This window comes from Hylobates moloch, unplaced genomic scaffold, assembly GCF_009828535.3.
Source record: "Hylobates moloch isolate HMO894 unplaced genomic scaffold, HMol_V3 SCAFFOLD_14, whole genome shotgun sequence".
NCBI classification, from domain to species: Eukaryota; Metazoa; Chordata; class Mammalia; order Primates; family Hylobatidae; genus Hylobates; species Hylobates moloch.
Window position 1 is genome coordinate 4,167,962 of NW_026652289.1, and position 143,437 is coordinate 4,311,398.

A 143,437-nucleotide genomic window follows, 5' to 3' on the forward strand; every position below is an offset into this window, starting at 1 on the left:
ACTGTGTTAACCAGGACGGTCTCGATCTCCTGACCTCATGATCTGCCTGCCTCAGCCTCCCAAAGTGCTGGGATTACAGGCATGAGCCACTGCCCCCGGCCAAGGCTGTACATTTTGAACCAGGTCCTTGGGTCTAAGTGCCCACAGCACTTCTGTATTCCTTCTTGAAAATGGTATCATCGTAATGTCAGCCCTGGCAGAGCGTGCCAACTCCTTCCCTGTCATGAACACCTAACCCTCCAGCCCCACCCACACTGGCCAGGCCTCCCTGCCTCTTGCACAGTGACTGAGTGTGATGCCATCACAGTTCTGAAGCCAAGCTTCCCTGTAGAATCACCTGGGGTGTGACTGTCACCCCGACCCATAAGGCAGGAGCTTGGGGTGTGGGATCCAGGAACAGTGGACTCCAGAGGGTGACCAGAGTTGAGAGCCATGCCTCGGGTCAGTCCTGAGCCACTGGAGGTGGCGACGCTGATGGTCAGTGTCCTCCTTCTCTTTCACAACGCTTTGCCAGTCCCCTTGCACACATACCTCAGGGGCTTTGCTCCCCTGCTGCAAGTGGCCATCTGCTTTCCTAACCTGGTCTGTTGGTCTAAGCCCGTCAGGCTGCCCTCACTGCCGGCCTCACCTGCTGGTGCAGTCTGAGGTCACCGCAGGCAGGATTTGTGTATGAGCTCAGGCCACGAGGACATGAGGATGAGGGTTTTGCTTTGTTTTTTCCTGATGAACCACAGGATAAGAAATGATTCACTCTTTGAAAAATACGCTGCAGACTATTTTCTTGCTCTGCTGAAAGCTCAACAGGTCTGAGAAGAACCACAAAACAGCGAGGAGACTGTGGTGTGGAGACTGTGGCGTGGAGACTGTGGTGTGGTGGCTGGCTGGGATGATGACAGGCAAGGGAGCGTCTGGCCTGCGGGGCTTCACCCTGCTGGAGCACCCTGGGCCGTGCTGGGAAGGGCAGGGGCTGTGTCTCTGAGGGCCCCCCCGAGCCTCCTGCGGGGACCTCCTCTGGTCACCATCCCTCTGCATCTTTGGTGTCCTTGAGCTCGGTCATCCTCTCCTTACCTTTCAGAGCCTGCTCTTGGCATCTGAGACCAGCTGTTTGGCCCTTGCTCCTCTCAGGGGCATTTGCATTCAAGCTGTGCTGCGTGTTGTGGAACTGTGTTCTGCCATTTAAAGCCATTCTGGCAGCAGTGGAGGAAGCTGTCTAATGGGGGGTGAGGTGGTGTCAGGTACAAGTCCTGGAGCAAACATGGTCCTTTTCATGTAAAGAACTTGATGAATAAAGAATAATGAAGATAATGACAATTAGCGTTTTTAGCATTAAAAAGATGTCATTCTCCAAAGCAGTCTTTTTCAAACCACTGAGTTGTTTTTTCTAGTCCTCCTGGAGTCTGTATTCTAGAATATTCTGGGCAGGAGCCAGGGAGAAAGCCCAGGAGAGAGCAGGGTAACTGCAAATGCCTTCGGTGGGCAGAGCAGGCTGAAGCTCGGAAAGGGAGAGCTTGCGATGTGGGGGATGTTTCTTCTTAATAAAAATAAGGAGAGGTTTGATAAAGGACCCTGCGGGAAGTCTAGCAAATCTGCACCGGCTTGACGCCCCTGTCCTTTTCAATTCACAGAAAGAGCTGCCCTGATCGCTGACTCTGGCCCACTTCCAAAAAGAGAAACTGGAAAGGTGTTAAAAAAAAAAAGAGAGAGAAAGGTTTGGGAATAGGAACACAAAGAAGGAAGCCAGGGGAATTGGATTTGATTGCAAGGAGGCAGAGGGGGTGGTGTGGGAACAGGGAAGGCAGGTCACTAATTGTCGCACATGGTGGTTTCTGTACAATAGGTGTGGGGAGAGGGTGGGTAAGTGAGGGAAGAAGGGGACAGCCAGGTCCAAAGACAGCGAACACAGGGCCCAGTGGCTTCACTGCTTTGCCCTGAGGCCAGCTGCGCTGCCCTTCCATACTCGGATCTTTGGAGAACCTACCCAGGCATTGTGATTTAGTGAGCGAGTGTGGCTACGAACCACAGTGACGTGTGAAGGCATGCCTGGAATGTATGCCCCTCTGTTTTACTGGACGGTGCGGGCGAATTTGTCTGCAAGAACAATAACCCATTTTAGATATAGCCCCTAGTGAGAACCCCCCTCCCGGGAGCTTAGACTGGGAGAGAACTGGGCTCCTTCATGATTTCATTTGTAAGCCTGGGAGGGCTTGAGGCGCGTGCAGACCGGCCGCACCTGCGTCCTCAAAGATCTTCACTTTCTGCACTGCTGTTGGCCTTGTCATGTTAACAAACGTCTTGGGCTCCGGTGGCCGATGAGTTCTGGGATGTACGCTGCTGTTGGCAGTGGGATGTTTATTGTGTGTCTTCTACAGAGAAGCAGCTGCTAGGATGAGGCCTGTCCACAGCAGGCCAGGTAAGCATGAGCTGGGACAGAAAATGAAATAGCGCCATCAAAACTAACATAGAAAGTCATGTTGGGGCAGAGCATTTTGCTCCCCAACACGGGAAGAGGGCTCCTAAGAGGTTCCCAACTGTCAGCGGCAGAATCCTACAGCTACAACACCTATTAAATAATTGCAGGATGTGGAAAACGGAAAAACCACATAAAAATATCTCACGTAGCTGGGGTTGAAAGGCATATGTGTGTAGTAGGCTGCCATTTGTTATAAATCACAGACTGTTGTTGACCAAATCTCAAATCTGCTCACCAAGACAGTCCAGGTGCTGCCCACATGGCTGGGGCAGTCCCAGTGGCCGCAGGAAAACCAAAAGGCCATTTGTGCATCATGGGAGCCGAGAGGACAGAAAAGCAAACCCAGTCAGTGCCTCCCCAGGGTCCAGAGGGTTTCGAAGGCAGTAAGTCGGACAGCTCGGGGTCTCGATGAATGCGCCTCCTCAGTGTGCTGTGAACCTCCCACGGTCACCGCTGGATGTGGACAGCTGTTCCCTACCTTCAGGTCTCCAGCTGATGGCAAGGGGTCTGGGGATGGAAAGCGGAGCTGAGTGGCGTGGGTTGCACAAGGTGGCATGGAACACCTGGTGTATGGGCCACAGAAAGCTCACCTGCTACCTGGAACCCATGAGGTCCTGAGCTGCTCAGGGCAGTGGACAGGGCCCTTCCAGCAGAGCAGAGCCAGAGGCGGCCAGGGACTAACAGTGGGATTCCGTTTCAGCCTTCCTGGCTCCTGGCTGCGCTCTTTAAAAGTCAGACTGGGGGCCCTGTGTACAAATGTGCCCTGATAACAAAGGTTTTGTCTTTAGAAACCATTGAAATCGTAACTTAAAAACTTTGAATATTCAGATCTCTTTATAAAACCTGATGGAGCACTGGAGACAGGATCTTTAAAGTTGCTGGGGCTAAAAGCCCACCTCCTCCTCAGCCCCAGCTCTGCAGCGGGTGCCCTGGCAGCTTGCGGCAGCCGCCACTGTCCACTTCTCTGGTCTGTGGGCAGCGCAGACCATCCTGTGTTGGCAGTCCCAGGCGAGCCAGTGCTTTCGTGGGCTTATTGTTCAGAAATTAGAATGCATTTTCCCATCTGTGCAAGGGTGAGGTTCCCAGCCCAGTCCATAAAAGCCTGTTTTTGTTTCATTTGTAAATAGATTGCCTCACTATTTGGTGATTCCTCATGGTACCAAACTGTAGGACTCAGTATAGAGAGTTCTGCAATGCTGTGGGTGTTGGAAAAATATTCCAAATTTGGCCCCTGGCCTCCAGGGCTATAGGCTTGGTCTTCCCTTCACACGAGATCTCTGGCAGCCCACACGCCACAGCCACGCAGGCACTGAGGAGTCCACTGGGATCCAGGCGGGGTTTTGTGCAGGGGCAAGTATGGCCCAGCATCACCGACAGGGTGGTTCTTGGCCAGGGGGCAACCCCAGGGTCGAGGAGGTGAGATGGAGATGACAGGATATTGGTTAACACAGTCATTTCTGAGGGTTGAGACCTGAGAGCTCCGATGGCTTCTACACTGTGGAGCAAGGGCTGATGAAGTGAACACCAACGGAGCTCCTGTGAGCACAAAGGACCTCACCTGAGGAGGAGGCCATTCGGGTTCATCTCACACGCCCAGTCCGATCTGCCGATAAGGCCGTCACTGCCTTAATTCCTGTGAAGCCGAGCCCATACTCAGCGGGGCCTGAGGAGGCTCTGATTGATTAGTGATGTCTGCCACGGAACAGGGCAGGGACACTGTGCTGGGAATTTGCCAAGCCTGGCCACATCTTCACTGGGAAAGTCAGTACCTGCCATACTTTTAGAATTCCCCATGGAAAAATGTGCTCTTAAATGCAAGCTGAATTCCCCATGGAAAAATGTGCTCTTAAATGCAAGCTGAATCCCCCATGGAAAAATGTGCTCTTAAATGCAAGCTGACACTTGGGTCATTTTCAGAAGTCCATACTGGAAGCATTATTTGTCAAGGATTCTACAATTGGGCACATAAATCTAAAAATGTTCTATGCCAAATGGCATCTATGCAATGTCAGGGAAAAAGCAGGCAGTCATGTTCTGGGGAAAAGGTTTTTCTTCTGTACACAAAACTAAGTGTAGTCTAGAGAGCTGAAATCACTAGTTTTGAAAAGTTGGATGTTTCCCACTTCCGTGTCCAGAAAAACTTAGCTACAAAGTATATTTACAGCCACTGTGTATTGCACCTGAGTTGTTTCTGTAATTTTATATTGCCATACTTCATATCTCTTCAAAGTTGAATAAACACTAATATATTTTGGGACATTAAATATTGTCAGCTGATTTACAGCATAATTTAAAAGACGTATTATAACGGAAATGTAACAATTCAATCATTCTTTTTTTTTTTTTTTTTTTTTTGAGATAGAGTTTCACTCCTGTTACCCAGACTGGAGTGCAGTGGCACAAGCTCAGCTCACTGCAACCTCCACCCCCTGGGTTCAAGCGATTCTCCTGCCTCAGCCTCCCAAGTGGCTGGAACTACAGGTGTGCACTGCCACGCCTGGCTGATTTTTTGTATTTTTAGTAGAGATGGGGTTCCACCATGTTGGCCAGGCTGGTCTCAAACTTCTAACCTCAGGTGATCCGCCCACCTCGGCCTCCCAAAGTACTGGGATTACAGGCATGAGCCACTGCGCCCGGACCAATCATTGCCAATTTAAAGTGTTTTTCATCCATAACTGTCCCCTAAAATGATAGGTGTCAGTGAGTCTGGGAACTTCTCCATAAGCAGTTACTGAAGGGCAAACAAATGATTAAAGGTCTCAAGGGGAGTTTCCTGGGTATTCTAGGATAGCAGAGCATCCTTTGCTAACTGCAATATTCATGCCGCCCCATTGCAAGAGCGTGCACCATGGCACAGCTCATCTCAGAGGCTGAGACAGGGAACTGTTGACCCAGAAGCATTCACAGGGCTTGCGACCTGCTTCCCAGCAGATGCAGGTGTTGGGTCTGGGGCTCGTGTGGGAAGGACTGACTTCTGAACCCACAAACATCAACTTTCCACTGAAATCCACTGCAAAATGTTCGTGTCTGCTAAATTAAACAAAAAAATCTTTTTAGCAACATAACTGAGCTCAACCAATATGAAGCAACCGTATGTAGGACATCTCTTTGAATGAAGGAAGGAATGAATCAATGATGAACAGATAGATAAAGAGATAGATAGATGATAGATACATAGATAGGTAGGCAGAGAGAGAGATGATAGATTTCTAAATGAGTAAATGCCTCGCCCAGCCCCCTTCTCCCTGGGCTATGTCTGACTTCCGCACGTGTTTTCCATCTTAGCCCACAGCCAAAGCTCTTCCTGGTTGCTCAGCCTTAGAGCCACCTTCTTAACTACTGGCTGTCTCGCTGTTGCAGCCTAGGCTGTGTGACTTGATCACAGGAAATACGCTGGTTTCTCTTTCTGGCTGAGTCGTTGCTAACACTCCTGCAGCCCTTCTCTAACTGCAGAAGAGAAGGAGACAGTCAGCGAGGCCTCCACAAACTCTAAAAGCCTAGCGGTTCCAGACTGTGGGTGGTGGACAGTTTCGTACTTTCTCCCAAGCAGATGTCTGTAAACTGCTTCCATTATTATGAAAGTAGTAACTACCTGTTACCAAGTGACTGCCCCGTGCTCAGCACTTTACTCTCAGGACACCCTGGCACTGTGGGGATTATTTAGGGTGGCTTTGCCAGGACTGGGAAGGAGGGAGAGGAGTTCCTGGAAAGCGGGAATTTCAGTGCTAAAACCAGGACAAGTTGGTCACTCCAAAGTGATTCCCGTTTTCCAGGTGAGGTAACTGAGGCACAGAGGAGCCCCTGGCTTCTCCAGGGCACACAGCCAGTGGGGCAGCTGACTTCTGACCTCGTTTACTCTGATTCTAGGGCCTGTGCTAGGAAGCGTGGACTTCCCCCTACGTGTTCTTATCCACATAGAACTGTCCAGTTGTCTTTCTCAATGGTCCAGACACAAGCTTTCGGGCCCTGGGTGAACCGTGAAAGACATAAGGAACAGACATGAGCTGCAGCATTCAGCCCTCCTGTGGAAAACCCACCTGTCCCTGCTGGGGTACACACACCCTGAGTCAGCTGCCCCCACCAAAGGATGCCTCCCAACCTCCCCCAGCTCTCACCTCTACACCAGGCCTCCCCTCCAAGAGCAAGACCCTCACCCTGCTCAAACTCCTGCACCTCCTCTGACCCAGGGCACTGCCCTGCCCATGCCAGAACAGACCCCTACCCTGCTCAGCCCACCTCATGATTTTAGGACCAAATTATTCAGAAAACAAAAGAAGCGGAAGATCTCTTTCGAAAAAATAGGATAAATTATAACAAAATAAAGATATATGACACAATGCTTCTAGCCTTTTTCACTCCCAATGCACGTATCAGATACTTAAAAATTGGGTGTATTTCTGCTATGGACTCCCAAAATCCCTGTGCTGAACCCCTGATCTCCAATGTGGTGGTATTTGGAGGTGCCGCCTTGGGGAGGAGATAAGGTCATGAGGGTGGGGCTCTCATGTTTGGATTGGTGCTCTTATACAAAGAGAGAGACACCAGCATGTTCGTGCTCTCTCAACCCTAACCACAGGAGGACACAGCAAGAAGTCTTCTGTTGGCCAGTCATGAAGAGCGCCCCCACCAGACCCTGACCCTGCCACCACCCTGATCTCACAGTTCCCAGGCTCTGGAACTAGGAGCCTGTTGCTTATGAGCCACCCAGTCCCCATGGCAGCCTAGGCTGACTGAGACAGAAAGTGGCCCTGAGGAGTGTGATGCTGCTGTAACCAAGGCCCACAAATACGGATGCAGCTTTGGAGCTTGGTGATGAGTGGAGGCTGGAAGAGTTGGAATTGCCCAGAGCAGTGGCCAACATTTTAGCATCCAAGAAACAAAATAATTCTTTCAAGCACATGGGACCAGGTTAAATAACTGTAAATAAAGTTTTAAAAAAAGTTTCAGCAAGTTTTTAAAATTACCACCATTCAGAGCACTTTCTCAGACCTCAATGCAATTAAGTTAGAAATCAACAATACAAGCACTTCAAAAGTATGTTAGAAATTAAGGACCGGGTGCGGTGGCTCACGCCTGTAATCCCAGCACTTTGGGAGGCTGAGGCGGGCGGATCACCTGAGGTCAGGAGTTTGAGACCAGCCTGACCAACATGGAGAAACCCCGTCTCTACTGAAAATACAAAAGTAGCCGGGCGTGGTGGCAGGTGCCTGTAATCCCAGCTACTCAGGAGGCTGAGGCAGGAGAATCGCTTGAACCCAGGAGGCGGAGCATGTGGTGAGCCAAGATCATGCCATTGCATTCCAGCCTGACTCCGTCTCAATAAAAAAAAAAAAAAAAAAAAAAAAAAGAAAGAAATTAAAATGTCCTCTTAAATGACTCTGGGGTTAGGAAACGGCAATTTCTAACCCAAGAATCATTTGGGTTAGGGGATGCCAGCTCCACCTGAATGGATGGATGGCAAGAACACGTCATATTGTCATAGATGAATATTACCCCTAGAAGCAATTAAAAAATCAACAAATTCAAAAGTGGGTTCTCTGTAAAAACTAATAAAATAGACAAGCATCAGCCAGAATGACATAGAAAGGGAGGGAGGGGACAGAGAAGATGGAGGGAGAGGAAGAGGGAGTAAAGAGAACAGATTATGACCAATGAGAATGAAAAGGGGATTTAATGGCAGTGAAATTTAAAGCACATCTATGAGATACTATGAATAACTTTGTCCAATGAACCTGAAAGCAGCAATGGAATGGATCATCTTCAGAAAAGTAAACATCACCAAAACCGAATCAAGAAGAAATCAAACACCTGGAAAAACCTATAACCATTAACATACATTGATTTGGTAATCAAAATTCTCCCACCTCCCTAGAGATCCTAGACAGAATTTCAGATGAGTTTTTATCAAATCCTCAAGAAATAGATTATCTTCATCATACACATATACATATATATGTATGCTATACATACATACATTAGCATTTATAAAAATGTTAAATCTTTCAGAATCCCTGAAATCAAGTTCGAAGAGTATTGGTAGAACACTATTCTTCATAGCAACGCTTTTAAGATGCTAGTATAAGGGAATATACATGTACAATTCAACCAAAAAGATTTAATATCTAGACTATATAAGAAATTCAGGCCAGGAATGGCGGTTTACACCTGTAATCCCAGCACTTTGGGAGGCCAAGGTTGGAGGATTGCTTGAGCCTAGGAGTTCAAGACCATCCTGGGTAATAAAGTGAGACCAAGTCTCTACAGAAAATACAAAAATTACCTGGGTGAGGTGGCTTGCACCTGTAGTCCCTGCTACCCTGGAGGCTGGGGTGGGAGGATTGCTTGAGCCCAGGAGGTTGAGGCTGTAGTGAGCCAAGTTTGCACCACTGCACTCCAGCATAGGCAACAGAGACCCTGTTTCAAAACAAAACAAAAAACTGATATTTGAAATATGCAATGGATATGAATAGAAAATTCATAGAAGAAACTCAGATATCCACCAAACACATAAAAAGATGTTCAAATTTGTCAGTAAACATGGAGCTGTAACTTAAAACAATGACAGACCATGTCACACTCGTTCACATGTTTAGACGTTTTGAGCCTGTCGACAACAAGTGTACCCAAGCATGCCGATAACAGGATTTCTAGCACATTTTTGGTGGAGAATAACATGGTACAACCACTTTGGAGGGCAGGTTCATGACATTTGGTGAATTTGAGGATGTGTATCCTCTGTAAGCTGGTCCTTTTAAGGGTAAAGGAAAGGACGCAGGTGCTCAAGATTACAAAATCAGTGCATGGCAGTGCCCAGCTCCATCCAGGGCTCTGCTCTGCCCATTAGGCACCCCTGCCTCTCAAAACAAGATTAATCATGTGAGATGATCAATCTCTAATGGCGTTTGGACATTTTAACAAGTCCACGTTTTGTTCACCCTCATGATCTCATGGTTTGTTTTCTCACACTTATAAGAAACAAACTTCCAAAGTGTTTAATCCAATTGGAAAATCTAATCATCAAATGTTAGCTCCTTGAGTGTGTCGATACAAGGGATGTCAATATTACAAGCAGAGAAGAACAAAAACAAAACACTGGGTGTATTTTTAGCTTTAATGTTAACACAAAGTATTCAGTGCAATCATGTGAGAATGTTTCCAAGAATATTTCAACCACTTAAAACCGGCCTGTTTTCTAAAAAGAAACCAAGTGCATTTTGCTGGAGGAAATCCATGCTTCTATGAAGTCAAATTGGATTGTTCCATCCTATAAGGGCTGAATCACGTAAGGGGCTGCTTTTAAATGATTTCTCACCAATCCTGCCAACGTGTTTTGTGTCCCTAAGATTTTTAGCTGAAGGAACGTGGAGGCTGGGTGCGGTGGCTCACGCCTGTAATCCCAACACTTTGGGAGGCTGAGGCGGGTTGATCACCTGAGGTCGGGAGTTCGAGACCAGCCTGGACAACATGGCGAAACCTTGTCTCTACTAAAAGTACAAAAATTAGCTGGGAGTGATAGCAGGTGCCTGTAATCCCAGCTACTCAGGAGGCTGAAGCAGGAGAATTGCTTGAACCCGAGAGGTGGAGGTTGCAGTGAGCTGAGATGTGCCATTGCACTCCAGCCCAGGCGATAAGAGAGAGACTCCGTCTCAAAAAAAAAAAAAAAAAAAGAAGGAACCTGGGAATCCTCATGCCCAGCCCCTTTCTCCAGATGAGGAAAATCCTCTGGCTTTTCCCCTATTTCACTGTGAGTTTGAGGTTAGGCTTTGGTGATCGTGTCTCCCCAGTCACCTTGTGATCCTTCTCAGCTCTGGGAAGCACACTGGCAGCCCGGCAGGAAGGCTCCGGTGAGCCTCAGTTCTTCCAGGGGATGCACTGGTACCTCAGTGTTGGGTTTTGTATGTTCAGATCTTGAATCTTAAAGCACGCACCATTTTGAGGTTCCAGAAAGAGACACCAAAGCAGCTGCACTGTCTCCCGCTGTGACTGTGTGGCCATCAAAAACCCCCAGAAGGCTGTGGCAGCTGAGCGGGTGTAAGAGCAGGCTGGTGCTGGGGGTCCTGTGAGCTTCAGATCTGTGAGGGCAAGGTGCAGACCCGGGAGTAGAACAGAAGGAAAATACCTTTGTAAATCTTGAAGCAGGTCTTGAGTTCGTTCAAAAGTGTTTATTGAGTGCTGGCTAGGAAGGCACTGTGCAGAATCCAAAGCTCTGGAAAATTTGGTCCCCAACCTCGAGTTGACAGGCTAATTAATGGAGCTAAGTTCTGTGCACTTGCACACACACGCTCAGACACACGAACACGCATGCCCACTCGAGCATCCAAAACATGGCCAACATTTAAGCAGCGTTTGATCAAGTGTCCATGTTTTGCAGAAGCCCAAAGGAGACAGAACTTGCTGTCAGATGCAGCAGGACGCCTTCTAGATGGAAGAGGGAAGTGTGTCATGTCTATATTGGGGTTAAATCTGCAAGCATCACACACCCACTGTATGTAGCGAAGAAGCCACTCAGCGGATGGCCAAGTGTGCAAAGGAGCAAGGTTAGGTTCCCTGACTCTAAAGATCTAAAGTGGTTTGTTAGTGCTTCATAAAGCCAACTTCAAAACTGTGGTTTGAGGTCATTTCTTACTAAAATAATCAGATTTTAAAAATCCACATGGTAGCCAAGAGAAAACATGTGGAGCCAAGAAGCTGAGAAGCTTCGAAGGGAAGATGGAGTGATCGGGAGGCTTCTGTGCAGGCGAGTGGCTTGGGTGAAGGGGTGCAGACAAGCGCTTGAGGGCCACTGGGAAAATTCACTCACATTTTTAAGGCCATTGCCAGGAAGAGTAAGGACATCCATGGAGCTCCTCTGCAGGAGGCATTTCTGGCAGGTTGAAGGTCAGTCTGTTAAGCAATTCAAATAGCCAAGGACAGTACGTGGAACAGTAGAAATCGCCAGGACGTTCCAGTGTTTTTTAACTCACTACTCAGAGGCATTAAGGGATGACTTCGCTAAATCTCTCGAAACTTTCTTTCTTTCCTTCCTTCCTTTCTTTCTTTTTTCTTTTCTTTTTTTTTTTGACAGAGTCTCGCTCTGTCACCCAGGCTGGAGTGCAATGGCGCTATCTCGGCTCACTGCAACTTCCACCTCCTGGGTTCAAGCAATTCTCTTGCCTCAGACTCCCAAGTAGCTGCGATTACAAGCTTGCCACCACACCCAGCTAATTTTTGTATTTTTAGTAGAGATGGGATTTCACTATGTTGGCAAGGCCGGTCTTGAACTCATGACCTTGGGTGATCCACCCACCTCAGCCTCCCAAAGTGCCTGGCCTCTCAGAATTCTTGAAATGGAGTTTGAAATGTATATTGCTAGAACAAATGGCCTATATATGAAGAAATAAAGCCAGACTAAAAGCTCAACACAAGGCAGTAACAACAGAGACAGCAGGCAACGAGGTTTTAAAATAAAACAGTGTACAGTTATACATTTATGTATTGAGACCCAGCCTTGTTCCAGGGAGGATTAGGCGGGTGTCATTGGCATTATTCGTAGGGCTGTCAAGATTAAGGTCATTTAAGACATGAACTAAGGGCCAGAAAAACAGGGGCTGGTGAGTTCTGTGTGTACAGTACCCTTTCGTGTCTTTCTGATGTCAACCAACCCCTTTTCCCAAGAGGGATCGTTTCCACCTGGCCCAGATGGGGCTGACATCTTGCCAACCATATGGTCCAGACCTGACCAATCAGAGCACCCCACCTCCTGGCTATGGTATTGGTTTAAGCCCACTCACGTGACTCAGTCTGGGCCAATCAGACTCTCTCCTGGCCAGCACTGAACCAATGGGAAAAGCTCTCTCCCTTCATCGATGTGTTGCACCAAAGAGAATGTGAAACCCGAGGGTCCACCTGCCTCCTCTCCAGCCTGGCCCAGAAAGCACCTTTGAAAGGTAAGAGGATAGGAAGGGGCTGGGGGAGACTAATGACATCATTAGAGCCTGGCCAAGGGCCACTTGGGTGCACTCTGGACTTTGCATTTGTGTCAGCCAAGGGGCTCCCTGTTTTGCTTAGGCCGGTTTGAGGCGGCTGCTTCTCAGACTAATACAGCCTTTAACCATAATGGGGTGATAAACGGCATTTTAAAGAAACTACAGCTAATAATTCCCCAAAATAGAAACAGAACTGGCTGCTAATTCAGGCCACCGAGAGAGGAATGAGGTACATTTTAGAGGTGTAGAGAAACCTTTCATTTATACATTATTTCTGCAAACTAGCTCTCTGTGTCTCTCTCCTCTCTCCCACCCACACACACTTTAGCGAGTGTTATGAGATGAAACCAGTGTTCTCAGGTGCTGGAATGTCATTAAATACTCCAGAGTAGTCATTAACTAAATGGTACCTGATCATTTTGGAAGAGTTCATGGAACTTCTAAAACAATACCTGGCTTGCTTTCTTAGAGTAGTTTTTGAATTGGTTGAATTAGGCTGAACACTTCTAGAAAACTCTAAGCTCTAGGGGCGATGGCCTCTTTAAAGGCAAAGGAGATACTGACCCTATCTTCTGTGATAGAGTCATTGGGGGTCTTAAATGATGATCTGGAATGTTCTGGAACAGATGGGTTGCCTCTCCTCTTTGATGAGCCACATGGAGTGTTTTCTGCGGAAAAAGTCCGGTCCCGATTCCCCTTGGAGGATCTCCTGGGCTCACTGCCATTCCCTGGGCAACCTCTAAACGAGAGGTCCCCTCTCCCATGCCATCACACCTGGCAGGTCTCCACACTGGCCAGGGCCCAAATGGACCGAGAACAGGCTTTCTCACGGGATCCTAGCCTTAGCCTTCAAGCTCAGAGAGGTTCTGGGTTCCAAGGCCCCCTGGATGCTGGGAGCCCCGGCCACTAATTCAGCGGGTCACCACTGCTCAGCTGGCCGGGGTCTCACCCACGTGCTGAGAGGTGCCGGCGCTTCTCAAGGCATGCCCTCTCCTCCATACCGCCACTGCTGCCCTCTCCGAGAATGCGGGTGCAAGGGAGACCACACCGGCCCAGGAGTTAGAAGACCCCTATCGAGGCCAGCTCTGTCTCGGCAAGGGTCGAGGGAGGGGTGCGTGGGACCTTGGCAGGCCACAGAAGCTCACTGAGCCACAGTTTCCCCATGTTTAAATGAAGGCAGTAGCCGAGGTCAGTGGTTCTCCACCGCCCACCGCCCAAGTCTCGGGAGAACAATGGGGAGGTGGTAAGAGGCAGAGCCATGAGCCCTGCCCCACTGCTACCTGCGGCTCCACTTGGATCACTGCGCAGCAGGCCCCTGGGCTACAAAAGAATGCCTGAACCGCCATGGCCCATGGCCTTCAAGGGCTTGCTGGTTCCGTGATGCATGGCAGGAGGCATTTCTACATGTGTCCGATCCATACGTGTGTGGGAAACACGGAAGCACATTGACAGCAAATGCTGATCACTTGGCAGAGACCTTCCTGCCTCCCTTAGCAAGTCACCCCATCGGTCTTCTGTCAGAGTCACGGGTGACAAAACCCACCTCTCTCCATCAAAAATGCAAAAGAAATCCGTGCTCAATAAATGAAACAGGAAACAGGAAGGCTGTTGAACTTAATTTTAACTTTACATTTGAAAGAAAATTCTTTAGCTTTTTAAATAATGTTATATATACCTTAAAGATCCCTCTTTGAAATAAGTCCTCTTCAATAGAAAGTTAAAACTAGCTGGGGGCTGGGCACAGTGGCTCACACCTGTAATCCCAGCACTTTGGGGGGCTGAGGCAGGCGGATCATCTGAGGTCAGGAAATCGAGGCCATCCTGGCTAACACGGTGAAACCCCGTCTCTATTAAAAATGCAAAAATTAGCCGGACCTGGTGGCGGGTGCCTGTACTCCTAGCTACACGGGAGGCTGAGGCAGGAGAATCTCTTGAACCTGGGAGGCGGAGGTTGCAGTGAGCCGAGATTGTGCCACTGCACTCCAGCCTGGGTGACAGAGTGATACTCTGTCTCAAAAAAAAAAAAAAAAAAAAAAAAAATTAGCTGGGGAGGGGAGAGTATTATTTTATTATTTTTGGTTTTTTGTTTATTTATGTAGAAACTTTTATTAAAGCACATTGTGAACATTTTTCTAATCATTCCAACATTCAAGGATTAAAAAATTAGAGAAAGGTCAGTAAAGCAGAGTGAAGTATAACATAATGCTATCATTGTTCTGAACTCAAAATGCTAGAAGAGAAATACTTCCACATCCTCATTTTTAGAACTGAGAACACTGTTGTACACTGCGAGGCAGCTTTAACTATTCCTGTGGCACACAACCGCTTTAGAAAGCATTTGGGGTATGACTTTAAAGCTCTAGGCATGAAATTTTTATATCCCAAACAATTAACACCCACATTATTAAGTATTCAATGCTCCACTTTAGTTGCAGAGAATTATTTGCAGTTGATGCTGCTGCTAAGATGTCTCAGTTTGCCCAATGAGATCGGGAGCAAGCATCGGCTCTGGGACAGCTTCCAGGCCCAGCTAGAACACGGATCCAGAGTGACCCACTCTCTGTTTCCAGACCCCACCCACAGTCACATTTGTTAGCCATACAGACACACCCAAGGCCTCCAGACACAATGACGCACCGAATACGGCCACGTTCAGCAGCTCCTGGCAGGCAGCCAAACTTAGGGTCCACCTGAGTCCTATTTGTGACTTTTAAAATCTGTTCTCTTTAAGGCACTCTGTGATGGTCCATGATTTCCTCTTTCCTTTTGCCAAATTTTAAATGAGAAGCTGAGCATTGAGAGGTGAGGACAGAGGGGAGGAGGCGCACATAAAAGTTATCAAGGGGGGCCGGGCGCGGTGGCTCACGCCTGTAATCCCAGCACTTTGGGAGGCCGAGGAGGGCGGATCACAAGGTCAGGAGATCGAGACCATCCTGGCTAATACGGTGAAACCCCGTCTCTATTAAAAATACAAAAAATTAGCCGGGCGAGGTGGCAGGCGCCTGTAGTCCCAGCTACACGGGAGGCTGAGGCAGGAGAATGGCGTGAACCCGGGAGGTGGAGCTTGCAGTGAGCCGAGATCGCGCCACTGCACTCCAGCCTGGGTGAAAAAGCGAGACTCCTTCTCAAAAAAAAAAAAAAAAAAAAAAGTTATCAAGGGGGAGGGTGCTTATCTGGTTGCATGTGCTAGAGCCTGCCCCAACCTGCGTGTGGTATGTGTGTTTCTGCAGGCTTGTCATTCCTTCATTCAGTCAGTCAGTCACTTGGACAGTCAGGAAATCAGTGATGGTACAGCATTTGTTGACCTCCTGCCGAGCGCCAAGCATTGTGCTAAAGTTACGAGATGAATAGATATTGTTTCTACTCTCAAGGGCCTTATTGTCTAATGCAAGAGAAAGACAAATAAATAATAACAGCATAAAAATGCTGCAACTGAAGTACAAACTGTACATTCCAGAAGCAAGAGGAAGAAGCCGTGTAGTTGCTGTGTCATTTTGACATCTTATGTTCATGATATTTGTATTTAAAAATTATTTTTCCATTAAGTTGTGATTGTAAAAGAAGTGCTTAAAAATGATGTGGAATGTATTGTAGGATTCATGTGTATCCTACATGTGTAAAAGTAAAATTTATGAAAACAATAATACAAAGGGAGGGTGGGGAAATGAAAGTACACAGTTATAGTTGTAAGGTTCTTATACTACATGGGGAAGGAGGTGTCCTGTGATTTGGAGATGGCCTGTGACAAATGAAGATGCCCTAGAGCCTGATACTAAAAAGCAACAGAGCAACCACTAAATAACAAAAAAAGTACAACCAACAAGCCAGTTATGGAGAGAAAATGAAACACTAAAAAACATTCCATTTAAATTTTAGGTTATGGGTATTTTACTATGATTTAAAAAAATACTGAATATTCAATTGATCAAAATAGGAGAGGAAAAATGGAAAAAGAAACAAGTAAATGATGGGACAAATGAAGCAAATTACAAGATAGTAGACTTAAACTCAACCACACCCAAATTATCTCACATATAAATGGGCTAAGCACTGCAATTAAAAGACAAAGACTGTCAAACTGGATAAGAAAGCACGGCCCAAATTTATGCTGTCTACAAGAAACTGACTTTAAATCCACATAATGACACAGATAAAGATTTAAAAAATGAGAAAAAATATACCATGCATATACTTGCCATGAAATTAGCTGGCATAGCTATGTTAACATCAGGCAAAGTAGACTTTAGAACAAGGAATATTACCAGGGATAGAGAGGGACATTTCAGAATGATAAAGGAAGAAATGTATTATGAGGATATAACAATTCTAAATGTGAATGTACCTAATTATAGAACTTCAAAAATACATAAAGGAAAAGCTGACAGATCCCAAAGAAGAAACAGACAAATCAGCAATTAGGGCTGGCAATTAAACATTCTTCTCAGTAATTGATAGAACAAGTAGACAGGAAGTTAGCAAGAAGATGTTCCTTACTCAGGAACAAAGTACTAGCCACTACCAACCTGCTTGCCCAGTTCACAATTACTGACACTCCACCCAACTACTGACAAATAAAAATACATTCTTTCCAAGTACATGTAGCATGCTTACCAAGATAGACCATATCCCAGGCCACTAAACAAGTCATAATACAGGTAAAGTGGTTCGAATTATGTAGTATTTGTTTTTTAACCATAAGATAATTAAACTAGGAATCAATAAGAGAAAAATATGTGGAAAATCTTTCAAGCATTTGGAAATTATAACACACATTTAAATAGCCCATAGGCTAAAGAAGAAATTACAAAGGAAATTAGAAAATATTTTGAATTGAATGAAAATAAAATCACACCATATCAAAATTTGTGAAATGCAGCTAAAGTAGCACTTAAAAGGAAGTTGATAGCATTAAATGTTTATGTAAGAAAAAGAACAAAGGCCTCAAATCAATTATCCATATTTGCAACACAAGAAGGAAGAAAAAAGTAAATTAAACTCAAATTACAGAAGAAAGAAAATGATAAACCTAAGGGTGGAAATCAATGAAACAGGAGACAAAAAAGGAATAGAAAAATCAATGGAAATAAAACCAAGTTATTTGACAAGATCAACACAATACATCTCTAGATGTATTAATAAAAAAATTTTTAAAAAGGAGAAAAGACAGAAGTCACCAATATCAGAAATTATAAAGAGGACATTACTATAAATACTATAAACTTTAAAAGAATGATTGATAAAGGAATATTATGAATAACTTTATGCTAATAAATTTGACAAGTTACTTGAAAAACATTTCTTGAAAAACACAAACTACCATAGCTCACTCAAGAAAAAAATCAATAACCTGAATCTATTAAAGAAATTGAATTTGTAGTTAAAAGCTTTCCTCAAAGAAAACTGTAGCCCCAGATGGCTTCATTGGTGAATTCTACTAAACATTTTAGGCAGAAATAACATTAATTCTGCAAAACTCTTTAAAGAGCTTAGCGTTCTTTTTTTGTAGAAATTGATAAGCTGATCCAAAAATTTAATATGGAAATGCATAGGAACTAGAACAGCCAAAACTTTTTGGAAAATGAATAAAATTAGAAGTCTTCCACTACATACTTTTAAGGCTTATATCAGGACATTGTAGTATGGATATAAACGTAGACATAAAGATTCATGGGACAGGACAGAGAGCCCAGAAATATACCCTCAATTAATTGTTGACAAAAAATGCTAAGGTAATCGAATGGGGGAAGGAGGGATAGTCTTTCCAACAAATGGTACTGGAACAACAGGGGGTCCATATGAGAACAAGAAAAAGGAACCTCAAACCTTCCCTCAGGACATATGCATTGAACTGTATACTTGCCATGGGTGCATTGCTGAATGTGCAAATTACATCTCAATAAAGTTAATTTTTTAAAAAGAGCTATTTTTAACCAATTCACTGATTATTCCAGTGTTGTTATTTGTGTATTTGCTCACAGATGAATGTTTCAAGACTATTATTCTTAGTCTTACTCATCTGTGAGCAAATACACAAACGTTCACAGTGAGCAAATACACAAATATTGATACACAAATGTTCACAGTGAGCAAATACACAAATATTGATACACAAATGTTCACAAGAACATTTAGATGACAAGAATTCATCTACTCTTTTTTTTTTTTTTGAGATGGAGTCTCGCTCTTGTTGCTCAGGCAGTAGCGCAATCTCAGGTCACTGCAACCTCCACCTCCCAGGTTCAAGAGATTCTTCTGCCTCAGCCTCCCGAGTAGCTGGGATCACAGGCGTGTGCCACCACGCCCGGCTAATTTTTGTATTTTTAGTAGAGATGGGTTTTCACCATGTTGGCCAGGCTGGTCTCGAACTCCTGACCTCAGGTGATCCACCCACCTCGGCCTCCTAAAGTGCAGGGATTACAGGCATAAGCCCATCTAACTTTTTACTTTATGAAGGAAGATACATGATCTCTGAAAAGCACGTGCAAAAATCATCAACGTCAGGAAAATACCCATAAGCCACAAAGAGATCACAACAGAATGGCTAAAATTAGAAAGAATGGCAACACCAATTGTTGGGAAAGATGTCGTATGACGAGAACTCTCACACATTGGAAGGCAAAATGGCACAGCCACTTTGGAAAAATGTCCAGCAGGATCTTATAAAACTAAATGTGCAACAGCCCCATGAGTTAACCTCCCACTCTTAGATATTTACCCAAGACAAGTCAAAGCAAATCCTGGACTCAGCTTGTGCGTCTGTCACCAGGAGAGCGAATTGACAAGCCATGGTGCATTCATACAATGGAGCAATACTCATCCATCAAAGGCTTGGCCTACCATTGCATGCAACAGTGTGATTCTCAGAACACCATGCCATGTGAGAGAAATCTTACACAAAAGAGTACAGACTGTGCAACTCAATTTATATGAAGGTCTAGAGCCAGCAAAGCTCATCCCCAGGGAAGAAAATTCAACACTGTGTTTGCCTTAGTGGTTCCATAGTGCCTGGGAAAGGTCACAGGGGATTCTCGGCTAATGTTCCGCATTGTGAGAGAGGTTTGGATGAGACTTAAAGGTTATGCACATTGCTGTTTGTAAATTTTATTTAAAAAAATTATAAACTCATAATGAACTCTAATTAATGATATGCATGCTGAAGCGTTTGCAAAGTGAAGCGTATTGGTGTCTACAACTTACTTTAAAATGCATCCGAGGCCGGGCGCAGTGGCTCAAGCCTGTAATCCCAGCACTTTGGGAGGCCAAGGTGGGCGGATCACGAGGTCAGGAGATTGAGACCATCCTGGCTAACATGGTGAAACCCCGTCTCTACTAAAAATACAAAAAAAAAATTAGCCGGGCATGGTAGCGGGCGCCTGTAGTCCCAGCTACTTGGGAGGCTGAGGCAGGAGAATGGTGTGAACCCAGGAGGCGGAGCTTGCAGTGAGCCGAGATTGCGCCACTGCACTCCAGCCTGGGCGAGAGTGAGACTCTGCCTCAAAAAAAAAAAAAAAAAAAAAAAGCATCCGAAAAACCAGTGGATTTGTTGACAGAGGAATTGACAAATATGTGATAAAGCAATAATAGAAAAATGTTCATTTTAGAATCTAGGAAGAGTTTGGTACACTTTTCTATAAAGGGCCAAATGCATATTGCAGATTTTATGGACCAGACAATCTCAGTCACGATGGCTGGACTCTTCCTTCGTTATTGCAAGAAGCCAGCCACAGTCCCTATGCAAATGATGAGTGCGCCTGGGTTCTGTTGTAAAATAAATGCAACTTCATTTATAGATGTCGAAAGTTGAATTTCATATAATTTTTATGTGTCCCAACATATTTTTTCTTTTGACTTTTTAACCGTTTAAGAACAGAAAAACCATTGTTAGCTTGCAGACCATATAATAATGGGTAGTGGGTGAGCTTTAGCCCGTGGGCTATAATTTGCTGACCCCTGACATAGGAGGAGGGCATGTGGGTATTTCTTGTACAATTCTTTCAACTTTTCTGTGTATTTAAAACATTTTCATAGCAAAATATCAGGGAAAATACAAAAAAAATTTTTTTTTTTTTTTTGGAGACAGAGTCTGGCTCTCTCCCCCAGGCTGGATTGCAGTGGCACCATCTCGGCTCACTGCAAGCTCCGCCTCCCGGGTTCACGCCATTCTCCTGCCTCAGCCTCCCGAGTAGCTGGGACTACAGGCGCCCGCCGCTAATTTTTTTTGTATTTTTAGTAGAGGCAGGGTTTCACTATGTTGGCCAGGATGGTCTCGAACTCCTGACGTCGTGATCCGCCCACCTCGGCCTCCCAAAGTGCTAGGATTACAGGCTTGAGCCACCGCGCCCGGCCACAAAAAGAAATTAAATACATTACAACAGTTATTTTCTTTAAAGTCTCTTACTAGTATTGTGGCCCTACACGTACCTCACTGTATCTCCCACAATTTTCACCCTATGCACGTTGAAGCACCTTTTTGGTACATAAATATTCGTAGCTGGGACATATCTGGTGTCAATTGCATTCTTTATTATTCTAAAGAACCTATTCTGGTCTTTCTTGGTGTTTCTCCCTGAACTCAGCGTCACCTGACATTAAGGATACAAATCCAGCTTCGTTTCTGTTTGAGGCTGTCCATCCCTTCTTCGCCCATCGTTTCATTTTATAAGCTCTCTCAGTCACAGAGCTTTAGGACTCTCTCCTGGACAGGCACGGGATTGAGTTTTTGATTCTTCTGTTTATCTCATTTATATTAAATGACCTGATGCGTTTGATCTTGGTTCTCTCGTACGTGTACATGGGACACTTTCTCTTTTTATAATAAAAAGGTACAACATCAACACACAGCTTCCTCATCGTATGGTTTGCTAGGTAATTCTTCATTCAGCCACACATCCTCCACGTCTCAGAACCAACACAGGTGCAGGTGCCCCTCTGCCTGCGCGTGGACCTCATCTCCCTGCTGCATAACAGCTTTTGCCTTCGTGATGCGATCCTTCATGGCCTTTTCTGAAATGTGCGGATGCAAGATTCTGTCTCCATTTCTTCCTGCACCCTTGCTCCGCCCAGGCTGGAGTGCAGTGGCGTGATCTCGGCTCACTGCAACCTCTGACTCCCGGGTTCAAGCGATTCTCATGCCTCAGCCTCTCGAGTAGCGGGGATTACAGGGGCCCACCACCACGCCCGGCTAATTTTTGTATTTTTAGTAGAGACGGGGTTTCACCATGTTGGGCAGGCTGGTCTTGAACTCCTGACCTCAGGTGATCCGCCCACCTTGGCCTCCCAAAGTGCTGGGATTACCGGCGTGAGCCACTGGACCCGGCCAGCTACTGCTTTTGATATCTCTTCCACCTCCATGGCTTGAGGTCTCACGTACACCCAGATTTTATTACAGATAGAGCTCATGTTTCTTATTCCTCTTGTGTGCGGGTCTTCCTAGATGTTAAGGGGGAAATTCTGCCCTTAGACCACTGTTTTTGTTTGTTTTTTTGAGATGGAGTCTTGCTCTGTTTCCCAGGCTGGAGTGCAGTGGCGGGATCTAGGCTCACTGTAACCTCTGCCTCCCAGATTCAGGCGATTCTCCTACCTCAGCCTCCCTAGTAGGTGGGATTACAGGCATGTGCCACGACACCCAGCTAATTTTTTGTATTTTTAGTAGAGATGGGGTTTCTCCATGTTGGTCAGGCTGGTCTCGAACTCCTGACCTCAGGTGATCTGCCCCCATCGGCCTCACACAGTGCTGGCATTACAGGTGTGAGCCACCGCGCCCAGCCTAGAACACTGTTTTTAAACTGAAAGTCTTGCTGTGTATTTTAAATCAGCTTTAATCATCATTAATAGTCTTACTGAGTTTTTTTTTCTATTTAAGAAGAAAAACAGATGTTTTCCTTATTCAAAGAGAATCTAAAGCCATTCTTTTATATTGCTGCTGGGTTATTAAAACAAGTTAGTCCACAGGTTAATGTCATATGGTTGGTAAGTAAGCCCAATTTCCTATAAATGAACAAAGCATGAGTAAATATAATTTCCCCACACAAGTAAGTAAAACAAACATCATAGTCTCCAGGTTAAAGTTATAAAACATAAACCATCTGAGTTTGAGTGGACTCTCATAGGGAGATTACTTGGAATAAGTGACTCTGTTTCATGACGGCAAGATGCATAACTAGTTTTAAGTACAGTTTCCCAGAAAACTAAAGGTCTTTTCGTTCTCTGCCACCGATCTACACGTTTCAGCACAGTCTGCCTATCTAAACAATGCCACACACATCCACACTGGGACTCGAACTCTCAGATGCACTTGTCTTGCACCTCCGCACCCAAACGTTCTCACTTGAGTGTCCTTGCAGCTTCTGGGCTCTGGTGCCAGCCATAATTTTACCCAACATCGAACCAAGATCTGGGGGTCAAATTAGTTTGTTTCTTTCTCCTTCCTCTGGCCACAGTTGCCTGACTTTGGACGGCTGCCTTTGACCCTGTGTGCAGGCTTAGAGGTTGTCAATCAAGGAGCTCCACCTCCTGGCCAAGTGTGGGGCTGGGACACAAGCCAGGCCAAGGAGACTCTAGTTTGAAACCCAGATCAGGGTGATGGAGGGATGGAGGTGAAACTGTCAAAAGCAATTCCTCCCAGGGCAGTGACCTGCAGACTCAACTACCTGGATCCCCACAGTTGCCAGGAAACTGCTCTTTCTTGGTTGGTTCTTTAGCTATTCCCCCGGTTCCAAGTTCCCACATACCCTGGCCTCTCGGATTCTCAGCCAGATCCATATTCTGTGGCTTGCAACCAAAGACCTTGACTAGCTCCTCTGATCACTAGCCCCATTCTAAAACCCAGAGGCCCATGCCAGACACTGGGTCAGGGTTAAGGGTTCTCCCAGGTGGTCTTGCTAGGCTTTCTAATTAGGTCAAAGATGGCTTAGAAATCCAGGACAAGAAAGTCAGGGGCATGGCCACCATGAGGAGAGCCCAGGGACCAGAACACAGGGCAGAGAGTCCTGAGTCGGGCAGGGTGCTACCACCAGCAACGGGAGGTGGGCACATGAGATCTCTTATCTACTCTTCTTTTTTTCATTTGTTTTTTGTTTTTTGAGACGGAGTCTCGCTCTGTCGCCCAGGCTGGAGTGCAGTGTATCTTATCTACTCTTCTTATAATAATTGTCTCAAAATAAAAAGATTTTAATGGCAGAAGTCAACAGGCTAGCACCCATTAACTACTCACCACACTCCCCAGGCCGTGCACTCTGACCTGGGGCTCAGCTCTGGCTGCACTGAGGACTGGGCACCTGGCACATCCCTCATAACCAACTTCCACTCCACCAGCGGGCCCAATCCTGCACCCTGCACCCTCCACTGAGCCCTAACATCTGTCCACTCACGTTCCCTCCTTCACCACTGCCTCTCTATCCGAAGCTGGCAGGGCCCTCTGCTCACAGCGACCCATTCTGCATGTCTCCAGGAGCTGCTCCCCAAGCCCCTCCTCCTCCCCCTCATCCAGGCTGTGTCTTCGCCTCCTGCCCTCCAGCCCACAAACCTGCCCATCTTGCACAAGGCGAAAACAAACCCTTCTCTGCAACCAGGCGCCTCCTCAGCAGCTGGCTGCCTCTTACCATTAGCGACCCAGGTCCCTAAGGAGCAATCTGCTCTTTGCCTCCATTCCTCATCCCTCACCCACCCCTGCCCAGCCATGCGGTCTCAGCCTCACTAGCTCCTGCCCAGCCATGTGAGTCTCCCTCTCTCACTCACCCCTGCACAGCCCTGTGAGTCTCCTCTCACTCACCCCTGCCCAGCCATGTGAGTCTCCCTCTCTCACTCACCCCTACCCAGCCATGTGAGTCACCCCTCACTTACTCCTGCCCAGACATGTGAGTCTCCCTCTCTCACTCACCCCTGCACAGCCATGCGAGTCTCCCCCGACTGACCCCTGCACAGCCACGTAAGTCTCCTCCCACTCACCCCTGCACAGCTGCGCGAGTCTCCCCCCGACTCACCCTTGCACAGCACGTAAGTCTCCCCCCGACTCATCCCTGCACAGCCCTGTGAGTCTCCTCTCACTCATCCTTGCCCAGCCATAGGAGTCTTCCCCCCACTCACCCCTGTCCAGCCATGGGAGTCTCCCTTTCTCACTCACCCCTGCACAGCCATGAGTCTCCCCTCACTCATCCCTGCCCAGTGATGAGAGTCTCTCCCCACTCACCTCTGCCCAGCCATAGGAGTCACCCCCTACTAACCCCTGCCCAGCCTTGTGAGTCTCCTCCTCACCCCTGCCCAGTCACGTGAGTCGTCCCTCACTCACTCCTGCCCAGACATTTGAGTCTCCTCCACACTTATCCCTGCACAGCAAAGTGAGTCTCCCAACTCACCCCTGCACAGCCATGTGAGTCTCCCCCCACTCACCTCTGCACAGCCATGCGAGTCTCCCCCCACTCACCCCTGCACAGCCATGCGAGTCTCCCCCCACTCACCTCTGCACAGTCATGTGAGTCTCCCCCCACTCACCCCTGCACAGCTATGGGAGTAACCCCTCACTCATCCCTGCCCAGACATGCGAGTCTCCCCCCACTCACGAGTCTACTCCTCACCCCTGCACAGACATGCAAGTCTTCCCCCACTCACCCCTGCACATCCATGCGAGTCTCCCCCCACTCACCCCTGCACAGCCATGGGAGTCTCCCCCCACTCACTGCTGCCCAGCCATGTGAGTCTCCCATTCACCCCTGCACAGCCACGCAAGTCTCCCCCGACTCACCCCCGCACAGCCACTAGTCTTCCTGCACTCGCCCCTGAACAGCCATCTGAATCTGCCCCTCACTCACCCTCACTCCACTCTGTCCTGACAAGTCCGCCTGCAGAATCTGTGGCTGTGCTGGTCCTCCACCTCACTGGTGGCTCCGAGCCTTCCACTGGGTGCCCCCTCCCCTGCTTCCCTTCTCTGGGCTGCTGGATGCTCTGCTCCCCGCCCCTGCTCTGCCACTTCCTCCGTCTTCTCCCAGGCATCTCCTGGACTCTTTGTTTCTTTGTCTAAGAAAAATAAAATTGGGGAAAGGCAGCCTTCCTCCAGATATTGTTGGAGTGAGGATATCATAACTATTTTGAAAACTCAAACGGGCTGATGAGGGGGATGTGTTTGGCGGTGTTTGTACAGAGAGGCCTGTGAAAGGTGGGTGCTGCGTATGAAGTGTGGCCTCAGGGCGGCGTGTGTGCCTGTGTGTGAGGCTCTGTGTGTCTGTATGTGGCTGTGTGTGTGTCTGTATGTCTTCTGTGTGTTTCTCTGTGCATATGTCTGTATGCGTGTGTGTTTCTCTGTGTCTGTATCTATGTGCGTCTCTGTATGTGTCTGTGTGTCAGTGTGTGTATGTGTTTGCGTGTGTCTCTCTGTGTCTGTGTGTATTTGTGTGTGTGTGTGTCTGTGTATATGTTTGGGTATGTCTCTGTGTTTTTTTTTTTTTGTTTGTTTTTTTTATATGGAGTCTCGCTCTGTTGCCCGGGCTGGAGTGCAGTGGTGTGATCTCAGCTACTGCAACCTCTTTCTCCCAGGTTCAAGCAATTCTCCTGCCTCAGCCTCCTGAGTAGCTGGGATTACAGGCATGCACCACCACACTCAGCTAATTTTGTATTTTTAGTGGAGATGGGGTTTTACCATGTTGGCCAGGCTGGTCTCCAACTCCTGACCTCAAGTGATCCGCCCAGCTCATCCTCCCAAAGTGCTGAGATTACAGGCCTGAACCACCGTGCCTGGCCTGTGTGTATTTCTGTGTGTGTGTGTGTGTGTCTGTGTGTCTGTGTCTTTGTGTGTCTGTATGTTGTGCATGTGTAACCCGCGGAGGTCAAATACACACCCATTTGGTAGCCCATGCCAGTGAGTCATTGTCACCTGAAGCCCCGGGCTCCTGAGTGGGGGTGTCTCAATCATGTTTGCAAATTCATTGACAATCTGTGATGTTTCCAGCTGGGGCTGCCTGAGAACAGTTCTTGCCCCAGCTTACCATCCACCGCCCTAAATTTCTCTGGACCATAAGGAACTGTGGGTCCTCGTGCCACAGTGACCTTGTTGTCTTCAAAAGGAGACCTGAAAAGTAGGGTTGGCAGGGGGCAGAGGCTGGGCCGAGCTGCTGGAGGCCGAATGGAAAGGGCCCATCTCTCCCCTCCATCTGTGCTCCCGAGCGACCCTCAGGCCAGTAAAGCTTCCTGGAGAACATCTGGGGGCTACAGCCACTCAGGCTCCAGGACTCAGAGAGGCATCCAACATGTCCCCAACACGGGTTGTCCCCCTGGCCTGGCACCAGACACACACTCAACACCTGTGCTGCCTCAGTTACTGCCCTGCGGCTCCAGGGAGGGCATTTCCTTCCCAGGTGAGGATGTGGGGAGGGCCCTCACACTGGCTCAGCAGCCCCCCACCCAGCCCCTGCCCACAGCGCTTGCAGAGTGAGCGAGCACGGGGGTCAGCGCCGCACTCTGTCCCAGCGCGTGTCCACTGATTTCACACTCCAAGTAGAAGAAGAGGCAGAGGAGGCGGGGGCCTCCCAGGATGGGGTGCCACTACCTAGTGGGGGTGGCAGGGACAGGAGAGGAGCCCCCGCCTCACAGCCACCAGGGCTCCGGATAGAGCGGGAGAGCAGAGGGTGCCACAGGCGCCCGGGCTCCGTGGGAACCAGAGCCTCCGTCAGAGGAGCTTGCGGCTGGCACTGAGTGTTTTATGATCATGATATGGAGTATTCTGTGGTGGTTTCAGGGCCTCGATGGAATGGCTGTCCTGGTGCCGACATTCACCAGGCGTGGAGACTTTGGTCTCCCCGCTCATGTGTCAAATGGGCATAGCCCTGAGAGTGCCCTTGTGGACTTGGACACAGGGAAAGGGCCTGCCCCTGCCTGGCTTTGGAGGCCACCAGCCAGCACCTCCATCATCACGATGACCTCACTTGGCATCTCTGGGACCCGTCGGGGAGGGAGCCTCCAACCTCCCACTGTCATCCCATGATGAGCTGCACCCACAACGTGAAGTCTAGATACTCAATAAGACGATAAAATCAAGCCTTGGTTTACAGCACATGCTGATTTCCGTGACGTAGATGCTCTTGCAATGGTGGGTTCAAGCTGTGGACACGACGAAACTCAATGCAGAGACCAGTGTGCCCTAGCAAACCTCCTGTACACAGGATGTCTGCCATACAGATGCAATAGAGGTAATAACTGCCACAGCACGATGATCATAAAATTATATCACAATAAAATTATATCATAATACCATAAAATGTACAATTAATAAATTGTATTAAAACAAAGGTAACAAATGCTCAAAACTCAAGTTACCTTTGTTTTAATGCAATTTATTAATTGTACATTTCAGCCGTTCCCCACTGGGCTCTCACAAGCCAGCGTGAGCCGACTCCAGCACCTGTCCCTGCCAGCAGGGACAAGACTCCAGGAGGACTGCCAGGCCAAGACACAGAAAAGCCATAGAGAGCACACATCTGAATGCGTCAACCCCGGCTGAAGCCCTTTCTGCCTCCTAATCCTGGAACCTGTGACTCGGTTGCCTTACCTGGCAAAGTGAATTAAGGCATCGGGTGGAATGAAAATTGCTAATCTACTGACCTTAACATCAGGAGTTATCCTGGTAGGCCCAAAGTGATCACCAAGATCCTTAAATGCGAAAGAGCAGGCGGAAGAGGAGCTCAGGGGGTGAGACGTGAGAAGGCCTCCATGCCAGTGCTGCCTTTGAAGAGGGAGGAGGGGCCAAGGGCCAAGGCCTGAGGGCGGCTCTAGAAGCCGGGAAAGGCAAGAAGTGGACTCTCCCTAAACCGAGCCTCTGAGAGGAACCAGCCCTGCAGTACCTTGATTTTAGCTCAAGGAGACCTGTGTTGGACTTCAATCTCTAGACCTTTAAGAGAATAAACGTGCATTGTTTTAAATTACCAATTGTGTGGTCCTCTGTGACAGCACCTAGAGGACCCTAGAGCAGGAGCCCTCTGCATTTATATGTCCCGTTCTTTCACCGCTGTGACCCCAGGCTCTGTGGGCTAAGGGCTGGGAGTCTCGGGCTGACCCTGCCCCACGCTGATCTATCCTGGGGCCCTGGGCAGTTCCTCAGCTTCCTGAAGGGGAGCAGTGACGGCGATATCGACCTTGCCCGATTGTTAGGACGATTAAATGAGATTATAAATGTGTAGGGCTCAGCACAGGATGGGGTGCTATGAAGCTCTCCACGGCCGTGAGCTGTGATTATCATGGGTGCAGAAGGGTTGTGTCCTTATTAAGCCCGCTTCTCTGGGAAGACTGGGCTCTGTTTTTCTAGAAACAGCAGTGATTGAAAGGCAGCCTGCGTCCTCGGGACAAGGACCACTGTGCATTGTTTCCCAACAGATGCAGCAGAAGTCTGCTCAGCCCCGCAGGCGTCATGGCCCGGAGCCAGCCAGGCTGATGGTGTTTTCGTGTTTGCCTTTGTCTGTCCATGACTTGGGAGAAAGCCATCTTTGGGTGTTATTCCCTTCAAATAGATCAGCAAAGTGGAAAATGCCCCTTTTCTCGGCCACAGCTGGACTGTGGGTATCAGGACTCCCACATCTGGAGTCCCCAGCAGCCCACATTCTAGGAGCATCTGCAGGTGTCTGCCTCCAGCCTGACCTGCCTTCTCATCTGGAAGAAGGCTGGGGAGGCAGGGCTGGTGCCCTCAGGACCCAGGGGCAGAGGCGAGTACCTGGAGAGCAGACCTATCTTCACAAAAGCATCTGTGGAGACAGGAGACAATGAGGGATAAAGACCCAAAATCCAGTCTTCTGTGTCCAGGACACTCCACACCCCACCTCAACAGACTCCACCCTTTACCCTCTAGTCCCTGCCAAGTTGGCGATCCCAGGTCCTTCCAGATCAAAGATTTGGGCCTCAAAGTCTGAAAAAACTATGGACTGGACTTGCTGCCAGCAGTGTAGACCAAGGGCAGCCAGAGCTGGGGGTCTCAGGTTCCCCTTTTAGTTTGTTTGCGTTTTGAGATGGAGTCTCGCTCTGTCCCCCAGCCTGGAGTGCAGTGGCACAATCTCAGCTCACTGCAACCTCCATCTCCCAGGTTCAAGCGATTCTCCTGCCTCAGCCTCCCGAGTAGCTGGGATTACAGGAGACTGCCACCACGCCCAGCTAATTTTTGTATTTTTAGTAGCGACGGGGTTTTGCCATGTTGGCCAGGCTGGTCTCGAACTCCTGACCTCAAGTGATCTACCCACCTCGGTGTCCCAAAGTGCTGGGATTACAGGCGTGAACCACCGCGCCTGGCAGGCTCCCCTTTTTGCATCTGCCTCCCGGCCCCTCCTCCGCCCACCCTGGTCTGGTGTCTCTGATCTGTTCCTCTCTCCAGTCTAATCAGCGTCCAGGCAGATCCGAAGTGAAGGTGGTTTGGGAGGGAGGACAAGCTCCATGACCCTGAGTGTGAGAATCTGGGGGCCACCTCTCCTTCGCCAGCAGGTGGGGGAATGGCCTTTTCTCCAGGGGAAGGCTGGGCCTTAGGAAAAAGGTGAAAGCTTTGCCTGGGGAGGCCATGCGGATGGCTCCTATGTGAGATGAGTCCTAGAGAGCTGTGGCCAGGGTAGTGAGAGCCTGTGTTGCTGGCTCATCTGAAGTTTGGGGACAAGGTTTGAGTGTCCTACAGATCCCACGCACAGTGTCCGCTACCCAGAATTGCAGGGAGACCTGCAGCCTCTCATTCCCGCGGTATTGCAGGAGGTACCGAAGCTCACTGCAGACAAGGGAGAAATGCCTCCTTTCTCTGCTGCCCACGGAGAAGGCAGCCACAGCGCGCTGTGGGGATTCCAGTGACCAGGCAGCCAGGGGAGGAATCCTCCAGTTGCCATTTCTCTAAGTGCCCGAAGTGTATGCGGATGTCTCTATTTGCAAGTTCAGGCACTGGAAAGATCTCGGGTCTGAATTCAGTAGAGAAGTTCTGGCCAAGCAGAGGCGCCATTTGCAGGGCTGGGCCAGTCCCCCAGGACATGCCCGGCCCCTGCTTGCTGCCCCATGACAAGCTCCAGGGCCACAGCGTGGGCCTCCCCTAGCTGTCCCAGGCCTCCTGCAGACCGCGCTCCTAATGCCCCTCGGCAGCTGTCCGTCCTGACCCACGTTCTGGCTCCATGCCTCTCCATCCCCCCTGCTCCTCAGAAAGTTCTTTGGGGACAGGGCTGTGTGTCTTGTTCCTCTTTATCTCCCCAGAATGTCGCTTTGCTTTGGGCATAGTAGGTGCTCAGGAAATATTCACTTCCCACAGCAGCTCCACAACTGACCGCACAACGCCCCACAGAGGCAGGCCCCGGGGATGGGGTCGCTGAACCTGAGACCCTGATCCTCACCGTTGGCAGCTCCCACACTGCACACCCAGATCCAGTCACCAGGAGCAATGGAGTCCCTCTCGGACTCTGAAATCTGCAAAGAAGCTTCCAGTCTTGCTTGGAGCACTGTGGGGAGAGGGCCGCCTGCCTAATGCCCCCCAAAACACTTGTAAGAAACGTGATAGGCCGGGCGCGGTGGCTCACACTTGTAATCCCAGCACTTTGGGAGGCCGAGGCGGGTGGATCACGAGGTCAGGAGATCGAGACCACGGTGAAACCCCGTCTCTACTAAAAATACAAAAAAAATTAGCCGGGCGTGGTGGCGGGCGCCTGTAGTCCCAGCTACTCAGAGAGGCTGAGGCAGGAGAATAGCGTGAACCCGGGAGGCGGAGCTTGCAGTGAGCCGAGATTGCGCCACTGCACTCCAGCCTGGGCGACAGATCGAGACTCTGTCGCAAAAAAAAAAAAAAGGAAACGTGATAAACCAACAACAGATGAATGGATAAAGCGTGGTAAATACACACATGGAATGCGTATATTACACAAAGGGAAATATGCATAATGGAATCTTATTTAGCCATCAAAAAGGAAGGAATCCTGTCATTTGAGGTGGCCTGGATGGAATTAAAGGACATGATGTCAAGTGAAATAAGCCAGGAGCAGAACTGCTGTGTAGTTCACATGCATGAACTCATGTGTAGAAGCTAAAAAAAAACATCTCGTGGAAGTAAAACGTAGGACAGAGGATGCCAGAGGCTGGGAAGGAAGGGTAGCGGGAGGGAGGGATAGTGAGAGATTTGTTGAAGGATACAAAACTGCAGCTGGCTGGGAGGGGTACGTTCTGGTGGGCTATAGCTATAGCACTGTAGGATGGCCACAGCTCATAGTAGTGCAAAGTTTCAAATAGCTAGAGGAAGGAGACTGATATTCCCAACATGAAGAAATGATGTTTGAGATGATGGATCCGATCACAACACATCACGGGGTGATGTATCAAAACATCACCAGGTACCCCATAAATGTGTACGATTATTGCGCCAAAAGATACACTTTTAAAAAAAAAGAGGGCACCCTCCAGTTTATTGAATTGGAAAGACTGTGTGTGGGGCCCAGGATCTGCCCAACAAGCCCCAGGTGGTCCTAAGATTTGGGAAAGTTTGGGAAGACCCTTTTAGGATCAAGTGTGCGACGTGGCCCAGAGTCCCGCTAAGAGTGTCCCTGGGGTATCACACATTTTAATTATTCTGACTCCACAGATGGGCAAACCTGGGCCGGCCACCTGCCCTTGGAGGAAGGGCCGAGTCCAGCACAGCCTGCATGACCCCGCTACAGAACAGGGAAGGGCTTCCTCCAGCCATTGCCTCCAGTCAAGCTGAGCTTCTCGAGGTTAAGTTCATGGCCTCGTTCTCTGTAGCAATGTAAGCATGTCACATGGACGGTAGAAGGGACACTGGCCCCCTTGGACTCTCCCCAGGTTGTCTCCTCTGGGCCTTCCCCAGGCCCAGCCTCTTTCTAAGCCCCCAGCAACCCCCCAGGGGTCTATGAAGGTGGTGACTGGGCTGTGCACCCCTGGGAGCTCCAGCAGGCTGGCCCCTCTTGCCCCAGCCCCATGGGCGCAGGCCTCCCAACACCAGCCTCATGCCTCTTCATCCATTCACTGGAGCCAGAGAACTTTCTGGACTCCATTTAATGGGAAATGCAAACCCTCAGGAAGAGAACCTCGAGTGCTCGTGGCTTGTCTTGTCTAAGAATTCTAAAATAACTTCCACAAAACATTTGTTTTCTTACTGCCAGCCACAACCCCAGCTAAGACCCCGGAGACTACGTGAACATGCACAGACCCCAGCTCACACTTCCTCGCCAGCCGCAGGCCATGCCTGGGGGCCCCTCTGCTGGAAAACTCAGGGTCTCTGGCTGCCCGCCTGGCAGGAAGTCCCCTTCCCTGTCGCCTCTGTGGAAGGCCCTGTCCTGTGGCTTCTCTGCCCCACTGCTGCTTAACACACCACCCCAGTCATCTCCTGTTACAGGGTAGAGAAGGTTCAAGCCTCAACATCTTCATCCTAACTGGGGGGCGGGAGAGGGGACTCCCACGCCCTCATACCCCGCTGTTAACTGACACTCACAAGGCTATAACCTCGTGGCGTCTATCAATTTTCCATAGAAAATTCTGCATGTTAATTTAGTTTCTCATACCGTTAGTTCCTTAGAGTTTTGTTGCCGTTGTTTCTCTCTCGCTCTCACTCTCCCAAAATCCACAGAGAGAAGACTGGTGTGCACTGGTGAGCGTTGGAATATTCGGGCTTCCCGGCATCATCGCTGTGCAACAGAAGCCCAGGCAGATCGTGAGTCCGGGCCCAAGGAAGGAAGCCTGGGTCCTAGCTGGGTAAAGCCCCTCCCCAGGAAGCTAGTGGTGGCCTCAGGAGACCAGCCCAGGTACCAGCAGCTACAGCCCCTGTCACTGTTGAGGCTTCCCAGGGTTAGGGCAGACACCTGCAGGGAGCCTGGAATTCCAACCACCAGCAGCTGTGAAGAGTTTCAATCAGACCTAGTCCGCCTTCAATAGAACCCAGCGTTTAGATCCACGCCTGCGCCCCTCTGTGTCTGCCTTAGGTCATTTCTGCCCAGGGCTGGAGGGCTGAAGTCACCATGGTTATGACATGTTTATTTTTGCTGGGTTGATGGCGATTTCTGCTACTTGAAAAAAAAAAATTATAAACACCTTCGGAGATGTGTAAAATATGATGCAGCCAAAAACAACGAGGGGCGTCTCCTCTCAGCTGTGCGCCATCAGCTGCACACACCAGTTGTCCCTCCAGCAGGCGCTCATCGTTTCTGCACAGCTGAAGTCAAGGAGCTCCCAGATTGAGCTAATGCCCCCTTGACCTTTAGTCCAGCTGCGCCTGGGTGCCTGGAGTCGGGCAATTTCCCCACCCTGCAGGGAAATCAGAGCCAGACACAGGAGGGGCTGACCCCTAACAGCCGGGACACGTCTTTATGAGATGTCAGTGCTCAGAGGGCGGCTCCATGGACGCAGGCACTCTCAGACACTCACGCCCCTCCCTTCCAGACCCCCGTCCTCTGTGCGGGGAGGGCTCGCTCAGTGGCGCTGGGCGTCCAGACCCTGCACATCCCACAGGACTGGGTCCTGCTGGGCCTGGTGATGGCCTCTAAGCCCTTGGAATATCCCACCCGACAAGCATGTCTTTGTAGACCTGGGACCTGGGGCCCTGTTGGATGGTTTACCCTAACCAGGGGATTTCGGGTAAAGGTTTGGCTTGGTCCTCTGCGGTCCTGGGCCGCACTGTATCAGTTGTGACCTCTTGGGGGCTGGGGGCTGAGAAGCCGTGGGCAGACATGTGGGTGCTCCATGCCTTCATGGTTGACACCCAGTAAAAATGTGGACACCAAGGCTCAGGGCTCCCAGGGTGGTGGCAAGGCACCGTGAGTATTGTCACACATCGACGCTGAGGGAACGGGTGCTGACTGGTGACCCCACTGGGAGAGGAGCTGAAAACTCGTGCCCGGTCCCTCCCCACCCTGTGTGACTTTCTCATTTGCTGATTTTAATCTGCCTCCTTTTGCTGTAAGAAACTGTGACTTCTGTGGTCTGTCTTTCCAGAGAAGCATCAAGCCTAAGCTTTGTCCTGGGGGCCCCCAGCACATCCTTCTTCCCCCATAAACTACCACTGACTAGAGCCTCTGTTGGAACAAACAGGATGGAGATGGTCCTGCCCCTTTATGAGAGAAGCATTTGCTGTCTGAGAGTTGACACATTGTATCATAATGGGGGTTGGGAGGAGGTAGCTATGGGGTGATGAATAAAAGGACCCACTGGTCCCCAGTCCCCATGACCTCCTTCCCCTGCCACTGAGACCTGAGAGAGGGCCACGCACACTCGGCCCAGCTCGGGTCCCAGGGCTCAGGCTCCAGAGAATCAGGGCATCAGCTCTCCTGTCCCGTGTTCCAGGGCTCAGTCCCACACAGCCTGGTGCTGCTCCTGCGGATGGGCCGGGGCTCCCCAGCCCGGTTTCTGAAGCACAGAGCCTCGGTGACCTGCCCAGGTGTGGCGTGCTAGGTCAGGCCCGACACTGCTCACGGACGACCTTGGCCAAGCTCCCTTGGCTCTGCGCTCAGTTTCTCTGGCTGAAGAATAAGGAAAACCCTTCCTGCCACCAAGAGCACATTCAAGGGCATTATCTCTGTGAAGTGCATGGTTCACCACCCAGCACATAATAAAAGTTCAACAAACATTCATGTTAGAAACCTTGCCTCTACCCAAGCCAGGGAATAGTCTCACTCCTGCATCCCAGTCAGCCAGCCTGGCAGTGGACAGTGCTGCCCCTGGACGGGTGTCCCCAGCTGCCTGCCTGCCGGTAAAGCTGTGCTGCTGCCCCCTCCAGGTGCAGCCTGGGTGCTGAGTGTTGGACACACTCCTTCCTTGCAGTGCCACCCTGCGCCCTCTGACTTGGCTTGGCCATCTGTTCCGTGGCCACTCTGCGGAGGACCGAGTCCAGCCTGCAGCTGCGGCCACCCCCAAGATTTGTCCTGATATAGCTCACCCACCCTGCCTCCCCCAGATGCAGTTAAGCAGGGCACCTATAACTGTGTCCAAAGCCACTGCAGGTGGTGATGCCGGGGCTGACGTCAGGGGAAACACAGCACTGCAGACGCTAAGCTCAAGCTCTGGGGTCAGGGTGCCTCGGCTGGAATCTCAGCCTCACCGAGTTGCTCATTGTCTGTGAGCTCCTGAGTGCCCATCTGTGAGATGGGGGTGGTAACAGTTCCCAAACCGTGCTATTCTTGGGGGGCATCATTGAGATCTTGTATGTAAACTTTTTAGCACAGCACCCAGCTCTAAGAACATAACCAATCAATATCCGCTCTTGCTATCGAGGTTCTAAGGGTACTGGTTATGCAGCTTGATGAGGCCCCTTAACGTGCCTTGGCATCAATTCCTCACCCGTGAACCTGGGACTATGCCTGCTAACTGCACAGCCTTTGTGAGGATCAATGATCAAATGTGCATGAAGGTCTCTAAAGCCCACAGTCCTATACAGCCAACCAATTGTGCTACTCTCTCTAAGCGCACGTGGGCAGATTGGGTGGTAGGGTTTAGTTTCGACTAGGCCAAATGCTCCCTGCAAGAGCACAGGTAGGGTCAGGGCCACAGTGGAGGAGCTGGAGCCAGATGCTAAATCAGAAGCAGATCAAGGGGCATCCCAGAGCACCAGGCAGCATCACAGCACAGGAACCACCTAGCTGGGCAGAGCACAAAAGACATGGAGACTCTGCCTGTAAGAGTCATACCCCTGCAGTTCAGAAGAGCTTAAAAATAACTTGAAAGAGAAGCAGAGGAGTTGAATCTAATCAGTTGTACTTCTCCAGTTCAGAAGAGCTTGAAAATCACTCGAGAAGAAGCAGAAACACTGAATCTAATCAGTGGTGAAGTCACCGGGCAATGGGCACAGACTAATCTGATGGAAGGATCGGGGAATGATTTATCTGAACCAGGTCATGCCTGGGAGACTGGCCCCTCTGGAGGATGTGGAGGTCTGTGTCAGGGCAGCTTCCAAAGTTCTCATCAGTGGCATCAGAGAATCATCTGGAAGGCCTGTGATCCCAGGTCTCAAGCCCAGACAGAAATGACGCACACTTAGAGAAAGTAACCCCATTCTTGCTACAGGAAATTGCTTCCAAAGTGGAGAAAGCTCTTCAGCTCCAGGAAGGTTTACCATTGTTTGCAGATGATGAAGTAAATCAAACCTATCACATTAATACTTTCCTGCTGTGTTCTGAAACAGTCTGTGTGTGTGTTTGAAAGTGTTTACGGTGTGTAAGAGAATGAGGCATACTAGAGGTTCCCACAGCACACACTTTCCTAGTTTATTCCCCAGAATAGCTGATTCTGGTTGAAAATGTGCCATTCTCTACAGACGAGTGATTCTAAATTGAAAGGTGTGAGCAGAACACACTAGATACATAAGTAGAATTGGAATGTTTCCTGGAATCTGGGAGCCGCCTGTTTACAAAGGTGTCAGTGGTTTTCGCAGAGACCTCTCAAGCACTTGGGTCAGGCAGCTGAAGTGTCTTGAAGAGAAAATCAAATAAATTTGTAAGTTCAGTGTAAATGTCTGAGGGAATTTAATTAACAGAATTGACTGTTTATGAGGGTTTTTTCAACTGAGTTGGTCAAACATTATTCAAAAGTCCCTCTGAAACAGATTGCCAGAAGCTCCCAGATGAATATAAAACAAATAAGCTTCATGAATTGAGTTTACTTAAGGAAAACTAATCGTTTTTTTAAATTAACCTCAATAAATTATATATTAAATGTTCAAGCAGCTATGAAGGTGTTTTCTGTGTACAACAGCCTCCTGGAACAACCAAGCCCCTGGCGGCCCTGGGTAGCCCCAGGCAGGAGGCCGGAGCCAGTAAGCCATGGAACCGAGGGCCGAGGAGAAGCCCAGGAGCCAGTGCAGGGCAGCGGGGAGGCCAGGACGGCGACAGGGATCCTGGGGCCACCTCCTCCCCCAGCAGATCTCTCCTGCTCAACTGCAGAGGGCAGGTATGGGAGGCACCCGGCAGACGGACCCAGCGGGCTTGGAGGGTGTAGCTGTCACTTTCATGCCCCATGGATGGCCCAGCGCCTGCCTCTCCCCAGCAAGGAGGGGAGGTCAATGAGGGATCTGTGGCTGGGAAGCTAAGGCATCTGGGCCGTGGGGCTGTCCGGAGGGGGAACCAGAAGAATCCCTGCAGATGAACAGGCCGCTAAGGAGGGCTCGCCTGGGTGTGTGGGGTCCTGTCTGCCTGCACAGGGATGCAGCCAGCCCTTGTGAAACCTCAGAGTTTAATGTACCTTCCAGGAAGGAAGAGGATTGCCCAGGAGGGGCCTGATGGGTCAGATATTAGAAATTAGACTCAGTCCCAGGAAATGCTGTGCGTGATCAATAGGAGGAAGTCAGATTATTGTGACTCCGATAAAGTGAAAGGGGACTGCATGAGAGGGGCCTGCCCCCGGGGAAGAGCTCTGAATGAGGCCAGTGCCTGCGTGGACGTGGGGGAGCTGCAGGAGCCACAACCTTCCCAAGGCAGCTCCAGGGCACAGCGTGCAGACAGTGGAGTCCAGAAGCTACCCCAGCCACCTGGTGATGCTGGCTTCCTGGAGGGTCGAACAGAGAGTGCCGGCTCCATCCTCAGCCAGAGCTCCAGCGCTGGCTTCCCCCTAGGTTGCCAGCCTCCCTGACCAGGGTTCCCGCTGTGTTCGGGGAATTGGCGGTCCTGGGAAGGGGAAGTCCCAGCAAGGACGGCCCCTGGAACTGTTGCCAGGCTCCATCCCTGTGCCCAGCCCCTGGTGGATCATGGCTGTTGCCAGGCAGGCTCCATCCCTGTGCCCAGCCCCTGGCGGATCATGCCAGGTAGTGACCCCCCCCCGTCCTGGCTCTACCCTGGGGAGGAGGGTCCCAGAGCCAGGGCAGGCATGGCGCCAACCTGTACCAAGCCCACTGGGGCCCCGCATCGTGCACGCCCCTGTGTTATGTCTTTAATATTCTCAGCCACTGCCACAAGCACTCAAAACATGGCTTTACAGAGACTGAGAGTGAAGATGGAGGCACAGTGTAGCCAGGTGGGAGGGAGGCCCTGGCCTACCATGCGGTACAGGGGCAGAAAATGCCGTCATCAAAACCAGTGTGGTCTTGTTTAGCCCAGACTCCCACCCAACGATGCCCATGGGAAATGGTGCCTAGAACATGACTGTGGGCAGCCTGGGCTCTGGTCTGGCCCCAGCTGTGTGATCTGAGGCAGGTTACTAATGTCTCAGGGCCTCTGTCTTTGTCCTACCATGTGGGGGTGCCAGCACTTGTCCCCCAAGATGGTCTCACGGAGAAACGTACATGTGTGCAGCTCAGCAGCTCTGGGCCCCGGAGAGTGCGACCTAAGCATCACTGACCCCTTTGAGGATGAGCACAGGTGCTTGACGCTGAGGGGAAGAGACCTCCTCGGCATCGCTCAGCTGCCAAATGCAGAGTTCAAAGAGGACTCAAGTAGATGACCCCAAGTACCCCCAGACCCTAGACATACCCGCCTCTGCCACCGTCAGGGGCTCCCACCTTCACTCAGGGCTTCTAAGTAGGAATCAGAATGCTTCTCACAAGAACAACCCAATAAGAAGGCACCACTCGCCCACCAAGAGCATTCTCAAAGAACTACGTGACCAGGCTCTGCTATCCTGCTTTCCCTAGCTCCCAGAAAACATCCTAGGAGACGGAGCCTTCAGAGGTCAGAGAAGCAAATATCAATGTAGACCATTCAAAAGACACTCAAGTCCCCTTCTCCATGTTTGGGTGCAGGCTTGGGTGCTGTGAACCCAAAACACAGAGGCTAATCTCTTTCCCTGGCATGTCACCTTCCTGTGGCTTCTCACTAATGAACCAACAGCAAGAGGCCTTTCCTTTTGACGCTGCAAATGGCCCAGGCCTCAGCCCATCAGCAGCACGTAACATCCTCCTGGCCAGAGCGATAGGCTCGGAGTGGGGGACATCACGCAGGACAGTTCAATCAAGAGATAACTCTAACCTTATTTTATTATTTTATTTTATTTTATTTTATTTTATTTTATTTTATTTTATTTTATTTTTTTGAGACGGAGTCTCGTCTCACTCTGTGGCCCAGGCTGGAGTGCAATGGCATGATCTCGGCTCACTGCAACCTCCACCTCCCGGGTTCAAGCGATTCTCTTGCCTCAGCCCCCAGAGTAGCTGGGATTATACGCACGTGCCACCACGCCCAGCTAATTTTTGTATTATTGGTAGAGACGGGGTTTCACCAATTGGCCAGACTGGTCTGGAACTCCTGACCTCGTGATCCGCCCGCCTCAGCCTCCCAAAGTGCTGGGATTACAGGCGTGAGCCAACGCACCCAGCCTAACCCAGCCTTTTAATCAGTACTTGGGGGAAGACCTGTTCTGTCTTCAGCTGGACATGCACAAATGAGCAATTAGTCCTGATGACTGCTTGCAGCTATTTGGGAGCTAAGAGGGAGCTTTGGGTTAAACTAATACCATGGAATGCAGAGCAAAAGGCAGACAAAATCTAGGCCATTGAGAGCTGCAGGAGCAAGCCACACCTGAGGTCCACCCTGGCCTGGACTTCTCACTTGCAAGGGGTCATAAATTGACTTTATCCTTAAAGCCTGTTGGAGTTGACATTTCCATTGCTTGTTGCCCAAAGTTCCCTAACCAATGCTAACAACACCTTCACTTCACAGGTGGGGTAAATATGAGGAAACAGGGGCTCAGAGAGATTGGGTGACATGCCCCACATAGGAGGGCTGAAATTCAACCTCCAAACTCTCACAACCACAAAGCCCACGCCCTTAGCCTCCCACAGTCTCACACTAGCTTGTGGGATGCAAACTCTAGCTATTCCCTGGGTTAGGAACCTCCAGGTCATCTGTCACTTTCTTTCCATCAGAACTGAGACAGGGGAATAGGGATTAGGATGACCAAGGGTTAAGGTATAAGCAAAAGAACAGCAGGTGCAGCCAGTTCTAGGCAAGATTAGGCAGCACACGGGCCACATCCTCACTCCTGTGATAACAAGACAGAAGTTTCCACTTCAGCTTCTGATTGGTCACAGGCCAATCCTTCACAGGGTCTGACTAATTGGAGGTTTCTAAAGGGTGCCTAGGGGTGTTACCAGATTATTTGAGCTTTACAAAAACCCTAAAGAACGTTGTAATGGGGGCTCTTGAGCCACCTGCTCCAGTCTGCTCCCACTCTGTGGAGTGTACTTTAGCTTCAATATACCTGCACTTTATTTACTGTTATTTTGTTGCTTTGTCTTTCGTGGCTTCCTTCTTTATTACTTTGTTTATGCATTTTGTTCAATTTTTTGTTCAACACAAAGAGCCTGGATGACACACATCTGTTATCCGGTAACAGAAGACAATCCGATGACATACACCTTTTATCCGGTAACAGAAGCGCTTTGGTGTCCTGGCTGTCGCAAGTGAGGATCTACAGTCCTTGATCAGGGGAACGATTTCTGCCCACCCAAGGCTCAACAGTCCAGTCCCAGGCCACCCCCAGGACCCATGGCTCCCCTCGGTGTCCACTCCACTCCCTGCACGTCTCCCCTGCCTGACCGTGATGCCAGGGCACATGGATCTCTGTCGACTCAGAGGGGCATCCAGGCCAGAAGTATGTCCATGCTGTGTCCCTTGTGAGAGCCTGTGGAGTCATGCTGCCCCTTCCCTCTAGTCCTCATCGCTCCTTCCCAGGAGTCCCACTTCGCACAGGCCATCTCCTGCTATAGGGACAAGCCTTGCAGAATCAGCCTGCCTGGGCGATTGTCCCTACACCCTGAAGCTCTTGGGGATCCCCAGGGCTCTCCTTGGCTCATTCTCCCCTGACAGGCATCTGCTGTGTGTCTACAGCTGGGCACTCACCAGCAACAGTGCACAGACCCTCCAGCATCTGCCAGCCAAGGGCCTTTGCTCTGCCCGGTTGAGGTGGGGTGAGCTCCAGGCCAGCACAGACACCAGCAGTAGTAGGGGATGGAGAAAATATCAAGCCTCATTAGCTGAATGATGACTTCCCACTTCAGCCAGTCACCCACTCCAGCTATGTTTCTGACCACACTTTGAAATCTGCCAGGAGATGAGGGGCCGGACTCTCGCCCCTTGCCCACGCCCTTGCTGGAGCCCATGGGCTCCTGGGGGCATGCAGGGCCGCAGATGCGTGGTGTCCTTCTCCCGGAAGGCTGCTGGGCCCGGCCTGCCGTGAGCTTCCCGCACAATCTGGGCAACTTTGGCAGTGCTGGACGTGAAGCCCAGAGCCCACAAGAGGCACTCAGCACCCGACACTGTGCGGAGGAGAGGCCCACGGGCCCGTCTGAGGGCACCGCTGCTGCTGTGACTTTGGCAGCAGGATGTGTGCTTTGCCACCTTAGGAGCCTGTGTGCTGGGCCGTCGGTGGGCAACACTGATCCTTACAAGGGCCTGCAACACGGCCCCATTCCACAGAATGCAGAGCCTCAGCACAGATGAGCAGAGAACTGGGAGGAGCCTGCATCGTGGGACTCCCACCGCAGCCCTCCTCCCCAGGAGGGACAGAGACGGGGTGCAGGGGGTGACTCCCACCACAGCCCTCCTCCCCAGGAGGGACAGAGACGGGGCGTGGGGGGTGAACAGCAGACATTTAATACTCCTCTCTGGGACAAAGCAGGTGCTCAAACTAAAGAGGGTTGTGAACCACCTGGTCACAGCTGAGGACAGGCTTGGGGAGCCCCTGTCCAGCCCCTCTTATCTGATGACTTACGGCATGCAGGGCCGTTCTGGATACTCACTTCTGGTTTAGGTGCTTATGTGGCTACCTCAGCAGACTCCGTCACCCTCCACAATAGACAGAGGTGTCACTGGGCATTGCGGGCATCCCTTCCACATGCACAGGTCCTCTCCTGAGCCGCAGGCATCTCACCTGGGCCTCCCCAGCACCAGCTCCTGGGGCTGCTGGCTCCCTGCCACCTGTCTTAGTCACCTGTCCATCTGCCCCTTTCCTCCCAGAAACGGGAAGGGAGGGAAAAGGTGTCGCCCACTCTTGGGAAATCCAGATGGGAGGGTGGACATCCGTGCCGTGGCCCCCACATAGACTCATTTGTCCTGCACTTCGCAATCACTCAGTCTCTGAAGATGACCAGCCTCACTTTCTGAGCTATTTACAGGGCCTCCAGGGCACCACCTTTGCACACATGTGCCCCGGAGCTTGCAGGTCTGCAGAACAATTTCAGACACGCAAGAGGCTCAAATCCAGTGAAAGAGAACAAACGAGAACCCAGGGATGCCGTTGCTGCGGAAACTCAGGGGACACTCGGTTTCCAGCGTGGACTGCAGCTAATGTCGCCATCTAGTGGCCAGCATGGAGAGATGCAACCTGGGCCAGAGGGCCCATGGAAAGCCCCAGTAATTCTCCACTTCCATCAAACCCTCCCCTGCCATCAGACCCTCCTCCATCAGAGCCTTCACCTCCATCAGACCCTCCTCCATCACATTCTCTTCCATCAGACCCTCCACCTCCATCAGATCTTCCACTTTCCAGTGATTTACAGCTTGGGATCCTGGGCCAGGAAGATTGAGATCCCAATAGTGTCTGAACATGAGAACCTCCAGGGACCCAGAAACCCAGGAGCCCAAGGCCCACTGGCCTTGGGGAACCCCTAAGCCCTCTTCCCACATCTCAGAGGTACTCTGAGTTCTAAAGTCTGCAAAGACCCTCCTTCCCATCCCCCACAGAAAGCAGAGGGTGGCATGAACTTTACACCCGATGGGCTTGGTTTAAATTGCAGCTCCCTCACTGGCCAGCTGTTTGGCTTCAGAAAAGTTGCTAACTGTCTCCATTTCCTCAACTGCGAAGTGAGAACAATCATTTGTGGGGGGCTTATAATGAGGCTTGTATAGAATATGTCTATGTCAGTGTCCCTGCTTCCACAGAGAGGAGGATTTGAGTCGCCCACACTCAGTCTGTGAAGCGATCTTCTGGAGAGTCTCCAAGGCCCTAAAGTCTGGCCTCACAGGTTGTGCACTGCACAACCCTGGGGTGACATCTGCACTGGGGAACAGTGAACAACTTCTACAGACGTCCAAGGGCCACCCAGGGGCCCTCCCTTCCTCCTCCTGTTTCCATACACTTTGGGTTTAATCCCTTAAGCCATGCCAGTGGAAACAGGCTAGGATTGGAGGGTTTAAGCTACAAGCAACATGCAACCTGATAATATTCTTAAACAGCAGTCATGACACGGCAGCATCCCAAAGCCCTTCCAATGAAGTAATGGGAACAGGTGCACAGGTCCATATGCATAGACGTGCATTTTTCTGTTTCTCTCTCTTCCTTCCACCAGAGGCCTCCCTGGATTTACTGCACATATTATAGTATCCACAGGGGTTTTTCTTCAGATGGATTGTGAATACTTGAGGGCAAAAACTCTGCCTCATTCTTCTTGTCTTCCTCATGTCAGTATATAAACTGGGACTCAATACACATTCCTTGGTTGGATGGATGGATGGATGGATGGATGGATGGATGGATGGTTGAGTGGATGGTTGAGTGGATGGTCGTCAGATGGTTGGGTGGATGGGTGGGTGGGTGGATGGAGGTGGATGGATGGATGGAGGGGAGGATGAGTGGGTGGATGCGTGGGTGAGTGGTTGGATGAATGGATCGATAAATGGTTGAGTGGATGAATGGATGGATGGTTGAATAGATGAATGGATGGTTGGATGGATGAACAGATGGATGGATGGATGGGTGAAGGGGTGGATGGGTGGGTGGGTGGATGGATGGACAGACGAGTGGATGTGTGAACAGGTGGACAAATGGGTGGATGGGTGGGTGAATGGATGGGTAGATGGTTAGATGGCTAGATGGGTGGATGAAGGGACCAGGTCAGGGGCATCTCATAGCACACATGCAATCATCACTTTCAGTACTTACCATGGCTCTCGCCATCTGACTTCAGCGTCTCCCTCCCCCACAAGACCGTGTGCTCTGTGAGGGCAGGGCTTGGTCTGTCCCTCTCATCACTTTGCCCAGAGCACTAAGCTCAGGGCCTGGGGCACTGTGAGTGCTCAGGAAGTGTTTGTCAAAGAATAGACTTGAATGGGGGAGGTAGGATGACAGGAAACCAAGTTTTCATTATTACAGAAAACACAAATGAACAGACGTGGCATATGTATTAAGATTACATGAGGCCAGGCGCAGCGGCTCATGCCTGTAATCCCAGCACTTTGAGAGGCTGAGGTGGGTGAATCACCTGAGGTCAGGAGTTCGAGACCAGCCTGGCCAACATGGTGAAACCCCGTCTCTATTAAAAATACAAAAATTAGCTAGGCGTGGTGGCAGGAGCCTGTAATCCCAACTACTAGGGAGGCTGAGGCAGGAGAATTGCTTGAACCCGGGAGACGGAGGTTGCAGTGAGCCGAGGTCATACCATTGCACTCCAGCCTGGGCAACAAGGGTGAGACTTTGTCTCAAAAAAAGAGAAAATTACTTGAAAACTGTAGATGAAGTTTGAAAGACAGGGTTTTTAAATATTTGTCAACGACTTTATCTGAAATCCAAAGAGCCACACAGTCATGGGGCTCAACAGCTGGTTTTACTGAATATGTGTCATGCTTTTCCAAGAAAGGCAAGTGAAAGCTCCTCAGCTGACATCAGAACAGCTGGACATGACTTGGGAAGAACCAGAGATGCTTTCCTGGCCTCCCCAGAGTGCCCAACACAGCACCGGCCCTAGCTGGATGCTCAGTGAGCCTGTGATGGACCATCCCAAATGGAGCATCCAGCACAACCAGCCACATTTCAGTGTCTTATCCTATTGATTCTACTTGATCAGAATCTGCAATCTACACATATTATCCACTGTCATTCTTTACTGACTCTGAGAATATCCAGTAAATCAAAATACTCCTTTCCCCAAATGTTCTGTATGAATGACTATTAATTATATTCAACAAAATTAGTATCATGGGTTGAAAACTAAGGCCATGTTATAATTCTAAGTTCATTGAGGAAAAACACTCTACTTTCAGGTGTGACCTATCTAATACAATTCCAATTTATTTCAAATAAAGTACAGAGCATTATCTCTTAGGATGATATAACGGAGAAAATTCTAGACTAAAATACTTAGATTTTAGAACCATTTTCTTGCTAATTCATTCTGTGACCTCAATTAAGTAACGCATCAGCTCCTCTGGTTTCTCATTGTGTAATGGGTAAATCACACCTCCCACTGTGGTCAGATTATATGAAAAAACGGCTGGGAAAATGCTTAGAAAAATGTAAAGAGTGATGTGTACATATGTTATTTCTACTTATTAAAAAGGTTGTCACATTAATAGAGTGCCTTTTGAGTTGCTGTTGTGTAAATAAAAGCAATCCCTTGGTACACAGGAGAAAAGTCAAAGAGCATAAACATCCACTAAAAATAACATTAGCAGTATATTTCTAAGACTGACCTATTTTCAAAAGAGCGTCAAGAGCACAGTCGGGTCTCTCTGAGGATGTGAAATATTCTACATTTGCCAAAGGGTGACGGACACCAAGGGAGGGCAAGCCCAGGAGGGTTCTGTGGGCTGGTGTGGAGGGTCACAGGTCTGGGAGGTCTGAGCTGTGGGGGCCACGCAGGTGGTGGCGTAGCCGGAGCACCCCCAGCACTGTCCCTGTCTTCCGCAGCCCCTTCATCTGCCTGTGGGCTGTGGCTCCTCTAGGACCTACAGGACGGCCTGCCTCTAAGGGGCAGATGGTGGCTGCTGTCTTCCTTTCTGGGCTCACCCAGACTCTGGCAGAGCCCACCCATCAGAGCAGACCCCCGTTAAGGCTTGAAGACTGAAGAACCGAGGGATGGGTGGAGGTGCAGAGAGACACTGGGGATCCCGGGGGAGCCCGCCAGGGAAGCTCTGAGGTTCTGGAGGCAGGTTGACTCACGGCGACCTGTGTGGAAAAAAAGGTCGCCTGGGTCAGCTTGCATGCAGGAAAGGTACAGTTAATACAGAAAACCCCAGGAGGATGGGTAGTGGAGGAATCACCAACCCGAGGACGTGGCGTCTATGTTTACTGGAGTGGGACAGATCAAGCCCCAAATGAAAAGGCAGCCACTCCCAGAGTGCCCAGTGGAACGGGGACCGTGGGGCTGTGCCTGCCCTCAGGTGAGCGATGCTCCCGCCACGCCAACTGGTGGGGGTGGCTGGTGAAGATACCTGAGCCGGACAAGCACACCTGGGGCCCCCGCATCTTTGCACCATCCGTGGAGAACCCACCAGGACTCTGGGAACATCTCTGAGTGGGGCTGCCCAAGGGTCAACCTGGTGGGGGTGGGTGGGTTGGCTGATGCTTTTCAAAGAGCAGATGTCTGCAGGAACTTTAGAACTGGTGAGACGGTTCTCACTTCGAAAGACAGGAGCCCAGGAGAACAAAGAAAGACAAGAGGCCAATTTTCCCTGGGATGTTTTAATTTTGAGGAGGGGGAGATTCAGCATGACCTAGGCACCAACCCACCAGATCTCCTTAGAAAGCGAGCGGCATAGTGTTGGCCTCATGGCTGGGATTCACATCTTAAATATTCAGTAAAAGGCACTGACATTTCCTTGTAACTCTATCTAGGGAGGTGACTGGCCTCTAGCACTGGCCCCGTCTACGCTGTAAGGGTCCTGAGACCCCAGAATCATGCGCACGCTAGTTACCAGGAGTGCTGGCAGGAGAGAGGGGAAAGATAAAGCTAACACAAGCGTCCCCCTCGCATGGGCAGAATCACATCCACAAGTGGGTGGCGTTTTCTCTGAAGTTGCCCAGCAAGGGCAGCCTGGAGGTTGCCTTTTGGAAACGTGTGCTGTAGTCTGGGCTTTGCTGGTGACCTGGGGGGATTGGCTTGAGTTCTCTGGGCCCCATTTCCTCATTTTAAGATTGGGGCCAGTGTCTACTACACTTTGCTGAGTTGTTTCAAAAATCTGTTATCTCAAGAAAGTAAGGACCTGAGCACAGGGAAGATGGGCTTGGCTGGGGAAGCTGCCTGCCGGACAAAGAGGGGGCGGGCTGGTGTTGATAATGTCTCCTGCCCGGGATGGGAGGCAACGGGGTTGGTGAGGACGGGGTCTTCATGGCCCAAACCCCATGGGCCCCAAACCAGAGGCCAAAAGCTACCAAACTGAGGAAGCTTACTTATTTTTCACTATTAGAGTGTAAAGTTGAACTGAAACTTCACTGTTGTTCCCTGCCCCTTTGGGATCCCCGGAGGTGGCTGAGGACCCAGACCACAATTGAGCAGCAGCACCTGGCAGAACCCTTACAGCATAGATGGGGCCAGTGCTAGAGGCCAGTCACCCCCTAGATAGAGTTACGAGGAAATGTCAGTGCCTTTTACTTAACATTTAAGATGTGAATCCAGCGATGAGGCCAACACTATCCCGCTAGCTTTCTAAGAAAATCTGGTGGGTTGGTGCCTAGGTCATGCTGAATGTCCCCCTCCTTGAAATTAAAACATCCGAGGGAAAACTGGCCTCTCGTCTTTCCTTGTTCTCCTGTTGGCTTAGAGGGTGGGCAGTTGATATGGTGTGGATCTGTGTCCCCACCCAAATTTCATGTTGAATGTGATCCCCATGTCAAAGGTGGCGCCTGGTGGGAGGTGGTTGGATCATGGGGTGGATCCTTCATAAATGGTTTAGCACCATCCCCTTGGTGCTGTCTCATGATAGAGTTCTCATAAGATCTGGTTGATTAAACGTCTGTAGCACCTGCCCCAAACCCTTCTTCCTGCTCCAGCCATGGGAGACGTGCCTGCTTCCCCTGGCCTTCCATCATGATTGTAAGTTTCCTGAGGCCTCCCCAGAAGCTGATGCTGCCGTGCTTCCCTTACAGCATTTGGAGTCAGCAGTCTCACATGCTGCCAGATAAGCCTCGTGATTGCTTCTCTTCTTCTTCTATTATTTATTTATTTTTGAGGCAGGGTTTCCCTCTAGAGTGCAGTGGGGCGGTCTTGGCTCAGTGCAACCTCCACCTCTCGAGCTCAAGCGATCCTCCCACCTCAGCCTCCCGAGTAGCTGGGACCACAGATGTGTGCCACCACACCCAGCTTATGTTTGTATTTTTTGTAGAGATGGAGTCTTTCTATTTTGCCTAGGCTGGTCTCGAACTCCTAGGCTTAAGCGATCCTCCTGCCTTGGCCTCCGAAAGTACTAGGGCTACAGGCATGTTCTTTTTTTAGAAAAATCTCAAAATTTGGCTGGGCACGGTGGCTCACGCCTATAATCCCAGCACTTTGAGAGGCCGAGACGGGTGGATCACCTGAGGTCAGGAGTTCGAGACCAGCCTGACCAACATGGAGAAACCCTGTATCTAATAAAAATACAAAACTAGCCAGGCATGGTGGCGCATGCCTGTAATCCCAGCTACTCGGGAGGCTGACGCAGGAGAATCGCTTTAACCTGGGAGGTGGAGGTTGTGGTGAGCCGAGATCGCACCATTGCACTCCAACCTGGGCAACGAGCGAAACTCCATCTCAAAAAAAAGAAAAATCTGAAAATCTTTACAAAAGTCCCAGTCTTGGCATTTCCCACTGAAGGTTTATGCTGACGATACTGCCCTCCATAATGCTTGTCATTCATTGTGGTGAACTATGTGCAGGTCCAGGAAAAACAAAAGTCCACGGGGCAGATCAGAGAAGCATCTTCAGCCTCAAAAGGTCATACGTAAGTCGGGGCTGCGGGCCTGAGCAGCAAGGTGTGGGGGGTCCACTGTGGCATCCACACCACATGTGACAATCCCTACGAGCGTCAGGTTTCAGGGACACTCAGCCGAGGACCATCGTTAGGGTCCACCAGCGATTGAGGGCGTCAGACCCCATAGTGGGTCCTCTTGGGCATCTTCTCATTTGAATCTCACACCCTCCATGTGGCCGGAACTGTTACCATGGTTTCTTTTACAAATGATGAAACCGAGGCACCAAGAGGCTCAGGACCTTGCCCAGGCAGCCAAGAGAGTGGGTGGCAGAGACGGGATTTGTGGTGGGCCCCTGGGTCCTGCGGTCACCCACGTAGCACTGCCGCTGGTATCGTGGAGCCAGTCCAGTGGGTGTGTGAAGCGATTGAACCTTCACCAACCTACCTGTAGTTTCCCCTCTCTGCCTGCTCGTGGTTGCTTTTTCAGAAGGGAGTCTGCATGCTCCGTAAAGGGCCACAAAACACAGACACACCCAAATCTACCCTTGGCCGAATCCTGCCCAGCCATCCCCATCACCATGGATGGCAAGGCAGGACACGCACGTCAGATGCCCCCACTCCGCACCCACCTTCCCATCAGCCTGCACCTCCTACCCCATACTGCACCCACCTTCCCGTCAGCCTGCACCTACTATCCCACACTGCACCCACCTTCCTGTCAGCCTGCGCCTCCTATTCGTAGAACACCTGGTAGCTGAAGTTGTTGGACTGGATTTTAAAGTTGTATCTCCCATTCATTCTCTGGTAGCGCATGATCAGAAGGGTGGCTGTTCCCACCACCAGCACGAAGATGGCCACCGCAATGAGGACCACATAACCGGCACCCAGGCCTGCTTCTGCACGTGGAGGCTCACCTCGGGGAGGAGACAGGCACAGGTGAGAGACCTGCCCAAACGGGAGGAAGGCGACAGAGCAAGCCCTCCACCGGATCGGGGGCTGATGGATCTGAAGCACGGGGAATGCAAGGCCCACGTGTGCACCCGTGTGCCTGTGGGTTACCAAAGCCGAGGGAGGTGTCCAAGCCCAGGACAGCATTGCAGTCAGGACAGCGCAGCCTGGGGAGGCCTGGGCCACGAGGGTGAGGCTGCACGGGACCAGCAGGTCCTCCTGGTGGGAGGGGGAGAGCCCAGCCTGATTTCCTGCATGGAGCCACAGGTTGGGCTACACAGGCTCCACAACACAGAGGAATGAGCCATCCCCAGACCCAGAGGAGCAATTAAAAAAGAGAGAGAGTGTGGGCTGCGCGCAGTGGCTGATGCCTGTAATCTCAGCACTTTGGGGGGCCAAGGTGGGCGGGTCACAAGGTCAAGAGATTGAGACCATCCTGGCCAACATGGTGAAACCCCGTCTCTACTAAAAATACAAAAATTAGCGGGGCATGGTGGTGCATGTCTGTAGCCCCAGCTACTCAGGAGGCTGAGGCAGGAGAATCACTTGAACACAGGAGGCGGAGGTTATAGTGAGCTGAGATCGTGCCACTGTACTCCAGACTGGTTACAGAGCAAGACTCGGTCTCAAAAAAAGAAAGAAAAAACAAAACAAAACAAAACAAAACAAAAAAAAGAAAAACAGAGTGTGGGCCCTAAAAGATGTGAAAACTGATTCAAACAGCTATTTGCACACCCATGTTCACAGCACCAGCCAAAGGGTGGCAACAACTTAAGTGTCTGCCAATAGGTGAATGAATCCCTACATTGTGGCCCCACCGTGCAATGGAACGTGATCCAGCCGTGAAAGGGGTAAAGCGCTGACCCACTGCCACATAAATGAACCTTGAAGATGTCACGCTGGGTGGAAGTACCGAGGGAAGGAAGCCAGGCCTCAGAGGCACCGATCACATGATCCTGTTCATAGGAACTACCCGGAACTGGACAGAAAGCAAACGAGCAACTTTCAGGGACAGGGGGAAGGTGGATGGGGAGGGACTCATGCGTATGAAGTTGCATTTAGGGTGAGGAAAAATGTTTTGAAACTACATGGATTTGGTGGCTTTACAACACTGTCAATGCACTAAACACCACTGAGTCGTTCACTCTAACACAGTTAGCTTGAGGTTACGTGAATTTCATCTCAGTTTAATTTTTTAAAAACTGTGCTGCCTGAGAAAGATGCCAGCTGCCTGCTGGCTCTCCGGCCGGCCCCCATGAGCCCGGGGGAGATGTGACCCTCTGCCCACTGTGTGTGGGTATAATTCGTTGTCAAGGGCATCTATAGGCAGGTCACAGCCACATCCTGCACCACCCAGTCCCCTCCATCTCGGGGTGTTCATCCCCACATGTCAGGAAGGACTGCATTGGAAACAGCCTTTCTGTGCAACCTGGAGCATCTGAGATCCCATTTTCATTCCCTGTATTGATTTCCGGGCAGTCTGACCAGAGTGGACGCTGCTGTGCGTCCCCAGGGAACAGCATGGAGTGTCACCATCAGCAAAGCCATCCAACAATGGCACTGTGGGATCCCTGGGGTGCTGAACATAAGCCAGCTAGAACCACACCACCCCTCCTCCAGAGAGAGGGACAGGGAACACCTCCCCCGCTCCAGTGACTCCACCCTCCCCAACCAACCGAGGCCCCCATACCCCGGCCGGCCACTTCCCCAGACAACCCCTAAATCACGATGGCCACTAAATCCAGCCCCCAGGGGCTCTGTAGGGGACCTTCTTCCTGGGCCTCGAGTGACGGGCCACCTTGCCAGCACAAGGGGGGTGCCGCCCTGAGGATGCGGAGTAGAAAGACCAAGGAGACCCGCTCTTGCTGGCCCCTTGCAGCCCGGAATGGCCCCAGACTCTCAGCCCTGGGAAAGACCCATCCCTGTTCAGCTGCCACCCCTCCAGCTAGGTGTCTGTGACCTGCAGCTGTGTGCTCCGAACTGAACCACTAGCTCAGGGCTGGCCACAGGGGGTCCACTGACTGACACCAAAGTCCAGGAATGGTTACTCCCCATGGCCAGATTAGCTAGAAGAGGAGAGCAAGCCCTGAGAACTGTGGATGGTAATTTCCCGCAGCCACTGGTGAGGCATCCTGCCAAACAGGGCATCTGTCTCCCTGTTCAGGGAGGCTCCATGCATGTGGCGTGAGCTGCGTATGCATCATGACCGTCGGACCACATGTCAGCCCATGATGCGGGGGAAATTTAAATGACGGCTGAGACTCAGCAATGGCTGCTTTTGTAAAGGGGGATATAACCCAGTGAGGGAAAGGGAAGAATGCATGTGGGGCTTAAAACCTAGATGATGGGTTTGATGGGTGCAGCAAACCACCGTGGCACATGTACACCTATGTAACAACCTGCACGTTCTGCACGTGTATCCCAGAACTTAAAGTAAAATAAAAAATTGCCAGGCAAGGTGGCTCACGCCTATAATCCCAGAACTTTGGGAGGCCAAGGCGGGCGGATCACAAGGTCAGGAGATCGAGACCATCCTGGCCAACATGGTGTAACCCCTTGTTTACTAAAAATACAAAAATTAGCTGGGCCAGATGGCGGGCGCCTGTAGTCCCAGCTACTCAGGAGGCTGAGGCAGGAGAATCGCTTGAACCTGAGAGGCAGAGGCTGCAGTGAGCCGAGATCGCACCACTGCACTCCAGCCTGGCCAACAGAATGAGACTCTGTCTCAAAAATAAATAAATTAATTAATTAAGTTTAAAAATTAAAAAAGAATCTGGGTTCAGAGGAAACAGGGCCCTTCCAGGGGTTTGAGTTCCAGCTCAGCCACCGCCTGGGGCTTCTTAGTCTCCTCACTGCTGAGCAGCCACAGTAATCGCTCCAGGCCCTTCCTGCTGGGACACTGAGCACTCCCTGGACACTATCCTCGAACTTTCTCGGCCTTTTAGCACAGGGACATGCTCATGAATGTGAAATAAGGGCCAGCTAGGAAAATAAAGGCCATGGAAGATTTCCAAAAGCTGAATATGCAAAAATTATGATGCCGATGTACTATTTGTTGGTGGCAGACATTTGGGGAAGATGCCCAAATGGATTCTTTCTTGAACTGCCAATATACAGGGTTATCTATGTGTTGAATTGTGAACCCCTCACCCCCTGCAAAAACAGATATGTTGACACTTTGGGAGGCTGAGGTGGGTAGATCATGAGGTCAAGAGATCAAGACTGTCCTGGCCAACATGGTGAAACCCCAACTCTACTGAAAATACGAAAATTAGCTTGGCGTGGTGGCCCACAACACCTGTAGTCCCAGCTACTCTGGAGGCCGAGACAGGAGAATCGCTTGAACCTGGGAGGCAGATGTTGCAGTGAACCGAGATCATGCCACTGCACTCCAGCCTGGCAATAGAGTGAGACTCTGTCTCAAACAAAACAAGACAAAACAAAAAACAGATATATTGAAATCCTAACCCTTAGTACTGTGGGGCATGGCCTTATTTGGAAATGGAATTGTTGCAGGTGCTTAAGTAGGTAGATAGGCCCCTAGTCCAACATGACTAGTGTCCTTATAAAAAGAAGACCATGTGCAGATGGGGGCAGAGATTGGAGGGAGGCAGCTGCAAGCCAAGGTCCACCAAAGATTGGGCACATCCAGCAGAAATGAGGAAGCAGCAAGGGAGGACTCAGCCCCACAACGTTGCGAGGGACTGTGGCTTTGCCAGCACCTTGATTTTGGACTTCTGACCTCCAGAACTGAGAGAGAACAGATTTCCGTTGTTCAAGCCACCCAGGCTGTGGGACTTTGTTATGCTGGTGCCAGGACATCGTGAGTGTGATGTGAGGGCTGGGGTGGAGGGAAGCCTCAAAATGAAGCCAGCCCAGTCCCCAGGGGACAGAGAGAGGAGGGCAGGTTATGAGCAGCCTGGATCTGCACTCGCAGGCCCAGCTCACACAGGTACCAGCTGTGTGAGCTTAGGCACATTCCCTAAAATCTCTGAGTTGTTCTCATTTCTTCCCTGAAGTGGAGGTGATGGTGATGGCAGGGACAGAGCGTGGGAGCTCAGAGGCTGCGGATAGCGGTGAGGTCCTGAGGAACCTGTCTGCCAGCCTCCTCTCATCTCTGCAGTCTCCAACAGTGTTTCTGTTAATATACACTATTAAAATGTAGCCAAGTCCCCACCACCTGGGAGATTCCATGTGTCTAAATGATTTTGCTGTGTATTTGTATGATAGTCATGGATCAAACAAAAGCTACTAATACAATGAGAAAGAATGTTGGAGAACATGAATATTTACAGTCCTTGTTCTTGAGCGTGAGCAATTACACCCTTATTACATTTGGTGCTTCCTGCTTTGGTTATGCCAGTGTGGTGCTCTACTGATTACAAGTGAAAAGTAGCACTTATTCAATAACTTCTATGGGCCAGGCTCTTTATGAAGTAGGAATTATTATTATTCCCTTTTCACAGATGAGGAAAATAAGGCACAATTCATATGCAGCATGCACAAAGCCACAAAATTGTTAAGTGTCAGAGCCAAGTTGTGAATCCAGGGAGCCTAGTTTCAACCTCACAAATCTTAGCCTCACAAAGAATTCTTAGTTACCATTAGACACTCACAACAACCTTATGAGGTAGGCAGGGCATGTTGCAAAGAAAAATCAGAGTATCTGAAACATAGTAGATGAATGAATTAATGAATAAGTGGGTGGATGGATAGATGGATGGATGGGTGGGTGGATGGATTAATGAACAGATGGATGGATGATGGAGGATGGATGGATGAATAGATGGATGGATGGATGAAGGGATGATAGAAGGATGAATGATAGACGGATGAATGGATGATGATAGATGGATGATGGATGGATAGATGGCTGATAGTTGAATGGATGGATGGATGGATGGATGATAGATGAATGGATGGTTGGATGAATGGATGGATGGATGGATGATGGATGGTAGATGGATGGATTAATGAATGGGTGGATGGATGGATGAACAATGGATACATGGATGGATGGATAGATGATAGATGAGTGCATGGATGGATGGATGGATGACAGATGAATAGATGAATGAATGGGTGGATAGATGGATGACCAATGGATAGATGGATGGATGGATGATAGATGAGTGGAGGAATGAATGGATGCATGGATGATAGATGAATGGATGATAGATGGATAGACGAATGAATGGGTAGATGGATGGATGGATGGATAAATGATAGATGGAAAGATGAGAGATAGATGTATGGGTGGATGATGGATGAACCACACAGCTCATAAGTGTCAGAGCCTATAATCAAATTCAGGTGTCCCAAGTCCAAGTCTAGTGCTTTTCACCCCCTAGTCATGACATTCCCTCTGATATCAATGAATGAAGGAGGAAGTTTAATTTCTATTCATGAAAGAACACATTATCTATTAATGAGAACATATTTCACATATGTGTTATTTCTTATAGGGTGAAAGAAATAGGCTGACCTGTTCTTTCCAGGAAATTAAGAAAATGAAGAGTGAGGAGAAGCAGGTTTTCCCAGCACCTTGACCAACAGTCACCTGATGACCAGCTCAGGGGCCTGGGACCCAACTCTAGAGATTCTGAGTGTGTAGGCCTGGGGTGTGGCCTGGGACCTGTGTCTACTTTTTTAGTTTCCCAAATGCTTTAAATGAGAACCAGCAGTTGAGTCACTGGCCAAGACCTCCCTCCTCCTGCTCCCCAGCTTCATGGCCAAGACCTGAGCAGCATTCAGATTCTGGCTCACACTCTGCATCCAAACCTCAGAAGTTCTCATACAGGGAAAGAGAGAGAAGGAAGAGGGTCATCAAGATTAGGGAAAAAAACAACAAAAAAGGAAAACCAACTAGGATTAGGCTCAGCAGCAAGCAAGAGAAAAAAATCAAAACAGCAGTGGGTTCAAGGACATGGAAGTTTCTTTCTTTCTGTCATAAAAGTGGGGGTCAGGCCGGGCGCAGTGGCTCACGTCTGTAATCCCAGCACTTTGGGAGGCCGAGGCGGGCGGATCACGAGGTCAGGAGATCGAGACCATCCTGGCTAACATGGTGAAACCCTGTGTCTACTAAAGACACAAAAAATTAGCCAGGCATGGTGGTGGGCACCCATAGTCCCTGTTACTCGGGAGGCTGAGGCAGGAGAATGGCTTGAACCCAGGAGGCGGAGCTTGCTGTGAGCCGAGATCGCGCCACTGCACTCCAGCCTGGGTGACAGAGCAAAACTCCGTCTCAAAAAAAAAAAAAAAAGTGGAGGTCAGAACCGAGGCCTGCCTTGGCCGCTTGCCCACAGTGTCCTGGGGAAGCCAGATCCCTCCAAAGACTGGGCCCCACAGCCCTAAAGAAGAAAGAGGCAGAGGGTAGGCACAGATGTCTTTTAAGGCGGGTGCGCCTCTAAAAGTTGTCACGTGACTTTCCCACTTACAGCCCATTGGTCAGAACTTACCCACATGGCCACACTTAGCTGCCAGGAGGTTGGAATTGCAGTTTTTATTCCTGGCAGCCATGTACCAGCAAAACCTGGGCACGCTATTCCTATGAAAGGGGAGGAGAACAGATACTATGGGACAACTAGCGGTTTCTCTCTTAATACCCAAAGCACACAATTTCCCCCAAACCAATGTATTTTTTTTTTTCAAAATAAGATGATGGACCATATAGAAAATAAAACATTTTTCTGCAAAGTTGATGTGGGGTTTTCAAAATACATGCAATGTAATTGGCTAATGGAAGTTTTAAACTGAGGGGGAACAGACATGCCATTTTTTGCATCTTTTGAATAAAATAGCTTTTTCTTGTACATGCATATGCATGCAGGCGCGCGCACACACACACACACACACACACACACACACAAGTTGATATGGCCTAATTATAGCTTGAGTTCTTATCTCTTAACAGCCCACTGGATGTATTTACCCAGTGTCAGAAAACTTCACCAGCTTGATATTATGCAACTCAAAACATTTCATTATGTAACTTTGTGCCTGGCCCCTTGAAGCCTCAGTCTTTTCATCTGTAGCACGGGTATGGTAATAGCCCATGCCCCATAGGGTTGCTGAGAGGAGCATGTTACACTCTGCATGTAAAGAACTTAGCGCCAGGCTGACACGTAGCAACTCTCAGTGAATATTAACTATTAATATTTCTATTATTATAAGCCTCTTAGAAGTCTCTCAAGAGTTCTGCATTTCACAGCAGTTGCTTTTGTGTTTACATGCTGGTGAAAAGCAATTGGCTGCATCTTTTCTTTCGTTGTCTAAACCAAGTCATCAACTCACCTTCAGACCGGATGAGGGGTCCCCAGGACATCTGGTATGTGGCAGAGGTTTCACTATTTTGCAGCAACCGAAAGTTATTGCAATTCTGGTTTTTTTCCAAGGAGAGAAACATCAAATTAACGGAACGACATTTATGAGAAAGGAGGTACTATCAAGGATGCTAATGTGATGCATGCAATTTTATCCTGCTAGAAGTTGCAAGGCAAGGGGGCTGAGTTTGGGCAGAGGAGCGGGAGACCTGGTGAGACCAGGGTGGTGGGTCCTGGTGGAACAAGAGGCAGGCCCAGGCATCAGCGGGGAAGGAGGTGAGGTCTGCAAGAGCAGCAGGCTGGAGAAGACCCCTTGAGCTGCTTTTGGTTCCTAGAGCTGCTTCCTTGGGTCCCTCGAGGACTGTGTCTTGGTCACAGCCCTCAGAGTCCCTCTGTGTTCTCCAAAGGCTGCTGCAGCCATTTGTTCCCCGTTACACCTTTGCCTTACAAAAAAGACTGCCTGGCTCAGTGACATGGTGGGATCTGCTCACTAGATGCCTGAGATGGGCTGCAACATGTCCTCCAAAAAGGGATTGAAGTCCTAAATCCCAGCACCTGTGCATGTGACCTTAGTTGGAAATAGATAATCAAGCTGAGGTCATCGGGGTGGGCCCTAATCCACTATGGCTGGTGTCCCTCTGTAAAGGGGAAATTTGGATACAAACGTAGATGTGTACTGAGGGAAGGCGACACAGAGAGACAGGGCAAATGCCATCTACCAGCCAAGGAACGCCAGAGGCCACCAGAAGCTGGGAGAGAGGCCTGAGACAGATTCTTCCTTTAGAACTCTCAGAGGGAACCAACCGGCTGACACCTCCGTCTTGGACTTCCTGCGTCCAGAACCGAGACGATAAGTTTCCACTGTTTAAGCTGCTCAGTTTGTGGTACGTTCCTACAGCAGCCTGGAAAGCTCATACACTATCCATCCCAACGGAGCTTGAAAAAAAACACTGTGTGCCACTCCTCTTGTAAAGAATCCTCTTCTAAAGAACTTGAGAGCCAGCCGCTCCCTGCAAAGACGAAGCCTGGCGGTGGTCGTCCGTGCTCCTGTCATCTCTGAGGCTCCAGTGGAACCAGCGGCAGGCTCCTCGTGTGTGGCCCTCAGCCTGCTGTCATTAGGACCTGAGATTCCTTCTGTCCCATTGCTCAGGAAGATCTACTGTTTGAGCAAAACGGACATGAACAGAATCAGCCTTCCTTGTGTTGCTTCTCTATCCACGTCCTGCAGATGCTCAGAGCTTGGTCACCCAGGAAAACAGCCGCGTTCTGCGATGCATGCTCAGATGAGAGCAGGAACAAGCACTCCCTCCGAGGAGAGAGAAGCATTCAGTCACTGAGCAAAAAGCAGTGGAGCCCCCTAAGCTGTCCCCTGCCTCAGACAACAGGCAACCAACACGTGGGAACCTCATGTACTTGTCTGTGACATCCAAAAGCACAGTTTTCAAACCTCAGGATTACAAAGCATATTTCAAATTCAAAAGTCTAAGGAAACAGGAATGTAAAATTATCCCTGCACGAATGTTGAACAAAGGAGAAAAAACTTTATTAAATAACCGAGTGGCTGATATTTAGTATGTTCCATCAATGTTGTTAAAAATAATATTTAAAAAACATTTTTACACCTATAAATCACCTTAGAAGCACTAGGTATCATGGCAAGGCAGTGCCGATGTGACAGCCAATTGAATATTATGGCCTCAAGAAGGAACTCAGCTCAGCCACTGAGAAATGGGAAATGCCCACCAGTCCACGTGGGTCCTCCATCCAAGGGCTGCCTGCTGTGGAAATACCATTTCAGACGCGGAGTCTGCAGGACAGGCATAGCGACTCCTCCCAGAGGGTGGCTCTGAGCCACTCGAGCCCTAGGCTTTTATTAACAGAGCCTTGCAACGTGACAATAAGGAACGTGAATCCAACCAAACGTTTAGAAAACCAAAAACCACTTACGATTTTGCACGTGGCCCCGGGGGATTCCATGCAGATGCGGAGTCTGCAGTGCAGGTAGACGATGGAGTTGTTGATGAAGGAAAAGACCCTCAGCTTGAACTGGGCCTTATTGGAGTTGCCATTCTCAATCACGTTGGTGTATGTGTTGGGCACAGGGCAGCTGAGGAGAGAGGAAATGGGACTCCTGGCTTGTCAGCGAGCCCCGCTGTCCTTGTTCCCAGATGAGTTTACTCATGACTCCATCTGACGACGTTCGCAGATCCCACAGGCTCCGTGGAAGTTGAGGACCGGGCACCTCATTTATTCCCCAAAACCCAGGTCCGTGACAGCACTTGCCTAGGAATCCTGCAGAGCCCAGAGCCGGCCACACAGCAAGGCCAGGCAATGGCAGTGCCCGCCTGAGCCCTACCTGTTCTTAATGAAGCCCTGGGCATTGCTGGACGGGGGTGCCAGCACTCCTGAGCCCTATCTATTGTTAATGAAACCCCAGGCATTGCTGGATCAGGGTGCCTGCACTCCTGAGCCCTATCTATTGTTAATGAAGCCCCAGGCATTGCTAGATGGGGGTGCCTGCACTCCTGAGCCCTACCTGTTGTTAATGAAGCTGAAGGTGACCGGGTCCCAGGCGTTGCTAGACGGGGTTGCCCAGCACTCCGTCAGGACCACCTTGAGGTTGCTTTTCAGCCTGTAGAGCCCCACTTCGATCTTGACGTCGTCACTGGCAGACACGCTGTAATTCTGAGGTATGGGAGAGTCTCCGATAAACAACTGCATTTCGGTAACAAAATTCCCAGCGCCATGGAGGTCCTCGATGACGGTGTAAACCCTGCAAGAGGAAGCAGCTTGCAGCAGACGTGTTTCAGGAGGTGCGTTATCGTGGCCCCTCCCATTCCCGCTTCTCCCCTAAAATTCCCACTTCTCCCCTAAAACACAGCTCCAGAGGAGCGTGCAAATGAACAAGAAGACCCCCCCCCCACCCCAAATGAGAGCACTTGGAGGCCATTTATTCAGGGCTGGCTGGTCCAGGGGTTGCCTCCCTCACTCGCATTGGTGGAGACTCAGTGGCAGGTGGGGGGCCACCTATTATAGAAAAAGTGGTGCCTGATGGAGGCTTGGGTGGCGGCCCGCCGGGGGGCTCACTGGAAGTGGGGCCATCCCATGGGATTGGCCATGGGACATATTTGGCCTTCTCTGGCTGGCCCTGAGTGGGAACAGGGAACAAAGTTTAGGGAGCAGCCTGGCCACACCTATTTGTATATTCCGTCTCAAGAAAGGGTCCTTAAGTGGTTGAAACCCTGAAGAACTCTCCAAGTGCAGGTGCTCTGGAAGCACGCAGCTGTGGGGCAGCCAGGGCACTCCTCCCTTACCCCCACTCCAGGGTGAAGCCGGAGGATGTCAGCAGGTCATTCTGGAAGGCGCAGTAGATGGGGCTCAGGATCTTCAGGTGGTGGATGATGCCCTCCTGGGACAGGTCGTTCCTCAGCGTGGTCCTCACCACGGTGTTCGTCACGTTCTGAGCACAAAGCGGAGCGTGAGGAGCTCCCAGGCCCCAGCCGGCCCCCCACGCCCTGCTGTGGGCCACGGCTCTAGGTGCTGGGGGGATGGGGGATGGGGGTTCTTCTCTAAAGCCTCTCCCCAGGAGCATCGAGACCCTAAACTGCGATTCTCCCAACCATAAACTGCCTAAGAGCCTAAGGGCTCGGCCTCTGCTCATTCCCTATTGGCCAGAGGAGGCCGAACCTGAACCTGTGTGGATTCCATGGCAGCTGCACAAATAAGTCTTTCTGGGAAACTTAGCTTTTGACAAGTGTCAAAAACTGTCAAGAGCTTTTGTGGATGTCAGGGACTGGGTGACTCATCAGAAACAAATTCCCTTTTCTTTCAACATGCCCCAAACCCTGCTGCATTTAATAATCAAGCCAAGCATTGGTCTGGCTCAGAAAAACACCGAGGGAGCTGTCGGCTTCAGGCTCCACCCGGGGCCCCAGTCCTCAGAGGCGCTGCCTCTCCACTGGAGCTGCCAGTGTGTGGGTGGTGCTCTGAGCACCAGACAGGCTGTCCTGCACCCTCAGCCCCTCCACTTGGCCCCGCAGCCCTGCAAGAGCCCTGCATAGGCTTGAGGATGCTGCAGTGGCCCCACCCATGTGTACCTCTCACCCCAGACCTCCCTCACCAGGGAAGCTGCCGAGAAGCCACAGGAGCCACTGATCACCGCCCATTCCCCTTGCAGACACACCCCTGCTGCCAACGCTCGGCCTCCAGGTGGCCATCTAAGAATCTTTGAGGGAGAAAACTAATTCTGGGCAGTTCTGCTTAAGTTGTGCCGTTTGAGGGGCTGAAGGGTGGGGAAGGTTTTGTAGCTGTTGAAACAGTGCAGGTCACTCCTTCAGCCCAGGGAGGATCCGAAGAGCCCCCGAGGGGGCGGAATGAGCTCAGCAGAGTGAGCTGTGCCTCCCAGGCAAGCTTGTGCTCTGCGATGGCCTTGGACGTGTCCGCGTGAATCCCTCAGCTTCCTGGCCACCCTCAGTCCCAGCTCCAGGCTCCAAGCAGGCTCCATACTGTGGAATCACCTTATGCCCCACCTCCCCACCTCATCCCTCAGCCCCTGGGGCTTTCTGGCCTCTGCTTCCAGGGCTAGCTACTTACTCAGCTCAGGACGCCCACCCGGTTCCCACCTTGTCGGCTCCTAGACGTTGACACCCCATGCCGGGACTCTGGGTTTCATCTGCCAGCTTTGCCCCATCCGGTGCCAGAGACCACCCTGTCCCACTAGGGAGTGTGTCCAGAGCCTCAACCAGAAGCAGCGCCCCCTCAAGGCTCCTCGAGAGGCAGAGCCACAGGGACGGGGCTGCTCCTTGGCGTCAGGGTAACTTTGACCCTGAACTCCCATGGACCCTGCCGAGCACCCAGGACTCAGCCACAGAGCGTGGATGGTGATGCCTGACCCATGGGGTCGCTAAGGGACTAAACATCATCACGCAGGTAGAACTCTCAGCCAAGCAGGTCCACGGCGGTTTCGGGGCACCACCCCTCCCAGTCCCTTTTTTTAGAATGCAATGCCTTGGACTGCTCAAAGGTCCTGAGGGACAGAAGCCCAGGGCCCAGAGTTCCTGCCAACGACCAGGAACCACCATTCCTGCCTAGCTCCCGAAGAGGACAATGGCACCATCAGGAGAGCCTTCTGGCCCTAGCTCCTAGGCCAAGCACTGTTCCCTGCTCAGCCCCATCCACAGCCCCACCTTTCCCACCAGGCCTCACACCCCACCCTGCCCACGAGTCCACCCTTCCATCCCTGCCCACCTGGCCACAACCACCCGGGCAGACTCTTCACTCCGCCATGGTTTCCAGCCTCCCTCATCTAGCCACCCCGGCATGGCCCTTGGATACGCTCACAGCTCTCTCACTCACCCTTGGGACGATGCTGGCCTTCTTTCTAAGTCGAGCCCCTTCCCAGAAGGCCACTTCCCCAACCCAGAGCCGGCACGGGCTCCCTCTGAAGCCACTGGCCCCTCCATGCAGCTTCCCTGATTGACCCTGCACGCCCAGGTCCATGCAGCCCAGGTCCATGCAGCCCAGGCCCCCGTGCCCAGTACTAGGCTGAGCTGGTGGAAGGTGCTGGCTCTCCCCTCCTCTTGTCCCCCCAGCAGGGCCCTGAACACGAAGCCTTTGTGCTCCATGTGGCCAAGTGGGGTTGGAGACGAACAAGGTATTGCATGGGAGCATTCACCGTGACACAGAGGCACCCTGGGAAGAAGCAGGACCTGATCCCAGGTCGGCCGCCTCGTGGGTGCCACACACTGGAGGCTCAGAGTAGACCCAGGACCCACTGGCCCAGAGTCACCTACAAGGGGAGGGCCAGAGCCCATCTGTGCACACGGAGGTGCGAAGGCCTCAGGCCAGGAAAACCCACTTTCCCTACCTGGGCTCCCGGTGTCCCGGGAGCCCCGCGGCCCATCCAGGACCCTGAAATAGGGAATGTTCGCTAGGAACACAGTCCCTTCAACAGGGCGGTTCTGACTAATGCCACCCAATGCCCCCCAAACACACACCCATACATACACACTCACACACACACATCCACACATGCTCAATTCACGCATACATGCACACGTGCACACAGACACATTCTCACATTCACACACTCATTCATACACGCATGCACACCCACATGCACACAAGCACACGATACACATGTGCACACACACGCACGTACATACAAGCACAGCCATGCATATACACATACACATTTGCACAGATTCACACATTTACACACATTCACACACATGCACACCCCCAGACATATTCAGACACATGCACACATGCACACATGTACACTCACGCACACACACTTTCACACACGCACTCTCATATCCACACAGGACTCCCTGGCTTTCCTGCCTCTTCCTGTCCCACTACCTCTCCATTCTGTCTGTGCAGGGAGGAGTTTTAAGCCATGACTCTGAAGCCTGCCCCAGCACTCTGCACCAGAGTCCCTCCTGGGTGGACTCACAGCTCCCTTCTGATTCTGGGGTGCAGGCTGGTCCCTGGTTGAGAACTCAACCCTGTCCTGACTCCCCTTGCTGGGTTCCCCTCGGGGTACAGTCTTGCCTGGGCCTCCCATATCGAAGCCCATGCGACCTAGAGCCCCCTGCGCCCTAGTGTACATCCTGAGCCTGGCTCTCCTGGTCTTACGCTCTGCATGACGGTCCCGCACTCGCTCCAGCCGGCCTCCAGGAGCACGTGTGTGCCATTGCTGTGGCTCACGTTGCAGGAGGGGTGGCTGAGGTACAGCGAGGACTCGGGGATGGATTCCTGCTGCAGGAAGCGCTTCTGGATGGCGACAACCACCTTCTCGATCTCACAGAGCACCCTGACTGCTCCAGTCAGGTTCAGCCGCTGGGGCAGGCCTTGTGGGGTGGGGCTGGTGCCTTGCACAAAGGCAGCCTTGGTCCCTGCTGTGGTGAGAGGCCTCTCTGGGCTGGTGGCCCAGGTTTCGTTGCCAGGAGAGTCACCTGCAAGGCACAAGGAGGAAAAGGCAAAGAGTGGCTCTGTGTCTGGGGTTGGCATGGAGGGGCAGGGGTAAGGAGCAAACTGGAGCTGCCCTGCACTCTGCAGCAGCCACACCTGGGAACTGCATGTTCCAGCCACAACTACACACGTGCACAGATACACACGCACATATATGCACACACGTACACACACGCAGAGATATGCACACGCGCGCGCACACATACACACATGCACACAGATGCACACACACATATGCACGCACACATGCACATGTTGCACATTTCCACCAGCTCAGGGATCCAGGCTCAATATGGGCCCCCGAGGGCCAAGGACCGAGGGACCTGATGCCGGGCATGTGCCAAGCCAGTGGACACAGGGTGAGTCTTCTGCCCTCAGAGCCCTGAGTCTGTTCTCTAAGATGGGGTAATGATGCCTCCTCTTGAGGTCCTTGTGCCCAAACTTCCCACTCCAGCTCCCTTCTCGCCCCCAGAGCAGGTTCAGTTTCAATGCCTAGGAGAACAAGGGGCCCGGAAAGTTTTCCGATCCACCCACCTGTTCTCGGGGTGGTCTATACGGAAGCAGACCCCAGACACAGCTCCGCACATGCCCTCCACCCTCCTTCCGCAGTGGCTCCATCATCTGTGGGCCTGGTTTGTGCCTTCTTTTATCTCAGAGTGGGGCTTGCCCAGCCCCAGCGCCCTGCAGCTCCACCCAGCTCACTCCTGTCTCTGGGCCATAGTCCAAACCATTGCTGAGGACTTCACAGTTGGCTGCTGCCTCACCCGCCTCCCTGGGCAGCCTGCTTCTTGCTCTCTGCCACCCACCTCCTGCAGGTCCCTGCATGTGAGATCATGCCCGTCACCAGCTCTGTTCTCACCACGGCACCCAGCCACCATGCCCTGCCCTCCCTGCTGGGTGCCATCTTAGCTATCCATTAAGACCAGCTTCAAGACACCACTTCCAGGAAGCCCTCCCTGGCCACACTCACTGGACTGAAGCAACTTAGCCTCCTCTGTGCTTCCTGATTCTACCTCAAGCAGGACATGTTCTATAGCCCCCTGGATACCACGCTCACTGGTATAAATGTCTGCCTCCTTTCACTTGACGCAGATTCCTGGATAGCAGTGGCCATCTTGGGGTCAGTGCTAAATCCACTAAGACCCTGTTTAACAGGAAAAGAGCTGGGTGGAAAGAGTGGCCAAGAGGAAACATTCCCCTGTGTCGCGTGTCCCACGGCTGCGTGTTTCACAAGACGGTCGCTCAGCATCTGCAGGTTCACACCTCATGTATGTGCGTATTTTCTCTCCGTGGATATCAGAGCTAGCACTCGGAGAGATAAGGCACTGCCCAGAAGCCTGGACACATATGAAAGAACGGGAAGGAACATGCACACGCATGTACACACACGTACACATACATCGCACACACACGTGCACCCACATCACACACACAGGAAACTTCCCCAGGACATAAAAATATGACCTCAGAGGGACAAGAAGCCCTTTGCACGTGAATGTCCTTAAAAAGAAAACAAACCCGATTATGAGACACTATTCCAGAAAAAGAAACTCTGACATTACCTTCACAGGGTCTCTCAGAATATTCCACAGGGAAGTCGGGGGCTCCTCCCTCGCAGCTACAAGTGAAAGACCCGAGGGTGTTTCGACAGGATGTCCCTGGCACACAGTCGTCCTCCTTCCTTTCACACTCATTGTAATCTGCACAACATTTAGAAGACAAAACAGAAGAACATCCCTGGGGGCTTGAGGGCTCACAGCAGCCTCGTTGGGGGAGAGTGCATCTCACAGGCAAAGCTGGAAACTCCAGCCTCAGCAGACTGCAGTCAAGCTCGCCAGTTCTGAAGAATACAGGAGGCTTCCTGCAGCCGGGGCTGGGAACGGCTAGGTATGTCTGCAGGGGCTGTTCTGGAAGGAGGATTCTGGCCCAGGGCTGGGAGGGGGATCTGGGCAGAGCAGGGCCATCCCTTCAGTTCCTGGGAGTAACCAGGAGATGCACAGGCCCCCAGACCCACCTCGGTCCAGTCCAAGGGACCCAGGCCACAAGCCCAACCCTGGGCAGAAGGCCCTCAGGCCATTTGCCCTTCACCATGATGCTGGGTTGATTATTGACAGCAAAACAGGTTTACTGCAGAACATGGATAAGAACCAGAAAAGCATGGCCAGGGGCAAGTTAGCATGTGGACGTATTTCCTTCCGGCCTTTTAAAATGCAGACATGCTCTGAGAGCATAGCTTGCCTCTGCCACCAACTAGCTCCATGCGAATCCACAAACCTCTATTCTCATCATTGCACAACAGCCTGGGGCAGGGTCACCTGCTAACTTAGCACCTTCTTTGTTACTGGATGACTGGTGACTTCCAACTCTTTGGCTTTTAAAGTAACACTGAATACAAAGTAACATATTTGTATTTAAACTACGGTCCAAACTGAGATCAAATTCATTAGGACAAAGTCGTAGAGGTGATATATCAGAATCCAAGTGGATGGCCACTTTGAAAGCACTTGATTTATATCACCAAACTGGTTTCCAGGAAGCGTGAGCAAATCCTTCTGCCACCAGCAATCTGTGCAAACACCTGCCTCACTACACTTTCACCAGTATTCATGTCAGCAGTAAAGAGACCTTTTTTTGCAATTTGATGGGCAAAAAGTGCAATGCAGTCTAATGGGGATGTCTTGGGTTACCACATCTTTGTTAGTCATTCATATTTCTTCTTTTATACTTTGTCTGTGTAGAGCTTTCGTGCATTTATCCATCAGGTTCTTAATATTTATCATCTATTTGTATGATCTCTCTATATATTTGGGATACTAACACTTCATCAAATTGTTGAAAAATTTTTCGTTTACTTTGCTTTAAAATGGTGCCTTTATTTTGATTTCTCTCAGCATGTACTCAGCATCTCACCCTTTTCCTCTAAAAATTGTATTTTCTTTAGGAAGTGCTTATTCTAAAAATCAAAAATTAATATGAATCTTCAATTTTTAAAAGGTCTTTTGTTTCTGATACATGTAACTATAAGCCATTTATCATTTATGTTCAAGTATGATAGGAGAAAAGAATCTGAATTGTCTTTTGCTCCCTGCTTTTCTCATTAATTATTTTTACTGGGATCTCCTTGGGAACTATGCTTAAGAGTCTGGCTGCAGAGAGGGATGCATCTGCCCTCAGCCCATGGAAACAAGCAGCGGGGGAGCAGTCGACCCAGAAAGAAAGCAGCACCCCTGGGGATCTGCAGGTTCACCCGAAGATGTTTTCAACACTTCAACCTTTACAAAATTATAATCACAATAAGAGGGACAGACAGGGTCCTATCTATTTCACATCTTCATCTAATTCTGGGGGAAGAAGGACCACATGGGCACAACACAACATCTTTCAAAAGCAAAGGGTGGTGGCTGCGCTCTGGCTGCCTCTGGTTCCGGAACATGGGAGAGGCTCCGTCCCAGCCTCTCGTACCCTGTATGAAGGTGTCGACTCTGATCACCTCCAGCAGAGGCGCGGTCTGGAAGGCGGTGAGAAATGCAGCTGACACCTCCTGGACATCCACATCTGCGATTATCAGCAAGTGAAACTCCACCACGACGCTGCCGTTGGTGACGCCGATGACTTCCATCCTGACCCCTCCAGCGTCCATGTGCTGATGCAGGGTGGCTGGCAGGGAGCCCCGCACCTGCGGGGAAAGAGGCCATGTGAGGAGGTCCCCACGCTGAGAGGAAACAGATGCCCGTCTCAAGGCGGTTCCTCCTGCCAGTCTGCCCAGCAGCAGGGCTGGCCTGTGGCACAAAGGTAAAAGCCACAGGTTGGTTCTGGGCCCCTTTCCTGTCTGCTGTGTTTTCAAGCCCAGCACAAACGCCTGGGAGTATCTGTGATATGAGAAGAGCCCTTGTTTCCCCCCTAAACCAGTAAACAGCTTCAGAAAGATGCCTGTGGGGCGAGGGTGGGACTTGGGGCACAGGCAGAGACCCTACCTCATGGGGCTTAAAATTTGCTGGGGGCTCACAAGGGCTTCTAGAACCTAACACTCCTGGTTTGCAGCCACCGAGGGCAGGGGGCTGGGTGCGGAGCGGTGGGGAGGGCATGGGGGGGCGGGTCTGGTCGGGGCAGTGGGGAGGCAGGGGTGGGCGGGGGGGTGGGGGGGCAGGGCTGGTCGGGGTGGAGGGGAGGCGGGGCTGGGTGCGGGGTGGTGGGGAGGGCGGGGGCTGGGTGCGGGGTGGTGGGGAGGGCGGGGGCTGGGTGCGGGGTGGTGGGGAGGGCGGGGGCTGGGTGCGGGGTGGTGGGGAGGGAGACCACTGGCCCGCTGCCTTCTCTGGAACAGCCCTTGCGCTCCTGACACTGCAGGACATGTCTCCTTTCATTCTCCCTCCCTACCTGTCCCCAGACTGCTTCCTGTGAGCATTTCCAACATCCCTATTAGGACACGGGTTCCTGCCCCCGAACGCCCCGCTTTCTACTCTGTCTCTTTGGACAGAGCCACACACCACACACTACACGATTCCACGCTAACCCATCATGGTCAAAGCACCCAGAAAGGCAAACAATCTTATAATGAGCTTCAATCATCCTCAATGCAAATCTCCTGTGGGCACTTCCAGGGTTTGTCCTCACAGGTGCGATGGCTCAAGGCCTGGGTGATGGACTCACTTCCCAGCTTCTGGGTCGCGGAGGCGAACAGATCCATTGTCCCTCTCAGAGCCTGTGGACCCCAGGGAGACCACAGCTGCCCTTGGTTGGCTCAGTAGATGACTGTTGTCGTGACCATCTTCACAATCAGTTCTTCCCTCTCTCTTTCTCTCAGAGGAATCTGGCATAGTCTTGGATTAATGTGACTTTTAGCTGCATTTCAAACCAACCTCTAAGCAAACTTCCAGGCCCCTTGCTAGGAAGTGGTGAAGAGCCAGGGACCAAGGCGTGCAGCCAACACCTCCTGGACATCCGCGTCTGAGGTTATTAGCAAGTGAAACCCCCGAAATTTCTCTTAACATCCTACTTCTGTGATTAAGTTGTATAATTATTTGCTGTCCTGAAATTCTAGGCAAACAGAAAAACAACATCCCCCAAAATGGGCAAAGGAAGAAGTGGTTCAAAGAGGAAAGATTAATCAAGGAAGCTGGGAAGGAAAGGGAGCTGCCTCTTTTGACCACTAGAGCCTGGTGGAAGGATTCAGTGTTTGTTGTTTAATATTCTAACTACTATTTAACCTTATCAATGAAATCACATTATTAATCAAACCATATTATTAGTCAAACCGTCAGCAACTCTTGAATGCACAAACCAGGAGCAGGGAATGAGCTAAGCCGTTCCCAAAGGCTGCCGAATCTTCTCATTTGTGGGTGAAGGGCTGGGGTTTGCAGCCCTGCTACGGTATTACCATGACAGGCCACTAGGTGGCAATGTCAAACCCTCTCTGTGCTGAGCCCAGACTCAGGAAATCTACAATGTGAGATTCCGTGCAAACAAAATCACTAGATTATGACAAGGGCACTCCCTATACCTCAAAAAGTCCACAAGAAGGCACGTCACTAAATGGTAACAGATAGCGTCCTGGAGAATGCTGAGGGGATGGCAGGGAGGAATGCAGGAAAGAGCAGGAAAAGAACTTTGAGGCAGGGACATCGCAGCACTATTTATAACAGACAGAAGGAGGGAGTCGCCCAGTGCCCTCGGTGAATGAATGGATGAGCCTGCATGGGTTATGCCCCAGCCATAACACGGAATCCAGTGCTGACACATGCTGCCACGTGGATGAAACTCGAAAACCTCATTTTAACTGAAAGAAGCCAGACACAAAAAGTCACATATTGTACAATTCTATTTCTGTGAAATGTCCACAATGGGCAAATCTATAGAGATAAAAAGCAGATTATTGATTAGCAGGAGCTGGAGGAAGTGGCGAGAGGGAGTGACTTTTTTTTTTTTTTTTTTTTTGAGATGGGGTCTTGCTCTGTCGCCTAGGCTGGAGTGCAGTGGCACGATCTCAGCTCACTGCAACCTCCGCCTCCTGGTTTCAAGCCATTCTCCTGCCCCAGCCTCCTGAGTACCTCGGATTACAGGCATACACCACCACTCCCGGCTAATTTTTGTATTTTTAGTAGAGATGGGGTTTCGCCATGTCAGCCAGGCTAGTCTAGAACTCCTGACCTCAGGCGATCCACCCACCTCAGCCTTCCAAAGTGCTGGGATTATAGGCATGAGCCACCACGCCCAGCTGGGAGTGACTCCTAATGGGTGTGAGGTTTCTTTTTGGGTGATGAAAATGTTCTGGAATTAGTAGTGATGGTTGCACAATTTTGCAAAATAGTCTAAACCACTGAATTGTACAGTTTAAAAGTAGATTTTATAGTCTATGAAATAAATCTCATTTTTTACAGGTTTAAAAAAAAAACCTGGAGGGACTTTCTGCTTCATAGTTTCCACAACTGAAAAACAGTTTTCACTGGACAGAAAGTGAAGTGTGAAGTAAGGATGCAGCAGAGGAAGAGCTGTGCCTCCTGTCTGCTAACCATGTCTTTGCCGGGAGCAGATCCAGGGACACTCAGGGAGCCAGGCCAGAGCTTAAAGTCCTGGCTTCCTTCAGAAATGAGGAGCTCATAGGACCTACAAGTCAAATTCCTAGTTGGATGAGACTAGAATTCTTTTTTTTTTTTTTCCACAGGGTCTCACTCTGTTGTCCAGGCTGGAGTGCAGTGGCACGATCTCGGCTTACTGCAACCTCTGCCTCCTGGGTTCAAGAGATTCTCCTGCCTTAGCCTGCTGAGTAGCTGAGGTCACAAACATGCGCCACCACGACAGGCTAATTTTTTGTATTTTTTGTATTTTTTTTTTTTTAGTGGAGATGGGGTTTTGCCATGTTGCCCAGGCTGGTCTCCAACTCCTGAGCTCAGGCAATCTGCCCGCCTCTGCCTCCCAAAGTGCTAGGATTACAGGGGTGAGCCACCGTGCCTAACCTAGAATTCTATCGGCCTTCCACCCTTTCCCTCCTGAAAGGAATTAAGGGCTGATATCACCAACTCACCGTCCTGAAGAATAGTTCTAGGAAATCTCGATACTCCTGGCTGCTTGCGTTGCGAAAGGATTCTGAGTACCTGACATTTGTGATTCTGACCTTTCCGACGAGCTTCCGGGCTGCTGCAGGATGGAGGATAAGCACATTTGGGGTTGGTGATGTATTAGATAACAGACTGACATTTCAATATTAATAAACGTATTTTCACGTCCAGGAAGAGCATCACACCAAAGCCGACCTGTGTTCTAGAAAGAAGGAATAGTGCCAGGGCTCAGGGACACAGCCCATCAGATTCCAGAGGACACAGGACAAAGCCTGAACACAGTGGGAGAACCTTCCAGAGGCCACGGAGCCAGCTTGGCCCCTGCAACTGTCTCCCCACCACACACAGCCTTCCTTCCTTGCTGCCATTCCCCTTGCTGGTGTTCAGACAATTTCCCAGCAAGCTGGCATGACTTGAAGCATGTGGAGGCACCATTAAATAACTTTTCCAGGGCCACGGGTGCAAACTGGGCTGTCCCAGGTATACCAGGACTTAGGGCCCTAGCCAGGCCTCTGCTCAGAGTCCACATGGCCACAGGGTGCCCAGGGGTCTTGTTTAGAGCCAGCCCTTCTTCCTCCCCCAGCAGCCCCACCTCCCCTGGTCTATGGGCAGTCCCTGTTTTGGCATCATCTGTTCCATCTGAATCTTTTCCCTCCACAGAGGGCTTCTAGGAGTAGGTGGCACATAAATGTGGTCCAGGAATGTTGCCACCCCATCCTGGCCCTGGCATGGCAGCCACCCCAGTGTTTAGTCAGTCCCTCACCAGATATTTGCAAAGCGCCTGCCATGTGCCAGAGGCATTCTAGACAGTGAAGGAGAAAGACACAGCTCTCCTCTCAGGGGGCTTAGAGTCCATCTCCCCAGAGCTTCTCACTCAGGCTTAAGATAAACCACAGAGCCATTCTGCTATGCATTCCTGGGTGAACCCCAAACTCTACATCCTTCAGATCATTGTCGTTGCTGCCCCTGAGGGCCTCTGGTTCAGTCTCCATGGCCGGCATGGGCAACCCAGTCTGAAAGCCATCAGTAGCAGGACAGGTGCACAGGTGAGAGCGGGTATAAGTGCACCCACAGGTTCGGGGTCCCCCATGCAGCCTGTCCCGTCCAGAGCAGCTGAGACCTTCAGAGGCCCAACTCTGGCTCTCAGACCCCAGAGCCACACTGCCAGACCGTCCAGCCAGCACTGATCTCCCTCCTCTCCAGTTGCTCATGAACGTGCACAATTCACGTCATGCACTCCATCTGTTCTCTAATTTCTCAGGCCATGGCTGATTAGCACTTTAAAGCACATACATAGAAGTTCTCAACTTCTATTACTGCATCCCAATAGGCCATCTTATGCCTCTCTCAAGGGGTGTGCGCCCCACTGTGCAGACCACTGCTATCAACGCTGCCCACGGTGTGAAACCATCTTACACCTCCCTCAAGGGGTGTGCCCCACCATGCAGACCACTGCTATCAACGCTTGGGAAGCTGCCCATGGTGTGAAAACCAGCCTGCAACATCAGACACGCCCTTGACTACCCAGGTAAGGTACACATAAGAAAATACCCAGGTAGCGATGCTAATGAAAAGAGGAATTTCATCCAAATATGTGTAATATTGTCACTGTCCAGCTCGAACGCAGTGGAGTCTATGTTCGATTCGTTATTGCTCAATTCTTTACTTCGTGGCCCCAGGCTCTGGCAGGCTGCTCACAGATCATCCGTGTGACTGCTGATTGTCTGTTGATGTCCTTCCTGAAAGCCAAGTCCTCTGTACGACTGTTGAGATCAGAGGGAGTGGATGCAGCTCAACAGATGAGCACCGCATGCATTTTCCATGCTGCCTCCCCCCGAGGACACGGGGGAGCCGCACCCGCAGCCTCCCAGGCGCAGTCTGTGGCACTCTGCTGCCGCCTCCGTGCCCGCAGGCTGCCTAATGCCTTTTCCTGAATAAGCCGCCTCTTGCCTGGCCATGGTTGCATGCCTGCTGAAGCCAGCCGGATGTCCCTAAGCTGAGAGGAACAATGACACCTAGTAGCCCACAAACAAATCCAGCTCTCTTAAGCCTTAACCCGTGGAAAGTCTTTCTCATGCTTTCTGTTCCTCTCTTTAAAAACAAATGGAAGCCCATTACCTGTCCTCACTTTCAGATGAGCTCTGGCACCTTCTTTCCCACATGCTTTGGCCAAGATCTCAACCAGGTGCAAGACCCCAGGCTCCAGCCCTGACAGTGTCACACTCGTGTTCCAGGTCTCTAGGACCACAGTGGGGCTCCACGTGGAAGTCAGAGTGAGCTGGAAGGTGGAGTCCAAAGCAAGACCTGCCTCCCATGCCAGGTGGAAGCCGGTGCTGGTCACATTGGAGACCACGATCCTCCCAATGGAGACGGGAACTGGGAAGTGGAATATAAACACCAAAATTAAAATCAGGCTATTTCTAGGAGAAAAGAAGCCTCGCCCAATGCCAAGAGTCAAATTCATCACCATGGGGACATGAGCGATTTGCAGGTGATGGCCGCCAAGGTGATGGCCGCCAAGGCGATGGGTGACTAGGATCCTGTACAAACTTCCCAAGCCCGGGCTTCCTGGGTCTGCATCCTTGCCCCTCCTTGGGATGATAGCAAATGGCTTCCGGTTTTGTTTTGTTTCAGCAGATGGTTCATATACATCCCTGAGGCCCCTGGACTCCCCAGAATGAAGGCCTCTTGAGCAGGTTCTTGGTGGCGCCTCAGATGGACTGTCTACTCTTGACCCCTGGGTGGATTTACCCAGGGTCCAACTAGGAGTTGACACTGGTGACAATGCTGGCTAGAGAGCCATTCTTACAGGAAGACCCCAAGCCCCTTGGTAATACTGACTTAAATGGGCTTAAGAGTTTAGTCTTAGAGCCTGTGCTGCTTAGCAGAGGAAATGCATTGAGGAAGATCACATTTAACAGCTCATTTGGATGAAATCCAGAGGCAGGCTAGCTCTGCAAGCTCACAGGGCTGTCACGGCCGAGACCCAATTCCTGCACAGAGCTGCTGCAAATCTCCTGAGATGTCACCTGGGGCCTTGGTGATGGCTAAATCTCCTACAAGCAACATAGAACTGCTGGGGGTTACAGTATGACTAGAGGTGCAGAACAGCTGGGGGTGCAGGAACTCTGGATGTGTAGAGCAGACGGGGGTACAGAACACTTAGGGGGTAAAAAAACAACTGGGGGTGCGGAACAGCTGACAATCCAGAGCATCTGCGGAGGTTCAATATCTGGGGTGAAGAACAGCTGGGGAACTACAAAACTGTGGGTGCAGAACAGCTGAGGGGGCACAAAACAGCTGGGGAGGTACAGAACACCTATGGAGGTGCAGAACAGCTGGGGAGATACAGAAGAGCTGGGGAGATACAGAAGAGCTGGGAGGTACAAAACAGCTGGGGGTGCAGAACAGCTGGGGAGATACAGAACAGCTGGGATGATGCAGAATCTCTGGGGCATATAGAACAGCTGGGCAGATACAGAGCAGCTGGGGAGATACAGAACAGCTGGGCAGATACAGAACAGCTGGGCAGATACAGAGCAGCTGGGCAGATACAGAACAGCTGGGGATGCAGAACAGCTGGGGTGCAGAAGAGCTGGGGAGGTGCAGAACAGCTAGGGGTGCAGAACAGCTGGGGAAATGCAGAATCTCTGGGGCATATAGAACAGCTGGGCAGATACAGAGCAGCTGGGGAGATACAGAACAGCTGGGGAGATACAGAACAGCTGGGAGTACAGAAGAGCCAGGGGTGCAGAAAAGCTGGGGTGCAGCACACCTTGGTGTGCAGAGCAGCTGCAGGGCTGCAGAACGCTTGGCAGGGTGACGGAACAGCTGAGGGGTGCAGAACAGCTATGGGAGTGCAGCATTACTGGGGGGTGCAGAGTTGTTGTGGGGGTGTCATCACACTGATCGGGGCTGGGGCACAACTCCGCTAGGAGGCAGGACAGTGGGGGTGGTCAACACCTCAGGGGATGGCTCCAGAACCTAATGTGACAAGTAAGCCCCAAAGCCTGTTCCTGAAGGCAGACCTCTGCCCCAGCTGCTGCAGACAGGGAGCCCTAAGAGATGGGGAAGAGAGGTCTGGGACAGGCAAGGGGACCAAGCTGTCTTCCAAACTCAACTAGAAACCAGCTGCTGGATGCCTCCGTTTCCTCACGCACAAGATGAGGAAGCCGCCTGGGCATCGCTAGCAGCCTGCGACTGCACGGCTGCGGGAGCTTTGCCCCCAGAGGCTCACACAGGCTATGGGTCCTATTAGTCCTAGTCCCCATGCACCATTCGAGGAACTCACCACAGGTGGGGGTCTTCAGAGCTGTGAGGGTGGGGGTCAATGGCAGGGCTACAGAACCGGAGGGTCCACTGTCCTCATTTCGCAGCCACGTGAGATTCAGAAGTGTTTCCCGGGTGGAACGGGTGGCATGCCACATGACATGACCGGTGGGGTCCTCAGTAGGGGAAGGCCAGGAGGGTGGCTCCATGGTGGAGTTTCCCTGTAGCTGTCCAGGGAGGGCCAGTGGGCCATCTGTGGCCCCAGGAGGGAAGCTGTGGGTTGACCCGGGAGCCTTTGGGGAGGAGGTGGTGCCCATCACCCCGATAGTGTTCCTATGGCTGGGGCTCCCCTGGCTGGGGCTCGCCTGGCTGGTGCTCGCCTGGCTGGGGCTCCCCTGGCTGGAGTTTACGTGGCTGGTGCTCCCCTGGCTGGGGCTCCCCTGGCTAGAGTTTGCGTGGCTGGGGCTCGCCTGGCTGGTGCTCCTCTGTCTGAGGCTCCCCTGGCTGGGGCTCCCCTGGCTCAGGTTCACCTGGCTGGGGCTCCCCTGGTCCATCCCCAGACCCGGGGCAGTGCTGGGCACCTCCTGCTCCACGCCTTTTCCTGTGTTGTTCCTATCATACCCAACCACACTGCTGCCCCCTCTTCTGGGTGGGGGCTCTGGGGTCCAGGCCTGGCCTGCTGCCGGGGTGCCCTGAGGGTGCCCAGGGCTGGGTGACAAGGTGAAGTTTTCTAGGCCGAGGGCTGCTGTTCCTGTGCCAAGAGCTGGGACCGTCACCCCTGCTGCCGCAGACAGCCCACCGCCCGTGGGGCTCACCAGGTCACCTGCCAAGACACATCCACTGTCAGAGCCTGCTGGATCCCACCCATGAATAACAGCCCTCCCAGGAGGGCAGCATGGCCGTCCAGCAGGACTGCTCTGCATCCCCAAGTGGACCTGGCCAGGGACGCAGGCGGCCTCAGCCGGCGTTCAGGAGTGTTTCACGGGCCCATGTTTGCAGGCTCCCGGGGGCTCTCCGAAGGCAAATCACGCCTCTCCACTGGATAAATGAGGAAACTGAAGTTGAGGGTGAGGGATCCACCCGGGGAGCTACAAAACCCGGACTTGAATGCAGGGCTTGGTTCTCACAGGCCTCAGATTAATCCATCAGGACTCTGGGAAAATGGGACAATTTCCCCCAGATTTGTGCTCAGTGTGGGACTTGGTGCTGGATGCTGTCATCGACTTGCAGGACATTAGGAAAATAAGAAAAACAGAAGACAAGGTGTGGGATGTTAGGAAGCAGGACAGCACACGCAGTGTCTAAGGAATATTCTCCCCAGGGAACTGGTCTCAGCTGCTCCTTCCAGCTAGAAAGCCCTCAGCGGGGGCTGGCAAGCCAGTGGCTGGGCGCCTCTGCCACACCCATGTCCGGGCCGATATTGCTAATCAGTCACTGCGTTTTAGGACCCTACATGGCCTCCTCCTGCTGCTCAACTCAGCATCCCAGATATCCCCAACCCACTCATCAGAACTGGCCCACAGAAAAGACTGGGGGCCGATACAGCAGGACTAGAGTTCAGCGGCCCCCATGGAGCCTCTCTGCAGCTTCTCTGGGCTTCCACACCCTCTCGGGCTCCAGACCACACCCCCTCGGGCTCCAGGCCACACCCTCTCGGGCTCCAGGCCACACCCTCTCGGGCTCCAGGCCATACCCTCTGGGACTCCAGGCCACCTGGGGAGGAATCCCCGCCCCGACTCCGGGCTGCATCCTGACTTCTGTGGGCCCAAGGAACTTGGCCTTCATGGACCCCTGCACCCCTCCACTTAAAAATATACCAAAAATTACATTTTATAATGGCATTTGGATAGAGATGAGTGTAATCCAAGCTAGATTCCTTGTTTTATGTATATTTACTATGCTTCTATTAATTTCTTTTTTCTGATTTTAAAAGACATTGAAATGAAAACATTTCTGTAGGCCCCTAACATTAGCATAGATCCTCAGCGCTGTGCCTATGGAGAATTGGACCTTGCCCCACCCCCAGATTCTCGGGCAGGGGGTCTTCCCAGAGTCGGCAGAGGGGTCGACACGTACCCTCACAGGCCTGGCCTGCGCGGGAGGGGGTGGCGTCCCTGGCGGTGTGGCACTGGCAGGTGTAGGAGCCCTCCAGGTTGATGCACCAGGCAGCCGGTGAGCAGTCGTGTTCTGCGGTATCCACACACTCGTCCCAGTCTGCCAGGGGGAGACACAAGTCAAAACCCATGAGAAAACCACCAGAGAGTGATCAGAACACAGACCCATGCTGGAAGGAGTCCTTCCTAGCCGTCTTTGCAGTGAACGGCCGGGAGCAGGGGCACTTTTGGGGCAGAGGTGGGGCATCCGTCCAACACTCTCATGACAAGCTTATGGCCTGCCTGTGCCCACCTTCACATTGGTTGGCTTATTTGGGGGCAAAGATTAGGAAATGTTCATTCCTTAAATATTAGGACCTATGGGTATGCATCTAACCCTCTCTTCTTTATTCTCTGTTTCCACACCCAAAAGTTGAAGTGCTTTCTGCTCTTTCTTTGATGTGCCAACATTCTCCAATACTTAGTGTCTCAACCAAGAAATAGAAAAGTAACTGAGCCAGGGGTGGGGATACAGCCGAGTATAACGTGAACTTTCTGCATGGGGTGTGGGGGTCCAGCTGAGTATAACATGAGCTTTCCACGCCGGGGGTGGGGGTCCAGCTGAGTATGACATCAGCTTTCCATGCCAGGGGTGGGGGTCCAGCTGAGTGTAACATGAGCTTTCCACGCCGGGGGTGGGGATCCGCCTAACATGGACTTCTCTCGTGGGGGGTGGGGGCCAGCCTGAGTATAACATGAACTTCCCACGCCATTCTAGAGCACCCAGGTATCTCCACCACAGGTATGCCCCTCCTCCTGTGCCCCAAAGACTTGTGATGTCATGTCACTGGGGGCCCGCCTGAGGGGAATGAAGGTGACGACAAGGACAATGTAGTTCCCATGGGGTGACTGAGCTGAGGTCATCAGGTGCCAGGCCCTGCTGGATGGTGACAGTGCCTTCTGTGCATGCTTCTGCAGAGCTGCAGGTGGAGGTGCTCAGGAACGAACCCACACCCAGCATGCCAGAGAGGTTCCAGTTCAGTTGGAATTTAAGCCACAATGCGGGACCAGTTCAGTTCTGGGCAAAGAAAACCCTGCTGCCGAGTGCTCTGAGGCTCGTTTTGTGGTTTTTTTTCTGTTGTGCTTCCTGTGGTCTCCACAGCAGCAGCTTCCCTGGAGAACAGCAAGCTCGTCAGCTGCCACAACAGCTATGCCACCACCCTGGCATGGCCTGGGGGCTGCCTTGCCATCAGAACACTGCTGGTGCCAACCCACACCTCTTCCTGGGGTGCTGCTCAACCTCCAGCCTACAGGTGACTCTCCTGGGGGTGCCCCGGGTTGGGGTTGGAGCCCCGGCTGGCTGGGGTGCAGTCCACGAAGGACGGCAGAGGCACCAGGCAAGACGCTGGCTCAAACCACCAAGCACCTGGTGTCTATTTTGGTGCGTGGTGATTCACCTAGTCTTCACTCCTCCGTCCCCCCAGACAGCTCCCGAGCGAACTCAGAGGAAGGCGCTGACAGCTGTATTTAGTCTTGCATTAAGCCTTGAGGCTTGCTGGTCCTCCAGTTCAGAGCAAGAGGCAGGTGTGGGAGCAGGAAGAGCTGCCAGTGAGCCTCTGCACCCTCCCGGGCTGGCCAGGCGAGGGCGCAGAGCCAGCGAGAACCCAGGGCAGGACGCTGCACACTGCTCCCACTGGCCCCACAGCTGGGACAAGGGCTGAACCCTCTCCTAGAGCAATGGGGGCAGCTGCTTCAGAGACTCCCAGCCCAGGTGCCCCTCCTGAGCTTGCCCCACCCAGAACAACAAGCTGGAGAGGGTCCAGGAGCAGGTACAGACCCCAGATCTCCTGGGCCACCCTGTCCCACCAAGGTGCAGGCTCCTCAGTTGGACCATGAGCTGTCTTTCAGGGCCCAGGGTGTCCTCCGGAAGTGATGCCCCTCAGACTCTCCTGGGGGCGTGTGTCAGATTCACACTGGGAGAAAGAGGGCACAGAGCACCTTGTCCTAATGCCACCGCAAATGGACGCTGGACAAATAGCGGTGCCCACGAACCTAAGGAAAGGACGCAGCCTGCAGTAGGTTAGGCTGGCCAGCAGGTGAGGGGGATGGCGACAGCCCCAGGATCCTCACTCACGGCCCTTCTCTCATTCTGCAGAGGGGATGGAAAGGGCTCGCACAGTGGCGAGGCGGGTAGGAGCAGGCAGCCAACTGGAAGCTTTGGGGAGCTCAGCTCCACCTACTCTGGCCCCAGGAAAAGCGGCGTTGATTCCAGGGCCCCAGAAGACCCACACGGCCTCACGCAGAAGGATGCCGGTGGGAGTCGTGCTCGTCTGGCTGAGATCAGTGCAGAGGGTTCACAGTGCTGCCTCCCCGGCCACGCACAGCCTGAGGCGTCACCATCGCTGGCCACACAGCTGACCTCCCAGCTCAGGAGACCTGCCCGCAACCAGCACTTCAGCTCTGAAATGTGGAGGAAGCAGCCAACAGCCTGCCTGGGACCCTGCCGGGCAAGAGCCTGCAGAAGCAGCTTAACAACTTCTGTAGGGCCACTGGAACTGCGTGGGGAGTGGGGTGCTGGGAATGCTTAAAATAGATTCATCCAGTCCTAGAGATGCAAGACATGAGTCTCCTGTGGCTGCCATCACAAACACACCAGCTGGGGTGCCTGACACAGTGCAGATGTATTCCCGCCGTTCCGGAGGCGAAGTCCAAACTCCAGGTGTCAGCAGGGCCGCCCTCCCTCTGGGGCTCCAGGAAAGGGGCTTTCCCAGGCCTCTTCCAGTGTCTTATCTTGTGGCTCCAGGAGTCCCTTGGCTTGTGGCTGCATCACTCCAATCTTGGCCTCTGTGTCTGTGTCTCCTCCTCTTGTCTCGTATAAGGACACTTGTCACTGAACTTCAGGCCCACCCAAATCCAACGGCAGGAGGACCCCATCTTGACATCCTTACCTTAATCATGTCTGCAAACACCCTTATTTTAAATAAAGTCACACTCTGAAGTCCCAGGTGAACATATCTTTTTGGAGGGGGCCGCCATTCTACCCATGACATCCCTGCTGCCAAGGTTCTCATTTGGCAGGGATCTGGAATCGCCTGAGCCCTGGTCCCAGAGGATGGGAGGAGGGAGGCAGGGAGGTGTGGAGGGCGGGCTGGGCGGCATCCACCTGAAGGCTGGATCCACCTAAAGGTTGGATCATGGGGTCACACACTGAGGACCCTGCTGGGGGCATACCCTGTGGACCCCACCCTCAGGCCCTACCCTGCAGCCCAGCTAGCTGGGATCTTACCAGGTACAGGGGCCACTGCAGTATCTCCATCCTTAGTGAGTGCCAAGTGAACAGAGTGACCCCAGGCTGAGGTTTCCAGGCATGACTTCAAAGAGCAGATGCCCCACACCCAACCCAGTTCTTCCCGGCACCTCCTGGTGGGGGAAGGTTGGGACAGGAAGCCAGCACGTGGCTGAGCTCTAAGACCCAGCACGCCAGGAGACGACCAGAGAGGCGCCCACTCCACAGACTGAGCCCAAAACTGGAGCTTGTGGATCTAGAGACTGTGTGTGCCCTCACAGCCAGGAGAGAACTTCGTGCCTGCTGTAGGATGGCAAAAACCTGGTTTCCGTGCCTTTCTGTCTCTCTTTATCTCTCTGTCTCTGTCTTTTTGTCTGTCCTGTGTCCATGACCTACTGCTTCAAGGCAACACCAAGTAAAATGAAATAACACACAGGGTAATGAAATAGACCCACAGAGGCCAGGCGCGGTGTCTCACACCTATAATCCCAGCACGTTGGGAGGCTGAGGGAGGTGGATCACCTGAGGGGTCAGGAGTTCGAGACCAGCCTGACCAACACAGTGAAACCCTGTCTGTACTTAAAACACAAAAATTAGCCAGGTGTGATGGCAGGCGCCTATAATCCCAGCTACTGGAGAGGCTGAGGCAGGAGATTCACTTTAACCTAGGAGGCAGAGGTTGCAGTGAGCCGAGATCGTGCCATTGCACTCCAGCCTGGGCAACAAGAGCGAAACTCTGTCTTAAAAAAAGAAAAGAAAAAGAAAGAAAGAAAAGAAATGGACCCACAGGTGTGCAGTTGTCCAGCTGCCCAGAAGTGCTGGGGGGCCCTGACCACAGATACAGTGAACTCCTGTCCCTTTCCCCCAAGGGGACCTTCCAGCCCCGTTTCACTCTGTCCTGGGCTGACCAATGAGACACAGGTGAGCTAGTTATTCAGGGCTACTGCCCTGGCCCCTGGTTCCGGTGGAGGAAGATAGAATAAGGATTTGCATTTCTTTACCCTTTGAAATAAAGGAAAGATTGACTCAAATAAAGTCACCAAGAGGATTTCTGAGCTGGAGGACACCAGGCAGCAGGGCGGGTGGCCGGGCCATACCTTGCACGCGTGTCCCCTGCCGGTCAATCTGGAACACTGTGTTTGCCAACAGGGGCTGGAGCATGGGGGCCAGCGTGGAGATGCCCACGGGAAACCCGGGGTCCTGCACAGTGAGCTTGAGCCTCACGACCACGCTTCCCGCCTGGAGAGACACGATCTGCATTCTCAGTTTCCCATTTCGGTACAAGTCAGACACCGCCGGTGGGAAGGAGCTCTCGACCTAGCCAAGAAGAGGCAACAGCTACTCAGACAGGGCAGACATCCATCAACGTCTTCACGACCATTAAGCAGGGTTCCAGGTGTGACCGATGGATGGTGCTTGGAGCCATTTCTCTCCTCTACAATCAAGAGGAGGCATCTGACAACCGACCTCTCAGAGCACGCAGAGAAGTCCGTTCACAGCACCTTAGCTGGGCTTTCCCTGGGACGGCCGGGCCTGGCCTGGTGTCTGCTGGGGACTCACAGTGACCACTGCAATCAAGCTCCCAGTTGTGGAGCATCAGATGGACAATCCCCTCTGAGTGTCCTGAAAACTGGTGCGAAGGTCATTTGTGTGAGTGTGTGAGAAGGACTATTGGATTGATTGATAGATGGAGAGGCCCCACCAAGGAAAAATGCCTGTGGCTATTTGGAGCTGTCCCCCCTCTTACTAGGCTGTATCCCACAGAAAACACGCACACAGAGCCAGGTGCTTAGAGCTACCCATGCCCAAGCAAGGGAGATACCAGCCTGGTTCCCCGCCTTTGTGCCAACCCATACTTGCACACACAAGTGAGTTAACATTTACAAAGGGAGGGAATTCTCTGAAAATATTGAAAACCAGATTCCCCCTGCAGGCGAATGCTGGGAAGCAACACTCTGTGGGTCTCTGGCATTTCTACACATCTTGCAAGTAGACGCACTAACTGCCCTTTTGTTCCAGAATATCTTTCCAAGGATGTTTGCATAGTGAACAGCCTTGGGAGGGAGAGATAGCGGCTCCCTCCAGAGCAAAGGGCAGGTTTGTTACTGTCCGATGTAACAGATAATGTCTCCTTCTGGAGCCAGTGCTTGCGCCCATTATAAAAGATTCAAGTTCCCTAGAGTTGGGGTTCCTCAGCTCAGCTGCAGACCCACTTTGTGTGCTTCATGCCCCTGGGCCCCTCTGCATCACCTCTGCAGGACTCGGGTGCAGGAAGGCGAACTGGCACAACAGCACATGCATGCTGCCTGCTGTGCTGTGTGTAATACAGTCTTCTGTCTCTAGCCCAGGAGTCTCGTGTCTTCTGCCAGCATCCATGCAACTGTGGCAGACTCACTTGTTAGTTTGCAGGGAGGGTAAAACCTCAGACCTTATGTGATTCTTGGCAGCTTAGGAAGTCACTTTTCCCTCCAATGCATCATCTGTGGATAGATGGTGCTTTCCACTGGCTTGCTTCTCCCTGGCTGTCTGCTGATGTCTCCCTTTAGTCACGAGGGAGGAATGGATGCTGTGATTGCTGGTAAATGCTTCGCTAAGGAAGCTACCCCAGAGCTGGAAGACAGAGCCCTCAGACAGAAGGTTCCACAGAAAATCCAACAGTAGGATTAAGTGGTGTATACCATTTGAATAAAGGCACATATTTTAAAGACGGATTGGCCCAGTATCTGGATTAAGTACCCCATAAAAGCAGGCGGGAAGCTTTTGACTAATCACTGTGCGATTTGGGTTTGGCCTCCCCTGAAGCTGCAGTAACATGTATTTTTGCCACAATCCCAGAGGATGAGCTGGGCAGGAATTAACAGCTTGTGTTTGATGTCCTCACTCAGAACACCCAAGAAAAGATTTCTATGTCTGCATTGTGGCTTTACCTCGTGAAGCAGTTGTCTAGAAAAGTCCTGGTACTCCATGCTGCTGCGGTTCAGTAACTTCTCCGTCAGGTTGTGGTTTACAATCCTTATTGTGACTTCAAATACCTGGGCATCTGAGACAGACAGTGAAACAAATTAGCCTGTGGTCAAAAGTCACATGCTTGTTTATTAATGTTTTCTATGAAGCCTACTCTTTGGCGGATAATTTTTTTAATAGATTGAGGCATGAATCTTAGATTGAGGTATCCTAATTGGGGGAAATAAATGTAAGAAATGAGAGAATAAACAAACACTTTTATGTCCAGGGCAGAGACACCCCAGGAAGGAGGTACAAACGTCACACACAGCCCGTACCCACGGGAACTGGGATTCAACCAGCGCATGGAGGGTCCTTTCCCGTGGGGTGGCTGCTGCTTTCCTTTGCCCTATTCACAACCACAGGGCCCAGCGGGTACTCACACGAGGCCCTTACTCAGGCCCCCAACATCAGGGTGACCAAGGGTTCCAACCTGCCCGGGAGGTTCCAGAATTTAGCTCTGAAAGTACTGCTTCTCAAGAACATACTCTGCCAGTCAACATGGAAGGGTTGCTCACTTACAAGGGAGGTTGCGTTATTTTTGGGCATAAGCAAAGATAGAAAAAAGGTTCAAGATGGGACACGGGAATATTCATCTTTCATTACTGAGAGGAAACCCAACATGCACAACTCAAGCGTCAGCGGGCACAGGAGCAGGTCAGCTGCAATTCTGCATGTTTCTCTAGTTATCTAACAGCCACCCGCAGCTGTGCCCCACCCTGGCTCTCTCCCAGCTGGCAAGCTACGGGCCATCAGAGTGTGTCACCTATGCATGCCACACTGAAGGCCGCAGAAATGCCACCAATGTTATATATTGTATATTTCCCAGTTGGGGCCCCTGTGAATCTCCCATCTTAGCAAGAGGGAGGAGCACTCCTTGTGGCCTCCGATTCTCAGGCCCTGATGTATCGCAGAGCCCCGTGGACTGGCGGCCTCCTCCAGGGCCCTGGGAGTTGGACTCCCTGGAGGCTCTGGGCATCGGCTGCCACTGTAACACCTGCCCTGCTGCCTCCCAGCGTCACAGGCTCATGACAAGTGGAATTAGACGAGGCTTTTAAAGCAAACTGGGCTCCTTAAAAAAGGGCTCTACAAAAAAAGGGCATTTTTATAATCTGGAAAAAGAAAGAAAACCAAGGCTGGGAAGTGGAATAGGTTGGTAATTCAAGAGTCTTCTAGACTCTTCCAAATTATCTGTGCCTGACATTGGGATGCAGGTATTTTTTTTTCCAGAGGGCACGGGGTTGGTGGGTGGGGAGGGTGAGGAGGGCACGGGGTTGGGGTGGGGACGGTGAGGGCACGGGGTTGGTGGGGTGGGGAGGGTGAGGAGGGCACGGAGTTGGTGGGGAAGGTGAGGGCATGGAGTTGGTGGGGTGGGGAGGGTGAGGGCACCGGGTTGGTGGGTGGGGAGGGTGAGGAGGGCACGGGGTTGCTGGGGTGGGGAGGGTGAGGAGGACACGGGGTTGCTGGGGTGGGGAGGGTGAGGAGGGCACGGGGTTGGTGGGTGGGGAGGGTGAGGAGGACTCGGGGTTGCTGGGGTGGGGAAGGAGCTCCAAGTTCCTATTGCATTTCTCAGTAGAGATCAATTTTGCACCCTGGAGGATGGCTCTGTAATGGAACTGCCTCTCAGGCCTCAGTTTCCAAAAAGGGAAAAGAGTGTCCCTCCCTTTAGTCCTGGCGTACTTTGGAAATGAAATGAGATGAGGTGGAGTCAGCTTGGAATGGGAAGCCGCGTGCACAGTGGAGGGCTTGTGTCGAGGGTGGCTGGGGTGCTTGAGGGCTTTCTGGATGCCCATGCTGGCTGCTATGAGGACTTAGTTTAAGGTCCGCCCCAAATCAGTTTGAAAAGTGTGTAGGGCCGAGCCACAGAAGGTCTGCTCATTCTGCCATTCATTCTCCGCCACCACTCACTGTCACTAGCATTAACCTCTGTGAGTGAGAAAGGCCCCAGTATGCTCTTTATGCAGCAACTTCTATGCTCTGTACGCTCTGCTGAGACATGAAGCCCAAAGCCCACAGCCCAGGGCTCCCACCGGCTCTACGTCAGGGACACACATCGGAACCCAGGACCAGAATGGAGCCCCAGCAACCCCACATTCACACCCCACAGCCACAGATGCCAGCCTAGGGGAGAACTTCCACCAGCCAGGCCTCACCTGACCAAGTCTAGGCACCACCGGGCACCAGGCAAGTGGGGAGCAAGACACGGGCAGAGCTGAGTGGGCTGCCCAGGACAGACCCAGATGGGCCACACCGGCTGCCTTCCCGACACAAGTCCCAAGTTCTTGTGTGCATCGTGTGTGTTTTGGAGACAAAAGTCTCCTCCTGAGATCACTTGAGCCCAGGAGTTTGACACCAGCCTGAGCAACAAGGCAAGACTCGATCCTTATGAAAAATAAAAAATTTAGCCTGGTGTGGTGGTGTGTGCCTGTGGTCCCAGCTACTAGGGAGGCTGAGGTGGCAGGATTACGTGAGTCCAGGGGGTCGAGGCTGCAGCGAGCTGTGATCATGCCACTGCACTCCAGCCTGGGTGACAGGGCAAGACCCTGTCTCAAAAAGAAAAAACGTTTTGTCCCAGCACAAATGTGGTGGGCACGGCATTCACTTTACATGCATCATGAGGGAAGCAAGGCGTGAAAACATCAGCGATGCTCTCCTCTCGGGGAGGGAACTTAGACGGCTTCAGTGCTGCGGGGTACGCAGGCAGGGTCCTGATCTGCCTGCCAGGAGCTGCCGCCTTCTGCTTTATTATTATTATTTTATTCCTTTGCTTCACTCTAGCTGATGCCTTGTTGGTGCTTCTGAGTCCACATGTTGTCCCCTCACACGGCAGAGTGAACCCCTAACAGGACGAGATGTAGGGAAGCGAGGGAGCCAGTGAAGGCACCAGCGGGCCGGTGCAATGCCGGGCAGGCAGTGGGATGACTGGGAGGGGAGGGAGGAAGTTCAGGGCGGTCAGTGACTTCTGGTGCCCTGGTTATAGGAAGAAGAACACGACATGCTAGGGCCATGGACCTGGGATAGAAAGACAAGCTTGCAAGCTAATGTGGGTCTCTGACTGGGGGGCCTTACCGGTTTTGACGGTCAGTGTGGTGGAGACGTCGGCCCCGCACCCCTGGTAGCTGGTCTTCACCCTGTACAGCACTCCAGGCTCCAGCCCAGCCACCGCCAGTGCCTGGCTCCGTGTCCTGGCACTCCTGAGCAACTCCACACCCCGGTAAACCCGGACATGGAAAGTGTGGTTCTGCGTAGAATTTAAACGCCAGGATACTTGAAAACTGTCACTGGTGACGTTGAGGACCACATAGTCACTGAGTGGAGGACAGTCTACGAAAGCACAGAAAGAAGATGAGCAAAGGGTCAGTGAGGGCGGCTTTATCTTCTGAAGCAGATAACACAGCCTTGTCTCAACTTGGTTCTCACCGATTTATTGATCAAGTTGACCCATCCAGGACAGCACTGGCTATTTTTTGTTTTTTGTTTTGAGACAGAGTCTCACTCTGTCACCCAGGCTGGAGTGCAGTGGTGTGATCTCGGCTCACTGCAACCTCCGCCTCCTGGGTTCAAGCAATTCTCTGCCTCAGCCTCCCGAGTAGCTAGGATTACAGGCACTCGCCACCACGCCCGGCTAATTTTTTGTATTTTTAGTAGAGACGGGGTTTCACCATGTTGGCCAGGATGGTCTTGAACTCCTGACCTCATGATCCACCCACCTCAGCCTCCCAAAGTGCTGGGATTACAGGTGTGAGCCACCACGCCTGACCCACTCGCTGTTTTTTTTCCCAATAATAAATGAAACCCATTCATTCAAAACAGAGGTATCAATCTTCTCTCTCTCCAGGCTTCTGAATAATTTTGGAAGGTAACTCAGGATTGCATTAGGTGATGGGGATATTTGAGATGAAATGGAGAAGCAAGAGGTCTGAAGTTGAAATCCCAGCCTCTCTATCACTGAGCCAAGTTAGAGGGTGGGAGTCATCCAAGTGCGCCTCTGTCTACACAGTGAACAGCACTGAGTCGTGGGGCTCTCTGGGATCCAGAATCAGTGGTTACTAGAAAGTCAGAACAGTGTCTCTGGGGACCCGTATACAGTCATTGTACAGAAAACATTTGTAGCAATGGCCACGACAGTGTGAGGTTTCTGTGCCACATCTACAAATACTGACTTGACAGCCTCTCCCAAGGCCCTGGGCTGCTCTGATTCATGACAAGCACTTGATCATTTCCACGAGAACTTCTGCCCTGGGCTGACTCATCACACCGTAAACGATGGCCTCATCAGGAAGCCGGACTCAGAAATCAGGCTGAGCTTCCTTTATTGCCCTTTTTATGCTTTCCTACTGAAATCCATGCCTCAGAGAGCAAAGCTCTGATGTACCAACCTATATATATTCTAGTGCTCAAATAGCACTGAAGCTCTTTTTTGTAAAAACATTCTGGCTGTACAGCAAGTGTCTGGGCAGTAAGAATTATATAAAAAGTAGACGGCCCCCAGTCTACACACCAAAATTTTCATATCAGAATTTAAGTTCTATAAAAATAAGCAACGAAGAACTTTTAAAAATATATTTTGCAAAACCATGGTAAAGAAAATAATAATTTTATAATGTGTGGCTTCCCAAAGCCTTTTATGTTAGGACTGGTAGGATATATGCTTTCTAGTATCATGAAAAAAATTCTGTTTTTAGACACATGTGCCTACTTTCTCTCAATAACAAAAAAAAAAAAAAAAAAAAAAACCCAACACCATCCAACTCATTTCCCTTTTCACCTTGGCTGCCGAGAGGCTCAGAATCCAATTTAGTGCCCAGTCACCACCACGCAACATAGCCCTGCTGTCTCCTCCTTCCAGTCTGAGACTGAGCTGCCTCTTTGGAATCTTGGTCCCTGTGTAGGTGAGCTGCCTCACTGAGAACCCTGCCGCTCCACCTCCCAGCAGATGAGCATCTGTTACTGGAATCTGGACAGGCTTCACTGGGACAGGATCAGTGACATCCATCCAAATTCTGATGTGTCCTAATAACACTTCTAGGATGTGGGGTAGAATGTATTTTTTTAAAAGACACATCTATACTTTTCACAGGATTGTCCAGTGATTTTCGGCATACTGGTCAGAGAAACAGACATGGATTCGTTCTTTATGATATTTTCTTTAGTGGCAAGAAAAGCAGAAATGCTTCAACTGAGGGTGGCCCAAAGCTTGGAACCTGAGATTGTGGGTGGCACCCCCATCTCCAGGGTCACCAGAACCCTGGAATCAAAGAGACCCCCTACTCACTGTCTGGCCTTCTAACAACCACCCAGCTTTTTAAACTCTGTTCCTTGGGAACATATGTCTCACTGAAAAGGGAAGGAAGGGCTACAATTTCTTTTCCAAAAAGTCTGCTAAAAGCACTGACTGTTCTATTTTTGTACAGTCAGGACACAGCTCCAAGCATTTTTTTAATCCACGTTGGTGGAGGAGGGTGTGACAGCAAAACGCCCTGCAAATAGGAAAGTGGGGCGGCCACAAGCAGGCGCAGCAGCTTGAACAGCAGCCCCCAAGCCCACACCCAGGGCTCCAACCTTGCCTCCTTGTTGCCATTCAGATATCAAACTTGACGCGGAGCAAGAGAGCACACGGGTGGCAAGACAGATGGCCCACCCAGATTACAGGCCATTTAAAAACGCATTCTATAAGGAGTGCTTCTGAGCGGAGCGGAGTTAAAATTAAAAGGGCACCCATACTTATTTGAAAAGAACACAGAGGAATGGTGTTTGGAAAGAAGTCTCAAAGGGTACCAGGCTGGCAATGCATGCTTTACCTCTTTTAATAAGTATATTTACTCTTTAAATTAAGATGCCGGGGGGGTTTTTGGATCACTGGATGGGGGACCTGGAAACCTGGCATTTCAAATGCTGTGAAACCCTCCGAGGCATCTGCAGAAGCTGCCATCAGTGACTTCTGCAACTAAGAGAGATTGTGAGCATTTGGGGAAACAGAATTTCATCTAATCCAAAGAAATGCATTATCCCTGAGGACAATGTTCCCATCCAATATCTGTGTGGCCCTTTCTCCAATGTGTTACCTTGAAGCATTCGGAATTGTCCATATTTGACCATGTTTGACCAATAAGGGCACCAATTTCTTACGGCTCATTTTTTTTTTAATTGAGCATCTACTATGCACCCAGCATCACCATAAACACTGAGGGAACAATGATGAGTTAATGTCCACGGTGTCCAAGCTAGCGCAGCATGCATTATAGCAGCGGTAGGAACTTGCAGGGAGCTATAAATTAACTCCCTGGTGTGAGCCCCCTGCAGTACTCCCTCCCATGACATACATGTCACAAACCAGCCAAGCTATCAGCGACATGTTTACAGGTAATGTTTCCTGGATGCTGTGTGCACCAGGCATGTTATCCTATTTAGTGCTTACAGCAATCCCAGGTAATAGGTTCCTCTAGGATCCCCATTTTACAGAGGACAAAACTGAGGCCTAGAAAGGTCAAGTACGGAGTAAATGGCAAAGCTGAGCAATAGGAAATAGCAAAGTTCACTTGCCTTACTACTAAGCTTTCCCATCACCAGTAGCAGGCTGAATAATGAGCTTCAAAGACATCAAGTCCTAATCCCTGCAACCTATGACTGTGACCTTATTTGGAAAAGGAATCTTTGCAGATGTGATTCAGTGAAGTATCTTCAGATGGAAAGATAATCCTGGATTTCCCAGGTCCACCCTAAATGCAATCACAAGTGTCCTTATAAAAGAGAATCAGGGGAGATTTGCACACACACACACACACACACACACACACACACAGAGGAGAAGGCGGTATGAAGCTGGAATAGAGAAAAAACAAAGATGTTCACCTTGAAGATGGAGTAGGGCTGGGCGTGGTGGCTCACATCTGTAATCCCAGAACTTTGGGAGGCCAAAGTGGGTGGATGGCTTGAGCCCAGGAGGTTGAAACCAGCCTGGGCAATATAGCAAGACCCCATCTTTACAAAAAATACAAACATTAGCCAGACGTGGTGATGTGTGCCTATAGTCTCAGCTACTTGGGGGGCTGAGCTAGGAGGATCAATTGAACCCGGGAGGTGGAGGCTCCAGTGAGCCAAGACTGTGCCACTGTACTTCAGCCTGAGTGACAGAGCAAGACCCTGTCTCAAAAAAAAAAAAAAAAAAAAAAAAACAGCAGAAGATGAAGGAGTGATGCGGCCACAAGCCAAGGAATGCTGGCAGCCACCAGAGGGCAGAGAGGCAAGGAATGGATTCTCCCAGAGCCTCCTGGGACCTGGGAGCACAGCCCTGCTGGCAACCTGATTTAGGCCCAGTGGTAACTATTTCAAATTTCTGGTCCTCAGAACTGTGAGAGGATACATTTCTCTTGTTCGAAGCCACCCAGTTCTTGGGCCTTTGTTAGGGAAACCCGGGAAACTTACGTATCTCCCAACCCTTCTTTAACGAAATTTCACGGCAGCTGTTCCCATGGCTGGACAGCTTGGAGAATTTTCTTTGTGTTGTAAAACCAACCAACCAACTTCTAATGTGCTAAGGCCAGTCTCTGTTTCGTTGGACAGACCTTGGGGTATTTTAAAACTAGAAATCTTCCTTTTACCCCTGACTCCTCTCTTCCAGGGTAGGCCCCTATAACTTGGTTTTTGGTTTTTTATTAGCCAGGACACCCTCCTTTGGTTACCCTTAAATAGGGACCCTTTTCAGTGTCCCCCTTAAATGTGGCCCTAGAAAATGATGCTCTTGACTCTGTGTTTGCATGATCCAAGGCCACAGTGATGTGGATAATCTAAACTTCAGGCCCCAGAGGCCTTGCTCCACAGCCCTCCCCATCCACAGCTAGGAACACAAGTTCAGAACTTTGCCTCTATCTGGGTAAAGCACCCTGGGTTCTCCACGTCTGACAGTCTGGCCTTGTTTCTTCCGGGCAGCTGTGACTCATCTCTGGTTCAGCAGGGAAGGTGCTGGGGATGCTGTTTCCCTTAGCGATATGCAATTGGAATTCACTCTAAACTGCTGATCTGGAAACACTGGATTAGTGTGTCCTGCCCTATTGGAAGTGAAGCTGGGGCTGCACAGCCTCCCCTGTTTGTATTTGGCGGTCGCTTGAGCGGCCCTGTATCCTGACGCAATCTGGTAGCTCACTGTGCCAAGCAACACGGCAGAGTGTGACTGCCAACGAACCTAACCGTAAATAGAATCTAATATTTTTCCAGATGACTGACCAGGGTAAAAATAACTATTCGGAAAATACCTGTTTTCCAACCTTCTGTGCTCACGAAAGGGACAGGATTCTCGCCCTGGAAGCCACAGAGCAGGAATCTATAGACGGTTCTCTGCAGAGCTTAGTGGGGTGCCATGGGGTGTGGACGCGGCGCGAAGTTCTAAGTGGATCTCAAGGCCACGTGCTGCAGGGTATAGGAGTATTCTCAGTGTTTTGCTGCCAGAGCTGGGCTGGAAATTTTTAATACTTGGAGACCCTGGGGATGACCACTGTGAAAACCTCTCTTTCCGTGATTGATCCAGGAAACATTTGTAGAGTGCCTGCTCTTTGCGGGGCACCAGGGATTCATCTGCCGGCGGGTGAAAGGCAAGTCCGCTCTCCCCACACAGCCTCATTCTGATAGGAGGGGAACATTCCTGGTGATGGGGGGAAGATCTGACCCTGGAGCTCGCCACATCCACGGCTGGCTTTGGGAACTCGTCCACTCCCTCCACCCCTCGCCCACAGGACAACGAGAAGAGCCAATCAGAACCTTAGGCTGAACACGGGGTCTCCTGCCTGCAATCCCAGCGCTTTGTGAGGCCAAGGAGGAAAGATCTCTTGAGGCTGGGAGCTTGAGACCAGCCTGGGCTACTCAGTGAGACCTCGCCTCTACAAAAAAATTTAAAAGTGAGCCAGCTGTGGTGGTGCATGGCTGTGGTGGTGCATGCCTGTGATCCCAGCTACTCCAGAGGTTGAGATTGGAGCCTGGGAGCTGGAGGCTGCAGTGACCAGTGATCACGCCACTGCACTCCAGCCTGGGTGACAGAGTAAGACTCTATCTCTATAAAAAATAATAATAATAAAATTAATTAAATAAACCAGAACCTTAGACTCCTTTTCCTAGTTGGGTTCTGGAACACCAAATAAAATAATTCAACTCTTCTGGAGTTCTACCCAACTCTTGGTCCTAAGCACTCATGAAGGTAGGAAAGGGCATGGCGGTTGTCCTGAGTGCACCAGGACAAAAGGCAGCCCCCGAGGACGGGGGAGAGGCCATCACACTCTCGGGCAGGTCCCCGCCAGAGGGCTCCTAGGGAAGATGGCCTTGGGACACGGGGGCGGCAGGGAGTCGTGAACAGCTGGTTCATGTGCGTCTGCAAAGGACCAGCCTTAGGATCTGACACAAGAAAATAATCTTTCTCTCCCTCAATTTCCTCTTCTGAAAAAAATGAGCTTAAGAAGAGTAGTTGCCTCTTGGGGTTATTCTAAGAATTTACACGAAGCAATACCCACAGAGTGCTCAGAGCAGAGCCCAGTGCGCGTGAAGTGCAGGCAACTGCCAGCTGTGCTGTTATTGTGAACAAAGGGGGACGGTCCTCACTCTTGAGTCCCTTTTAAGGAAAAAGAACATGCAAATTAAATGATTAATGAATTCAAATTGGATATAAAGAGATTCTCTGTAACCCCTGTCACAATGTTACAGTTCCAGACTCTTGGAAGCAACAGAAGTGCTCCCATGAGGGGAAAGAATATTATATGATTGCCTTAGAAAGCCGCTAGTTTTCAACCACCAATAATTATCATGGTGAAAACCAGGCTTCTTCTTGGAAACTTTATACACGCTATAGGAACTGAAGAAAGCAGCTTATAAAATTACACATGTAGCAGGATTTAAATAAGGTTCAAAAAAAAAAAAAAAAAAACACAACCCTGTATTCAATAGAGTCAAACCTGGAAAGGAACAGGGAATAGAAAGAGCCAGGATCAGCTTCGCCTGTCTTTTGAGAGACCCCCTGGGAGTGCACAGCCTCCTCCACATCAGGCTTTCCTTCCCTCGGCCTCTTCATAGTCAAGCTTCCCTGTGGGATTCTCGGTTGTTCCCTCTTCTTTCTCTCCTCCAGCTGTCTTCCTAACCCGGGCTGCTGGCTGCTTCCCTTCTGCTCTCCTGAAGTCTGCACTGGATCCCCACGGTTCCCACGGGCGCTTTCCTGCCCCGCTGTTACCCACGCGTGTGCCCTCCCTGCTTGCCGTCCAGCTTACTGCTTGCTCCCTTGGGGATTGCTGAGCCTTCCCTGCTGACCTTGCTGCGCACACCCTTCCAGCTATTTTCCTGCCTTACCCACATCCTCTGCAGCCTCTCCTCCTGCACTGACCTGGCACTGTCGGGGTTCTCTGGCCACAGGCCCCAGGCCTCTTCCCTTCTCTCAGCATACCACGGTTTAAGTGTCACCTGGAGGTGACCCTGGACTCACGTATGCAGCCCAGCTCCACCTCTGCGCTCCAGCACCACGCGTCCAACTCAATCAGCATCCTGGCACCTCCACTCACTCCATCTCAGCTGTAACTATTATTGACAATAGCAACAGCTTGCATCTTCCCCTTCCCTTCCAGTGGAAACACCCTCTACTCCACTGTTCACTCAAGATATCTGGATTCCGTCTTCTTTCCTTTTTCCTCTTCTTGACTGAATTAATCAGTAAGTTCCAGAGGTTCTACCTCTAAAACGTTGCCTGAATCCTTTTCTCCACCACCTTCCACACCCTAGACTCCTGCACTCAGAGTATCGTCTTTATAGCACCTTCCTACATTTCAGATTACACAGTTACTTCTTATTCCAAGCTGCTTGATGGCAGAGCCAATCCCGTGTGCCAGTCCTGGCTGGTACATCCCTCCCCACTCCCAACAGGAACAGACCTGGGCACGTTTATCTACATGCTTCCCCCCACGCCCAGTCTGCTCTTCTGCTCTCCAGGCTGATCCCGCGATGCTAGGGATGGTCCCAGCCTATCCTCGTGGTTCCAATGCAGACATCAGTCATGCCCTTTCATGCGCCAAAATGTCTCCATTTCCACAATCCACTAGACAGCCAGAGATTAGGACCTGCTTCTGCATGCTCCCATCACCAGCATCTAGCACAGTGAATAGCACCTAAATCAACATTTCCTAAGCCAAAGAATGGATGCAAGGGTGGCCCACTAGGAGATCAATAATGGTTGAAAGAACTAAGTGTATTCTGTGCCTGTGAGCCAGCCATTCCCTCTTGGCAAGAAGAGTCCCTGTGGTCTGAAGACCATCCAGCCTTTAAAAAATGCCTTCACCCTTTTCCCGCTACGAAGAAAAAAAGGGCAGCTCACTGCCAGCACTCATTTAATTTTACATAAACATGCTCTTTGGGGCTGAAGCAAATCTAACTGATTTTCAATATGAAAACAAAATATAAAAACTGTTCTTGGAATTACTTCTAAACAGAACTAACATCAGAATTGTCTGAATCATCAGAATCATCTATTTCAGAAAAACAGGTTCAGCAAATGAATCGTCGGCCAACAACTTGTTCGAGAACAATGTTAACAACACACGTGGGACTGCTGTTTTCTAGGATTTGACATTTTCAGTGATTGAGAATCACTATATGTTGTAAATGGAAATACCACTACTAAAAGCAGAATGCTATAAGTAGAATCGTGTCCTTTGTTTCCAAAGTCAATATACCAGAGTGATGTGAAAATAATAATAAAAGCAAGATCTTTCATGGCAGAGTTATCGCGGGGTAAATGCTGCAGCTGTAAGCACTGCTGGTGAGTATTCTGGGGGCAAACAGGAATTAAGCCATTCCCACACCATCTGAGAGAGCCTAGCCGTTACCTTCCCACTCCAGGTTCAGGTTCCGTGGAGACGTGGCTGGAGCTTCCTGGTGACAGACGCACTGGTACGAGCCCTCCAGGTTTTCGCAGAGTTCCCTTCCAGAACAGGCATTGAACTCCTTGTAGGAACACTCATTAACATCTACAGGGAAGGAGAGCGGGACCCACGCTCAGCAGTCGCAGCTGCCTCGTCATCCTCATCTACCTGCACACACACGGCCTCTGTGGACTCGTGCCATGGATTTGTGCCATGTCGGTTGAGGGGTGCCTTGGGCAGTGATCCCAAGGGGGACTATGGAAGCCTCGTCTTAGAAGGCCCTGTGCGGCTGCTGACCATCTTCATCCGAGCAGCAGCCCATGTTCAGGCAGGGCTCACAGCTGGTTCATGGGACGGCCTCACGTGAACAAATCGCTCTGGGCTGGACTGAGTCTGAGTGGTCATGAAAAGACGGGGCCAAAACAACCCACCCCAAGCGTAAAGCAAATCAGTGGGTGTTTTCTGTGCCAACAAGGAAACCCAGAGCCACCCCTGACGTTCTGACGCTGGCCCAGGCCTCCCAGACAGAACCATCTTGCAGCAACCAGCCTCAGACAGGGCCTCCTCCTAATGCTGTCTAAGTACAGACAGCGAGAAGCTCATGTGTCACTCACAAAATACTAATGCCCCTCTCTTGGCCCAAATGAGTGATTATTAGTTCTTTACAAACTATGGCTTATCTTTATGCAATTGTTCCCGTCTCTTTTGCTTAGATGTATTGAGATTCCCAAACGTGGAGTTGCCTCCATTTTCTGACAGCATTCAGTTCAGAACAAAATCACACTTCCCTAGACCCTCCCCAAACCACCCAATCAAAACCCACATCCTATAACAGGTTCTTTCTAACAATCTCTTACTGAGAGACCTCATGGTTCTCCATGGTGTGGGTTCTCCCTCGCTGCCTCAAATAATAAACTCAACTGGTCCACCCACAGGTGTGCTCCTGCCACCTCTGGCCAAAGGTCATTGACAGAGCAGATGACAGAATGAGCACTTTGCTTAATGGCACTAGAGCAATGCAGCTTGGTTTTGAAGAACATGTGCTGATCTGAAGGGAGATCAATGCAATCGCTAGAGCTTTCACACGGCTCTGAGCCCTGGCTTTGTCACGTGCCTCCTCAGTGTCATAGAAGAGGCTTCACCAAGGCAGCCACCCTCCCGCAAAGCCCTGGGAGCAGCAGACTAGCCTGGCTGCCTCCTGCTTGGGTACAGGAAGCCGTACGGGAGCCCAGCGGTTTGCTTGCGGACTGTCTGTGACTGCTACAGCAGCAGAGCTGAGTCGTTGAGACAGACACCACGTGGGCCCACAAAGCCAAAAATATTTACTATCTGATCCCTTTTAGATGAGGTTTGCCAATTCCTGACATAGAACAACAACAACAAAGAATAGGTAATTTCTTCCAGAAACAAGGCCACGTCTATGTGCTTTGCCAGATACGAATTCAACTTTAGACAAATTGTGCTGAAGGAGCCTTTGGAGTACAAGGATGTCCTTGGCGAGGGTGGGAAAGAGGCGACAGGGAAATTTAGGAAATCAAAGAACTGAAGAAACAAGTTCTTTGTGTGTGGCTCTGGGATTTGCACTCCAGTGTCCACTAGGATGGAAGAAGAAGCCTGCCGAGGGGGCAGGAGGCCAGAGGGATCCGAGGAGAGATGGAGGGAAGGGGAGAGGCGCGGGAAATGGGGGGCAAAGTAAGTTCTCGAGGTCTGCACTTGGGGACTTGGAGCTTGCAGGGTGAGCTGAAGATGGGTCCCACACCTGTGGGATGAACACACTTGAACCAGTTATTCTTTTGCTCCTGAACTTTAACCTCCTTTAAAAGACAAAGGACTGGTCTGGCTTTAGCGTCCACCTTGCATTTTGGCTGTTCAGGCACCGCCCTGCAGCCTCCCCAGAGGGAGGATCAAGAGAAGCCCAACCTTGCACCTGGACGCTGATCACTTCGTAGACACGCTTCGCAATGTCGCCCAGCAGGGCGGAGACGTTGGCCACAGGCAGTGGCCGCGACAGGCCCAGTAGCAGCCGTGACACTGTGGTGGAGGCGTCCCCAGGGGCTGAGTGCAGGTGGTGGATGGTGGAGGCCATTGGTTGCAGGGCGCTGGTGACCTGTGAAGCCAGAATCAGAGCGTCACACAGCAGAAGGACACCCCGTCAGACAGACGAGGAGATTGAGGCCCGCAGAGCTGAAATGAACTGTCCAGACACACACACCATTCTGCTCTTCAGCAAAGAACCTCTACGGTACTTATATATCCATCACTATCCCAATAAAAGTCCTACAAACCAGAACTATCAGTACCTTTCAGCACCAGTTGTGATAAGCCGAATTCTGTGCCCTAAAATCCATATGTTGAAGTCCTAACCTCCAGTACCTCAGAATGTGACCTTATTTGGAAACAGGGTCACTGCAGATGTAATTAGTGAAGGTGGGTTCTAATCCAATATGGCTGGTGCCCTCACAAAAAGGGGAAATTTGGACACAGAAACAGACATGAATGGGGGGAAGACAATGTGAAGAGACAGAGAAGACAGCCGTCTGCAGGCCAAGGAGAGAGGCCTGGAGGCCTCAGGAGGAACCAGCCCTGCCGACACCTTGATTTCAGACTCTTCAGCCCCCAGAACTGTGACAGAATAAGTTTCTGTTGTTTGAAGCCCCCAGTCTGTGGTCCTTGGTTACAGTGGCCCCAGGACACTCAAACAGCAGCCGGCCCCAGGACCCTCGGTCTTCCACCCTTGCCAAGAGTGCAGGTCTCTTGCAGCTGACAACAGAGTATTAGAACTACAATTAGACAATTCGAGATCAAAAGCCACGGTCTCCTGTTGTACACATCCAATTACTTTTTTGAGGTTTAATAATCACTTTCCTCATTTCATATGCATTATTTTTATTTCAGCTTAGTATCTTGAAATCTCAACCCTTGGGAAGCCAGGCGAACCGGCAGCTGCACAGCCAGACCAGTGGTCACCAGAACAAACTTTGCCAGCAAACCCCCAAGTCTCCACTGGGAACTCCAAAGGAGGTTTGGGGAGAGCTGGAGTCCTCCGATACACACTTGAAGCCCCTTCCTGGGAGGAGATGCAGCTCATAATTTAGCATACGGAACTGGGAACCAGCCCCAGCCTCATCGGAACCCCTTATTCAGCAGCAGAAGCAGGTCTCAGAGCCCAGCCCCTGCTGGTGCCTGACCCCTGTGCAAGGCAAGGTGCTTCTGCAGGGGTAATGGGCTGGTTGGAGACACGAAACCTGCGTGCACGAGGAGACAGCAGGTGGCACGCAGCAATACTGAAAACACAACACCCATAACATCTCAGGCCCACACACACCAGGAAGCTCAGGAACCATCTCAAGCTCTTTACACAGATGATTTAAACTCATGGCCCTGTCTCACGCAGGGTGATGATTATTCCTATTTATTTACTTATTTATTTATTTAGAGACAGAGTCTCGCTCTGTAGCCCAGGCTGGAGCGCAGTGGCACGATCTCAGCTCACTGCAACCTCTGCTTCCTGGGTTCAAGCAATTCTCCTGCCTCAGCCTCCCCCATAGCTGGGATTACAGGCACGTGCCACCACGTCTGGCTAATTACTGGATTTCTGGTAGAGACGGGGTTTCGCCATGTTGGCCAGGCTGGTCTTGAACTCCTGACCTCAAGTGATCCGCCTGCCTCGGCCTCCCAAAGTGCTGGGATTACAAGCTTGAGCCACCACTCCTGGCCGATTATTTATATTTAATGGAGGAGGTATCTCAGGCACAGAGAGGTTAAGTGACTTGCTCAAGGTCACACAGCTGATGAGTGGCAACACTAGGGCCAGGCAGTGTGGCTTCAGAGCTAGTTTCTTACTGGTCAATTGGGCAGTCCCCTTAACAAGCTAAGAGGAAACAGGAATCACTCCTAGCCCGGGCTGTTAAGGCCGAGGCTGCAGACTACCCGTCCAGCAGCTCACTGGCCAGCAGCCCAGAACAACGTGAGGTGCGCACCATCTGATCTGGGCTCCCAGCCAGCTTAGTCTAACCGCCAAGGAGCACCCCAACCCTGGGTTTGACACCAAGACACCGAGGCACACATGGGACACACAAAAGATCTGAAGCACAGAACAGCTACACAGATGCCGAAGGAAAATGCGGGGCCCCTTGTCTGAAAAGTGTTCGGCACTTCCAGAGGCAACAGCAGCACATTAGACCAAGCTGAGGCCCCTCTGAGCACAGGCCCTGTCAGCAGCTGGCCCCGAAGCCAGACCATCCCCCAGGGAGGGCTGCCTTGGGGACATGCAGCGCCCTGTCCACGCTGGGATTCCCGAGACTGATGGTGGCCTGAGCTGGAGAAGACATCCTGGTTGGAAATCACTGCTGATGGGCCAGAAAGCGTGAGCTGTGTCATCAGCAAGGGTCAGCCAGGGTGTTTGTTTTTATCCCCAGGGGACAGTGGGTGACGTCTGGAGACAGTTTTGGATGTCACCTTGGGGTGTGCTTCTGACTTGTGTGGAGAGGCCAGGGGCGCTGCTAACCATCGGACCCCAGGGTGCTCTCCAGCCCTGGGCTACGGTTCCCATCTCGGCACTCCCAGGATGGTGCCGGCTGCCACGGAGCAGGAGCCAGAACTTGAAGAAATTGGGAGTGAGGGTGGTGAGGGAAGAGCTCGGGGCTTAGGCTGTCTTTGCTGGGACTGCAGACCCCTGCAAGCTTAGGGGATCCGCGTTCTCCACCACAACAGGCGGGCCTATGAGGGTACACACATCACAACTGAGCCAACTACACGCCTCAGTTGTGTGCATTTTGTTGCATGTAAATCATACCTCTTTGAAGCTGATTTTTTAAGAACTAGAATTTGGTTCAGAGTCAGTCATTTGGGGCCATTTGTGGAACATCACCCTGCCCAACCCCCAGGTCCCTTCCACGGCCCCATACCTGGGTCTGCCTGAGCAGCTGCCGCAAGGACCGTGCAGGGAGCCCCTGTCCGTGTCACCTACCAAGGCATGCAGAAGGCGCATGTGGTTGAGGAGCCTGGGGTCCACTTGCTGGAGTTCCTCGAAGTCCATTTTCACCAGGATGGTGACGTTGTACCAGGAGCCCGTGGGGTCCCTCTCTGGAGCTGCACAAGCGAAAACACTGATGATTATGGACCCAGGACAGGTTGAAGTCACAAAAGCCACTGGGGTGGGAGAGGGGGCAGGAGAGGGAACAAGAGGCCATGAGAGGCCCTGCCCTGCATTTACCTCCCTGCAAAAAGACATCTACCACAGGACACGGGGGATGTCCTCACTGCCCGCCCCTTGCTCCTCTCCATCCTAACGTCCCTGAAGACCACCGATCCCTGCTCAGAGGTGAGCTGGGCCTGGGACCCACAGCAGCCGGCCTTCCCTTGAAGAGATCCACTTAGGAGGTAAATAGAGCCTATCAGCCTCATTATACTCTCATAGCATGTTGATACAGAAAATTGCTTTATACTGTGTCATTATTTTATTGATACTACAAATATTGGATAGTATAATCATATATAATATGATATATACTATATAATAGCATGTAGTATAATGATATAGCATTATCATATAATAATATTTGATATTATGTATACTATTGCTTTATTACTGCATACCATACTAATGCTATAATATATAGTATTTTAAATATTAAATAATATGTAACATTATACATATATATATATGTATAGGCCATCCCATTCTCCTGGATGCAGACCCCAATCAAAAGAGAACTTTCCAGACCAGCAGGCGCACATTTGAGGTGACAGGGCCTGCCTACGGGTGCTGCGGCGCTCATCAGGCCCCTGTGGCACTGCAGGCACAGCCAGCTCCACACCTGCAACAAATCTACCTGGAGCTCCTCGCCTCTCCAGGCAAAATGGGAAATCCGGGTCTCTGCTCCACCAGAAGTGTCTTCCCATTTCAGGGCCCCTAAGAGCGCCATGAGATTTCTCCCCCGAGAGTTCAGTGGCCAGATTTTGACTAAGAAATTATCTAAGGGCAGGCGCTGCCTGTGCACACAGTGGGGGCTCCTGGTGAAATCGGTCACTGCTCCTAGAAACACGCTCCTCCCCACACCTTCACACAGATCAGGCCTCACCGAGACCCCCCTTTGCCGCCTGTCCATGAGCACGGCCCGCAGCAGCCTACCTTGGGGTGCAGGGGCCATGCAGCAGCGCCCCCCTGACCAGGGGCAGCACTTCTCAAGTCCAGGACAGTCGGTGTCCAAGCTGCAGGGGGAGGTGGATGGTTCAGGCCCCTCTGCGGGGCAGACCCCGGGTCTTGATGTGAACTCCCTGGACTGATTCAGGGCTGGGAGAAAATGATACAATTAATGATGCTGGTGATGAAGGACAAACCTGATTTGCTGCACAGGGACCTCATGTCGGTGCTTCCTCATGCTGAAGTCTGCCTATAGGTCTGTGGCCTGTTCGGGGCCCATCCCCAGGCCTGGGCAGACACCCACCCCAATGGAGGGCCGTTGGCTTTGGCTTTCATATCCTCTGCCCATCTGTCCTGCCAGGGCAGCTGCAGCTGGGGTCCTAGGTGTCTCTGTTTCCTCTAGGCCTCAGAAGTCCAGGTCCAGGGGGCTCCATCACCCCCTGAGAGGGCCCCTTGCTGCTTCAAGTCCTGATAGCTCGCTCATTCATTCATTCATTCAATATTTGTTGAGCACCTGCTATGTGCCGGGCACAATGCCAGGTGCCCAGGGCCCAGACTTCAGGGAGCTTATATTCCAGTGGGGGAACAACAGTGCAAGGAGATCTACAGATATTCAGATGGGGTGAGAGCCTCAGGGAATGAAGCAGTGTGGGGGGTTGAAGGACACTCTGGAGAGGGGCTCATGCCCAGACTGGGCAGAGGGGAGCTCGGAGTAGCTCTGCAGACATCAGCCCTGGCGCCCACGAGGCGAGGTACAGGCCTGGTGCGGGGTGTGGTGGGGGCCGGCCTAGGTGACAGTGCAGGCGAGTGCAGCATGGGACCCTGGGGAGATCAGGTGGGGGCGTCCACAGGATGTGCTGACAGACGGGATGGGGTGTAAGAGAAGAAGAAGCAGCTTCAGGAAGGCTCCCAGGCTTCATTCCTGAGCTGGGGAAAGCTGCAGGAAGAACGGCCTGGTGTAGACCAGGAGTGTAGCAGTGCAAATGTGAAGTCGGACATGTCCACTGCTCGCCCATGTGGAGACGCATGGCAGAGTGGCCCTGGAGGCGGCCACTGAGGCCAGCCTACCAGCTGTTGGCTGCACAGCTCCCCAGACCTTCACAGTGTGAGTGCAGCTCGGATGCAGCTCCAGACACAGAAACGCAACGAGCCTCTGCAGGAGGCAAAGATGAAGAAGGCAAGAGGCCAGCCCGGTGGGGTCCCCCTGGGAGGTGCACTGGTCCTGGGGACCAGACCTCAGCCAAGGCTGCAGGAGGAGGCCATGGTGGACTTTCCAGAAAAGGGGCTTGTAGCACTCTCAGAAAGCACTGCAGGAGTCTGAGAATCCACCCAAAGGGAAGCTGTCAGGAGTCCGGGGGCTGATGCTCAGGGCTCTGAGAAGCACAAGAGGAGGGCAAGGAGACGAAACTGAACCCCAGGGGACAGGAGACAGCGGAGCACGTGCCCGATGCCGCAGAGCCTGCAGTGTGCCTTTGCCAAGATGGCAGAGGTGGGCCCGGGGCAGGAGACGACCCCATCTCCCAGGACGGAAGGAAGCTGAGAAGATGGGAGCTCCAGGAGGAGGCTGAGGGCAGCCATGAGGAAGACACAGAGGGAGGAGGGACCCCACTGCTGGGCTCCAGAGAAGGCTTGCCCAGCTCTGTGGCCTCCATGGCCAGCCACCCTGATGGTGGGTGCCATGCCCCCCTGGGGCTTTACTCAGAGCTGTCCAGTTCATGGCCAGATGCATGGCAAGCTTCGTGTGTCTATGGCCTGGGGATGTTGAGAAGCACAGCTCAAGACCTCTCAGAGCCCAGAAGACTAGAGGAGGCCAGCTGGTAACTGGGTCCTGGACTCACCCCCGCGAGGGTGGGGAAAACTCGTGGGATTGGCCAAGTGGAAGGGCAGCCTCAGCAGGCTGCAGTCCCAGGGACCAGCCTCTCAGGTCCCCCAAGTTCTCGGCAGAGCACTCTGCAACCAAGAAAGAAGGTGGCGGCCCTGACTTCTGTTGGGACCACATCACCAAGGGCGCTGCTCAGCTGGCCAGAGCAGGGGGAGCCAGAGTCAGGGAATATGCAGATAGCCTGCATCCCCACTCTTCTCACACAGCCCCGTCTGCCTGGCGCCCGGCCTTGCTGTGGGCCTTCCTCTCAGCCGCACTCTCTTTCCTGCGTTGTCCCTGACTCACTCTTCATCTCCTCATCATCCAGGCGGCTCTACCAATGGCCGTGCATGAAAAATGAACGTTGGGTGCAGCTCGAGGAGGGCAACGCCAGGAGCCTGGTGGAGGCTTGCTGAGAATCTGAAGGTCTCCGCTTTGCCTCCCAGTGCAAAAAGCAAAGGCCTCAGGGTTAAGCAGACATGTGGACTAAAGAGAAGGTGGGCTCCTGGGACAGGAAAAGACATTCAGGGGAAAACATGGGAATCCAAATAAACTATGGAGTTTCCTGACAATGCCCAGTGTCGGTTCCTTAGGACAAGTAGTCCCGAGAGCTGTAAGATGCTAACATTAGGGGAAGCTGGGGTGGGGGGTACAGGACCTTTCTGCATTATCTTTGCAACTTCCCTGCAAATCTAAAACTATTCTAAACTAAAAGCCTATTTAAATAGAAACAATCCCCCCAAAACTGGCTTCCAAAAATAGTTGCCTAATCACCAGAGGCGTGTTTTTGAGTGAAAGGTTTGCGTCTTAACTGGGTACTGCCGGGGAGCCCCTTCATCCCTTGGAGCTGGCCAGCTGACCGAGTGGCCTGAGAACGCTGAACAACTCCAACTTGACAAAAAGTCAAAAATCTCCTTCTTCCCTAACTCAGTGCAAACAATAAAACAGAGCTGCTCAGCTCCTGGCAACACTGTTAGTCATGGTCCAGTGACGCAACAGGGGAGCTTTCTGTTTGAGCAACAAAACCCAAGGCTCCCGGGGCTGAGGACTGGATGGGCTGGGGAGGAGTCGCTCCTGTCTCCCTGCTCCTTCCTTGGTGCCTCTTCGCCTGATCGGAACAGGAGGTTCTCACCAAAGGGCCCCTGGTCATCAGCAACGCGGGGACAGGAAGTTTGGGGAGTCTCCTGGTCCTCTGGGGGTCCTGGACTTGCCTAACGAGGCTGAGTTTGCCAGGAGGTTGATCCTGTACAGAACTGGGGTGTCACTGGAGTTACGGAGCACAGCTAAGATGCTGGGTTCCACTTCTCAGAATTCATCCTCAGCACATAATCCACCTTGTGCACAGTCGTGTTTGTAGCGTATGATGTTCATCACAGCATTATGTATGATAATGAGTAATTAGAAGCAACTGACTGTGAAGTGGCAAGAGCTTGCTCAATGAATGCTGATGTGCTATGAGGTAATGCCACGTGGCCATAAAAGCATGCAGTGGAGTCATGTTTATGGGCATGAAAGCTGCTGTGGATACATTGCTGAGTGGTAAAATCATGCTACAAATGTCTCGGACACAGTGGCCATCCTCTTGTGAAATGTCTGCCCTGGATAAAGAACATGTGAAAGGTGGTTATTCGTGAGCGGCAGGCTTGGGATCGTTTCCTCCTCCTGTTCTTTTCTGTGTTTCCAAATTTTCTGCATGGCTTGTGTGTTCATTTCTGTAATTATATTTTTAAAAATATAAAATAATGCACCAATTGTCATCGCATTCCACATGCTGGACTGAAAAAGTTGAAAAAGTCACTGAAAGTCGTATCACGTGTGTGTCCACGCTTCCCTTCCCTTTTTTGCATAAGTCATTATTGAGTGGGAGGAGAAAGGAGGAAATATGTCTGGCATTTTACCACTGTCTGGGGGATAGGACTCCGAGGCGCAGACCCCTGGGCAGCTGGGGTGTGAGTCACCCACACTTGGGCGACCTGGAGGCCCCACCGCAGAGGAAGGAGCATCTCCTGCCCTTCACGCCTCCCAGTATTTCCAGGGGCCTCCAACATCTGCCAGGTCCTGCTTCATTCTGTACAAATCAGAGTCACGGTGCTCAACAGGCCACTTACTGAAACCATCTCACATCCAGCTCCGAGGAGCCAACCTGCTGTGCGGCATCCCAGAAAAAAGCGGCTTTGATCAAAAGCTGTGCAAGCATGGAGAAGGTTGCGCTGCCAAAATCCAGGGTGTAAATCCACCCACCACAGGCACCTTCACACCACCAGCATGATGTCTCTGACCTTGGGGCTGGGAAGAAATGGGATACAGGCCCTCCAGCGGCAGGAGTTGCAGAAGCCTCGTGGGCTGTGCCCTTCACCAGGCCCCGGCACAGGCAGGGACCTTTCTGAGAAAGAACTCCATGTCCTCAGTGCCCTGAAATGTTCCTCCTCCCACAGTCGCCACAGCCACAGCACTCAAATGCCACAAACTCCCTTACACTAAAGTGCAGTTTGGTAAACCCCCAAAAATCTGCCTGGAGGTCAGAGAGCCCCAGATCCACATTCCCAGCCTGCCTTCCTGGAGCTGTGCCACGCTGGTGGAGGCGTGGGCCTCCCCTAGCCTGGATCCCCACCTGCAGAGCCAGGGATACTCATTCCTTTGGTGCCCGAGGGATTGGAGGGTCTCCTGCTCTGGCCTCTTAGAAAGAATGCACTCAGGCAGTGCCTGTTCCCCTCCCTCTTCTCTTCCTTCCTCCTTCTAGGTCTGCCCCCTCTTCACTGTGCCAGAGTGAGCCTTCTAGAACCTGAGGGGCCATTACTGAGGGGCTCGGGGCCCACAGGGCGAGTCTACCTCCCCTCATGCCCCACGTCCCTCCCTGTGGCCTCGCCCTCCACTCCCTGCAGCTCCCCAGGGCAGCCCACTCTCACCCACGGGACTCCCTGACTGCAAGGGCATCACCCTGGTGAGCCCCTAATTAAAGGTATTAACACTCTAAAAGTGGGGCTGATTCCAACAAGAGGCACTTCCTGGAGGCTGGTCTGTGGAGGGGGATGCAGGGCAGGTGGTGGGGAGGGGCCTCCCTGTCTTCTGGGAGGGAATTAACTTGTTCGTTGCAGCAGGCCAGGGTCTCTTACAGAAGGTGATGGTGGGCATGGGTGGGGCTGGTGTGGCCCTGCAGAACGGGGGCAGGAAGGGGCTGCTGATCAGCCTCCCCCAGCGCCTCCTCCCCTCACTAGTCCTGACAATGCCAACAGGTAGGAAGAGGTGTGGCCTTCACAGGTAAGACCGGACAGGACAGGGCATGTCCTGACTGCAAAGCCCACATGCTCTAAACCGAGGTGCCGTGGCACCAGCACCTGTGTCCTAATGGCCCCCAACCATCCCCTAGGAGTGGAGTTGTTGCACAGCAGCAACTGTGGCTCAGCAGGCCCCTCTGTGTGTGGCCCTCAAAGAAAGGGAAAGTGGAAATGGGGCCAGGCATCAGGACAGGAAGGGTCTCCTTAGACCAGCACCTGAGCAGCATGGCCAAGGCATAGCCTTGTCCTGCCAGTGGCCCTCTAGGGAACCAATGAGAGCACAGAAGGGCCATTGCTCTGGGGTCAGCTGGCCCCACCTGGTTTCTATTGGTGATGGAGGTGTTGCTCTGGGATCAGCTGGCCCTGCCTGGTTTCTATTGGTGATGGAGGTGTTGCTCTGGGATCAGCTGGCCCTGCCTGGTTTCTATTGGTGATGGAGGTGTTGCTCTGGGGCCAGCTGGCCCTGCCTGGTTTCTATTGGTGATGGAGGTGTTGCTCTGGGATCAGCTAGCCCTGCCTGGTTTCTATTGGTGATGGAGGTGTTGCTCTGGGGTCAGCTGGCCCTGCCTGGTTTCTATTGGTGATGGAGGTGTTGGTCATGGTGGTATTGTTTTAACACGCCTGAAAGAGGAACATGCCTGTTAACAGCACACCCGAAACCATCGGGCCCCCTCTCTGCCTGGCCCTCTGAACGGGACAACAGAAACACGTCAACTGTCCCTGTCATCGGTGAAATCGCACTGGGGGCTGAGGGAGGGCCCACTCAGGATGGCCCAGCATGCAGGTCTATGCAGACCCCAGACTCTACAATCTGGGGCCCTTGGTTTCTGGAGGAGGCAGACACCCTGGTTTGCGGAGTCCGCGCTCCATTCTGCTGTTGTCCTGGTCTTGTAATGCCCAACCTGGTTTTTACTAACCCTGTTTTTAGACTCTCCCTTTCCTTTGATCACCTAGCCTTGTTTCCACCTGAATTGACTCTCCCTTAGCTAAGAGAGCCAGACAGACTCCATCTTGGCTCTTTCACTGGCAGCCCCTTCCTCAAGGACTTAACTCGTGCAAGCTGACTCCCAGCACATCCAAGAATGCAATTAACTGATAAGATACTGTGGCGAGCTATATCCGCAGTTCCCAGGAATTTGTCTGATTGATAACGCCCAAAGCCCCGTGTCTATCACCTTGTAATAGTCTTAAAGCCCCTGCACCTGGAACTGTTTACTTTCCTGTAACCATTTATCCTTTTAACTTTTTGCCTACTTTATTTCTGTAAAATTGTTTTAACTAGACCCCCTCCCCTTTCTAAACCAAAGTATAAAAGAAAATCTAGCCCCTTCTTCGGGGCCGAGAGAATTTTGAACATTAGCCGTCTCTCGGTCGCCGGCTAATAAAGGACTCTTAATTCGTCTCAAAGTGTGGCGTTTTCTCTAACTCGCCTGGGTACAACAGTCTCAGGCCACAAGGATGGGTCCTGTAGGATCCCCTTCGGGGCACCCAGGAGCTGGTGGCTTCTGCACTCTGGAGGTCGCAGCCCTTATGTCTCAGTGACCCTGGCCAGCACCAAGCTAGAGCCACACATCCCCACATCCCTCCACAGTGGGGGTGTGAGGCAGGACCTTCTGACTGTACAGAAACTCACCGCAGATCTGGTATTGACTCAAAATTAGCAGCCACCACACACACACACACACACACACACACACACACACACACCCCTCCCCTGGAAGAGATCACCTGTGTGTCAGTGGGCTGTGCCCTGAGTCCCCACCCTATCCCAACGGCTCAGACCCTGGCCTGGCATAACCACACAGGTCACCCTGATAACTGGCCCCAAGCATCCTACAGGACAGCAGCTTCCAAACTGCACTGAGGAACTGGGAGGATGTGGGGGCCTCTGAGCACTTAGGGTGGTAGGCTCGGGGCTCCTTCCAGCTCTTTCACGTATTGGAGTTCAGAATAGGATTTTGGTTACGAAAGCATTTCACTGCAGCTTTTAGAAAGAAAAGGCTGCTGTAGAAGAGAGTTCAGTGCTGGCTCTCACACTCAGCAGTATATGAGAATCACTCTGGGAGCTTTGAAAACTCCCGACACCCATGCCACGACCCCGACGAATTCCCTGACACTCTCTCAACGCCCCGGGCCAATTCCCCCACACTCTCTCAGGAAGAGACCCGGGCATCTGCATTTTTAAAGCTGTCCAGGAGCCCTCTGAGAACAACAGTTTCTCAAAGTGGGGTCCCTGGGCTAGCAGCGTCAGTGTCACCCGGGAACTTGTCAGGAGGGCAAATTCTTGTACTTCACCCCCACCCACGGACTCAGAAACCTGGGAGTGGGGCCAGGGACAAGCCCTGCCTATGACCCTGCTGTCTGGTCAAGGCTGGGAACCGTGCTCCTAGAAGATCTAGCAAGTTCGGGGCCAATGGATCCCAGCACCTGTCCCATCAGGATTCTCGACGGCAAGGGTGGCCCCGCCCCAGCCCAGCAGCCCTGGACTCACGCAAGACACAGTAAAGGCCGAGCTGTTCATAGCCCTCACAGCAGTCGGTCACATTCCTGGACTCAGGGACCTCCACTACCAGGTACTGGGTCCGGTAAACCGTCTTGGGGCACCGCCTCCAGGGGATCCAGCCACCGCAGGACACATAGGTCATGTAGGACATCTGCACGGCCTCCACCTTCTGTACAGTGTGGGTCACACGGTAGCTGCACAGCTGGTAGCCCAACAGGGAGAGGCCTTTTTCTAAAAGAGGCAAGCAAGGAGGCGACTGAGAACACCGGGATCAGATCCGTGCGAACAGTTATCCGCAAGGCGTCCCTCTGCAACAGCAAGTGAGACCACGCCTCCCGCACTCGGGCAGGCCTCTCAGAAGCTGCCCACCAGCTCTCTCCACCGGCCTTTGTCTGCTAGTGCACCAGGAAGGCTGTTGCTTGAGTGAGCACTGAAGAATAAAGCATAAACGTAGCCTGGCCTGCTAAGAAAGCCGCTGTGACTGAGGAGGAGGTGCCACCTGGGCCCCACGCATACTTCCTGAAGCACAGGGGTCTCACGGTCAATATACGAAGGAGAGAGCACAGCGCTGGAATCAACGCTTAGAGATCACGTCCCTTTGTTCTGCTCCATGTGAGCTGATTCCACAGGCCGTAGAATCTCGTGCACATCTATCTCTTAGTCCCCCTGAGCCTCAAGGTTGCCACATGGGAAGTGAACATGCAGCACTTCCCTCCACAGTGCAAACTGAAGGCCTGCTGTGGCCAGGACATGACAATGACGGCTTTCTTTTCAATGAGGTGGAAAATAATTAAGCAGGTACTTAAAGCACCTGTGGAGTGGGGTCGCTCTGTGGCAAGTGTGTGAGAAGTTTGTTGATGATAAAAGACCAGCTCAGGCCGGGCGTGATGGCTCACACCTGTAATCCCAGCACTGTGGGAGGCCAAGGCAGGGGGATCACTAGAGCTCAGGAGTTCGAGACTCAGCCTGGCCAACATGGTGAAATCTCATCTCCACCAAAAATATTTTTTAAAAATTAGCCAGGTATGGGCTGGGCGCGGTGGCTCATGCCTGTAATCCCAGCACTTTGGGAGGCCGAGGTGGGCGGATCATGAGGTCAGGAGATCGAGACCATCCTGGCTAACACGGTGAAAGCCCCTCTCTACTAAAAACATGAAAAATTAGCCAGGAGTGGTAGTGGGTGTCTGTAGTCCCAACTACTTGGGAGGCTGAGGCAGAATGGCGTGAACCCAGGAGGCAGAGTTTGCAGTAAGCCAAGATTGCGCCACTGCACTCCATCCTGGGTGACAGAGCGAAGACTCCCTCTGAAAAAAAATAAATAAATAAAAAATAAAATAAAAAACTGTGGTGGTGGGCGCCTGTAATCCCAGCTACTCAGGAGGCTGAGGCAGGAGAATTGCTTGAACCCAGGAGGCGGAGGTTGCAGTGAGCCTAGATCATGTCACTGCCATCCAGCCTGGGTGACAGAGCAAGACTCCATCTCAAAAAAAAAAGGCCAGTTCAACTTTTCAGCCGTTACCACTGTGATCAGGAGGAGGCACCGTCACCCCCACTGCAGGACAAGCATCAAGTTTACCCTATTGGGCCCCACACATCTCTCACCGGAGCCTGGTTCCTTTACACAAGGTCCATCACCCTCCATCAATGTGATTACTCCGTTCTCAAGACCCCTGGCCCCATGACATTCACCACGAGACCCTTTGGTCATGGACATCCCCTGACGTGGTGCCTGGGCTACCCATCTCTCCGGGAGCCCCTACTGCCTAGTTGGAATTGATTGTGTTCCTCCAAAAATTCGCGTGTTAAAGTCCTAAACCCCAGTAACTCAGAATATGACCTTATCTGCAGTAATGTCTTATGGAGGGTATCAAGTTAAAGGGGAGACATTAGGGTGGGCCCTAATACGATATGACTGGTCCTTATACTAAAGGGAAATGTGGAGACAGACAGGCACACAGGGAGAAGGTAGAGACCAGGGTGATGCTTCTACCAGTCAAGGAACACCAAAGATTGCCAGCAGCCCCAGAAACTGGAGGCCCGGAGCAGAGACTCCTGCAAGGGCTCGGGAGAAGCCAGGCCTGCCCGCAACTTCATCTTAGACTTCTGGCCTCCAGAACTGTGACTGAATCCATTTCTGCTGTTTAAGCCGCCCAGGCTGTGTTTCTTTGTTACAGCAGCCCTAGCCAGTGCACACAGGGATGGTGAGGGGTCCCCTCCAGCTCCCCTGTGGCACCTAGCAGGGGGCCCTGAGTACATGGACTCTCAGTGCAGGATGAACGGAGGATTTGCCATACAGTGCTTGCATTTCAGACACTCAACCCCTGAGCTCTAAGCTTTACTAGAGTGTACCCCCAAGAGGTGGGGGCTCAGTATTACGGTTTATTTCCCTCAATGAGTGGCTGGATTGATTTCTGGGGAGGAACACAGAGATGGGAGCAGAAATGATCACAAAACCACTGCTGTCCTTATTCCCTCCACTGGGGCAGCATCTCTGAAGATACCCTCCTTGGACCTCACAGCAACCTACAAGTGTGCAGAAAGCGGGACTCCAGGGGCTTGTTACTCACCCCAGGAAGAAACGGGGCAGAGCCAGCCCTCAAACAAGGTGAGGGAAGAGGCTGCAGATTTGCTCTGGGCAGAACACAGGTGCTGGACCACACACTTGCTGCAGAGCAACCCCACTCCACAAGCAACAGGGACTGAAGCTGCAACCTCTTCTGGGGGCTGAACCCCAAATCACCCTGCGGGCTCAGCCGGGCCTCTGGGGATGGAGACCACCTGCTGCTTGGCATCACCAGTGGGGTAGTTACTGTGAGCTCTGCAAAGGAACGGGAGGTCCTCGTCGTACAGGGTGGAACAGGACAAATCAGCTTCTAGGACCAGGGCCAGCTTGACTGAGAGCCTAGAGGTGACTTGCACGAAGAACGCTGGAATACGGCCGGAAGGAACGCGCTCACCTACTCAGTGACCACGCCGAGCAAGGCAAAGGCCGAGGACTTCCTGCACCAAGAAGCAGAGTGGATCTAGCTTGTGTTTTTCATCGTAACCTGAGCAGAGATGCCAACCACATTAAGGACACTTACAGCTCCTTGTCTCTAGAGAGGTGCCAGGGCCCCACCTGATCGTTACATGGCCCCAGCTGGTCCGCAGCAGAGCCCTCCTGCACGCACATGCACACGCACACACACACACACACACACTCGTCTCCTGTGGAACCCGGGAGATGTTTGCCCTGTTTTGTTTTTAACGTTTTATCTGAGGTCATGTGCCATCCCAAGCCTGGCTTCTTGGCCAAGCCCAGCGAAGAAAGCATTTAGCAGATCCTGCCATTCCGCAAAGACCCACAAGGGCCATCGGAGCAGGAGCCAGGGGTCTTGGATTCCCGTCTCAGAGATGGGAAAGCCTAATGCTCTGGGGCCAACAAGAGTCCTGGGGTCAGATGGACCTGCGCTCACACCCAGGCTCAGAAACATCTGTTGCATGATTGCGCCCATGTCATGCCCTCCCAGTGCCCCTCTCTTGTCATCCGTGAAATAACAGCCATGTCCTGTGGCTGCAAAAGGCTGAAGTGGGGCCATGCCCGTGAAGGCAGTGCTGGCACACGGGAAATTCAGGGTGAGCACATGTGGGGTTGCTGAGGTTCTGCCCCGTGTCCTCATATACAATGAGGGGTTCTGTAAACACCTCCTAAGACCTTCTCCAGCTTCCCAGGATTCCCACTCATTATGCATCTGAACTGTGGGGTCTACACATTAGCTGTTCCAATGGGAAAATCCATTCCACAAATCACAAAGCAAAATCCTGCTTCTGGGTGAAAAACTTTAAAGTGGTACAAAAACATAGTTGATTTTAGAAACAGAATGGATTCCTTTAAATTTGTAACTGAATAAGACAGATTTTAAGAGGAAAATGATTTTAAAATTCTGCACCCCCATTTCCCTGGATTCTGGGGTTTCAGAACCCCTGTGTGTTTTTTAGAAGCTGCTCTGCTCTCCGCATGCCTGGGAAAACTCCGGACAGAGCCCTGGTGCAGCCTCTGGCTCCTGTGGTGACTCTGCCCTGTGAGCTATGTGGGCTGGGCGAGTCCCTGATCCATTCTGGGTCTCTCTTTCTTTTTTGTTTTTGTATTGTGGCTTTTTTTGTTTGTTTGTTTGATTGGGGGCTTTTGCTCTGCCGCCCAGGCTGCAGTGCAGTGGAGCAATCTTAGCTCACTGCAGCCTCGACCTCCCAAGCTCAGGCGATCCTCCCATCCCAGCCTCCTGTGTAGCTGGGACCACAAGTGTGCACCACCATGCCTGGCTAATTTTTTTTTTTTTTTTGGTACAGATGGGGTCTCATGATGTTGCCCAGGCTAGACCTCCTTTTTTTTTTTTTTAATCTATAAGCGGGGACTTGAATGCACCAAGGTTCAGGAGACCTTTCTTCTGTAGGAGCTCACTGTTCTCAGTGGGATCTGAGGACCCACAGCATCTGCATCACCCACAGACATGCAGAGTTCCAGGCCCTGCACCCCAGACCTGCTGGCTAAGAATCTGCATTTTACCCCCACGAACGCCCAGGTGATTCAGCAACAGGTTCCCACTGGGGGAGTCCTCTTCCCAAAACCCTACCTGGCACTCCTGGCCCACCTCCACAGCTGCTACCATGTGCGCTTACGGAAAAGCTTGTCCACCAAGGAACAGACGTCGCCTCTCCAAGCAGAGGCGTCCTTGCCTGCCCAGGTCTCCGCAGGAGGCTGTCCTCATGAGACCCATGCCAGGGAGCCCCTGTCCTTAAGAACTGCCCATGCCAAGCCCAGACCCCTCACCTGTGAAGCCGCTGGCCTGGCTTGGGCCCACAGCACTGACCAGAGCCAGCAGGGCCAGCCCCGAGGTCCTGAGCATCGTCCGGCAGTGGTGGCAGTACAGGGCTCTGGGCCTCTACCAAGAAGCCTGGGTCTCTGCTACACCAGGGATCGTAGGGGCCTGAGCTGCCTGGACCTGGAGAAACGGCCTTTCTGTCCCCTGTGCTGCTGCAGGTGGCAATGACTTCAGAGGAAGCACCGCTGGGAGCAGTCCCTTATGCCTGCTCGTTAACACCCACCACTGCCATGGCCGTTTCCCTGGGGGCTCCTGCGTGTCACAGCCTATTCTGCTCCAAGCAGATGGCATCTTTTAGGAAAGGTGAGTACCTAACAGCCCAGACCGCATCGCTGGATCCCATCTCGTTGTTACGCAGAAAACACATTTGAGACCCAAATCTGAGTCTCTCCATCAACATAGACTATTCTCTTACCCTATCGTTCCGAACTGGCAGAAGAAAACAGCATCAAATCAAAGTGGTACATCACGTTCAGAAAAGCGTCCTTCACACGGTTCCACAATGCAGTTCAAAAGTCACAAAAATGTCCAGGCGCTTTGACCCAGTCCTCTCCTCCTGGAGCTTGGGCTGAGAGCACGAAGCTGTGGTCACAGGGATGTGCATTACTTATTATGACTTAAAGTGGGAAATTACATAATTGAACAGTCACAGGAGAATGGGAGAGTAATTATTACCGAGCATCTGGATGCAGTATTATACGGGCGTTGAAATGCTCACCGTGAAGTTTTAGTAGCATAAAAAATACTTAACAATGTGAAGTCAAAACAGCAACGCATGCAATTTCATCTCCATGAAAGTGACAACTATGTACAGTTATATAAGCACGGAGAAAACTCCAGAAAGGGCCATGGGACAGGAAGAAAACATTTTGAGGAGTGATAAGGATACAGGTGATTTATGTTTTATTTCAGTAATCATCGTGGTATATGTGAAGTAGATTTCTAAATCTCATGTTAAGTTCTTTCTACCTCATGATGTGTTCATACCGCACTGTTGATTGCCTCTTACTGCTTCGTGTTGACTGCTGAAGCCCAATTTTTAACATTGGATGAAGAAGATCTTGTTGCTTTTACTGAGGAAACATTCAGATGAGTTAACAAAGATTCACGTTGGCTGCATGGTTTGGGAGCATAGTTCCCTGGTGTTCTAGACACAAAACAATTCCTCCAGAAGGGACCTTCTCGCCTAACGCCCGCACCAACGTTGCTACCTCTTTTATTCTCTGTAGATTAATCTCTGAGATGATGAACTGCTGCATTTGCTTGGCTAATGACTAAACGTCAGATGCCATGACAAGAATACAAAAAGGAGGCTGGAAATGATCTCACAGCAAAGGGGTTGCGTACAACCGGTGTCCTTGGAACACAGCAGCTTTTATAGAAAACCAAAAGCTTCACGCAGAATTGGCTCACTAAAAAAAGTTTTCATAGGAAAAGAATAAATGTTAAAGCTATTATATAATACTCAAGAAAGTAAAAATTTATTAACACTAAAAGAAAAAAGTATTATGATTTAAGTAAATCTGAACATTTTAAAATGCAAGATGAATTTGTATTATCTTGTATATATCATCTCAAAATGTTTGCTACTATAATGTATGAATGTCTATAAAATATCAAGGTAAATCAGAGATAGTATTACAGGTTAAAACTCAAAATTTGTCTGGTGCACTGTTGTCTCTCATCTTCACGATTACCCTATGAAATAGGTCCTTTGTCCCTATTATATAGGTGAGAAAACAGGTTCAGAAAGGCCACACAGCCAGTAAACAAGAGATTAAACCCCGGCTTCTCCAAGCCTTAAGCCGCAGTTCTTCACACTCCCCTCCACTGCTGGTCTGTCATGATTTAACCACAGACCTCAAGACAGGGGAACAAAGTCAAGACATTTTACCAGTTGAGGACTTCATAATAAGTTACAATCGCCCGTAAAATGTCATTGTAACATGCTGTCTCTTTATATTAAATGATTAAAGAAAAAAATCTCAAAATTAACAGTCTGTTTCTAGCTTGGTCTCTCCTTCAACCTCCATTTCATTGAGGCACACTGAAAGATACCCCTACTGTGTGTGTGTGTGTGTGCACGCGCGTGTGTGTTTCTGTCTGTGTTTTGTCCACAGAAGGCATTTTTCTCCAGTTATCCTTTATGCATATTTTTCTGCATGATGGCCGGAGGGATTTTCCATGTTTGCACTGTCCATGTAAACACTCTGAGGAGAAAAACAACCCCATACTATAACCCAACAGAGAGAGAATTCTCCAGCACTTGGTGTCCAACACGGCCAGAGTGTGTCTTCCACAGTCCATCCAGCAGAGAGCCCCAAATTCGCTCAGGGCCTCTGTGCAGAAAGGACAGCATCCCCCACACAGCATCCAAAGGCTGGAGAGACAATGGAGGCCACTGGTGTGCCATGCTGGCTTTCAGGGCACACACGCCCAGGCATTCACACCCACTCACACTCACATACATGCGCTCACACTGGGTGTAAACACAGACACATCCACACTCACATGTGCACTGACACATACAGACACACATTCACACACACACTTACAAACACAAACTCATATGCCATACCACTCACTCATGCATGCTCATTCACACATGCCCACACTAACACATGTGCACATATTCACTCATACATATATGGGCATGCATGGTAACGGCTGCCAGGCAGGTGCAGGCAGAAAGAGGCAGGGCGGGAGAAGCCCTCATCTCCAAGGGTGGCCAGGTGGGTTTATTTCCAGGGAAAGCTGGTTGTGATGGAGAATGTGAGGACAAGCTAGGGAGGAGAGTCATGCAACCGAAAAATGGTTTGGACTTGGAAGAGACCTTGAGTCATCTGGCCCAGCATCCAGGCCATCCAGGTGGCTCTCCGACAGCAGTGGTGACTTAACACCCTGTTTCTTGGGGTGTGGGTGGGGACCACCTGCATGGGGAGGGAACATATAGAAAATGCAGGCTCCCAGCCTTGCCCCTCTCTCACTCAGGCACTGGAGGTAGGCCCCCGGCATCCGGGTGACTCGGGTGCTCACACGACCTTGAGTACAGGACTCCGTCCTCCTGAACACCAGGCCACCAATCCAGTGGGATGGCCCCTTCTGTGGACAGATGGCTCTGCCTGAAAATTCCTCCCGATGTGGAATCACGGTTGGCCTTCCTGCTGGAATGACCACACCCGAGAAGCCTGGTCCACCCTCACACTGCACAGTGAGTGCCACTCCTCCATGTGGCAGCCTTCAGACCCTTCTGGAGAGTTCTCCGGGCCGCCTCAGTTTTGCTCCCCTCCCCCATCTCTCTCTCCCTCACTCACACAGACACGTGCCCTCGTCTTTGTCTCTGTTTCTGTTTGCCTTTGCAGAGCTCAGCTTTCTTATCACAGCCCGAATGACTTTTCCTTTTTCACATTCCACTTCGGAGACTGTCCACGGGCGACAGATGCCGGGTTGGATGGAAAGTGAGGGTGCGGCCTGGGGTCGGGACATTGTCTCCAGGCCCCAAGGAGCAGTGTGGGCATGTCACCTTCTCATGGTAAGGCCCGAGCAGATCAGAAGGCGAAGAGACACAAGAAACTCCCGAAAGAGGTGCCCAGGCCTTCAGAGGTGCTTCTGTAATACAGCAAAGGCATATCTAAGGCCAGGGGCGTGGTGGACACGCACGTGCCGGTGTGTTTTCAGACCCTGCATGCCTCACAGTGGAACCTGGGGAAAGCCCTGGATTAGGAGCCAAATACCCTCAGTCCAGTCCTCGTTCTGCCAACAGCTGGACAGGGTCCCCTGGGTGGCATTTATCCACGCAGTGCCTCGGTTTCCTAAATGGGAAATTACCAAAAGGGAATAGTGATGCCTTCTAATTTAGTGGTGTTTTAATGCCTCCTGATTTTATGAAAACCAAATTAATTAATGTATGGGAATGCCTTCCAGAACTAGAGTGTATTTTAAGTATCCACCACTTATTGTCATTAAATGTAGGTAAGGCCATTACTGTGGAAATATAATTAAAAATAAAATGTGCTGGCCAGGCACAATGGCTCATGCCTGTAATCCCAGCACTTTGGGAGGCCGAAGGGGGGTGGATCACGAAGCCAGGAGTTCAAGACCAGCCTGGCCAAGATGGTGAAACCCCATCTCTACTAAAAATACAAAAATTAGCCAGGTGTGGTGGCACATGCCTGTAATCTCAGCTACTTGGGAGGCTGAGGCAGAGAATTGCTTGAACCCAGGAGGCGGAGGTTGCAGTGAGCCAAGATCGTGCCACTGCACTCCAGCCTGGAGGACAGAGCGAGACTCTGTCTCAAAAAAAAAAAAAAAAAAAAAAGAAAGAAAAAAGAAGTGTGCTCCCAACTCAGAAAACCTCTCCACAAAGGTGGAAGAGAAAGAAAATGTCATTATTGAATACCATTAAGCCAGCAGATGATATGCATCACAAGCAATGGCTAAGAGATTGCAAAGAAAGGATCTTATTCTTTTAAAGACTCAAACAGGTACAACTCACTGCATGCATGTTTTCAACATAAACAATAACTAGTCCTAAAGGAAGAGGCCCTGACAGTGCCATTTGTCATACACCGTTGACCCCAGAACCACCTGGTCACTGGGGTTACCATCTGTGTTTATTAATTGTCTGTATCTAGAAGAAGAATGAACTCCTATCTTCATGACAGGAGGTAGTTTTGCAGCTTGAAGCAAGATGGACTAAGTTAGGCTTTTGGCCTCCCTAGGAAACCAGAGAGGCCAGGAGACAGTTTGGGAGGCTGAGCTGGGCAGATCGCCTGAGGTCAGGAGTTCAAGACCAGCCTGGCCAACATGGTGAAACCCTGCCTCTACTAAAAATACAAAAAAAATTAGCCAAGCACAGTGGCACACACCTGTAATCCCAGCTACTTGGAAGGCTGAGGCAGGAGAATTGCTTGAACCCAGGAGGTGGAGGTTGCGGTGAGCCGAGATTGCGCCACTGCACTCCAGCCTGGGCAACAGAGCAAGACTCCGTCTCAAAAAAAGACAAAAAAAAAGAGAGTAATGCTCAGAGAAAAAGGAGAGAAAAATCTCTTCCCTTCTTTTCAATCAGGAGACTTAAGCCTCTATTTTTAATTTGTCTCTGTCCTTGAAATCCTGAGGTGGTTTTAAGGGCATAGCGCACTTACCAGAGAAGGCTGGCCTGGGTGCTTGCCAGGGCCTCTACCAACTATGAGATAGTGAGCATCAAGGATAAGCTTTGGAGCCTGTTGGTAACAGCATTAGCACCATGATCGGGAATGCTGTCAGTCCTAACAAGTAACGTTAGGACAAAGAATTCACGGTTCATGTAAAAGAGTGAATGCAAGTCAGAAACAAAAATCCACCTACGTCTGGGTCCTGGAACCTGGCTGCGGAGGGCAGCTTGGTCTGGAGAATAGGGTGTCAGTGAGGTCTGGTGTCCTGACTTCTAGACAGGACTCCAGCCTGTCTGTAAGAGTTGGTGCAGGCCGAGCGCAGTGGCTCACTCCTGAAATCCCAACACTTTGGGAGGCTGAGGCGGCCGGATCACAAGGTCAGCAGATCGAGGCCCTCCTGGCCAACATGGTGAAACCCCCTCTCTAATAAAAATACAAAATCTGGGCATGGGGGTGCATGCCTGTAATCCCAGCTACTCGGGAGGCTGAGGCAGGAGAATCACTTGAACCAGGGAGTCGGAGGTTGCAGTGAGCCAAGATCATGCCACTGCACTCCAGTCAGGGTGACAGAGCGAGACTCTGCCTCAAAAAAAAAAAAAAAAAAAAAGAGTTGGTGCAGTCCTTGGCCACCTGGACTTCAGGGTCTTGTTTCCGGATGGTGAAGATGACTGGCTCGATCCACATTTGCACCAGCATTTCACGACTGGATCATCTCTTAGGACAGGTCAGACCATGGTGCTTCTAGACCCATCAGGGCCATTCTGCACCCAGTAATGGATATCATCATGTGGCTTTGAAATAATGAAGCGAGAGCAATAGAATCTGAACTGAAACGCAATAACTACATGAATGAGTTTGTAGTGTGGCATGTTAGAAAGCTTTCTGCTGGAGGGTTCCAAATAAGTGACGCCAAACTCAGAGGGGATCGTTCCCTGTCAGCCCTCATCGCTACAGGCAGCTGCCCCAGCGCAGTCACTCCTGGAAAACACCAATGCCCCAAGGCGCGGAGTCTTTCTGCCGGGGCTGAGGTTGGGATAAAAGGACATCACAACAGCGAGTTGCCTCTACCTTGAATCAGGCTTTAATGTTTAAGAGGAAAAGAGAGAAGATGTACATTCCCCCAGCCACAAGGATTTTCAAAAGTAAAAACAGAATACAACAGATTCAGTAGCTCCAATAAATGATTTTAAAATTCTCAGATATGCACTCTTTGTCAGGATTCTCCTTTTTTTTAAAAAAAAAAAAAAAAGAAAAAGAAAAAAAGAAAAGAAAAGAAAGAAATTTGTGGGCCGGGCATGTTGGCACACGCCTGTAATCCCAGCACTTTGGGAGACTGAGGCGGGCAGATCACCTGAGGTCAGGAGTTAGAGACCAGTCTGGCCAACATGGCAAAAACCCGTCTCTACTAAAAATACAAAAATTAGCCAGGTGTGGTGGTGGGCGCCTGTAGTCCCAGCTACTCAGGAGGCTTAGGCAGGGGAATCACTTGAACCTAGAGGCAGAGGTTGCAGTGAGCCGAGATTACGCCTTTGCACTCCAGCCTGGGCAACTAAAGCGAAACTCTGTCTCAAAAGAAAAAAAGAAAAGAAAGAAAGAAATTTGTGATTATAAGAAATTGGCTCACACGGTTGTGGAGCTGACAAGTCCAACACCACCTGCAGAGTGAGTCAGCAAGCTGGGGCCCAAGAGAGCCGCCGTGGAGTTCCTGCACCGACGTAGACAGACTCAAGACCCGGGGAGAGGTGATGTTTCAGTTCAAGTCCAAAGGCAGCAAAAAGCTGATGTTCCAGTTCGGAGGCTGTCCGGCAGGAGGGGTTCTCTCCTCCTCGGGGGCAGGGGCAGCCCTTTTGCTCTTTTCAGGCCTTTGGCTGATTGCACGAGGCCCACCCACATTCTGCTTGACTCAGTCTATTGATTCAAATATGAATCCAATCAGATCAGAGGAGGGACCTGCAGAGGCACGGCCGGCAGAGAAACCGTTGGGCTGGACTGCCAACTAAGAACGCCAGGGATCTGATTCACCAGCAGCCTTGGGGACATTCACCTCGGGCTCCACAAACTGCCAGAAACCCCCCAAGCCCAAAGGCATCCATACAACAGCTGGGTTATTTCAGACTGACACACGTCCTAGTGCACCAGTCAGCCCACACATCCCACAGGCACTGAGCGTCTCTTGTTGCTCACCCCAAATAAACTCTGGTGAAACTGGGGGGCCGCAGGGTATGGAGAAGAGGGAAGAAGGGCAGAGGGCAGAAGTGGGTGGTTTGCTCTGCTCCACCCACGGAAGGCTGGTGCACATGGCTGCTTCTGAAAGGGCTTCCTGCTTTAATTGCAGTGCTGAGACACAGGTGGCTCTCACGCCCTCTAATTCAGGCAAAGCCTCCACTGGGGCCAAGGGGAGCCAGGGGACAAGCAAGTGGCCAGTTGGGAGCAATGTTCACAATGGCTCCTTGCGTGCACCAGCCCCAGAGTCTTAGAGGGAGGGATTCCTCCAGGGGGACTGAGGCCAGAGGTTTCCACTGCTCCTGTCCTAACGATCAGGTGAGCAGCCTCCCTGGGTTCCTGGGTCTAAGGCATCACTCAGGAGGAAGGACCTTCACCACCTTTGCCAGGAAAGACTCCTGATACCCAGGACGGGCTGCTCACCTGCTGGGAAGCTCTTTAAAAAATCCCGATGCCTGGCCTCCAGCCCCGGGAAAGCAGCTTAGAATCTCTTTGGGGGACACCTGGGGGGACTCCGAGGGGCAGCAAGGTTGACAGCCTCGACCCAGTCCAAACAGAGGGCAGCTTGCCAATGAGGAAGTGAAAGCAAAGGGCCCTTGGCCAAAGTCACCCTGTGCAGTGGGCTGAATGGCACAAGGTCACCCTGTGCAGCGGGCTGAATGGCAGCCCCCCGCACCCCTGCAAAAGATGTGTCCAATCCTAACCCCAGGTACCTGTGAATGTCAACTTATTTGGAAAAAGGGTCTTTTTGCAGATGCAATTTAGATGAGATCATCCTGGATTTAAGGTGAACCTAAATCCAATGACTGGCATCCTTACAAAAAGAAGGAGAGGGAGATTTGAGGTGCATGGAGGGAAGCCCTGAGAAGCCATGGAGATTGGAGTGATCCATCTACAATGAGCCCGGGATGCCAGGAAGGGCTCACCCGAGACCCTGGGAGAGGCAGGGGACGGTTTCTCCCTCGCAGCCTCCAGAGGAAACCAGTGCTGTCAGCCCCTTGATTTCAGACCTGCAGCCTCCGAGCTTTGAGAGAGTGCAGGTCTATTGTTCAGCCTCCCAGCTTGTGGTTCTTTCTTTGTACAGTAGCCCCAGGACGTTGGTTAAGAGTGCAGCCTCGCTCACTGTCGTGGGACCCCTCCGTTGGCTCTTCTCACCACCCACTTTTGCCCTCTGCCCATCTCCCCTCTTCTCCACCCCTGCGAGTCCCGCCTCAGTTCCAGCAGAGTTTATTTGGGGTGAACAACAAGAGACGCTCAGTGCACATGGGGTGTGTGGGCTGACTTGTACATTAGGATGTGCGTCAATCTGAAACAACCTGGCCATTCTCTCGACGCCTTTGGGCTTGGGGGCGTTTCTGACAGGTTGTGGAGCCCAAGGTGAATGTCCCCAAGGCTGTTGGTGAACTGATTCAGATCCCTGGTGGTCGCAACTGACAGTTCAGCCCCTCCCTGGTTTCTCTGCCAGCTGTGCTTCTGCAGGCCCCTCCCTTAGATCTAACGCATCTGTAATGCTTTCATCTCACTGAGAACCCTCCGCCTGTGGCAGGCTAAAGTAGCACTCAGGGTTGGATGTATTATCTCACCACGACTGCTTCAGTTTCCCCTGCAGAGGCGGCTCAGCGTTGGCGCTGGTGCTGGCCAGGCACAGCCCTAACTAACTTGCTTCTTTGCGATCCTTCCCCCACTTTCATTTGGAAATGTTCTCACGTTCTCTGCTTCTTGTAACCTCAACAGTGGGTGATGTTGAGAAAGTGTCATTTTTGTCCCAAGGCCTTTCTCCCTGTTGGACGGTCCCAGGGCTTGGCACAGCAGCCTTAGCAGGGCGGAGAGGGAAAAGGTCAGGAGCCCAGCACGGGGTGCAGTCCAGGGTCCCAACCTAGATTCTCTGCCTGCCACGAGTTCACGTGGGGAAGGCCAATTTGTCCTGAGGAAACCACAGCTCAAGTGCTCACCATGACGCTGATGACAGTGGCCATCCGTCCCCACTGTCCCGCTGCGGATCTTGCTGATTTTCTGATACCGAGATGACCTCAGAGCCTCTAGCATGGAGAGGAAAGCTCCCAAGATCAAAGTCAGGGCCGGCCACTGGCTGCCACTGTGTAGGATTTTACCCTGGAGACAAGTGGAGGGAAATGAGGGCACGAGAAGACACTGCCTCGCCTGCCACTGAGAGAGCCCTGCAGCCACATCGCCCCCACAGGGCAGTGTTCAAGACCCCGCTTCCCGCAGGGCAGGGGCTGGGGCTTGCTGGGGACGTGTGTGGGATCTGAGCACAGGGACAGCCTCCAGCTTGTAACCTGTTGCCGCTTCCTCCTTCCAGAAAAAAACACGCCTGGCAGGGGCAGGCCCAGCCCTGCGGGGTTCCGACTTCTGAAGCAGCTCAGGCAAAAGGCCGAAAACAGGAAGTGAGACTTGGGCGGTGGGAGGAGGGTGTGGGCAAGCAGGAGGGATGCTGATACCGAAAATTCACATTTGAGAAGAACCCAACATAAAAGAAAGGAGAGGAAAAGAGAGAGAGAAGACACCAGCACGAACTCCCCGTGGGTGGGCCAGGCTTTTCCTCAGCTGCCTGCCTGAGAGCCAGCCTCTGCCCTGCCCCACTCCTTCCACACACTTTCGCCGCCCTGCCTGCTGCAGGCCAGCCGGGGCCTCAGTGGGACCCACTCACGGCCTCCAAAAGCCTTAAAGTCTCTTGTGGGCTAAATTGTGTCCCTCAAAAAGATATGTTGAAGTCCTACCCCCTGAACTGGTGAATATGACTGTATTTGGGAACAGGGTTTTTGCAGGTGTAGTTAAGATGAGGTCAAACTGGAGTAGAGTGGGCCCTAAATCTAATACATCCTTATAAAAAGAGAGACATTTGGATGAAGATGAATGGAGAAGGGAACACCAAGAGGCAACAGAGGTGGAGGAGGAGCGAGGCGGCTGCAGCCAGGGCACACCAGGGACCACCGCCCCCGCCCGCACCAGCACAGGCCAGGAGGGCTCTGTCCAGACACCTGGATCTTGACCTTCCGGCCTCCAGAGCTGTGAGGGAATCAGCATCGGTTGTTTAAGCTCCCAGTTTGCACTGCTTTGTTCCCAGCCCAAGCCGACTGACACAGAGTCTAATGGGGAAGAGGTTAAACAGGTTAAACATAATCCTCCCGCCTCAGCCTCCCAAAGTGCTGGGATTACAGGCATGAGCCACCATGTCCTGCCCTCACTGCTTTTTTATTTGTTTAGTCATTGGCTGGTTTTGTTTGTTTTTTTTGTTTGTTTGTTTGTTTGTTTTAGACAGGGTCTCTCTCTGTCACTCAGGCTGGAGTGCATGACAGGATCTGGGCTCACTGCAGCCTCGACCTCCTGGGCACCAATCCTCCCACCTCAGCCTCCCGAGTAGCTGGGACTACAGGTGTGCACCTGTAGGTTAAACATAATCCCATGCCCAATTATGCCCAGACAACAGGGTCTGTGGTACCAACACTGAAGCCTGAAGGGAGAAGGGTCAGTTGGGCCTTCCAGAGACGCTGGGGCCAGCAGCTGGCCTCACCCAGGAACCCATGCAGAGGGCAGAGATGCCGGAGCACAGGGAGGCTGGGGCCAGGAGCTGGCCTCACCCAGGAACCCATGCAGAGGGCAGGGACGCCGGAGCACAGGGCACAAGATGCATTTCCACCACCCCATCACTCCACCCTTCCAGCCACATGCCAGGCCCCGGCCTGCCCAGCCCCCAGGACAATGTAGGTGCTGAGAGCTCTGCCTCTCTAGAAGTGGGCATCAAGGCAGGGCACCAGTGAACGTGGCCCCGGTCACCATCAGTTCCCGTGCGCAGGGTGCGACCCCTCACAGGGGCATGGTGACCGAGGCCTCCAGATCACTTGGGGCAGAATCAGAAGAGGCCGACTTCAATTTCAGCTGGAATTTAGGTCAGATAATGAGGGCTGTTAAGCCTCAGGCTGCCTTGTCTGAGGTGCAGTGATGAGAAATGCTGGCATTGGGTGAATCTGCCACGCAGGCAGCACTCACTACCCTACCCACCCTGTCTGTCCCCAGTGGGGCCCTCCAGCCTCTGTACCTGAGTGACAGCTTCGGAGCAAGGGAGGCTGCTTCCCGAGTGGGCGGCATCTGTGGAGGGTAGACAAGAAGCTCAGCTCTGAGGTACAAGGATGCACCAAATGGGGAACAGAGACATCAGGAGCCGCTGACCGCTGAGGAAGACGAGGAGGAAGAGGGCTGCCGTGGCCTTTGAGTCCTTGCAGAGCCAGGTCTAACCCCAGATCCATTGACATTTGCTTTCTAGGTGGTCTTTGGAAGACACTTGGCCTGGCATCTAATCTGCAAATGGAAGAATAGTACATGCCCACAGGTGGCAACTGAGCCAGCTTGCTCAGAGACCCCAGGATGCAATCAGCGCTTCGGAGAGGCTGGCTTCCTTGCTTCCTCCTTAGGAAGATCAAGTGCAAGAGTGACCCCGAAATCAACCTTCCCTGCAAGAAAGGGCTGTGTCATGTCCACTGCAGTCACTGTCCAACCTGCTGTCACTGTCCACGGTCCACTGTCCATGGGACCACTGGCCAGATGGACTCCTTGCCATTGGTGGTCTCTAGGGACAGACAGGCAGGCAGTGAAGGCCTAGCCTAGAAGCGGCCCCCAATGGACCCCGATGAGAGCCAGCCGGTGCTGGAGGAGCTGTCCCCACAAATGGTCAGGGGAGGGGACACTCAGCCTGGGCCAGGTCAGGGCTTCCAAGGGTGTTCAGCAGTAGCTGGCCAGCGTTGAGGCAAGCAGATGACAGCGTGGTGGGCAGGACAGTGTGGATCACAGCGACACAAGGCCACAGACAGGGGATCGGGGCTGGGGATTAGGCAGCTGGCCTCGGGAAAGTCCTCCAGGGAGTGGCAGGGCTGACTCCAGGCCCAGAAACTCCTGACACTGGGACTTAATATGGCAAGAGCCATCCCCAAAGGGGGTGAGCCACTGAGCAGATGACCAGAACCAGAATGCAACAGAGGCAGAGCCAAGCTGCAGCAGCTAAACCCAGGGTCCACGTCAGCCTGGGGTCAGAGGCCAAGTTCAAGCAACAAAATCAGGGCCCTGCCTGGGGGACACTAGGGCCACAAATCAGCATCAACCCAAAAGGGGAGAACCAATATTGACCCATTCAGCGCCAATCCAAACACTCATCCCACTCAGCGCCAGTTCAAATTCTCATTCCTCCCTGCTGCCCTTCAGTCCTCGGCCCACTGCCATCCCACTTCCCGACACCTAAAACAGCACTTCGCTGTCACCTCTCTGAGGTCATTGTTCCCTTTATTCTGTGCCAATGTGAGTGAAGGTCTCCCCTACCCTGATAGGTGATGGGCAGCACAAAGGGAGGAGTCAGGGCCTGGGGCGGTGACTCACGCCTGTAATCCCAGCACTTTAGGAGGCTGAGGCAGGAGGATCACTTCACACCAAGAGCTTGAGATCAGCCTGGGCAACATAGTGAGACCCCTGTCTCTACAAAATAATACAAAAGAAAAAATTTGCCAGGCGTGGTGGTGTGTGCCTGTAGACCCAGCTATGCGGGAGGCTGAGGCAGGAGGATCACTTGGGCCCAGGAGGTCTAAGCTACAATGAGCCATGATCAGGCCACTGCACTCCAGCCTGGGCAGCAGAACCAGGCCCTATCTCGAAAACGAAAACAAAACAAAACAAAAACAAAAGGAGGAATCAGGACCTAAGACTACTTCCTCCTGGGGCCCAGCCCATGTCTGGCATACAGTAGGTACTCAATAAGTGCTAGTTGAATGGCCTGGGGTCAGCCCACATACACATTAGGGTAGGACCAGGAAGAAGCAGGCAGAAGAGGGCTCCCCACAGCCGCTCATCACTCCCACATCCCGGGTGTGCATCTTATTTTAAGGACCTCTTCTATGGTCTCACAGACCCACAGCCGTGCTTCCCAGAATAGCCGTGACCAGCAGCAAAACACTTCATTCCAACATTCAAGGCTCAGACGGGTCTCATTTTGTTTCCCGTGGAGATCACAAACCAGGAAAGTCACTTTTTCAGCAGCTCGCTTCATCTGCCTCCTGCCGAGTGAATCCAGGAGTGTGAGGAAGTCACTCCCAGCTGAGAAACTGATGCCCTCTGATGCCCTTGGTCTTGGTAATATATTTAAATGCCATGTGATTATATAGTTACAATTCTTAGAAGGGTGGTGGTTCCCTCTAAAGCTGGCCATTTTACAAACCACTGACCTAGAAAAAGACTCTCACTGTTGCCTTGTAAAGATGAGGAGGGACTCAGAAGCTGACGGCCATTCATCCTCCCGGCTGCTCCACCTTTCCAGGCGTGCAGAATGCTCAGGCGTTGCGAGAACAGGGCTGGCACTGCACGGGGGCTTTTTCATGGCGGGTAGGGAGACCCACCAGAAAATCCTGGCTGGGAATTCAAATACATAACCCAGACATAACATGCTGCAGAAATCGCTGCCAGAAATCCAGCCCTGCAGCAAGACAATGCCTTCTTAGCATGCTGGCAGGCGAGGTGACCGCAGTCACTCAGGGGTTTGGTTACAGGTCCTAAAAACTTGGAGTTTCCTTCCAGATGAGTAACTTCTTTTCCATTTTCCAAAGGTTAGAAGGTTTTTGTTAAGAAATACATTTGAAGTGATGTTAGGAAAAACATACCCTTTCCGAAAACCCCAAAGAATGTGAAGAAAGTCCATCCGCATTCAGCACTCAGTGGCTTTCCTGGGGAAGGGCAGGCATGGGCCCCCGTGCTAGCATTTGCATAGTAAATGAGGGAATGTTTACCAAGCAGTGTTCAGTGGTTTGAGGCTTGTATAAATAAAAGATAAACAGATGAGGAAGCCCAAGTGGAAAGACCGGTTTGGAACGTCTCACTGACTGACTGGTGGAGCCATCGGGAGCGTTTTTTCCATCCCAGAAGGAAAAAGGGAGAACAGCATTTCCAGCCAGACTTCCAGGGAGTCTGCGGAACTCGTTAGGGAGGAGTGATCTATGCGGTGTCTGGGGAAACTGCCTGGTGTAAGATCTCAACAGAGTGTTTGAAGGGAAAAAGAGTAAGCTGTGAGGGGTGGGACACACCCTGAGAAGGAAGAGATACAAAGATATGCTCGAATCGTGTCTCCTCTAAATTCATGTCCATCCAGAATCTTAGGATGGGACCTTATTTGGAAAGGGCTGTTGCAGATGTAAGGTCAGAGATGAGATCATCCTGCCCTAGCTTTGCCCGGAGTCCAGGGAGAGCGTCCTTCTAAGCGACAGAAAAGGACTCCGAGGAGGCAGAGGTTGGAGAGATGTGGCTGTGAGCCAAGGCACACCATGGTTTGCCGGTAACTCCAACAGCTGGAAGATGCAAGGAGGGTGTCTCCCCGAGAGCTTCCAGAGGAGAAGCACTCTACTAAGAATGAGATCTGTTTGCTCACGAACGCTGACGCCTCTGAGATCTGTTTGCTCACGAACACTGATGCCTCTGAGGTCTGTTTGCTCACGAATGCTGACAACTCTGGATGCTAGACTGGGTACAGATATTTAATGGATTTGCTCTCAAGATCACCCAAACTATTTTGAGAAAATCAGATGAGGACACCGTCGGGCTGGCTGGTGGTAAGGGCAGAGGTTCGAGCTCAGGCGTTCTGAAACCCTGACTTGACTTGTAAGTTGAAGTAGGCCCTTCTTGTTTGGCCTATCCTTCCCGTGGTCTATTAGATGAAATGGAGGGACAGCACTTAATCAATCAATTCCAGGAGAGAGGCAGATGACCCCGGGAAGGGAATAGGACCAGAGATACCCAGCAAAGTTCTGCTTGGCCATCATAGCTTTACAGGTGTCAACCAGCCATGTGACCTGCATGACCTCCATGTCTACCTGTGAAGGCTGGGCTACAGGTGCACCCTCCGGGGACTTCCAGAACCCAAACCCAGTGATGTAAGAGGCAAAATAATTTCAAGTCTCCTTTCATCTATTTTTATAAAGTAGAAATAAAATGGCCTTTTGGTCATCCAATCTGTCCTCTAGGAAATACCCTTTCATGGAAGAAAGAAACACAGGGAGGGAAACACCAAGAGTGATGGTGTCTCCTGGAGGTCGGGCTGTCTTCCTGCACTTCCATTCTGTTCCTCACATTCGGCACCCCACACCCCTCACCACCTTTAATCCTGGTCCAACTCTGGGTCTTGGTCCTGCAGACGGCTCCCAGCCCCTGCGTCTTGGAGTTCCAGTAGAGAATTTCTGTGTCTTTTCCCTCCTACTGTATCCCCATCTATTGCTGAGAACCCCCCCAAAATGAGACCTTCTGACCGCCTGCAGCCCAAAACCCCAGTGAATCAGGAGAGGGGAGCAGGCGGCATGCCTCCCACTGCCGCATTTCACCTGCTCAGTCCTGCATTCCTCATGTATAGAAAGTCCTGGGGAACGAGGTCCTGAGCAACTTCCTGCTCCAGCACATTTCAGGGTTGTGCTTGTGGTATAATGGACGCCCTCTGCCCAGAAGCAAACAGGGAGAGACCCCAGATAGGCTGTGAAGTAGGCACTAAGGTTTCACTCCAGTTTCTTGGAGGGGGTCCTCCTTCCTCCTCCTCCCTGCTATTCTGTGGAGTCTGGTTGCCAGGCTCACAATGCCCACCCACCCCACCATTCTTTCCACCCAGGGAGCCAGAACCACCCACGTGTGCAGGTCGAGCTGGGTTGGGGGCACAGCAAGGCTTGGTCCACCATCTGCAGCCTGTCATGCCTCCTGTCCACCCGAAGGCCACTCCTTATCCTCCCTCCACTCTGGTTAACACCAGCTAAAATGCAGGTCCTCCTCCCCCTGGATTCGGCTACACCACTGATTAACATCACACAGGCAGAAGAAAGTGTTTGGAGGTCTGTCATAGGGAAGGAATTCATGTTTATTTGGTAGAGCCAAAAATTCAACAAGGAAGTAAAGAAGTTCCCCCAAGGTGGGTTTTGCTCAGGACAGGAAGATGTTTCTTGTGGCTAGAAGTGAGTGGCAACAGGTCCTCCGGCAGTGATGAGCTACCTGGCCTCAGGAGCATTCAAGTAGACCGAAAGCCATGGGAGGTTCCAGAAGCTGGAGCAATAGGCCAGGCTTGGATCATCGTGAAGGCCTTGCTGGGGCAGCAGGGGTACACTCTGCTACATGAGAGAAGTCCCTGAGGGGAGAAGTGAGTTTGTCCCAGGAGTAGGAGAGAAGCTTCAGGGACAGGACAGCAACAGTATACTCTGAACTTGGATCGCTCGAGAACATTCAAAGACCAAAGCCATCCTCCTACCGCCACTTCTGCTTTCAGGAAGAAGGGGCTGCGTGGGCCCAGAACCGGGTCTGAGAGAGAGGCTGGGCCTGTTTGACATCACACACCCCCACTCCTGCTGGAGAAGGGAGCCAAGGTGGGCTGAGACATTCCCAGACTCAGTGCCCACAGCTCCATCCATCTGGAAGACTTTGGGCCAAATCCATAAAGAATGTGAGAGGGGCTGGGGAGCCAGCCCAGGATGACTGAAAGTGCAGTGAGTTCTCTGTCTGAGCCTCCAAGGGTCTTCTGCCTGGGTATTCTCTGCACCACAGGCAGGAGTGGCCATCTCTTGGAGGTTTTCTAAGGGCTGAGCAAGAGACAGAGGCAAGGAGTTTCCATATAAGCCTCCAACACCTGAGGAAGAATTGGAATAACTGCCAGTGGGACTGCAGGGTCCCAGAGGAGAAGCCCAGGCTCTGAGTCCACAGGGACTGAGACCTTTGCTTATCAACTCTGCAACCTCAGACAACGATGCTTCCTGGGCCTCAGTTTCTGTCTGTTGGGAATTGACACACTAGGTAAAGTGGGGCTGTTAGGAGGCACTGAGCATGTTAGTTCTTGTTCCTACATACCCACGGCAAGACTTCCTCCCAAGGGAGGTGATCCAATGACAAACTCATTCGTACCAAGATGTGAACAGCTGACCCCTGATCCTTCCTTGAAAACAATGGAAGAGGGCTGGACGCAGTAGCTCACACCTGTAATCCCAGCACTTTGGGTGGCCAAAGCAGGTGGATTGCTTGAACTCAGGAGTAGGAGACCAGCCTGGGGAACATGACGAAACCTCATCTGTAGAAAAAAAAAAAAAATTAGTTGAGTGTGGTGGCGTGCATCTGAAGTCCCAGCTACTTGAGATGCTGAGGTGGACGGATCACCTGAGCCCAGGAGGTTGAGGCTGCAGTGAGCTATGATGGCACCACCGCACTCCAGCCTGGGTGACAGAGTGAGACCCTGTCTCCAACAAAACAAAACAATGGAAGAGATGAGAAACCAAGTTACCAAATTCCTGGTGCCTAAGAGCACAGAAGTGCCAACAGGGGGCATCCAGCAGTAGTAAAGATTAATTTTAGATTTTCCACACAATTTTTGGAGAACTGACTCTGGGTTTACTGATTTGGATTTGGATAAATTTTAACAGGCCTCAGATGGATGGAAACACAGCAGAAGATGATGTTGAATTTTTTGGAAGGTTCTACATGCTGCGCTCGGGAATGGCTAACATTTTAAAAAGACTTTAGTAGGCTGCTGTGGAGCAACTGGAACGCACAAGCATTGCTGGTGAATATAAAGTGGTGCAACCATCTGGAAAAGGGCCTGGAAGTCTCTTATAAAACCAGAAATACACCTACCCCAGACCCAACCATTTCAATCTGATATTTACTCAAGATAAAGGAAAATTGATGTCCACAAAAATATTTGGTGACACCAGTTTTATGAATAATAGCCAAAACCCAGAAACAGCCCATTAAGAGGAGAATGTAAAAACAAATTATGATATCTTCTTAAAATGGAGTACTACTCACTAACAAAAAGAAATGAATCCTCAGCACATCACAAAGGACATGAATATAGCACAAAACACACTGAAAGGAAGGAGCCAGACAGAACTGACTACATACAACATGACTTCATTTCTATAAAGTTCTAGAACAGGCAAAACCAATCTATGGTGAAGAAAAAATAAGAGCAGTGCTTGCTTCTGAAGATTGAAGGAGGTATTGCTTGGAAAGGGCATTAGAGAACCTTCTAGGGTTCTGGGGATGTTCTAAGCCTTGAAAGAAGCTTATGCACTTGTTGGAACTCAATGAATGTACACTTAGCATTTGCACATTACACTGTATCTAAATTTTACCTCAAAAAAGGACTGTAAACAAATATGAAGCTCTAATTAATGATATGACAGGCGAAATACTTAGGGAAACAAATGGAGGTCCACAAGTTACTTTGAAATGCATTAAACACAAGATGCCAAGGGTTGATGGATGAGAGATAAATGGATGGGTAGATATGTGATAAAGTACCGCAAATATTCACTGTAGAACCCAGAGCGTCTACTTTACAATTGTTTCCACTTTTCTGTGTGTTTGAAAATTTTCATAATACAATGATGGAATACTACGCAGCCATAAAAAGAAATGAATTAACAGCATTTGCAGTGACCTGGATGAGACTGGAGACTATTATTCTATGCAATGTAACTCAGGAATGGAAAACCGAACATCATATGTTCTCACTGATACGTGGGAGCTAAGCTATGAGGATGCAAAGGCATAAGAATGATACAATGGTCTTTGGGGACTTAGGGGGAAGAGTTGGAGGGGGGTGAGGGATAAAATACTACAAATATGGTGCAGTATATACTGCACGGGTGATGGGTGAACCGAAGTCTTACAAAGCACCACTAAAGAACTTACTCTTGTATCCAAATACCACCTACCCCCCAATAACTTATGGAAAAAAGATTTCTAAGTTGGGGTTTTTAACATAAAAGCCAGCCTGGAAATGTATCTTAATATTGCATGTGTCCTCAGCCTGCTGGAGAAGCTCACTCCCTGGAAGCAGAGCCTGGAAGTCAGGTCAGGATGCTGCAGTCTAAGTCCCACTACTGGCTCAGGATGTAAGAATAGGGCCAAGAGCGATCACATCATCTCTTCTCACTCCCCTTATCTGCATCACACAGGCCCTCAGAGAGATAAAGGCGGCCCACAAAAGGGCTTTGAGGTTGAGGGTGACCAACATCGCATCGGGACAAAGAATGATTATTTGGTTATAGAAAGACAGGCTGATCAAGTCAAAATCTAGCAACTTGCAGCTTTCATTTAGCTGGTAAGTTTTCATTCCTTTGGGGTTAGAACAAATTTTGTAATTAAATTTGTGATCAAAGAGCATGGCCAGAAATCTGCTTTTTAATCCAAGAGCAGCATCTGAAACCAGAGTCAAGGCTGGAGAACCAGGGGCTGCCTTCTCAGTCATACAGACTCGGAGGAGGCCAGTATCCAGATGGTGTCGCCTCGTACACTGCAAACCTGAAAACAGGCCACCGCTCCCACCTGCTCCCTGGAGGTCAGCCACATGCGGAGGTCCGCCCAGCAGATAGGTTTTTGGATTCTGCTGATCGATGGGAAGGATTTGTGGATTCCAAGCCTTTCGATAAAAGTGACTTTGATGTTGTTGGTTCCAGTTTTGCACTTTCTTTACTAAAGAAAATGAAAATAATCCTTCCCTCAGTATTGTCATGATCATGAGGGCAAATGCAGCATGGATTGGAGAAAAGACCCTCAACTGGAAAAAAAGTGGTTGCAAAGGGCATTATATTTGAATAAGGATGATGGGTTCAAGGGTAGGATATAGCAATGCCAGTGATATAAGAGAATGAATATTCTTAGCAATACACACCCAAGCACTTGGGAAAAGAAACCCAATGTCCGCAACCTCTTTAAATAGTTCTTGCCCTAAAATCTATGTGTGTGTACATATATACAAACATACATACACATACATATATTTGCTTACACATATGTATATGCACATATAAACGCACATATACATACACATATATTCACACACACGTATATGCACATATATACACATATATTTACATACACACATATATTTGCATACACACCTATGTATATGCACATATATACACACATATATATGAAAAGATATGTACATGGACAGAGATGATACTACATATATGTAAGAAAAGATATATACATAGAGATTATACTAGAGAGAGGATATTAAGCAAATGAGACAAAATGCTCACAATTAATGAATTGGTTGAAGTGTACAAACATTTCTTTGTACTATTCTTGCAACTTTTTTCTAAGGCTAAAATTATATATCACAATGGCTAATGTGTGAATCATTATGATAGAAACACGCTGCCTAATCTCAGTAGAGGTGGCCTGGGGACGCCTGGCGTGTGGCTGGAAGAATAAAGGCAGGAGCGAGGTGCCCTGAGACGCATCCATATCTGTGAGTGAAGGCTTCTTGCAGCCGAAGCAGCTGCCCAGAGCTCCTGGGGAGTACACGGGTTTCAAGAGCACTCGCAAAGCCAAAAGCAGTCAGCAGGCCTTCATCAGCTGCTCCTTGCTGGGTTCCGGAGAAAATGCTCCCTTCTTGGAGACATCGGTGACCCACAGAATGCACAGGGATGCTGCAGGCCACACACCTGGGGACAGAGGGTCTAAGGACTGGGCACATCATGCTGGAAATTCTTTCCTCCAGGGCCCCTCTCAGAGCTCTCAGAGCCTGGTTGTGCTCTGTAGCGTGTGCAGGCTCCTCTGTGATGAGAAATACCCAGTCTCCAGTGGATGCAATGCTCAGGGTGAGGCAGTGCCCTGGACTACACGAACAGCAACTCACACAGAGTATCTGGAGTAGAACACCCGGGCCGGGCCGGCCGCCTGGTTCCGAGCCTCACAGTCTGACCCCACAAAGCTATGGCGGTTTCCCCTGGACTGCACAGCTGAATGCCCCCAGGGCTTGCACCACACCCCCGATTTCTCTCTTCTAAGACCCAGACTCTGAGCTGGGCATATTCTGAGTTCCTTCTCCCCACGATAGGTCCACAGCTACTCAGCTCAGAAGCAGGACCACAGAGCAAGGGAAACCAGGCCCAAGGTCCCCTCTAAACAAGCACTGCTCACCTGCCCACAGGTCTGACCCAGCATTACACATAGTGTCAGGCCCTTGTCTCATATTTGTACCTGATTTCCACTCCATTCATTCAAAACATGTTTTCTGAGGGTCCTGGGCTCTGCAGTAGTGGGTGACAGTTCACTGAAGGCTCCTTGGTCCCCAGGAGGCAGGGTCAACTCTGCCTGGCTCTCCAGGGCTCAGCCTGAAGTTCAGCCTGAATCTATCACCACCCCGCCCTGGACATGGCAACAGGTGAGCCCCCCACTTCTGCCCCCTCCCCCGCCAGGTCTCTTTGCAGAGGCCCTGGCCCCATTCAGCTTCCCCACTGGACCCTGGTGTCCACCTCCATGCCCAGAGCCCCTCATTCTCTTCCTGACTCTCCTTTCTCTCCACGGCTCTCTCGTCTCCCTAGATCTGAGGGCCTCCTACCCACGCCTTCATACATGATGAGTAAGAGGGTCTTTCCTTAGGTTCCCGCAAATATGGACTTATCGCACGTCCACATTGATGCCAGAAAGGTCACAGCTATATGCTGACCTACAATAATGATGGGGACGTGGACCCCAGCACCCAGAGTGGGCACTGCACGATGCTAAGGAGAAGCAATAAGCAGCCAGCTCTGGATGTCTCCTGGAGTCGAGCGAGGCTTGGGGCCTGGCTGTTCAAAGTGTGGCCCCAGACCAGCAACATCGGTGTCACCTAGGAGCTTGCAAGACTCCTATGCCCTGCCCCAGACTTACTGAATCAGAATCTGCAGCTCTACAAGATCTACAGGTGGTTCTTGGGCCTATTCATGTTTGAGGAAAAATTGGTGTAGGATATGCCTTTTATGAGGAAAAAAAAAAAAGAAAGAAGCCTTTTTTTGTTTTTGTTTTTGATTTTGTTTTGAGATAGAGTCTTGCTCTGTCACCCAGGCTGGAGTGCAGTTGTGCGATCATAGCTCATTGCAGCCTCAACCTCCTGGTTGGGCTTAACCAGGTGGGAGGATCAAGTGATCTTCCCATCTCAGCTTCCCAAGGAACTGGGCTACAGATGTAAGCCACCACACCTGGCTAATTTATTTTTATTTTTGTAGAGATGGGGTTTCTGCCTTGTTGCCTAGGCTGGTCTCGAACTCCTGGGCTCCAGCAATCCTCCTGCCTCAGTCTCCCAAAATGCTAAGATTACAGAGCCACTGTGCCCAGCCAGGAGACAAACATTTTAATCAAGGTTGTTAAGCCCAGGAAGCAGTAAAGGAAGGTCGGATACAGATTTCCGATACAGATCCCTACTATCGTCCACTCCCTCTGTCCCTGACCCGTGACAAGCGGCTAATATGCCTGTCGTAGAAGAGGTCGGTTAGATGCCCCCGGCAAGTGGTCAGAGCAACCTGCTCCTTGTTACTGGGGAAGAAAGAAACATTCAAATGTTTTCCTGAAGCCCCAGGAGAAGCAGACCAGCCCCTATCTACCTGTGTGTTGGCGTAGCTCCTGTTCCCCGAACCTCCGCCCCTTAACAGCCCAGCACCTTGTAGGCTACACAGCATCGTGCAGCAGCCGGGCACGTGCATCAGCCAGCCTGGTGGCGGGGCTGCCGGGAAGGCATCCACTACATGGTCATAAACCTGCCCTTGGCAGCAGCCAGTCAGCGAGCTCACACGTGGTCTTCGCTTTGGCCTTGTGGTAATGACCTAAATAAAGCTGGAGTGAAGCATTTCCTCCCGAGAGTTTACAAGACAGGCACATTACTCAGAAAATAAAGTGCAGTGGCAATGACTTCAGAATCTTAAAATAAATCCCATTCAGCCAAAATAAATTTCCCCAAGGCCTAATATTCTAGCTTGGTGTTGGGCATTACTTACCCTCTAAATTCTCAGATGCGCAATGGGTATTTTTCCTATAGGTAAGAAACGATGAGACTCTCTCCCTCGAAGCCGAAAGCCCCCTGCCGCACAGACACCCCGGATTCAGCCCAATGATGTCATTCAATTACCCGACAGACATGGAAACCGATGGCTCCCCAACTGTTTGGACTAGAGATGCTTAAGCCCAATTGTGGCTTCCCGGAATTCTTCCTCCCCCAGCACAGTCTCTGGGAAACCAAATATTTTTTTCTCACTGCGACAGGTTTTGAATAAATACTGCACTAAAATTCCATGGTACTTCAAATAAACATGGGATAGTCAGTTACCAATGTCTAAATCCTGCCTTATTGTTTTAAAAACAATTTTTTTTTTTGAGACAGAGTCTTGCTCTGTGCAATGGCACGATCTCGGCTGCAACCTCTGCCTCCTGGGTTCAAGCGATTCTCCTGCCTTAGCCTCCTGAGTAGCTGGGACTACAGGTGTGTGCCACCACACCCAGCTAATTTTTGTATTTTTAGTACAGACAGGGTTTCACTATGTTGGCCAGGCTGGTCTCAAACTCCTGACCTTGTGACCTGCCTGCCTCGGCCTCCCAAAATGCTGGGATTACAGGCCTGAGCCACCGCTCCTGGCCAAAACAAATTTTAAAGACTATGATTCTCCCACCCTCTCCTTGGCTTGAATCTGTTAAAATGTCCCATCTTTGGTGTTTGCATTTAGAGACACAGAGAAAGGACAAGAGTCGTGGATGCTGCTCCTTGTCTTGCAACAATGCTGCCCCTGGGGAAGCAGGTGTTTCTTCCTGAGCCAGCCATCTTGTCTTGGGCAGAGGAAGCCAGGTGGGCACTGAGCAGAGGTTTTGAATAACTACCTTGGCTTGCTGCACTTCGCTTTAGGGGAATGATTAGCAGAAAACTCTAAGGTGCTGCTCTCAAACTTGCTGGGCAACTGGCCTCCGTGTGGTTTAAGCAGAGGTGGACGTGGAGATTGCAGTTGTATAAAAGTTAAAGGACCCCCATAGCGACCTAAAGTCACCTGCCCGGTCACCTGCCAGGTCCAGATCCTTTAAGGAAAAAGGGCTATGGTTTGGATATTTGTCCCCTCCAAACTCATGCCGAAATTTGGTCTCCTAGGCCAGGTGTGGTGGCTTATGCCTGTAATCCCAACAATTTGGGGGGCCAACGTGAGTGGATTGCTTGAGCCCAGGAGTTCAAGACCAGACTGGGCTACATAGCAAGACCCCCCTCTACAAAAAAATGGAGAAATTAGCCAGACATGGTGGAGTGCACCTGTAGTTCCAGCTACTAGGGAGGCTGAGGTGGAAGGATCACCTGAGCCTGGGAGGTTGAGGCTGCAGTGAAAAAAGAAATTTGAGAAAAAAAAAATGTGGTTTGGGTGTTGAAGGTGGAGCCTAATGGGAAGCATTTTGATAAGGAGGGGAGATTCCTCATAAATGGACTAACGCCCCTCCCTGAGGGTGAGTGGGTTCTCACTCTATTAGTTCCCAAGAAAGCTGGTTGCTGAAAAGGACCTGGCACTTCCCCTCCTTCCCGCTGGCTCCTTCTCGCCCTGTGGTCTCTGCACACCCAGCTCCCCTTTGCCCTCCCCCATAAGTGGAAGCAGCCTGAGGCCCTCCCCAGATGCAGATGCCCAACCATGGGCTTTTCCAGCCATCTGGAATCATGAGCCAAATAAACTATACATGTATACATACACATACGTACATACATATATGTATATATAAATTACCCAGCCTCAGCACTCCTTTATAGCAGCGCAATGAACAAACTAAGCCAGGCAGGGATGGGAAATAATAAGTAACTATGATTAAGTTCAACATGGAAAGCAAGCGCCTCTAATTCTACTTGATATTATGTAGCTAGCTCACATAGCAGCTTCCCCACTCCCTTGGGGAAAGGGATTTCTGATGGCCAAGGACACCAGTGGTTGTGGTGTCGTTCAGTCGTGAAGCTGTTATGTCTCCACCTGCTTCCAAACGAGCTTGTGCGGCCCTGGTCCTCCATGTCGCTCTTGAGCAGCCAGCACCCCCCCACCTCCCCTCCCCATGCATGCCTCCCTCTTGGGGGGTGTCTGGTGAGGGTAATATGGGTCATATGAGCTTAAGTCAGATAGAGTTAGACGTGCAGAACCACTGGGACAGAGTGGAGGGGTGACATTCAAACACACGTCATTATCGTACCTCCAATACACATTCTACCACTAATTCCAACACTCGAGAAGAGCTGACTGTATTTGAATTCCATTTTCAACTCAAAGCCAATTTTGAATTCTCCGTCCTTCCAGCTTTTTAGACTCAAGGTGCCTCAGCTGCATTCTGTGCCCTGACAGACACCTGGACACACAGCCAACTATGAGGGACCATTGGAATGTAGCTGTTCTAAGTAGGACAGGAAGAGAAAGGGACTATCCCAAGATGGGCTTCCAGTGATCTGGGAAGGGAAGGGTAGTAAAAACATGAGATTTGGCGGGGTGTGGTGGCTCACACCTGTAATCCCAGCACTTTGGGAGGCTGAGGCGGGCGGATCACCTGAAGTCAGGAATTCCAGACCAGACTGGCCAACACAGTGAAACCCCATCTCTACTAAAAAAAAAAAAAAATACAAAAAATTGCGCCACGGCACTCCTGCCTGGGTGACAGAGCAAGAATCTGTCTCAAAAAACAAACAAACATGGGATTCATGGCTCTTGAAAGTCTGAAGGTGGGAAAATTTGTACTAATACCCCATCCACCCCCACCCACGCAGCCTCAGGAGACAAGAGGCAGGAAGAGCGGAAGGAGCTGGCATGTGTCTGGCCCAGCCGTTCAGGGTCCTGGAGGAGGGCATGGTCAGGACTGAGGGTCTGCTTCTAGAGGGTACATCCTTCACTCCATCCCCAGCCACCTCCCTGGGCTCATCCTAGCCAGCCCCCAGGGAGACCTCCACACCCCCAAACCCTAAAGCAGGTCTGCCTGAGAGGCTCAGGGACGATGGGAAGGAGGGAGTCTGTGTGACCCAGCCTTCACCTCCTCTGGTGGCCACTGGCTGACAGAGGCCCAGAGAAGACTAAACAGAACCAGAGGAGCAGGTTGGGTGGAGCTGAGGTGTGGGAGACGGACGGCCCATGAGGACAAGTGAAAGCCGGCGACTGGGCCAGAGGAGGGTTGGGCTTAGTGTTCATGTAAAGTGTGGCTCACACCTGTCATCCCTGCACTTTGGGAAGCCGAGGCAGGTGGATCACTTAAGGTCAGGAGTTCGAGACCAGCCCGGCCAACATGGTGAAACGCCATCTCTACTAAAAATACAAAAAATTAGCCAGGCGTGGTGGGGGGCGCCTCTAATCCCAGCTACTCAGGTGGCTGAGGCACGAGAATCACTAGAACTCAGGAGGCTGAGGTTGCAGTGAGCCAAGATCACGTCACTGCACTCCAGCCTAGGCGACAGAGTGAGACTCTGCCTCAAAAATAAAGTAAAATAAAATAAAATAGTCCAGGATTTGTGACCAAGAAGATCCTCTTAAAGTTAGAAAGAGAAAAATAAGAAAATTATACAAATTTGATTATCAACTTTTGAAATCAATTTCTCTCTTCTCCCTTCAACCAAACCCATGCTGTGGCTGCCCAGCTGAAGATATAAACAGCTACATCGAGTCCATCTGATGATGGAAGTTGGGGGTCCAGCTTCTGCAGGATTTACCTCCAATGCTGGAGACCACCAGCTCCCAAAGAAACCCATTCTGGGGGCTCTAAGCCACAATGAACAGGAGGCAGGCTGGGTGGTGAGGAGCATGGAATGGGATACATGAGGTGGGCTGGAAGCCTCAGGCCAAAACCGTGAGACACGCAGGATATCTTCGAGCTTCTAAAGGGACACCAGCGAAGTCCCACGGTTTCATGTGGCGCTCGGTCGGTCGTCTGACAAGTGATGCCCTTGGCTCTTGGGGACTGGACCAGAACTCACAGACGGGGCTGCTGCAGCCAGGCCCACAGGGCCACCTTCCTGTGCACCCACAATTGTCCAGAGAAAGAGCCATTGTCATCAAACCCAGCCAGAGCCCAGCCACGAGGCCCAGAAGGTCCCCCGGGCCCCGGCACCATCCTTCGCTGGCTGGTAGGCCGCACTTAGCTTCTCTGAGCCCCAGCTTCCTCCTGGGTGAAATGAGGCTAAAGAAAACCTCACTCGCAAGCTATCGTCAGGATCAAACAAAACCATGGATGTGAAACACTTTGTAAAACGGAGCATGCTTTTAGTTGCTATTGTCACTGTTAATGTCATTGGAAACACTATTCATGGTATTAAAGTAGATCCCGTGCTGACCACCCATTGCTGGGAGGTTAGAATTCCCTGTGCCTCGTCCCTCAGTGTTGGTGGGCGTCCTGTGGCTCGAACATTCCCCTCCCCACCCTTCAGGCAGAAACCACCAACCCTTGTGCATCACAATTATCAGCATGTGATTATCACAGCCCTCCTGTTCTGACTTCTTAAACCAAGCAAATTCCAAGCACTGAGGCAAGGGATCTGTGGGAGGATCAGGGGATGGGACAACCGTTCCATAACAAAAGGGTAAAAAGATGCTCCAAAATATTGTGCTTTTTAAAATCTATGGTCCTCGGAGTCCTGCTGCCTCCCCCAAGCCTCACACCTGGGCCCCGTAGTGGGATGGGCCTCTGTCACATCCTCAGGCATCACAGATGAGCATCAAGGAGCCAGCAGAGACTGACCTGCCGTCCACCAGAGCAGGCCCAACAAATATGGACCAGTTAGTCACTGTTACAGGTGAAATATAATTAGTTACGTCATATTGGACAACTTGGCTTGATTCTGCTTTTGGTGGTAATTACATTACAGACCTGGAGCCTTAGAAGGAAAGGTGACTGTGAACAGAGCCTCCGCTTGTCCTTGGCCCTGGGTGGGGCCACAGCAAAGCATCTGCCTTCTTGATTCACCCCTGCTATCAATTTAAAAACCTGCAGCTGCCACATGCTCGAGAGCACGGGGTGCTTTAGACACCTGCTTTCTGACATCTGCAGTATTTCTGTTTATTTCAAATCTCACCCTGCAGGATGGAACGGAGAGAAGAGGTGTGTGTAGGGGGGCGGGCGTGGGAATTGGAACTGACCTCAGATGCAGGCACAGCTGAAGGTGCCTCCACGGTGTAATTTAAAGCATGTTAGGAAGGTCACCCCGCCCCCAAATCCATGCCTGCGTTGAGTGCCTCCCCTCCTCCTCCTCACACCTAACCTGGGTGGGACGGCAGTGTGCAGCCACATGTTGTTTTTACATGGCAAATTAATTGAGACACAAGTTTCTAAATGTCAGAAAAATCTAGCTCCAAATAAGTAAACTGGAATCTTTATGACTCAATAAAATGTTTCACCAAGCATTATTCCTAAGATATTTTCTCATTTAAAAAAAATTATGCAGCCGGTGGAGTGACTCACACCTGTAATCCCAGCACTTTGGGAAGCCAGGGCAGGTGGATCACTTGAGCTCAGGAGTTCGAGACCAGCCTGGGCAACATGGCAAAATCTCATCTGTACAAAAAAATTAGCCAGGTGTGGTGGCATGTGCCTGTAGTCCCAGCTACTTGGGAGGCTGAGATGGGAGGATTGCTTGGGCCTGGGAGGTCGAGGTTGCAGTGAGCTGATACTGCGCCACTGCACTCCAGCCTGGGTGACGGAGTAAGACCCTGTCTCAAAATAATAATAATAACAATAATAATCATAATAATAATAATGCACCATTACCAACTTTTCCATTAAACTGACAGAGCCAATCATAGTACATACAAATAACTTTCATGAATGTCTTTGCTTCATGTCCCTCTCTTGAAAACCCTAAGACAAAGATTTAGGGGCAA

General features: G+C 51.2%; 1 protein-coding gene across 2 annotated transcripts; it reads right to left on the reverse strand.

Moving 5' to 3' along the window:
- Nucleotides 1-45,326: 45,326 nt before the first annotated feature.
- Nucleotides 45,327-114,447, reverse strand: UMODL1 (uromodulin like 1). Of its 2 annotated transcripts, XM_032174661.2 has the most exons (23): nt 114,372-114,447; nt 109,553-109,795; nt 101,914-102,075; nt 100,750-100,871; nt 97,701-97,887; nt 95,745-95,885; nt 86,965-87,219; nt 83,820-83,932; nt 81,990-82,209; nt 77,590-77,727; nt 76,095-76,336; nt 75,536-75,740; nt 73,363-73,620; nt 71,211-71,323; nt 67,655-67,868; nt 65,755-65,892; nt 63,857-64,176; nt 60,532-60,677; nt 59,754-59,990; nt 59,165-59,324; nt 57,189-57,273; nt 49,659-49,861; nt 45,327-46,227 (listed from the first exon to the last, which is right to left on the reverse strand). In XM_032174661.2, the coding sequence occupies exons 1-22, from the start codon at nt 114,445-114,447 to the stop codon at nt 49,680-49,682; spliced, it is 3,957 nt and encodes a 1,318-aa protein (XP_032030552.1). In that variant the 3' UTR covers nt 45,327-46,227; nt 49,659-49,679. The 2 variants fall into 2 exon arrangements, with proteins under 2 accessions (XP_032030552.1, XP_032030551.1); XM_032174660.2 differs by having other exon boundaries at nt 75,536-76,336.
- Nucleotides 114,448-143,437: the final 28,990 nt, after the last annotated feature.

What these genes read in the sequence shown, in the direction of transcription:
- UMODL1 (XM_032174660.2), bottom strand. Translation starts at nt 114,447, where the DNA reads ATGCTCAGGACCTCGGGGCTGGCCCTGCTGGCTCTGGTCAGTGCTGTG. An exon ending in TTCTGAGAGACCCTGTGAAG is followed by an intron (nt 64,177 to 65,754) that starts GTAATGTCAGAG and finishes TGTGCCTTGCAG; the next exon opens with GTGACTCTCCTGGCAACGAA. An exon ending in TTCAGCTTCATTAACAACAG is followed by an intron (nt 59,325 to 59,753) that starts GTAGGGCTCAGG and finishes CTCTCTCCTCAG; the next exon opens with CTGCCCTGTGCCCAACACAT.